At 43.7% G+C, this 125,687-nt stretch overlaps 1 protein-coding gene across 1 annotated transcript; it reads left to right on the forward strand.

Annotated features, from left to right (window-relative positions):
* The first annotated feature begins 20,882 nt into the window (after positions 1 to 20,882).
* Positions 20,883 to 120,677, forward strand: SFMBT1 (Scm like with four mbt domains 1). The gene is made up of 21 exons (XM_081106150.1): positions 20,883 to 21,131; positions 70,581 to 70,735; positions 79,641 to 79,735; positions 85,258 to 85,498; positions 89,174 to 89,262; positions 92,083 to 92,329; positions 93,018 to 93,112; positions 93,834 to 93,935; positions 95,685 to 95,835; positions 98,130 to 98,212; positions 103,292 to 103,418; positions 104,374 to 104,487; positions 107,003 to 107,045; positions 108,531 to 108,595; positions 111,166 to 111,305; positions 112,114 to 112,223; positions 112,950 to 113,125; positions 117,024 to 117,202; positions 117,381 to 117,626; positions 118,497 to 118,625; positions 119,485 to 120,677. Exons 2-21 carry the CDS (start codon positions 70,708 to 70,710, stop codon positions 119,623 to 119,625), a joined length of 2,601 nt encoding a protein of 866 aa, XP_080962276.1. The 5' UTR covers positions 20,883 to 21,131; positions 70,581 to 70,707; the 3' UTR covers positions 119,626 to 120,677.
* The last annotated feature ends 5,010 nt before the right edge of the window (positions 120,678 to 125,687 follow it).

The following is a 125,687-nucleotide window of genomic DNA, read 5'->3' on the forward strand; positions in this document are numbered from 1 at the left end:
TGCTGCTGCTCCTGCCTCTGCTGTTGCTCCTGCTCCTACTCCTGCTCGTGCTTCTCCTGCTCCTACTGCTTCTCCTGCTGTTTTTCCTGCTCCTGCTGCTTCTCCTGCTCCTGCTGTTGCTCCTGCTCCTACTCCTGCTCGTGCTTTTCCTGCTCCTGCTGCTGCTCCTGCTGCTGTTCCTGCTCCTGCTGCTGCTCCTGCTGCTGCTGTTGCTCCTGCTCCTACTCCTGCTCGTGCTTCTCCTGCTCCTGCTCCTGCTCCTGCTGCTGTTGCTGCTCCTGCTGCTGCTTCTGCTCCTGCTCCTGCTGCTGCTCCTACTCCTGCTCCTCCTGCTGCTCCTGCTCCTGCTGCTGCTCCTACTCCTGCTGTTGCTCCTGGTCCTACTCCTGCTCGTGCTTCTCCTGCTCCTGCTCCTGCTCCTGCTGCTGTTGCTGCTCCTGCTGCTGCTCCTGCTGCTGCTCCTGCTCCTGCTCCTGCTCCTGCTGCCGCTCCTACTCCTGCTCCTCCTGCTGCTCCTGCTCCTGCTGCTGCTCCTACTCCTGCTCCTCCTGCTGCTCCTGCTCCTGCTGCTGCTCCTGCTCCTGCTCCTACTGGAGCAGCACCATTTTTATCTGTTTTGAAGTTTCGGGGTTAGTTTAAGAGTTTGCTTAAAAGAAGGGTTCTTTTTGTTAATTAAAAAAAAGTTTGAAATCCACAGGGTTTGACTTTTACTAGTAAACCTCCTCCTGACCTCTCAGGACTCATTTTCTCCCACTTCCTCCTGTGCGTCGGCTTCATCCCATCTTAAAGAATTTAGGATAATTGTTTTTGCACAGGCATTAACATTGGCAGGAATAAATATCTGGGAGAAATAAATCTGACGAAAATTATGTTGTATCACAAAGAAAAAGTTCTCTGTACTCCACAGCCCCCTGTCTGTTGGTGTCCTGGACCCCAGGTGACACCGCCAAGGAGTGGGAAGGCGGCTGACTTTGGGCCTCTTAGGCCACTTCCTCTCTCTGCAACCAGGGCAGGCGATCTGCCTCCACCCACCTCGCATGGCCCAGGGGTGACGACAGGAATGCAGAGGTGGGACAGGCAGTTTGGCTCTGAGAGCCTTGGAAAAGACACCCCATAGCAAGCGTCCTGAACCTCCTGCTTGCCCCTCCTGCTGCTTTCTCTTCTGCTCCCCATGCCTCCCTCAGTCCTTCCCTGACTCTCCACCCCCCTCCACCCCAGCCCAGGCTCTGCCCTCCCCACCCTCCCCCTACTGACCCAACTCAAAGGCCTGCCAGGGCTGAGCTAGCTAAGGAGAGAAGGCATTACTAATATTGCTGATTTAACCACTTTTCCTTTAGCCCTGTCACCCAGAGGGCACGTAACCCAGAACACGTGGCGTTGTAAACACCGGTCCCCACCCCTTTTCCTTGGCTTCTGCCTGGGCTGGTTCCAAGGGTGCTCCCGGGAGCCCTAGCACCACCTACTGTCCACCTGCAACTCTCACACTTCACCTGTCACACTCAGTTGTCTGTGTTCCTAACACCGCACCCCCCCACACCCCCCAGGATGCTCTATCCCCATTCTACCCCGTCCCTTCTTCCAACAGCGCTATTTGCCTCCTCCCTTGAGAATTAGAAGGCAGGTGTGATGGTTCCAGAAGGGGCTTGGAGGCAGACCCAGCCCCACTTCAAGTTGTGTGAGCTTGAGCAAGGTAGTGAATTCCTCTGAGACTCAGTTTACTTATCTAAAAATGGGCACAAGGGCACTTGCTTCACAGGGTGTGGCAAGGAATGCATGAGGTGTAGGTAAAGCACTGAGCAGGGGGTGTCTCCTGCCAGCCCAGTGTTTGCTCTTGAGCAGAATTATGAATGTGCCCCTACCTACTCCCTCCTCCCCCCGTACTCCTGCCCACAGAGGCTGGCTGAGAGCCTTTTCTTCCTTCTGTAGAAACCTTTCCCCTTTCCTTGAAGGCTAGGTCACAGGTGAAGGGGAAATGAAAGCACCCTTTAGCCAGCTTGCCAGGAGGAACTTAAAAAGTGGAGGACGTGGTCCGGAGCCCGGCAGAGGCCTCCTGAACTTGGCATCTGGCCTGAACTTGGGACCAGGCGGCCAGGCCCAAGCGCAGCTTCTGGGGAGCGCCCCCCCTCCCCCGCCCGCCCCCGAGCAGCTGGCAAATGCCCTCTTCCAGGCTCAGCCGAGCGCTCCCAGAGCAGGAGGGAATGCTGCAGAAGCGCCTTAAATGATTTTCAGCAATTTCAGAAATTGCCTCGGCCGATTGTTTGGGTTCTCTGCAGCCTTAGATTAAAGCAGAAAGGAAAAAGGCCCTTGGTTAGAAGAGAAGGCAGCTTTGTCTGAAGAAAGGGGAAGGCCTGCGCTAGCCGTGCCATGCGGTGGGCGGCCATGGGCCAGGCGTCCACAGAACACTCCTGCTCGCCCACGCAGCCTCCGTCCCCTCATCCACTGCTCTGGACACTTGCGTTCTTCCTCCTCACCCTACAAAGGACAGCAAACAGCCACGTCTCTGCGAACTCTGCTGTTGGCCTTTCCTTTGCTGGGCTGGGGCGAAGGATGTCAGGCTCAGATCAAGGCTTTCTCCTTTCAGAAGCGGCTGGAGGTAGACACAGGTCAAACTTGGGTGCCCAGAGGGTGCCGTCGTTAGCGGGAGTTTTGCTGAGAAGGGAAGTGTGCTTGCCCACGGTTAGGACTCTCTGGGCCTGACGCCGATCCTTGGGGAAGGTGGAGGCTGTTGACATTTGGTGTCTGGGTCATACCTGAGTGGTGGGGGTCTATCCCTGAGGCCTTCCTCATGCTCCTCTTCTTCCTCCTGCTCCTCCTCCAAGAGCTGTGACCTGCGTGTGCCTGGTTCTGACCCACCCAGCCTGCTGCTCCAGGCCTCCCCCTCCCATAAGCCTCTGCGGGCCACTCCCCAACCTCTGCCAGGGCTTGGTGGCCTTCATAGCTTGGGAGATGGCATTTTGGCCCAGGAACCAGCCGTGGATCCAGATAATCACATTCTAATTCCAGCCCTGCCTTTGTCACTTCATGAGATCCTGGAAGGTGGCACCCAGGATAGAGGGTGGCCTGCGCTGAAGACCATGGTCCGCTCACCTCAGAGGCTGTACACCAGAGTGTTGGCCTCATGTATTCCTGCCAGTGGGAGGACTGACTGCATGGGGGCTCTGCCATTGGCCAGGACCATCCAGGGCAAAGGAAGTAGGGTAGGGCACATCTCCCTTGCTTCAGCCATCAAGAAGCAAGGAGTGGGCCCTGGCCTGTGAGGCTCAGTTGGTTGGAGCATTGCCCCATGCACCAAAAGGTCGTGGGTTCGATTCCTGGTCAGGGCACATACCCAGGTTGCAAGTTCGATCCCTGGTTAAGGTGGGTAGGGAGGCAACTGATCAATGTTTCTCTCTCACATCGATGTTTCTCTCTCCCTCTTTATTCCTCTCTTTTAAGTCAATAAAAACATATCCTCGGGTGAAGATTAACAAAATAAAATAATAATTCTAAAAAAGAAAGAGAAAGAAAGGAAGAAGGAAGGAAGGAGTTGGCATCAGAGGCAATTGGGAAATGGAAGATACACAGATCTCTTCAGGCAGCCACATGCTTTCTAAACAGACAATTACCAGGATTTAATCTGCAACTCAGATTCACTCTACTAAGTAGGAAAGAAGAAAGTGTGTGGTTGTCATGGCAACACCAAATCGCCCAGGACAAGTTGGTCTCTAGGTAGGGAAGGGAGGGGAGCAGAAGCCTTCTCTCCCTGTGGGGATGTCCTGGGGTCTGGGGGGCAGGCTGGACACACCTGCGTCTTCCCTCCACACCCCCCCCCAGGCTGCGGGCCTGAGGGCCTGGGCTGTCTGGTGCAGTGCCAAGTGGCCTGGCTGGCTCAGGGCTCTCATTCGGGGGCCTGGGGCCCACGTTACTCAGGCATTTGTGTTCCAGAACCAGTCACTTGCTGAGGGCCAGTTCCCATCGTCTCCCAGGCCCAGTGCCACCCACAGCAGCTCAGACTTGAGTCCACTGCTCCTCCTGCCCCCCAATCCTCGGCCTTCCTACCAGCTCTGTGCCCACAGGCCTGATCATGGATGTGGGCATAGCCTGGCATATCCTCTGAGTCCAGTCAGGAGGTTAAAGGGACCCACAGTCTCACCCAGAGAGTGCCAACCCAAGCCACACAGAGTCGGACGCAGGGCTGACCTTCCACTGACGAGCACACTCGCTGCCGGCCTAGCCTCCTCCTCCCACCTGCAATAAAACAGAGCCAGCCCAAGGGGTTGCCCCACGTGGTCTATGCCAACTTGGGCCCAGGCCTGGTTGGGTAGAGCAGGTAGCTGCTCAAGTGAAGGAAGGAGTTAAGCACCAGGAACCTCTGCTACCCTCAAACCCACTTTGTGACAGTCTGCCTTTGGCCATCCAGTTCCCCTAGGTCCTGCTGATGAGCTGCACGTCCACCTCTGTGGTCCCAGGGCCTGGCTATGGGAAGGGCTCCACGGAGAACTGATGCAGGAATGAATGAGTGAATGAATGGGTGTCACGGAGAGTGAGGACTGGGAGCAGAGGAGATGGGAGAGGCCAGGTTGAGGTGAGGAGCAGGTGGGAAGGCCTCAAATACCAGGCTGAGAGGGGGTGTTTGTCAGGCTCCTCACTCCCAGCTTCTGCCCTGGCTCTGGGGCAGCTCCCATCTTCCTGAGGGACCCTGGGGTCTCTGGCAGATGTGGCCTTATCACTTGATCCTCCCTCAGAAAGACAGGGACCCCAGGGCCCATCCCCCAGAGCATGGCTTACCTGGCTCACCTGGCCCCTGATGGGGTGCTTCCCTGCAGACCAGACTGCTTTTGCTACACAGTCTGGGTTCTCTCGTGGTCCAATTAGTGCTAATTGGGAGCAGAAGTGTGTGCATGTGTGGGGTGAGCCTGGAGCTCTGATGGCCTTGTCAGAACCTGGAGGCTTCCTGGGGGGTGCCCCTCCCCAGAGCAGGGGATGGGGTGTCTCCGTGCAGTGGGGGTGGCACGGGCCCCTCCTGAGCACCCGGTGCACTAAGTCCTTCTCTCCAGAGGGCTTGTGGTGTCACTGGCCACCTCCTGCCCTGGGTGCCAGCCGCCCGCAGGGCCAGGCAGGCCCACCTGGTTCCTGCTGAATCCTCAGGCCTGGCCCAGAGCCATGGCTCTTCACAGTTTCAGACTCTAGGAAAGAAGGGGAGAGTTCTGGGCTTGATTCAAAGGCACGGAGGGTCTGTAAGGCTCCTGAGACCCTCGCTGACCCTCCGCCCTAGCCTCAGCCCACAGCCCAGTAAAGGCGAGGAAAGATGTGCTGTATCTGACTGGGCACACATGCGCGCCTCCCTTGAGGAACAGGAGGTGTGGGGGCCTCCCTAGAGAGCTGGGACTTCCCCTCTGCTTCCCCTCCTCCCCCATGTCCCCGCCTCCTTTCTCTTGGGGCAGAGATGGGGGTGTCCAGGGGCAAATCACCTTTTGCATCAAGCCTTAGACCAGGTTTTCAGCTCCTGTGGTGCTCCCCCCGCCCATGGGCACTGGTCACAGCCTGATGACAGAAGCTGTAAGGGGAAGCATGGGTGTGGGTATGCTGGGGCGCGGGGGGGAGGGGTGGAGGTGGGGCGGATCCCAGCCTGGGTAGAAGCATATCCCCACTTTGCAGCTAAGGGTCTCCCTGCTTCTGTAGTGTTTGTGTTGACCATTGTCATGAGTGCCTTCATCCTGGCTTCCCTCTTAGTGGACTCAGACCCTGTGACCCTAGGACCACCTAGAGCCTCAGGCTGGGGGCTCACAGCTGGAAGCAGGGCCCTCAGGGCTCAAAAGTACTCAGAGATTAAGATTCCTGGGTGCCATTCCCGGGACCAGCCTCAGTTCCAGCCCCTGTGAAATGGGCTTATTCGTGTGCAGCAGGCGCTGCAGAAGGCACTGCAGAAGGCACAGGAGCCAGCTGGCTCCTTGGAGGTCCAGGAGCCGAGAGGAGAGGCCTGGCCGCCGGTGGCCGCTAGAGGGCAGAACCTTCCCATGTTTCCCCCAGAGAGATGGCGCACGTGAGCCCGTGAGCGGCGGACAGTGTGCGGCGACACCTCCTTGTGGTTTAGATCTGCATTTCTCTGATAACTAGGGATATGGAGCATCCTTTCATGTACTTTGTTGCCCATTTGTTTGTGTTCTTCAGATAAATGTCTATTCAAGTCGTCTGCCCACGTTTTAATTGGATTGTTTGCTTTTAGCTATTGAGTTATATGGGTTCCTTAAATATTCTGGATATTAACCCCTTATTAGAGATATGGTTTGCAAATGTTTTCTCCCATTCCATAGTTGCCTTTCATTTTTGTTGATTCATCTTTTATTATTTAGTGATCATTTTATTTTCTATGAAGAGTCTGTTCATACCCTTTGTCCATTTCCCCCGTTTTTATCTTCTTCTCCTATTGATTTGCCTACATTGGGGATATGCTTCTACCCAGGCTGGGATGCCCACACCCATGCTTCCCCCTAAAGGCATCACTTAATGTATTCCGGGTTTTAATCCTTTGTTGTATGTGTGGCAAATACTTTTTCTAGTCTTTCACTTGTATTCTAACTTTGTTTATGGTGTCACTTGTCACACAGACACATGCCTTTTTTCTGGAATGCATGTCTGGACTTGCCATTTCCTCACTAAAACTGTTTGTTGTATCTACAGAGTCCAATCCAGGCCACAGTTGTCGGGGAGTGCGAGGATGAAGGCACAGGCTCCAGCACTCACCCACCGCGTGGCTCAGGGTGTTCTTAGCTGTACGTGGGGCCGGGCCCACATCCCACCTCCCGCCGTGGCCGTGGATGTATCGCAGCAGGAGTGAGCCTAGGCCAGCCGTGGGCAAACTACGGCCCGCGGGCCGGATCCGGCCTGTTTGAAATGAATAAAACTATTGGAAAAAAAAGGCCGTACCCTTTTATGTAATGATGTTTACTTTGAATTTATATTAGTTCACACAAACACTCCATCCATGCTTTTGTTCCGGCCCTCCGGTCCAGTTGAAGAACCCATTGTGGCCCTCGAGTCAAAAAGTTTGCCCACCCCTGGCCTAGGCCCTGGCAGTGTCGGCAGCATTGCCATTCCCAGCATCCAGGCCCTTCATGGTCAAACCTCAAACCCTTTCTAGTCTCACCCGCACTCCCGCCCTGGGGAGCTGCTCCCTATTCCCCACATCCCACCTCCCCACCTTTGCACACTCAGCCCTTTCCTCCTGCATGTCCCTTTCTTCCTCTCTGTTTCCTACCCATACCCAAGCCTTTCAAATTCTTCAGTCGACCCCCACCAAATCCCCCCCCCGCACCCCCCCCCCCTCGCACTGCTGAGACCTGGCCCCTCTCACCCCACCCCATTCTGGGGTCCCTCCTTCTTCTCTCCCTCTTTTGAGTCTCACTCCTCAATCTTGTCCCAAATTGCCATGAGTTGGGGCCTGGCTGGTCTTCCCATTGGCAGTGCTCTCCTCAGAGAGGGAAGCTGGGTCTCACTCATCTTTAATCCCCCCGCCCCCCTCACACACACACACACACACACACACACACACACACACACACACACACTGGCCCATCCTGAGGATTTCACCTTTCACCGGGGCCTGGGGTTTGTATCTGCTCTTCTGTCTGAATTAGGAAACCAAGGAGGCACCTCCCTTGCTCAGGTCACATGGAGGGGCAGGGGCAGAGCTGGGGAGGTCACCCAAGACCTGACCTCTGCCCAGCCCCACCAATGTGCTCAGATGACAGAGGTGGGCCCACCTGGTCCCAGCCCAACAGTCTCTGTGGGGATGAGCAGGAGCTGTCTGGTGAGGCCTCTTCTGAAGCAGAGCCCACCAGCTCCTGACTCCGGCTCCTTCCTTGAACCCAGGAGATCCTAGAGATTAAGGTCATTGCCTGCCAGGCCCTCCCTCCCAGCTGGACTGGACTACACCCTGGCTCCTGGTTTCTCCCTGACATGGACAGCAGAACTGCTGAAGGCGTGCTAGCCCAGTCCCTGCTCCGGCTGAATTTAATTAGCGACTCTCTTGGAAAAGGCTGACTTGTCCTGGGCCTCTGACTCTGAATAAGCAAATCCCAGTCTCTCTCTGGCCTCACTTTCTCCCCCCAGAAAGTGAAGCCGGTGGGTGAAGGGGGGTCTGGGGCAGGCGGGTGCTTTGGGCAGCTGCAAGGTCAGGCCCAGGTCCTGGGAGCTCGGTGTGGCTTCCAGCATCCACCAGGCCAGGTGCTGGGAGAAGCTGAGTGTCAAGTCTGGGGGCTTCCCTGGCCCTGTCTCAGATGTTTCTGCTGGCCCTCCCTGAGCTCACCGTCCCCCTTCCCTGCCCTCCCACAAAGAGCACGGGGGGTAGGGGTGTTCTGGCCAGAAGGCATTAAGGGATCCAGAGAAATAGAGGGCAACCCCGTTGATGATGGAAATGGCCTTTCATAAAAGCCCACGTGGGGAGGCCCTGAGCTCTGTTCCCTTTGACCAAAGAAGGCCCCACCTGGGACGGGGGTAGGGAAAGAGTGCCGGGCAGGCCAGGACGGGCTTTCTGCCTGGCCGCAGCGCTCTGGGCGTTGTGCTGGAGAATGTCTGAGTGCTCAGATCACGGGCAGGTGACTTTACTCTGAGCTTCTGTTTCATCATCAAAATACTGCCTCCCACACTGAGCTACCACCGGTGAGAACTGAACGAGTCCACACCTGGACAGACCACCTAGTGCAGCGCGGCACATGTGCGAAATGGACCATGAGCAGTCGCTGATCAGAAACTGCCCAGCATGTGTTAGGTCCCGAGCAATGGTGACATCATGGCGTCGGTTGTTTATATACCCACGCCCGTGGGCACCTGTGCACATCCGTAAGTCCATGCTTGTTGCTGTGGGTCCTCCTGGGGGGGATGTGTGTGCATGTGTGTGGCGTGTTTCCACATGTAGACAACTATGGTTGGCGCAGGGTTGGGGGCTGGTCCCTGGGGGTTGTTTCTTCTGCAGAACCAATGCGCAGCATGTAAGAGGTAAGGGATAGTCTGAGGAAGGGCTGATGGAAGGAGGAGTGGACAGGCTGAGCCTGGGGAGAATACAGGGCAGGAAAAACAGTTGAGCTCAGAAACATCTGAGGCAGGTCAGTTGCTAAGGTCTATTAGGGTCAAGCCCAGTTGCCTCCTGCACCAGAGCTGCCCCTGGAGAGGGTTGGGCTAGGACCCTCCCCCAGCAAGGTTACGACAGCTGACCCTCCTGCCCCGTCCCAGCTGGGCAGTCCTGGGGGCTCAGCCCAGCCCAGGTGCAGTGGTGACAGCTGGCCCAGGGCATGATGTGGCCCGTCAGGCCGTGCTCTGCTGGTGCACTGGAGGAAAAGCCTCTGAAGTCACCAAGCTGTAACCTGCTACTTACATTTCCAGCCTCATTCAGCAGCCAGTGGCTAGGCATTCACCGAGACCAGACCCCGGAGGGCCAGTCCCCAACCAGGGTCCTGCAGGAGGGGTTGGATAAAGCGAGAGCTAGTGTGCAGGCACCGGCCACTGCCAGCTGCCCCTGCCCAAGGGGCTGCTCATTTTGCACCTCCCCCTGAAGGCTTATGTTCCTGTCGAGGAACAACTTACATCTGGCAAAGTGCACTAAGCATGACTGTACAACCTGATGACTTTCACACCGATGGACACCCGTGTAATCATGAACCTGAGCGAGGTTCGTGACCCAGAAAACTCCTTGTGTCTCTTCCCGGTCAGTATCTCCCACCCCAGAAGTAACCACAATTCTGACCTCCATCAGCAGAGATGAGTTTTGCTATTATAGAACATACAGGATGATCTTTTTTGTGTGTGTCTGCCTTCTTTTGATTAGCAAAGTGTGTCTTAGATTCACCCATGTTGTTATGTGTAACGTTTGCTCATTCCTTTTGATCCCTGAGTAGTATTCCATCGTATGGATGCAGCGCTCTGTTTATTGTCCTGTTGATGGGTATTGGGTTGTTTCCAGTTTCTGGCTACGAGGAATAAAGCTGAGATGAATATTCTTGTGCCAGTCTGTGTGTGTGGACATGTATTTATATCTGTTGGGTAAATACCCAAGAGTGGAGAGGCTGGATCACAGGGTAACCGTGTAACTATGAGAACCTGCCAATAGCAGTGTCTGTGAATTCCCCTCGTTCCTCATCCCTGGAGGTCCCTCTGCTCCAGAACGCCGGGTGCCTCCAGGAGCCCACACATTGCACCCCCTGGAGATGGGCCTGGCTGTGGAGGTGCAGGCATCCTCCAGGAGCCCACACATTGCACCCCCTGGAGATGGGCCTGGCTGCCGAGGTGCAGGCATCCTCCAGGAGCCCACACATTGTACCCCCTGGAGATGGGCCTGGCTGCTGAGGTGCAGGCATCCTCCAGGAGCCCACAGCGCTGCTGTTACACCCTCCTGGACCCAGTAGGGGAGAAGGGAACTCACCTGGTGAGCACCCACTACCAGCCAGGCCTTGCACCCATGCCCTTATTTAATTCTTTGGGTGCTGGAGTCCTGCCAGGAATGGCAGACAGGACATTTGCTCTCTGCAGACAGCCCTGCCCCCACCTCCCAAGGCTGCTGACTCTAGCAGCTGCTCCCTGGCCACCATGCTGGATCTATCACAGGACCCAGCCCAAAGGCTCGGGGAAGGCCTGCAGAGCCTCTCTCCAAGCCCACGCTGCACAGAGAGGAAGAGCAAGGCCTTGGGAGAGAAGGACTCCATCCCATGGTTATAAGCAAGGCCAGGCTACAACTCAGGTTTCTGCTCCCTTGGAGAGAGGCGCTTTCTATGTCCCCCTTCTCATCAAACTGAGCCAAGGGAGGACTTCACTCAGCTGGGAGCGCCTCTGGGTGGACCGTTCATGTTTCTGTCTGTGAGCCTCAGTCCCTGGTGCAGGCACAGAGCAGGCATCGGGGAGAGGAAAAATGAATGAGTGATTGAGTCTGGCTCTGCTGCTTGGAAAAATGTTAGAAGACGCCTTCTCTAAAACATTCACAAGTGTGTTCACAGCTTGATCCCAAATCTTAGAGTGGAAAGAACCTCTAGACATCTTTGAATGCTCTGCTTTCAACAGCCCACATGTTACTGGCTGAATTTTAAGGATAAAGTAATAGATATTAGGAAGTTTAGTGGCTGCCTCAGGATTTGTAGTCCACACTGGACCGAATGCTGGATGAAGACAGTGGAGAATGGAAACTGGAGGTCTTAGGAGCAAGACCCAATAGTAGGGGTCCTCAAACTTTTTAAACAGGGGGCCAGTTCACTGTCCCTCAGACCGTTGGAGGGCCGGACTACAGTTTTTTAAAAAAACTATGAACAAATTCCTATGCACACTGCACATATCTTATTTTGAAGTAAAAAAACAAAACGGGAAAGAACACAATATTTGTATTTGCATGTGGCCCGTGGGCCGTAGTTTGAGGACCCCTGCCCAATAGGAATGAGGATCACCCATCTCGGGGATTATAAAGTAAGTAATGAGAAAATTAGGATTCCATTGAGCACACTTCATTTTGCACAAAGCTACTGGAGAAAGCAAGGTCCATTGCATTGGCCCTGATTTTGTCTGTACTCAGCAGAAATCCCTTGTCTTCCAAATCCGTGTCCAGTGCTGACATGTGGGGACCATGTTGGGGGCCTAGAGGGTCACTAGGTGTTCAGCCTGGTACCTGTGAGGATCCTGTTTATCAGGGAGATTAAGCTGGCCTGCTGCTGCGACAGGCATCCAACAGACCTATTAAACGTCCTTGTCAATGTTCTACAGACTCACACCAATATCCTAACAGTCCGCCACAGTGGAAAAATATAGTGGAAAAATGCCATGTAAGGAAATAGATCCTGTAACTAAATTACATTTAGATAAAATTTTTTCGTTTATAATGCTAACAGCGAGACACCCAGGAAAAACACACATGATGCCAGGGTAAGCCAGGGGAAGATCATTTTAAAGAAAAAACCCCCAAGTAAGGTTTCCTTTATTAACCTTTGGTCGAGAATATGTTTGTATACTTTCAGAGAACAGCTCCAAGACCATGTGGATTCCTGCAACAAGGAATCCCAGAGAGAAGCTGACCAAATTGCTCTAGCCACAAAGACAGGAGAGACGGTTCAGAGATGGAGATGGTGAAGACGCCTTGCCATGCTAGCAGTCAGCAGCTGTGCGTCACTGCAGGGTGCCCAGGACCAAACCAGAGAGGACCGGACCTCCATTTGTCCACCATCCAGAACCAGCATTTCGTTGCTGGCATGTACACATGAACTGTCAGACATTGAAACTTGGACTCAGAACTGTTAGACATTGAAATTGGGACTTGTTCTTATATTTCTAGTCTACAGATACTTAATTTTTTTAAAGAAAAAATAAGGGGGAGATGCCGGAGTCCATTTATTGTCTTCACTAGCTGAGTATAGACAGAGACCCCCAAAAGCTAGTAACCATTGAAGTCCTAGCAAAGGTCAGGGCTGTGCACCACCCAGTTAATCTAGGAACCACCCAGTTAATTTAGGTAATGGTAGCTGAAGCATCATCCCCACCTTAGTTCAATTAATTCCTTAGATACTTATGTAAATCATTGTTGATTAGATATTCTGCCTATTTCTGGAAATTGTCTGCTGGTGAGCTAATCTGTGTGTCATTGAAATCTCCTTACCTAAGGGCTACTCCAGATCAATAAAAGGTTGGAGTGGCCTGAACATCAGTGGAAGTCCTTCTCCTTGAGTTGGACTTGCCCACCTGGCTCCCCAACATTTCATGTAAGCTGCTCCTTAAAGAAAAAGGAAAAATGGCAGCATGGGGAGAGGCAGGGAGTGGGAGGGGCATGGGACAGGCAGGGGCTGTGGTCTTCCATCCGAGCACGCAGGCCGGGTGTGGAAAGAGGGCTCTGAGCATCAGAGGGATGCAGGCTATGCTTGCCCAACCCAGCAGGTGGCTGGTGGGAGAAACCGGGAGGGTCCACGGTCATATCTCCTTTGGGCCTGCCCTTCCAACTCACTTCTAGGGGCCGCCCTCTTCATGAACCTCCCACCCGGAACCCTCCAGGAGGGCCACGATGGGCCTGGAGAACGTATTATGCCTGAGCTGGCCCCGTTCCCTATTCTTTCTGGCTCCTGAGCTGCAAGTAGCTAAAGACAGGAGCCCTTGGCCAGCATAGCGAGCCTTGGTGTCCTGGTTCCAGTTGCTAGTCCCTCAGCCCAGAGCAACCTCAGCCCCAACCCAACGTAGAACCCCAACCTTGGCGGTTCCAAGACCTCCCCCAGATCTTGGAATTGTCCTCTCTGGGGTGAAGCCTTAGTGAGCGTTTCATCGCAATGTGGTGTCCAGAGCAGGTGGCTAGCGGCCCAGAGGGACTGGGACGAAACGCCCCATTGAAGGCATGCACATTAAATAAAAGTGTGTGTATTCATATATTTCCTATATGTGTAATTGTGTATATATGTTTATGTTTATATATGTGTGTGTGTGTGTATATATATATATATACTTTTAATGTGTATGACTATTGATGGGACACTTATATGCACTCATGTATATTTAATACATGTTATTTTAATTGCATTTTATTATATGCTACATTTTCATTTATACATCACATGTTATATTACATATACATTTACTATTTCATTTACATATTACAGATTGCATTTTATTCTATATTTCATACATCATATGTTATATTAATTAATAATTATATGTATTAATATATCATGTTTAATATTTAGCATATTATATTATGTATGCTATTACCTAAGAGGGATGAAAACACTTGTCCACAGAAAGACTTGTACACGATGCTCACAGCAGCAGTATTCATAATGGCCCCAAAGTGGAAACAACAACCCAAATGCCATCAGCAAGGGGATGGATAAGCAACTGTGACACAATGCAGTGTTCTCAGCGAAGAAAAGAAGTGAGCTACTGCTACACGTAACAACATGGAGGCGTCTGAGGCAAAGAAGAGAACTTGGTATGTAATCCCACTCACATAAAAGTCTATAAAATGCAAACTCACTTGCAGTGACAAAAAGCAGGTCAGTGGCTCCCAGGGGTTGGTGGCAGAAGGGGGATGGATGGCAAAGGGACATGAAGACACTTTTGGGCTGATGAAAATATTTGTTCTCTCTAATGTAGTGATGGTTTCAGGGGTATATTTATATGTCAAAACTAATCAAATTGTACAGTTTAAACATATGTACTTTACTGTATTTCAATTATAGTTTAGTAATGTAAAAACGAAGCATTTTCAATCATATCTCTTTAACAATATCATTAATATTTTAAATTTAATATCATTTAACAGTCATTTAATATAACATGTTGTGAGGGGCAAAATGATGATTGTCCTTTAATAAAGAAAATAACCCTAGCTGGCTTGGCTGAGTGGATAGAGCCTGGGCCCATGGGCTGAAGGGTTGTGAGTTCGATTCCTGATCAAGGGCACGTACCTCGATCCCAGCCCTGGTCGGTGCACGTGTGGGAGGTAACTGGTCAATGTGTCTCTCTCACATTGATGTTTCTCTCTGTCTCTTTCCCCCTGCTTCTACTTGCTCTAAAAATCATGGAAAAAAATGTCCTCAGGTAAGGATTAGCAAAAATGAATAAATAAATAAAATTATTTTAAAATAGTCTATCTCATCTTTACCTCTTCCTTTAAAAATTTCTATATTTTGTTTTATAAATGCATGTAATTTTTTACTAGAGTAGTATATATATGTATAAAATAATATGATTTAGACATAAATAAACATACTGCAGGGAATATGCTGAAAACTTCACTGATATGGGAACCACAGTTTGAAGGCCAGTAGAATAGAGAGCTGCGGAATCTCCGTTCTTTGGGCATTCTGTATCATCAAAATAATTCTATTTACCCTGAAATAAAGAAGTGGTTGGACATGAAAGAAAAAAAAGGAATAATATCAGATACATGTAACAATGTGGATGAATTTAAAAACCAGACACAACAGAGTATTACGCTATAACTAATTTAAGAAAACAAACAAAATTAATCTGTGGAGATCAAAGTCAGACCAATGGTTGCCTGCGGGCGAGGAAGCCACTGGGAGGGGCTGGGCTGATGGACAGACACTCTGTGTCCTGACGGTGGTGGTGGTGGTTCCCCGGCCAGCGCTCAGGAGCTCATTAGAAAACCCTCACCGTGCTGGTCAAGCAAAGCACCGGATGGGCCGCATTTGGCCAAGCTACCAGTTTGTGCCCTCGCAGCAGTCACTGTAGGCTTTGCTTTTCTCATACAACTTCTAATTGAGATACAATCCACGTACCATGAAATCCGCCCTTTTAAAGCGCACAGTCCTGTGTGCTTCAGTATATCACGAAGTTGTGACACCATCACCATAGGAACCTTTCAGCACCCCAAAGAGAACCCCAGCCCCGTTTCCCCTGCATCGCTGAGTTCCACACCCTTGGTGCCTGTTTGGTGCCTGTGAGCTCCTGTTAGCGGAGAAGTGGAAGGTGCAGAAAGATTTAAGAAAACCGCAGGGCCCAATAATATAAAATCGCGGACACTGTGCCCGTTAGTTTACTTCTTTCCTCCATGAATGGGGAAAAGAGTGCTGTGGAGGCAGAGAGCTCCCTGGGAATGAGTGGGGTATGGTCCTGGGCTTGTGGTGTTCAAGGATGAGGATGGGGTGGGGGTGGGAGGGAGGGAGGGACTGTGCCTTTCCCAAGGTGGACGACTGGGGGGTGGGGGGAGGGAGCCAGTTAAGTGCCTCAGGTTAATCTAGAGCAGTGGTTCTCAACCTTCCTAATGCCGCGACCCTTTAATACAGTTCCTCATGTTGTGGTGACCCCCAATTTCATTGTTACAAGTTGAACATAATTAAAGCATAGTGATTAATCACCAAAACAATATGTAATTATATATGTGTTTTCCGATGGTCTTGGGCGACCCCTGTGAAAGGGTTGTTCGACCCCCAAAGGGGTCGCGACCCACAGGTTGAGAACCGCTGATCTAGCAGGAAGTGGAGGGGTCTTGGGAGGGAGGCGGAGGCCCCCTGGGGGGAGGTGGCTTTGGGACTAGGCCAATTATTTCTCATCATTCTGTTGTGAGAAATGTACAGTTTGCAAAGAGTGTTTATAGACATTATGTCCTTGGATGTTCAGGACGTGGCCAGACAGGTGGCTTCACCTCCATTTTATGGCGATGAGGAAACTGAGGCTCAGAGAGGGAAAGGGTCCCCTAAAGGTGCCATAAAAAAGCAGTGACTAAATCTGAACCTGACCCTACACTGTCTGCCTCTGCGCTCACTGCTTTTTTCCTGACCACATGGCGTAAGCGAGAGGATGCCTGGTGGGGAGATTTGCAGGAGCCAAGACGTGCAGGGAGCAGGGCTGAGGTCTGGGAGACTCGTGGCAGTGGCCTGTGCCACCAGGGCGGCACCGTGGACTGGCCGTAGCAGAGACTGGCACTGGGTGGGCAGTGACCCTTGGGTGGGGATCACTTGGATAATTAGTCTGAGGAGTTACTGTGTGACTCTCCTCACTTGGGCTGATTGAAGGGAGCTGGGACTCTCACCTCAGTGGCAAGGAGGGACACTGATTGATGACAGGGCCTGGAGGTCTGCAGAACTGAAGTTCTTCTTGGTTTGAAAACAGCCCATGTCCTGGCCGAGGGCTCTATGGGCCCCCAGGGTCCAGGGCTGGCCCTTATGTTCTCATTCAGAGCAAGGCCCTGAGTCGACTCCCACCCGCAGAGAGCAGGCCTGATCGGAGGTAGCAGGCAAGGCTTCAGGGAAGAGGGGGTTCATAGGGGATGGTCCAACACTGCCCCGCCCTGGTCAGTGAGGAGAAGGGGTCTAACCCCCACCCCACAGAGACCGTAGGAAGTGGAGACAGAGATGGGAATGGCCAGGGTGACTCATGGGTATGCCAACCTGTGGTCCTGGATGCTGCCAGCTGACCTGTCAGGGAAAGGGCCAGCCTCATGGTAAGTGAGTCAGGCGCTGTGGGGTCAGACAAGGTGACACAACACAGATAAACCATAAACACAGTTGTGAGGGAAATGACTGTGGAAGGGAGGTGCCGTGGGCAGGGGAGTATCTCTGAGACCACCTTGTTAAACAGATACTGGAACAGTGAGAAGGAACCCACTGCATGCAGGTGGGAGCAGGTGGGATGGAGAGTGTGCCAGGCAGTGGGAACAGTGTGTGCAAGGGCCCTGAGGTGGGAAGGACCTTCATATATTTATGGGGTGGAAAGGAACAGGTCCGGCTGAACCACAGTCAGCAAGGCAGGTGAGCGGTAATAGGTGAGTTTGGAGGGTGGGCAGAGCGAGTCTCACAGGCGAGAGTAAGTCTCCTGGATGTGCTCACAATGCGACAGGAAGCCGTGGCAGGCTTTCAAGCAGGGGTGGGCCATGACCAGCAGTCCGCTGTCTCCACGCTCCTCTGGGGGCTGCCTCTGCTCTGAACCCCCACCTTGAATTTCCAAGTCGCATGGTGGTAGAGGAGCCGGCACGCCTGGGCTGTGGTCCAGGTCTGTCTCTCACTCAGGTGACCTGGAAGCACCCCGTTTGCTCTTTGTCCACAGGGAATGCCATAACTTAACCTGAGGGATGTTGCAAGGGCTAGAGGAGATTTCGAGCACGAGTATACACACCTACACCTCGCCCGGCACAAGGCAGACTCTCAAAGGGTGGTTTTCAACTGTCCCCTGTGGTCCTCTGCCCTTCCTCTTCCTGAAGGGTCACAGAGGCGAGGAGGAGTCAACAAGAGAACTGGCTTCTGTCTGAATTTAACAATATTTGAAGCCCTGGCTGGGTGGCTCAGGTGGTTGGAGTGTCGTCCCTGGTTGCTGGTTCCATTCCCAGTCAGGGTACATAGCTAGGTTTCAAGTTCTCTCTCACATCGATGTTTCTCTCTCTTTCTCTCCCTTTTTCTCTCTCTAAAAATCAATAAAAACATATCCTTGGCTGAGGATTAAAATAAAGAAATAAAAATAAAATATTTGAATGGAAAGATAGCACATGTCCTGGTTGGGAAAATGAAATATTATAGAATACGTGATCTGTTTAATTTAGAAATTTAAAAAAATATATATATTTTATTAATTTTTTTTTTTACAGAGAGAAAGGGAGAGGGATAAAGAGTCAGAAACATCGATGAGAGAGAAACATCGATCAGCTGCCTCCTGCACACCTCCTACTGGAGATGTGCCTGCAACGAAGGTACATGCCCTTGATTGGAATCGAACCTGGGACCCGTGAGTTCGCAGGCCAACGCTCTATCCACTGAGCCAAACTGGTTAGGGCTTAATTTAGAAATGTAATGCAACTCCATGTTCACTTTTGGGGGAACTAAAAATATCAGTAACAATAGCTGATAATTATATGTGCTCAGGATTGAGCTTGTGCAGCAGTTGTCATCCTTACTCCCATTTTTATAGACTCAGACCCAAAGGCCTATAGACGGGGTAACTCGCTAAGGTCACAGGGCTGGTAAGTGCTAAACATGGAGGCCCCATCTCCAAAGCCATCACTCTTAACCTCTGAATGTGTATAGACGCACAAACCAGCGTGAATATCAAGTTTACACTAAATAAGTCTCCATGAGGGGGAATCGGGACATGTTTGATTCTACTTTAAAGAACCAATATTTAGATCCATATGGTATGGGCTCAAACTGAGGTTTATGAAAGGAAATGGAGACTTCATAAATAGATCAAGCAACATCAAAAGCCCCGCATAAAAGTAGATTTTACTAAATGATAAGGGAAGAATTACTTAATAAATGAGGACTGCATAAGCAATAAAAACTGGTGATGCTGGGGGGTGAGTTAAATCCCTATTTTACTCCACACAGTAAACTTGGGGTGCATAATCATCAAAGAATTAAATATTAAGTGAAATTGTAGAAAACTAGCAGAAAATAAACTGTCAGATGGGTGGAAGAAAGCTCACTTTGTCAGCATTGAATCAGTAAAAAACAAAAATCACAAAGGACTAGAATGACAGATTGAACATTAAAATAAAACAACAATGAACAACGGCTGGGAAATACTTGCATCATTGATGATGCAGGAATAATAGCTATACTATAAAAAAATACTTAGTCACAGAAGAGGTTTGAGTCCCCAACAGATGAATGAATATGAACAGATGATTCACAGAAAGGGGAATATAGATAGTAAACGAATGAAAAACATTCATTTTTAAAGTCATATAAGAAATGCTCAAGTATCCTATTTTAAAGAACCAATATTTAGATCCATAGATTATAAGGAAAAATGAGATGGTACCCAATGTGTGCAAATAGATAGCAAGGTCCTTACACTTGTTCCTGGGAGGTGGCAGAATGAGCGGGGCAGTTCTTTGGGCAAGTCCTTTGGCACTGAGGAGCAAGACCACTCGGCCCTTTCCTAGCCTTTCACTTGGATATTTGGCTGCCAGGAACTTGTCCCAAGTGCAGAGTTAAACCATCTATTAGCAAACAGTGGTAAAGAACCCAAATATACCTTATGAGGAAGGAGGCTGAGTGAATGGACGAGGAGACTTGCACACTTTAAAAATGAATCAAGAGAAAAACGTGAGAGTAGCAGATAGAGAATGTGTAGTTGCAACAATGTAAACGCCTGCTTGGATGGGATGTTTTGTAAGTGAAAGTTGCATTCTGTAGTAGTATTATGGATACTTTATTCTTTTTACATTTTCTTTCTCTCCGGTTGTCATGTTTTCTTTTCAGTGCTGGTAAAGTAAAATAAAATATCTGGACTTTGAGCAAGTTTGTCAAGTGGGGTAATATTTCCCAGCGCGGAGGCGAGGTCAGTGGGAAGTGGCCTGAGCCCGCGCCTGGCACCCAAGACCTCTTTTATGCGGTGGGCGCCTCCTCCTTCTTGAAAGGCAAAGGCCACCAGCACCCTTTCGGAGACTTCTCTTCCCTCCCCCACTCCCAGGGCTCAGGAGTCTGGACATTCCTGGATCCGGCGGCGCTGGTGCTCCCTTCTGGAGGGAACTTTCCAGAGCAGGTGGGGATGGGGATGTCCGACCGGCACCTGCTCTCGCTGGGTAAGGGGCAAGCTCGGGGAACAACCGCCCGCGGGCACCTCCGGTTTCGGGGCCGGTATGCAGCCGCTTTGGAGCTTCTGTCCCGACCCGGGTCCTCGGCTCTCCTGCCCGAATTCGGCAGCCGTCTCGTGCCCCCTCGCTGAGGCCCCGAACGGCCGGAAAACTCGGATTTACAGGGCGCCTCCTGCGGAAGCCCGGAGACGGCGGGTGCGCCCAGGGCCCGCGTCTGACTTAGCAGAGGGGGGCACTTGAGTGCCCTTTCAGGTCTCAAAGGACGCGCCAGAACGCAGACGGGGGCCGAGCGGGCGGACGCAGCCCTCTCCAGCGGCGACACGCGCTCATCCTGGATCGGGCCGCCGCTCCGTCCGTTCCCTTGCTAATGCCATCTTGCCGGAGGCGGTCACGTGCGGACGACAGCAGTGAGCTTCGCCCCGGCCCAGACGCCAGGACTGACTCGGGGACGCCAGTGGGTTTTCGGGGCTCCGTCCACAATCGAGGTGAGGCGCGGGGGACCCTTCCCTCTGGGGTTGGAGCAGGGACAGGGTGGGCGCTGGATCCCTAAGGGCGCGTTTCCCCGTCGGGGCCCGTCCGCGCAGGGCCGCAGCGCTGTCGGGTCCCGGAGGCGCCGCGGCGAGCCCTGCGCCACGGCCTCGGGGGTGTCCGCGGCAAGTTGTGGGCTGGTGACACGAGGGGCGGGGTTGGCTGGCGGCGCTGGACCCCCAGCACCACAGTCCCGGACGCCTCGCATCCCGCGCGGCCCCAGCTGGGCGAAACCACTCGCGGGCGGGTTCGGGAACGATGGGTTGGGGGGCGCCACGCGCGCGGCGCGAGGGGCGCGGGCTGCCGGGAGGAGCGCGGGTGGGGGGGGGGGCGCGGGCGCATGCGCCCTGCACCCGTGCCATATTGGAATGAGTCGGAGCGCGGAGCGCCGCCGCCGCCGCCTCCGCCGGAGCGCGGTGGAGGGGGGCGGGGAGAGCTGCCGGCCGCCCCGCTCCGCCGAGCCCAGCAGGAAGGAGGGCGCGAGCGGGCGAGCGCGGGCGGTGTGAGCGGAAAAAGCGCCCGCGCTGGGGAACGGAAAGAAGGAAAGAAAGAAAGAAAACGAGCGCGAGAGGGGTAAAAGGGAGCGATCGAGGAGCGCGCGCGCGAAAACTCCCGGCAGGTAAAAAAGCGGGGCTGTCGGCTGGGCCTTCCCGCGCGGCGGCCTGAAGGGGCAGCGGCGGCGCGGGGCGGGGAACCGCGCGGCGCCCCCTCGACGCGGCGGCGCAACTTTGCCAGCGAAACCGCCGGCAGGCAGAGGCCGGCGGGCGCGCGGGCCGGGGCGCCAACGGGCGGCGGCAGCACGTTGGGGGCGGGGGCGGTCGGGGGGAGCGCGGCGCCCGCGCGCGGCCTCGCGCGCCCCCGCCGCCCCGCGCGCCGGCCGGCCGGGCTGCAGGAGCGCGCCTGGGCGCCTCGCCGCGGCGGGGAGAGGCGGGGAGCGGCGGCGGCGGATGGCAGCTCGGCGCGGGCAGTTAGGCGCGCGGCAGCCCCCGGGACGTGAAAGGAAAGTGGCTGAGCGGCGGCACCGGCGGGCGCCCAAGTTCCCGGCGCGCTGGGCCCGGCGCGCGCCCCTCCCCGCGGGTCCCGCTCTCCCGCCCGCCGAGCCCCCGCGGACCCGCCCCCCGGGCTCGCTCCGAGGCCGGGGCGCGAACCCGCAGCGGAGGCCGGGGGCGCGCTGGTCCGAACTTCGGAGGGCGAGGTGGCCTCGGCGCGCTGGCGGAGCGTCTGCAGAGGCCGCCGCAACCGGTTGCTTCGGGCCGGCGAGGTGGATGAGCCGGGCCTCCCCGGGCCGCGCGCAGCGGGCTGTGGGCTCGCCGGGGCCCGGACCCCGACCGGCCACTCGGGAGTCCGTGACCGTTTCGATTTCTGTTCTTGAAGTCTCGCTTTGGAGACTGAAAAGGAGGCTGTGGAGAGGCGATCAGTGCCCCGAGCAGCTGGGCCTGCTCTGGGGGGAGCAGAAACGCCTTCCGAGAACAGAAATAAATTCCCGCGGAAAGGATGGAGGTTATGTTAAGTTTTTCGCAAGATGTCAGCTGTTCGCTGGGGTCTAAAACTAAGCGTAAAGCACAGGTCTTGTAAGGTGCTGGGAGTGGGCAGGGCCGTCCTGCCAGAGACGGCAGGGTTTTTGTGTTCAGTGGGGTGATCCCCCGGGGTCGACACTGACAGCCGTGCTTGTGAACCGCCCCAAGCCATGCTTCTTGAGCCCTACATACCAGCGATGAAGTTTGAGAAGCAAGTCACCATCAACGAGATTTGAAAGGAAATAAGGTGGACTTTGTCAGTCCCTGCATTGTCTTGTTGAGCTGCATGTGAAAGGTGTCATACTTTGCATCGGAAGTAAAATGCCTGAAAATGTAGTTGTGTATTTACCAGTTGCCTTGGGAGGAGGAAGATGAGTGCGCCCCAAAGTGTGTGTGTACTTTGGGGCCGGCTGGCCCCGTGTTTTGAGAGAGCTGTGAAATCCTCTAGGTGACAGGTAGATTCAGTTCAGATTTGTTTACAGTGTCAGAAAAGTAACGGCCTGGTGGAAACGGGAGTGGCCCCGAACCAGGAAACAGTGCTGTTACTATCGTTGCCATTGACTGGCTGCCTTATCTTGGGTAGTCTCTTACCCTTTATAGATATGGGTTTCCTTATTTGCAAAATTAGAGGATGGATAGATTATATTTCTGTGTGCTTTCAGTTCTAAAACTCGGCTAAAATGAGAGATGAAAAAATCAGTCTATATTTTGAAAGGTTCTACATAAAAGTGTTCACACACAGTATGCATCTTTATTAAAATACATTTGGAAAAACATCTGGGCAGCTGTATCTAGGGTGATTTTATGTCATTGTTTGAACAAAGACACTTAAAAATGTATTTCAGTCTGTTTTTTAAATTATCTACATTTTTAAATTGAGGTCTTATTTACAATAAGATTGTTAAGAGTACAGCCTGGCTGGTGAGGCTCAGTGGTTGAGCATCGATCCATGAACCAGGAGGTCACTGGTTCCATTCCTGGGGCTTCAGGCTGGGTCCCCAATAGGGGGCGTGCAGGAGGCAGCCAATCCCATCGATGTTTCTCTCTCTATTCTCCCTTCCTCTCTCTCTCAAAAAAACAAAACAAAACCCAATAAAAACATTAAAAAAAAAAAGAGTCCAGTTCACTTACTTTTTTAAAAAAAATATATTTCATTGATTTTTTTTTTAATATATTTTATTGATTTTTTACAGAGAGGAAGGGAGAGAGACAGAGAGTTAGAAACATCAATGAGAGAGAAACATCGATCAGCTGCCTCCTGCACATCTCCTACTGGGGATGTGCCCGCAACCAACGTACATGCCCTTGACCGGAATCAAACCTGGGACCCTTCAGTCCGCAGGCCGACGCTCTATCTACTGAGCCAAACCGGTTTCGGCCAGTTCACTTACTTTTGACATATGATAACCATACTCAGATCAAGGTGTAAACATTTCCAGCCTCCCAAAGTGCTCCCTTTACACTTCCCCCCATTCAGTGAACCCTTCCTGGGTCTCCAAGGCAACCTCCCTGACTTCTATCTCCACCGATGAGTTTTGCTTCAAAACAGGACCTTTTTCAGAGTGAAAGGGGGTGAATATTAATAATTAAGCCGAAGGACAACAGGTGGTAAACCTGGAGTTTGGTCATTTCACCATGACTAAATGCTTTTGTTACAATTCTTACAGTTTTTACAGCTAAACCGACTATAAATTCTGCCCTTGGAGACTTCTTAGTTAGAAAGTCACTTTTTAGCTGAAGCAGTACGTTCCAGGTTTGGATCTGTGGCTCTTGGGAGTCCTTGTGGCCACAAGCCCAGTGTTAATCTGTTACTCCCCATTTTTGGAATACAGGTATATTTGCAGACAGTTGGTCTGAATCATGAACTTTCTCAGCAAGTCAGAGTTCTAGGGTCAGGAGATGAATCAGTTCCTTAAAGCCAGGAATTTGCTGAGAAAATTAAATGAAAATTGATTTTTTAAAAGTTCAGTGAGTTAAAGAATGTAGGTATAAAGCTTTTAACAACATTTTAAGTGACAGCAGTTTGATTTATATATGCAGGATATTTATTAACACTTTAAAAACAAAAGGTAACAAAATTATGTCAGGTGTGATTTTTTATTTTTTTGAATTTCAACATGATAAAGATACCTTTTAGTATTAGGCTTCTAGGAAGTTGGGTGTTTTATATTCTCCCCTGAAGCAAGTACTTCAACGATTTGCTTATCCTTCCCCCAAAGGCCTTTTAAAATACTCTTGTGCCTTGTTTCTGCTGCTAAAAGGATCGGAGGTTATGAGTGTGCTTTTCACTGTGAGGACACCTATGTAATGGCAAGCGGGGAACAGTGCAGGCCTCTGGTAGGGATGTATGGGGCATAGTCCACAGAGGTCAAAGATTCTCTTTGGTGAAATAAGTGTTTTCCTGGGACTAAGCTAGCCAATTGGCTAACGACTAAGCTGGCTTTGGTCACTCTACCGCAAGATTCATACCTTCCTTAGCCAAGAGAGTATGTGATTATTGAGTTATTGATCCACCTTTGTGTGTGTGCCTCTTTTTAGATTTCTTAACTTTCATATTGTTAGATATTGAAATCTTACTAATATTTTAAGGCTGCAACTAAAAAGATGTGCAATGAGAAACACATATAAAAGCAAATTTTTTTCATAGGGAATATAGTCATTAATATTGTAATAACTGTGGTAGCAGGTGAGTACTTGAAATATGGAGGGAACACCTTGTAAAGTATATGGTCATTTAACCATTATTCTGTACACCTGAAATTAATGCAAAATAATATTGAATGTAAACTCTAATTGAAAAATAAAATTTCAAGTATTTTTAAAAAAAGAATTTCTCTTTTGATATTTGTTTCCTTGTAAACTCTGGACATAGATCCAAATACTCTTTAAATACACTTTGCCTATCCATAATCTTCTTGCTTCTGTAGAGTACTTTTGCTTTCACAGTGGTCACTAGGCTGGGCTTAGCTATGGATGGTGGTGTTGAAGCAGATATAGTTTGACTCCAAAGTCTGTAGAAAAGGTGAACTGTCTAAGCTTCATTGGCTTTTTAAAAAATATGTATTTTTATTGATTTCAGAGAGGGAGGGAGGGAGAGGGGAGAGAGAGAGAGAGAGAGAGAGAGAGAGAGAGAGAGAGAGAGAGAGAAACATCAACGATGAGAGAGAATCATCGATTGGCTGCCTCCTGCATGCCACCCGCCAGGGATCAAGCCTGCAACCCGGCACATGCCCTGGCCAGGAACCTAACTGTTACCTCTTGATTCACAGGTTGACTCTCAACCACTGAGCCATGCCGGCTGGGTTTTATTGGCCTTTTAATGATGACTTCATGTTATGTTCACATTAAATAAATGATTACAATTCAAAAAAGCAGAAGACCATTATATAGACAGGCAATTTGAATGCTAAATGTTTTTATGTTAAAAATGTTCTCTTATAATTTCCTGAAACTCTCTGGAATTATTTGGCAGTTAGCCAGTATTTCAAAATAAGAGAGAATAAAAGAACATTTAATCAGTAAATGTCCCTCTTTGTTATGGCAGGAATTTTTCTTCCAGTAAACAGCATTTGTTATCTAATTGTGATGTTTTATAATTGAAGAAGTATATTTCTCATTAGATGTAGTTGTTAAATTGGATGGAAGTCTCTGGGGATTTTGGTTACTGGGAGATTTGAACCATTAGACTTCGGGGAGTGGGATTTTGATATGACGATACGCTTCTTTTAAGTGGTACTAGCCTCGTTGGAAAATGATTTAAAATAGAAAGGATATGGTCAGGTTGTTGCAAGTGCATTTTTAAACTTTATAAGAGTGGGAGAGAGGATAAGAACAAAGACAAATTATTAATAGAAAAATGATGACTTCACTGCAGTAAACCTTTACCTGTAACTCAGAGGCACCTGAAGGTGTGTATATAATTATTTCCTAGTTTCATTTATTTAAGAAGATTTTTGTAACCTTAGTCACCTCTTTATCTTTAGATGAGCACTCAAGGACATAATTGAAAAACAAAAAATGTAGTCTATCTATTGTGCTAAATGATATGAAGTCCTTCTTGAACTTTGTGGTTTGATAGTTGAGTAACTTCAAAACCAAGCCCTTCGCTGTGCAGGGAGAGACTGTAAGGTGGCATTTCTGACGCAGTATGCAGTGCTGCATAGAGGTTCCTTTTGAAGCTTTTGCTAGAGAAAGGTTAATGACTAGACCAGTTTGGGGCAGATAGGGCAGTTGAGAGTAGCTGCTTGGTCTTGATCTGGGAACGCTGGTTCTGGTCTGAGATGACATATGGGGAGGGTCTCAGATGAGATGGTTTGTTGTCACTTGCAAGTTCAGGACAGTCACGTATTTGGAATGACAACATGAGATGGGCTGAAAAATTTAGGCGTTACTAAAACATCTCGAGTTTTTCCTGATGAAATTAAAATAAAGTGTTAATCGTAGTAAACAATATTGTGATAAGTTTACACAATGACAGATAATGAATAGAATTGGTGGGGTGATCACATGGTAAGGTACAAAAATGTTGAATCACTATATTGTACACCTGAAACTAATATAACCAGTATGAGATTGTATACCAACTATATTTAAATAATAAATTTTTTAAAAAGAAAAAATAAATTGTTAATCAACAATACTTTGATTTGAATTTCAAATTATATGTATATTTTTACCCTGAATAGTTTTTTTAAAAAAGTGTTTGAGATGGCTGCTATGCTGAATAGTAAGGCCACTGGTTTTTCATTTCTTTTTGCTACTCGGACTAGGATTCTTCCTTCTCAGTTTCTGCTAGTTTTCTGTCTGATGGATCAGTTTCTATAAAACATTAGCTTTCCACATTAAAAATAGTATATGTTAATTTGGAATCATAAGAAGCCAGTTGGCTCATTTTTACTTATGCCATTATAAAATAACCTTGGAGTGGTTAGGTAATGATAACACAGGTACATTTAACATATTACACCTGTCTAGAACATAGTAGATAATGAGGAAGTAAATTTTCATTATTTAAAATTAAAAAAATTTTTAGTTATGTTAAAATATACATAACACAAAATTTACCATTATAAATTGTACAATTCAGTGGCATTAGTACATTCACAATGTTATGCAGTGATCACCACTATTTATGTGCAGAATTTTTTCATGTTCCCAAACTGAAATTCGTACCCATGATAATGACTCCCCATCCCTGTTTCCCCAGCCCTTGGCAACCACTGTTCTACTTTTTGACTCTATGAGTTGGACTACTCTGGCTACGTCATATAAGTGGAATCATATGGTATCTGTCTTTTTGTGAGTGGCTTATTTCATTTAGCGTAATGTCCTCACTGGTCATCCATATTACAGCACGTGAGTCAGACTTTCCTTTGGAGGAAATACATTTTTTAAAAGATGTATTTTTTAAAAGATGGTAAAATAAAGATCACAGAACCATGTGCACTATTTCACCTCCCTTGGGAGAGCTTTGTAGGTGTCCAGCAAAGCTCTGAGGACCAGGTACCCTTTTTCTTAGGTGTGGTTCCGACACAGTTATTGGAATGAAAGAGAGAGATGGAAGCAGAGTATGACATGTGGAAAACAGGGAAAGCATAAAAGCAAAGGTTGCCAACGGCCCAGGATCTCATCTGGACAGGGACAGAGAGCCTTGTGGTCTTAGCTTACCATCTTACTGTGCTATGTTGGCCTGAGTCAAAGCATTCTGTCCAGAACAGTTCACCAAAAAAGTCTGTGTGTTCAGAGTTGTAAATAAGCCTTCAGCTATCTGAGAGACAAGATTATTCAATGACTCATCCCCAGCTGTCTGGTTAGTAGAGGTTTTGCCATATTTCACTCTCATTTCTGTATTAATGAAGACTAGTGAGTATTTAAAGAGGCTCAATAGCCTATATAATAATGATAACATATAATTAATGCTTTATATTTTAGATTTATTATATTACTTTAACTGTATTTGTGAAATACAGGTGTCCAGTCATAGGTGGAGAGAAAGCAGGTTGACAAAATTAAGGATTATGAGTTGAGTAATCACTATGAGAATGGCTAAAGAGGTATAAGTTTTTTCTTTTATTATTGTTTTCTTCCTTTATTTCTAACTAGAGGCCCAGTGCACGAAATTAGTGCATGGGAGAGGGGGTGTTCCTCAGCCCAGCCTGCATCCTCTCCAATCCAGGACCTCTTGGGGGATGTCTGACAGCCAGTTTAGGCCTCATCCCTGCCGGCCTGATCGCCCCCTAACTGCCCTCCCCTGCCGGCCTGATTGCCCCCTAACTGCTCCCTCCTGTCAGCCTGATCGCCCCCTAACTGCTCCCCCCTGTCGGCCTGATCGCCCCAACTGCCTCTGCCTCGGCCCCTGCCACTGTGGCTTTCTCCTGAAGATGCCTGGTGTAATTAGCATATTACCCTTTTATTAGTATAGATACCTACATTAGCGTAGTAAACATAGGGTGAGTGTCCTAAATACTGTATGTTACCAGGGGGAGGGCAGACACCTTAGAGCACCTCTTGATCACCGCCCCCCACTACTGTCTTGACAGGGGTACTTTTGACTATTTGAAACCCTTGCAGAAGTGACAGTATCATGAAACCTGATTGTGTGTGTGTGTGATAAATTCTGCTTAGTTCTTAAGGAAATCAGAGTGATTAGTAGTTTCCCAGAGTTAGTCAGGCTTTTCTGAAAGTATGTTAGGCAAGATATTATCCCTAGGGTACTAGTGAGTACCTTTTTACACCATTCTGTCCTTATTGTGTATCATTACACTCCTGCATTGACAGTTGATATTTTGAAAAATCTAGTTTATATACCAGAGGCAGTTTGTTAATTTGTAAAATATTAATTGGAGTTTCTAAGTAGATTGTTAAGAGAGACATCCTTTTTTCTTTTTTAAAAAGAAATTAATAGGTAGTGTTCTTTCCAGTAATATGGTTTCCTTTTGGTTAGTTTTCATTTTTATTATTGAGCAAAATGGGCAGAAATAGGGGTCTAGTAGCTAAAGCTAGAAATTTGAAAAACTTTGGGTGTTTTATTGTTATAGTCACTTATGATACCTGAACCTCTTGACCTCTTATTGTAATTAATATTTATTATTTTTGTTTTGTTTCTCTACAAGTAACACTGTATGCAAATTGGGAAATAAACTTAGATCTGCCCCTAGACTTCACTGCATCTGGTTTTCCTTAAGGGCCCATAGTGGCTCCTGGGTGAACTGAGAGAAGTTCTAAATGGCTCTGTTGCCAGACCCCCATTGCCAGCAGTGGCTGTGACAAGGGAAACAGGCGGGCTCCTCTGGCCTCCCTTTTTTGAGCGCGTCTCCCTCCTCTGCAGTGAGTGCTTGAGGAGGGCTCCGTGACTCCTGCAGCCAGACCCGGGACCTTAAGGCACAACAGGGTTTCTGAAGACATGCTCCCCTCTCAACGCCCCCCTCCCCCCACCCTTGACCTTTGCCCTGATTTTTTGGCTTCCTATTTTTTTTGGTGGTTGTTATTAATCCCTACCCCAGGATATTTTTCTGTTGATTTTTGGGAAGAGTGGAAGAGAGAGGGAAAGACGGAGAGAAACATTGATGTGAGAGAAACACATGGATTAGTTGCCTCCTGCAAGAGCCCTGACCAGGGGGCCCTGGCCTGGGGTAGAACCTGTAACCAAGGTATGTGCCCTTGATCAGAATCGAACCCGGGACCTTTTGGTCCACAGGCCGATGCTCTATCTACTGAGCCAAACTGACTAGGGCTTGGCTTCCTATTAACTTTAGCTGAAAGGAGTTCTTTCCAGAGCAGCTCTACCAGTGACATTTTAGGTTCTGAGGCTGTATTTTTCACCAGCCTCGTGGAGGGGCTTCCCTACTCTCCCTGTCCCATCTTTGACCTCCTTGTGACCTCCTTTTTCTCTCAGAGTTTCAGCCCCTTCAGGCCTGGACCCATTGTCTAAAATTTCATTGGCTTCCTGGCCAATGCCCTGTACTCTGGCCTCTTGCCTTTCTGAGGCCCCTGCTCTGTAGAATACCACCCCCAACCAGTCCAGTCTGTGTCCTCTCTGCTCCCGGATACAGAGCACCCCAGAGTCTGGGACTCCTCCTGAAGTGGCCCTCAGTAGCCACACAGTCCGGTCTCGAGGCAGAGCCTTTCCTTTTTGCTTTCTGTGACCTTTTCAAACGTTCCCTTGCTTCTCGCCTTACACCTCCCGGTGGATTCGTCCGCAGTTAGACTTCAGAGCTCCGCTGCTGTCCTGCACCTTCCTGCTGAGCTTCAGGTGCCCGTCCCCGCTGTGTGGGCCTCTCCGATGTGGATGCCCCACTGGCCCACCCAGAATCCCTCATGCTACCCTAACGCTGCTGCTCCTTGTCCCCCTGGGTCTCCTTCTTACGTTCCTCCTCAGTGATGCTGTTTGTTTTGTCCCCTTGGCGGCTTTCCTGTGGAACTTGGAATCTTATTCTTAAATTACCAATCTCTGACTGAAGAACGTGCAGTTCTGACTCCTTGGCTTCCAAATATACTTAAAGCTATGGAACTCTTCGTTCAAATGCACTCTTTCTAGGAAGCCCAAAATAAATAGACCTGGCGTTCTGGTGGAGGGGGTCTGAAGGACGCGTGTGCCAGGTAGGCCGCCTTGGCTGCACCCCTCCCGGGAGCGCTGCAAATTGGAGCTCCTTGGAGTGCTGTCCGTAGCGCCCTGAGGGCACTCTGCGTGTTTGAAAACTGGTATCCATTCTGCACCCCACCCATTTCCCATTGGTTTTCTTTGGAAATTTTTATTTTTAGTATGACTGATAAACATAAAATCAGTGCCAGTGATGAATCTTGCCAAGGAAAAAGAAAAGCCACTTTGGAAAATGAAACTAGGTATTTAAAAGAGCCAGCTCTGCTCTGGTCGGGTGCTCGGTTGCTTGGAGTGCTGCCTTGTACACCAAAAGGTTGCGGGTTTGATCCCTGGTCAGGGCACATAAGGGAGGCAACTGATCAATGTCTCTCTCTCTCTCTCCCTCCCTCTCTCTCTCTCTCTCTCTCTCTCTCTCTCTCTCTCTCTCTTTCTCTCTTTCTCTCCCCCCCCCCACCTTCTCTCATATCAGAACAACAACAAACAAAGAGCCAGCTCTATTAAATGCTTCAAAAGTGCTCAGGGTTCCCTTTTTACATGTCTCTGCTGACTCTCTTTAACGCTGTGTTCCTACAACATAAACACTCAATTACAGGTGACAAAAGCTGTAAAATGTTACAAAATTCCTGTTAACTAGTATATATCACTAAAAGTGAAAATATTTTTATTCTTAAAGCAGGTCCTAAAAATAGAGATGGAAATGGAATTAAGAATTTTCAGAAACTTAAGTTCTATCTGGGTTATCTGCCCCTGTATCTAGTGAGCTACAAAATATGAACATTCAAGGTAAACTTAGTTTGGTTTTATTGTTTTTGTTTTGTTCATTTACCAGCATCTCAGGTTTGTTCAACATCCTATATAATAAAAAGGTAATATGCAAATTAACCCTCACGACCTCACAAGATGGCTGCCTACAACCAGGCCGGCAGGGGGGTTAGTGAGGGACGACCAAACGACTGAACAGCAGGCTGCATGGGGCGACCAGGCTGGTGGGGGCCGTGAGGGGTGACTAGGCCAGCAAGGGGGGACAGTTGGGGGGGACCAGGCCTGCGGTGGGGGCAGTTAGGGGCGACCAGGCCGGCAGGTGGGTTAGTGAGGGATGACCAAACAACTGAACAGCAGGCTGCATGGGGCAACAAGGCCAGCAGGGGGGTTAGTGAGGGACGACCAAACGACTGAACAGCAGGCTATGTAGGGCGACCAGGCTGACAGGCGGCGTTGTTGGGGGTAACCAGGCCGGCTGGGGGGGCAGTTGGGGCAATCAGGCTGGCAGGGGGAGTAGTTGGGGGTGACCAGGCTGGCAGCAGAGGGGGGCAGTTGGGGGTGACCAGGCCAGCAGGGGGTAGCAGTTAGGGGCAACCAGGCAGGCAGGGGGGGGTGCAGTTAGGGCTGACCAGGCTGGTGGGGGCAGGCAGTTGGGGGCAACCAGGCCATCAGTGGGGACAATTAGGGGCAATCAGGCCAGCAGGCAGAGGCGGTTAGGGGTGATCAGCTGGCAGGAGGGCAGTTAGAGGCGATCAGGCAGTCAGGCAGGTGAGCAGTTAGGAGCCAGCAGTCCCGGATTGTGAGAGGGATGTCCGACTGCCGGTAGGCCCAATTCCCGGGATCAGGCCTAAACCAGCAGTCAGATATCCCCTGAGGGGTTCTGGATTGAAGAGGGTGCAAGCTGGGCTGAGGGGAACCCCCCCACCCCCCGAATCTCATGCACCGGGCCTCTAGTAATTAGAATAAAATCCAAACTCCTTATTGGCCGATAAATGCCCTTTGTGATTTGTTCCCTGCCCCACACTTTTCTTCCTGCTTTCCCAGCCACTTTTTTCTTTCTGTCCCTCCAAGTACACTCCACCTCCTTTCATCACAGAGGGTTCAGCTCAGCCATGAAGCCTTCCCCACACATCCTCACCCCCACTCCTCAGGAGCTTTTTCTCATTGCTGTTTGGGTTCTTCATGGCCCTTATCACTGTATGAAATTATCTTACTTTTATTTCATTTTAATATTTTAATTTTCAAATTTTAAATTATTACAAAATGTTTTGAACTTATGCTGTAGAGAATATTAAAACCTACTCCAAGGATTTTTTTCCTTATTATTCCTTGTGGGAAAACTAGACAGTACACTAATGCATTGTTCCTGTGTTTACTGTTGTAAAGTCTGTGAAGACAGGAACCGGATCTGTCCTTTAATCAGCAAGACATCCCTGGTACTGAAGACAGTGTATGGCAAATACATGATAAATGGAGGTATGAAGAAACAACCAACTTGTAAATGATCTGAGAAATATTTTTTTTCTAACTCCAGAGATTTTTTCTGTAATGTTATAGTTTAGTTCTGAATGTTCAGAAAATTTTTTTATGCGAAATCAGTATTTTGCCATATTTTGCTGCATGGAATGTCTATTTTGATTGTTTTAGGTTACCAAAATGTCTTTCCTCAACTTCATTTTTAAAAAGTCATATTAATTTATAACATCCCTTTTTCCAAGAGAACTGTATACCTTTAGATCTTTGACAAATGCATTTCCATTAGTAAAAATCAGATCGAAGGGCATAGTCGTTTGTTTTACTTTTCATGGAAGCAGTTACAAAGAGACAATGAGCAGTCTGGTTCTAGGTGGGCTTGGGGTGGGGCACCTGCACTTCCTTTGCCCTGGTGTGACGGAAGAGAGCCTATTACGTGTAGGTGCGTGAGCCCCAGGTTTGGCTTCAGGATCAAATGCAGTGAATTCACTGCTATTGAATCACTGCTCTTACCATGGTGGGAGCACTGATGATGCTGCACCTGGATGAGGACGGGGTTCCATGAGACTGGGGCAGGTGTCTGCAGAGGTGGAAGAGGGTTGGATTGGCTTAGGCCTTGCCTACAGTCTCCACCCCCTACTCTGGGCCAGTCCGGCTTGGAAATGGAAAAGTTTTCTAAAAATTGAAGCTGTTGGGGGAAAAACCCTCTAGTTTTTACTGAACTGATATTTGGCTGGGAAGAGCTTAGGAAATTTGGACTCTTTGGTAATTCTAAAGTTCTTTGGTAATTTAAAATAAAAAATATGTAAAACTTTATTCAAAATATGATTAGCATATAATATTAACATGTGATATATAATTCATTGAACTTTAGTTGAGGATTTAATATATTCAAATCTTTTAAACGTTGATTACAACAGAGCAAACATTTAAGGGATATTTGCATCTTGGTTTGAGAGCAAGTATAACTTTTCTTTTAGCATTATGGCAAGAAATTGAAGTTACTGTTTTTGAAAAATGGTAAACCAGACCTCTCTGTATTCCATCCGTCCACCCACCCATGTTTTACTGAATTTGAATTTTGCCACAAAGAATTTAGAGATAGTTAAGAAAGATGAGTTTGCTTTTAATAGGCATCACTTTTTCTACCATAATCTACAGACTTAACCATTGTACACCATAAGCGTCTATAGATGCAAGTGGCGGACCTTATTTTAATTAAATTCAAAATATCGTGGCAGTTAACTGGTTAAGTACTCTTTAATTTTTTTAAAAACAGGGATACATGTACATAGTAAAATATTTTTTTTTTAATATATTTTTATTGATTTTTTACAGAGAGGAAGGGAGAGAGATAGAGAGTCAGAAACATCGATGAGAGAGAAACATCGACCAGCTGCCTCCTGCACACTCCCCACTGGGGATGTGCCCGCAACCAACGTACATGCCCCTGACCGGAATCGAACCTGGGGCCCTTCAGTCCGCAGGCCGACGCTCTATCCACTGAGCCAAACCGGTTTTGGCAGTAAAATATTTCTTGACTAGTGAACGAGAGTGTACCCCTTACTGAGACTGTCAGTCCCACGGTCTCTTCTGTAGGCCATTGCTATTCCTAGTTTCTTTTGTATTTTCCCAGAAAAACTCTAGTATTTGTATAAAAACATAAATTTCCTCCACCTACTTTAAAAAATTAATTGGTAATGCTCTTTTCATGTAAAATATCTTGTATGTATCCAAGTACAGATGATCTTCCTCATTCTTTTCATAGTTACATAGTAGTCCATGATATATATATACCAAAATTTATTCAGTTGGTTCTCTGTTTGTATATGTTCTGGGTTGTTTCTTATTTTTTAATTCCTCAAGCAGTATCATGAACTGCATTTGCTTAGATCAAGACAAGCTTTTTAATACGTAAAGTGTTGGGTTTTTGTTGTTTTTTTTTGAGTTTGTGTATTTGTAAAGGTAGATAATTCTACAACCACTCCCCCCCCCCCCCCCAAATGCAGAAGAGAAAGGAACTGATGTAGAGAAGACCAATGAGTTGGAGGTGAAGTCATGCAGAGCTTTCCACCTGCCTCACCATTCTTTCCCTGCCCCATGTTGCAGAAGAGGTGGCGGAGGCAGAAGTCTTGGGAGATGAAGCATCTGAAGATGCCCGTAGACTCCTGAGGTCTGACCATGCCTTTAAAGCCCAAGGCCTGTGTGCATGCTGCTTACTATAAATTAATTAATTTATTTTAATATGTTTTAATTGATATATTTTTTGTTTTTTAGAGAGAGGAAGGGAGAGGGGGAGAGAGAGAAACATCCATCAGCTGCCTCCTGCACAATCCCTCCTGGGGATTGAGCCTGCAACCTGGGCATGTGCCCTGATTGGGAATGGAACCAATGGCCTCTCAATGCTTGGGACGGCACTCAACCAACTGAGCCGCACCAGCCAGGACTGCTTGTTATAAATACAGCTAATTTTTTTTGTATTTTGATTTTGAGAAACTTGTAGCAGCATGGATTGGCTAACAAATTGTATCGATTGCTGGAAAAATTTTTCTATATTTTTTTATTAATTGGCAGCTGATTTTTATCTGAGTTACTTGGTAAGGACTTTTTAATACTATGCTCTGGTTTCAGTGCAGTATTTCTGAAGACACTGAATTTGGAATCCTGAGGCATTCTGTAGTTGAACCCTACAGTGTTGTATATCTTGGTAGTCCAGGTTCTTAGTTATCACCTTTATTGGAAGAACTTCAGAACACTTCCCAGAGCATGTTTTCACATCTCTATCGTATCTCCTTTGTGGTCTGTCATTGCCTGCAAAATGCTTTGCAAAAATTTATGGTAGTATAGTGTGTGTGTGTGTCGGTGTCGGTGTATTCCTAACCCATGACTGTTGTTGCTTGCTCAAAGGGTGTGCACACTGAGCCAGTGGTGGGTGGCCTGTGAGCACTAGTACACTTTCCTGCAGGGGTTCTCAGCCACTGAATGCTCACTGGGCTTTCCTGAGTCAAGTGTGTTTGCTCTGCTGTCGTCTTCTTTCTGCCCTGAGTTTTGTGTTTTAGTGAGCAGTTTTGACCCAGAAAGCAGACGGAGGATGCAGCTTGTCAAATTACACTTGTGGCAAAGAAACACTATAACATTGTATGTCAAAAAGCAAGTTTTATGGATCAGTAATGTGCTTTCAAGAAGTGATCTGAGGGAAAAAAAAGTATAGTAATTCCCACATATCTGCGGTTTTGCTTTCCCGTTTCAATTACCTGTAGTTAACCACGATCCAAACATATTAAATGGAAAATTCCAGAAATAACGTATGTGTTACATGATGCTTTGTTCCGAGTATGAACAATGAAAGCTCGTGGCGTCTGACTTACTCTGCCTGGGACGTGATTCCTCCCTTTGTCCAGGGTGTCCATGCAGTATAAGCTTTCTCTGTTATCAGATCGACTGTCATGTGTCACAGTGTTTGTGTTCAGATAACCCTTATTTTGGCCCCCAAAGTAACCCTTAATAATGTTCAAGTAACCTTTGATCATGGCCCCTTAGTGCAAGAGTAGTGATAAGGCAATTCACATATGCCAAAGAGAAGCTATAAATGCTGCCTTTAGGGTTTGATACTACCCTGGGTTTCAGGCATTCGCTAGGGGTCTTGGAATGTATCCCCCATGTATAAAAGGGGGACTACTGTATAGAAGTCAGCAGGCAGTCAGGGCTATTCAAGCTCTTTGTATTGTGAAAGGCTTTGTAAATAAGAGGACAACCTGATAAGTTGGACCATCCAAATGTCTAAAGAACAGGTGGGAGAAACAATGGCTTGAAGGCATGCTTTAACCAGAGGATTTAAGAAGACTAAGCAGATTGCCTATGGATAACGCCTAATAAATTTACACAGGGACTCTGCTTTCTTGACCCCTCAGATCCTTCCATCCATTATTGAAAAAGGCACTCCTGGTGAGCTGGTGTGCACACGAGGGCTGGAGGGCTGGTCAAAATGCTGGCCCTGAGGCAGGTGCCAGGCACTGCATTTCCTTCTGACGTGACAGTGACAGTGCTGCTCTGTTGGGCAGCCATCGCCGCATTAAAAACTTGTATATATTTTTCCTCATCAGTGAATTGGAGGTACCATGATCTGATACCTTAGAAATTCATTTAGCAAATGCTAAGTAGGTATGAAGTGAAGCAGTGGTGCTAGGGGTTTAGGAAATGCAAAGTTGCCTGAAGTCCCTGGGCTGGAGAAGCTTACAGTCCTGGGATAATATACCAGTATGAGACAGAATAGCTTGTTGAAAAGGTACAAAATGACTATTATGGAAGATATTTTGATAGCGGTGTGGGAAGGGGCTAACCTTTTTGTAAGGTATTGTTTTGAGCAATAATTTTTGTGGAATAATTCTCTCATTACTGATGTTTCTCTCTCTCCCTCTCCCTTCCTCTCTGAAATCAATAAAAATATATTTAAAAAAATCTTATAACCTTGGCATGTTATACATTAGTTTTCCCCTGTATTGACTATTACAGAATGTTAATTTATAATTATTATGTTTTCATTGGCTAAAACCATTATATTCTTACCTGGTAGGTGTCCTGTAGAAATTTCTATTAATGTGAGTTCCAGGAAGATTCAGGGACCAAGCCCCTGACTTTTTAAGGATCATTTTGGGGTTCAAAATAAATATTCACAATTTGCTCAGCATCCTCACTGTTGCCACTTTGTTCCAAGCTATCATCCAATCTCATTTAGATTATTGCAGTAGCCTCCTGATTGATTCCCCTCCTGCTGCCCTGGCCCCCACCAGTCTACCCTTGACACCGAGGGATCCTCCTAACAGGTAAATTAGATGATGTCACTCCCCTGTTCAGAATCTGCTGATAAAGTCTTTATTGTATCCCACAAGCTCCCACGGCCTAGCCTCCCCACCTCTCAGACTGCCTCCTGCTTAATCTGCTCCGGCCACTGTGACTCTTGCTATTCGGTAACCTGCCAAGGGGCTCCCTCCTTAGCGCCTTTTCACATGCTGTTCCCGCTGCCTGGAAGGCTCTGCCTGTAGATATGTCTGCATGATTAGCTCCTTCACTTCCTTGGGGTCTTTCCCCCCAAATCACCTCAGTGACCTGCGTATCTAACATTTCAACCCTCTTCCAACATTTCACTCCCTGCCCCTGCTTAGTTTTTCCCTTCTACTTAGTGTTTATCACCTCACTGTATTTCACTTATCTGTCCTGTGTGTTGTCTCTCTTCTCCACTAGAATGTAAGCTCTTCTAAATCACCAATGCCTAGAACAGGGTCTGGCCTATAGTAGGTGCTCAGTAAAAAAAAATATTGTTGAATGAATGGATGAATGAACATTTCATAGCACAGCTCCCCATGCTGGTCTGCGACTTAGAGAAATTCTGAATTTGGCAGCTATCCACCAATTAGTGTCTAGTTAGGAAATCACTCCAGGTGCTTCAATCAAAAGGGGATATAATTATAGGAATTGGATATAAAAGGAAAGGCTGGAGGAGTTAGGGGGAAGGTGGTATTACCCAGAGCCCACAGACTCCCAATTTTTACTCTTGCTGCTGAAGTTCACTGCCACCATGGAGGAGCTTGTCCTTCTGCCAGTGCGGCTGCCAGAGGTACAGGCAGCACAGCTTACAAGGTGGGTGTGGGGATGTAGATGAGTTAGGGTGAGTGTAGAAGGGTAGGTGTGGGGCAAAGTACCAACATAAACTATCCAGCACAGGTGGTATTTATTCAGCTCACGTGTGGAGATAAACTTAGGTGCAGGACAAACTGAAGGGGGTAGTTTGGGCTGTGATGCCAAATTAATAGCACAGGGAAAGATATTAGATTGCTAGTGAAACATTAAAAAACCAAGAATTAAATCCCACCTTAGCTTAGTCACATCCATGTGCTGAACCACAAAACTGAACTCGGCTCTAGAAATGGGAGGGACCCAAAGGAAATACATCTTCACCGTGGCCGTGATCTCTTTGTGTGATTAAAGGCTCATTTCTGTGACTTCAGTAAATCTGTGTTTACGCCCCATTGTGTCCCAGATTAGATCGCTGTCACCTGAAGGATCATACGGCCTCCCCTAATCTGATTGCAGTCATTATGCAGAGCCCTGCTTCATTTATTTGCAGGTTTAAGATGTATCAGGCATGTGCTTGTGGCACCTCTAGGTGCCACTCCCTTTGCTACTCAAATCATGCCTTGCTCCCCACTCCCCCAGACACATGCCAGGATCTTGTTGCTCTCTCCTCCCTTTCCTCCTCTTCTCACTCTGTAAACAAGGACACCAGTGTCTAAGTATACTTTCTTGCTAATCCTATTAATGTTCAGTGCTTGTCGATATTTATGACGTGAATCCAACACTAATAAGCTTATATCTTTTTATTAGGGACTAGCGGCCCAGTGCATGAAAATTCATGCACTGGAGGGGGTTCCCTCAGCATGACCTGCCCCCTCTCACAGCCTGCGAGTCCTCAGGGGCAGAGGCGACCCGGTGATCAGGGGAAGGGGTTGCCTCATTACACCTCTGCTGCTGCCACTGCCGGCAGCGCAGGCATTGACCTGCCCTGGTTACCTGAGCCTCAGGTGTCCCTGGCAGCCACCATCCGAGGCTTGCTTGCGCCTCAGGTTGGCCCTGGGCGGCTGGGGGGCTGAGGAGACTGAGTGCCACCATCTTGTGGCTGTGGGCACCGCCATCTTTGAGAGCGGGGCAGTCAATTAGCACATTTCCTCCTTATTGGCTGTGGGCACCGCCATCTTTGAGGGCGGGGCAGTCAATTAGCACATTTCCTCCTTATTGGCTGTGGGTACCACCATCTTTGCGACGGCATGAAGGTCAATTAGCATATTCCCTCTTTATTAGGTAGGATAGCAACGTTTTTAATCTCTTAAGATGTAGAGGGAGAAAATAGTGGATGTGGAAGGAATTGGTGGGATGTCTGTTCCCCTTGCTCATTTTCCCACTTCCCTACGTCCAGGGATTTAGGTTGAGTGTCTGTTTCTTGGATGTGAGGTCTATCATTAATAGACCAAGAAACTACCTTCTCCACCCACATCTCCCTAAAAAAAAAAAAAAAGAAAAGACAAAATGAAATTCTATACAATGATTACATCTACAGATTTAGAATTCTACCATTATTTATTGATTTGTGACTATACATTTTTATTGACTTCAGAAAGGAAGGGAGAGGGAGAGAGAGTTAGAAACATCAGTGATGAGAGAGAATCATTTATTGGCTGCCTCCTGCACGCCTCCTGCTGGACATTGAGCCCATAACCTGGGCATCACACCATGGGATTTGGTTTGGTGACCCGGAATCAAACCATGACCTCCTGTTTCATAGGTTGCTGCTCAACCACTGAGCTACACTGGTCTGGCTCGTAATTTCTTTTTTATAAAATTTACAGCCTTTATTTTTCCTCAAAACCTAAAATTCCTAAGGTATTTTAATGTTAAAAATCTTCAGAGTAATATGTCATGTGTCTGATGAATTAAATAATTTATGTTCAAGTACCAGATTATTTCACTCATCAGGTTGTTTCAGATTTCTGTATTGCTGGCTATTTTTATTTAAGGGTGGTCCTGTGCTGTTTGTAAACGTAAATAAATGGACCCTTCATGTCCTGGTTTGGATCCATCTCGTCATGTTTATGGATTCACTTGTAGGGATATAATTAGCTTTTAAAAATTATACCTAGCTGCAGTTCCTTAATTTCCTAATAGGATTTTATAATTTTTCTTCAAGCCAAGAAAACTAAACTTCTATTATTTTTGTTTTCCCATAGTCCAGAGTATTCCCATAGCAAGAAAGTTAAGCCCGGCCGGCATGGCTCAGCAGTTGAAGGTCGACCTGTGAACCAGGAGGCCATGGTTCGATTTCTGGTCAGGGCACATGCCCGCCCGGGTTGTGGACTTGATCCCCAGTGTGGGATGTGCAGAAGGCAGCCAATCAGTGATTCTCTCTCATCATTGTTGTTTCTATCTATCTTTCCCTCTCCCATCCTCTCTGAAATCAATAAAATTATATTAAAAAAGAAAAAGAAAGTTAACTGCCAAAAAGAAAGGCACCTTAGATTCTTCTGTTCTTTGTGCCTCCTCATAATTGAGGGCTTAATATTTGCGTTTTCACCACTGAAAGCCATAACATTCTACTTAATGCTATAGAGAAGGAATCCATGAGAGGAGGAGCTGTGTGGGCAGGGATACTGGCCTCTGGTGTATTTGCATTTTGGCTTCTGTAAGTCCCTTTCTGAATTTGAAGTGTCGCTTTAAAGAGAAATATCGCCTCATCAGAATTCTAGGAGAAAAATATTCTGTTTGAATTTAATTTTTAAAATTTAATTAAAAATTTTCTTTTTCTGCATGTTTCCACTACTTTCCCCCTTTAAATGATTTTATTCTTCTCCTGAAGGTGCTCTGTTTTCGAGCTGTAGTTATTGCAGGTGCATGGAAAGGTGCTGGCTGAATGGGCTGGGGCCGCAGTGCTGTGACACTGAGCGGGTGGGAGGAGCGTCCTGCTTTCCTGTGTCCTCAGGGTTCCCAAGGAGCTGATGTCTTATGAAAACACCTTTACAAATTACCAACTGACTTAAATTAAATCTCCAAATGTCAGCAGAGTACACTTGACTAGGAAAATATCTGTGACTCAGAGATATTTATTTGCTTTTAACTTCTTAGAGGCATTTACTTTTATTTATTTAACTTTTTATTATTGGACATTTTAAACATACTTAAATGAAGATATACCAATATAATGTATCCTCATTTACTGATCACCCTGAATTAATATTTTGCTATTTTAGAGGCATTTTCTAATGAATTTAGCCATAAAAACTTGCATTTTATATTTTTCGCTATGTTTTAAGCAGACTTTTCTCCTAATTTACATTGGCAAATTTACATGTGCATTAGGAACTCTCAAGATTAGTTATAGAGAAGCAATAACTAAATTTGGTCTTTCAATAGAAAGGCAATGAGTGTAAAATGAACACCTCGCTGCTAGAGCTATACCTTATGAATAGGCTGTTATATACTAGTATAGACTATTACTGTTAGGCTCAACTTAGCTAGTGGGGAACCTCTACTTTCACTTACAGTATGGTAAAATCTGTATTGTAAAACTCTGGTGGAAACCTAGATATAGATTGGAATATTTTATTTCTCCCTTCTTTTTCTCCTTTCTCCATTTCCCATTTGTGTTCTTTTTGCTATTCATTCTACATATATTTATTGACACTGAATATACAACCTAAAGAAGATGAAAGCTTATATTGCAGTAAAGTAGGGAGATAATAAGCCAGTAAGGAAATAAATAGAATCTAGTATGTGTGATAAGTATTTAGCAGGTAGACTGAGTGATAATGTTATAGGATAAGATGGAGGTGTGCTCAGTAGGGTGAATAGGAAAAATCTTTACGTGCTGGTGATTTTAGACTAAGATGTGAAGGGTGAGAAGCAGCCATGTTTAGAGAAAGGGAAAGCACTTTTGTAAAGGCCCTGCGGGAGGAGGTAGTGTGTGGCGAATTAGAAAGCTGAAGAGGGACTATGAATGGAAGGAAGGTGGAGTGGTAAGTAGGGACTTGTAGATCCTGGTAAGGAGTTTGGTGTTTATTATTTAGGAGGCTACTGGAAGCCTTTATGTGGGATTGGGACAGGATCTGCTTTGCCTTTTAAAAAGATATCTATTTGCTGTGTGCAGAATGGACTTATAAGGATAAAGGGAGGCAGTTTAGAGGCTACTGAGATAGTCCAGGTGGATTGGATTAGGATGATGGCAGTGAAAACAGAAGTTATTGATTTCAAGATACATGGTGATAGTAGGCTCAATAGAGTTTGCTAATGGACAGGGTGAAGGTGAGGGAGCCATCAGTGGTGGTTTCTAAGTTTGGCTTGGTTGGTTTCATACTACTGAGATGGGGAAGCCTGTGGAGAGTTGGGTTTGAAGCAAATTAGAGTCAGTTTTGGTTGCCTGCCCAACATTAAAGTGGAGATTCCAAATGTGTACTTGGACATATGTGTCTGGAGGTCAGAGAGTAAGCCTCATAAGATTCCTGTGTTTATAGCCATGCGTTTACATAACACCACCTAGGAAGAGAATGTGAATTGTGTATGGGGGAAAGAAGATGATTTAGCACCCAATTCTTAGGAATTCCAGGATTAAGAGTTTGTGTTACTTGGAGGAGCCAGCGAAGAAGACTGAGAAGGGTTGGGCAGAGGGGACGAAGAAAAACCAGGAGAGCAATGTCACAGTGGCTCAGAGAGGAAAATGCGTTGAGCAGGAAGAACAGTAAGATCAGCGAGGGAACCATTCATTGGATTTGGTGATTGGAAGGTCATTGGTGAGCTGGACAAGGGCAATGCCAGTGTGTTAGGGTAGCCTGTAGCCAGATTGGGGAGGAAGTGAGGAAATAGCATGTGTATGTGTATGTGTATGTGTATGTGTATGTGTATGTGTATATGTATATGTGATAAGACGTCTTACTGTGAAAGGAAAGTGGAGATATGGTAAGTTCTTGGAGGGCATGAGGCTTTTTTTATTATTATTATTGAGATGGCAGCATTAGAGCATGCTTGTATGTTGTTTAAATGGGACTCATTTGGTAGAGAGGGACCTGGTACAGAAAGAATAACTGAAGGTTCTGTGTTATTAAGCAGGTGGAAGGGGTGAATCTAGAGCTTCAGGGTTTTTCCTTTAAGGATAGAGGCAGATGCTGCAGGTGGTGGGAAAATCAAGGAAGTTCTTGACACCTTCACATGCTCTGCGTAGTTAGTTAACTTTTCTCGCTCCTAGCTCTCGCGTTCTCCAGTTGTTGGAATAGGCAAAGATAGCCAATTTGTATTAAATTAGTGAAGAAGCAGAACTTTACTACTGCTTATTGTACATTGAAGTGTATCGTTTAAGAAGAGGAGGAAAGGGGTTTAGAAATTGCCCAAGATGTAGGTAGGTGCTTATAAGAAGTCACAATCATTTTGTTAAGGTAATTACTTTGGGAAGATTGCAAATAACGTTTGACAAGTGGAAAGTGTAAACTGCAATGCAGGAGAAGGAAAGAGGCCGGGAAGCTTTATTTTGAGGGCTCTCTCAGTGTGAATCCTGGAATTTCTCCGAGTTGCTGCAACTCGTGTGGCAGTCCTGTGATTGTGCTCTTTGAGGAAGGTTTCCTTTTTTTAATGTGCTACAAGACACATCACTTTTCACAATTCTTTTTTTTAAAATATATTTTTATTGATTTTAGAGAGAGAGCAAGAGAGAGGGCTAGAGAGATAGAAACACTGATGAGAGGAAGACATCATCAAGCCCGCAACTCCGGCATGTGTCCTAACCTGGAACGGTCGGTGACCTCTTGGTTCCTGGTTTGAGGCTCAACCACTGAGCCACACCGGCTGGACAAGGACGTTTTTCTTTATTAAGTGTATAAGACTACGTCATGTAGAAGGGATATGGGAGAGTGCTTATGATCAGTTTAGGCTGTAAGATCCCCAAGGGGATAGGGACTTTGTTCACCACTTCTCCAGAGCAAGGAACTATGCCAGGCAGGTAAAAGGCACTCAGTAAGTATCTGTTACGTGAGTAGTGTCACTCTGTTAGGGGGCCTGGAGCGTAAGTGACTGCAGCATCCTCAAAATGAAAGTTTCTTCTTTTATCCAGAGATCAAATTCCTACATAAAGCAATGAGGTACGGTAGAAAAACCACAGGCAGTAAATTAGGTAACGATCCCATCTTTATCTTTTAATACCTTGGTCATGTTTCTTAGCCTCAATTTCTTTATATCTATAAGATGGAAATAGTAATAATGTACTTTACATAATTATATATTTATATAATGTATATAAAATACTGAATATACTTCCTGACTTAGTAGGTCCTCAACAAAAGGAGCATTTTATTAGTTTCCCTTTGTTTGGTGGTTGAATCTAGCTCAGTACTGCGTCAGATCTAGTTCCCAGTGATTAGTTTTCCAGGTTGGGGAAAAAAGAGGGAAATTGGGGCTTTCCCTCATGTCAGCTGGATTAAAGAACTGAATGTAAAAGGCATAATTAGAAAACTTTCAGGTGATAATAGAAGAGATCTCCGTGACCTCTGTGACCTCAGAGTGGGGAAGAATTTCTCCTTTTCTTTTGTGATATTTACTTTATTGTGGTGGTCTGGAACCTAACCTGCAACATCATCTTTTTTTATAAAAATTAAATTTATTGAGGTGACATTGGTTAATAAGATTATATAGATTTTGAGTGTACAATTCTATATCACCAGTATATTGCATTGTGTGACCACTACCCAAAGTCAAATCTTCTTCTGTCACCATATATTTGACCCCCTTTATCCTTCACCACCTTCAACCCCCTTCCCTCTGTTAACCATCAGACTCTTGCCTGTGTCTGTGAGTTAAGAATTTCTTAAACAAGGTACAAAAAGCACTATCTGAAAAGAAAAGATTAATAAGTATGACTACATTAAAATTAAAACCATTATCAATAGACACCATAAAGAGAACAGAAACATTAGCCATAGAGCAGAGAATAAATCTTAATCACATGTAACTATCAGAATATATAAAGAGCTTTCAAATCAGTAAGTAAAACAGATAGCCAGTAGAAAAATGACTTGAGCAGGCACTTACCAAAAGAGGAAATCCAGTGGTCAGTAAACGTAAGAAAAGGCGTTTCCCTTCACTTTAATTGGGGAAATACAAATTAAAACATTGTTAGATACCATTACACATTCAGAGATTTGCAAAAATCTAAAAATCTCACTGTAGGAAGTGAGTATGTGGAGAATGAGAGCTCTGTTCAATCTGTGAGACAGTACAACCACTTTGGGAAAGTTAGACATTATTTTAAAAGTCAGCTATGTATACTCTTCCCAGCCTCCGCTAGATTGGCAGGGCTGTGGCCTGAGGCTGGCATTGAGATGACCAGGGCTATGATTGTAAAGTTACTAGAGCTCAGAATTGCCCTGGTGTCCGATACTAAGCAAATTGCTCCTACTTTGGAGTTAGGAGTGTGAACTTAAAGTTCTAATAATTTTTCTTCCTCTGTCCTTTTCATTATTAACTAGAGGCCCGATGCGTGAAATTTGTGTAAGAGTAGGGCTTCCTTCCCCCGGCTGCCAGCACTGGCTTCCCTTTGGCACCCAGGACCCAAGCTGGCTTCCCTCCGGCCGCCCACAGACACCGGGGACCCAGGCTTTCCTATGGCCGCTGGCAGGCACCCGGAACCCAGGCTTCCCTCCGGCCCCGGCATTGTCTGGAAGGATGTCCACTCTAATTAGCATATTACCCTTTTATTATTATAGGCTAGAGGCCCGGTGCACAAAAATTTGTGCACTCGGGGGGAAGGGGGGGTCCCTCAGCCCGGCCTGTGCCCTCTCGCAGTCTGGGACCCCTTGGGAGATAACGACCTGCTGGCTTAGGCCTGCTCCCGGGTGGCAGAGGGCAGGCCCAATGCCTAGGTGCAGCCTCTGGTCGGGCTCAGAGCAGGACTGATTGGGGAGTTGGGGTGCCGCCCCCTGTCATGCACAGAGCAGGGCGGATTGGGAGGTTGCGATGCCACCCTCAGTCACGCTCAGGGTAGGTCCGATTGGGGGTTTGGGGCACTGCCCCCTGTCACACTCAAGGCAGGGTCGATGGGGAGGTTGCAGCGCCACCCCCTGTCACGCACAGAGCAGGGCCCATCAGGGGGTTTGGGCGCTGCCCCCTGTCACTCACCGAGCAGGGCTCATCAGGGGGGTTGGGGCTCCGTACCCTGTCACGCAAAGAGCAGGGCCAGTCGGGGTTGGGGCACTGCCCCCTGTGACGCACAGAGCAGGGCCGATCAGGGGGTTGGGGAGCTCCCCCCGTCACTCACAGAGTAGGGCCGATAGGGGAGTTGGGGCACCACCCCCTGTCACACACAGAGCAGGGCGGATCAGGGGGTTGGGGTGCTGCACCCTGTCACACTCAGGGCAGGGCCGATGGGGAGGTTATGGCTCTACCCTGTCACACACAGAGCAGGGCCCGTGGGGGGCGATTGGGGCGTCGCCCTCTATCACCCACAGAGCAGGGCTGATCATGGGGTTGGGGCGCCGCCACTGTCACACTCAGGGCAGGGCCGATGGGGAGGCTATGGCTCTACTCCGTCACACACAGAGCAGGGCCCGTGGGGGGGGGGGTGGTTGGGGCGCCGCACCCTGTCACACACACAGCGGGGCCGATCAGGGGGTTGGGGTGCCGCGTCCTGTCACACACAGAGCCGCAGGGCGATCAGGGGGTTGGGGAGCTCCCCCCTATCAGGCACAGAGCAGGGCTGATCAGGGGGTTGGGGCGCCTTCCCCTGTCACGAACAGAGCAGGGCCGATAGGGAGGTTGTGGCCCCACCCCCTGTCACACACAGAGCCGCGGGACGATCAGGGGGTTTGGGCGCTGCCCCCTGTCACGCTGATCCCGGTGCCGGGAGGCCTCGCGGCTCCACTGATCCCGGTGCTGGGAGGCATATTACCCTTTTACTATATAGGATAGAGGCCTGGTGCATGTGTGGGGGCCAGCTGGTTTGCCCTGAAGGGTGTCCTGGATCAGGGTGGGGGTCCCCACTGGGGTGCCTGGCCAGCCTGGGTGAGGGGATGATGGCTGTTTGCAGCTGGTCACACACCCTTCAGGGTGGGGGGTCCCCACTGAGGTGCCTGGCCAGTCTGGGTGAGGGGCTGAGGGCTGTTTTCAGGCTGGCGGGTGACGGAAGCTCCCAACCGCTCCTTTTTTTCTTTATTTTATTTTATTCTGGGCCAGCTTTAGCTCTGAGGCTTGGCTCCAGCTCTTAGGCCTCCGCTGCTGAAAGCAGGTATCTGGTTTGTTTGGGTTCTATAATTGAAACAGTGTATAACTCCAGCTCTGAGATCTGGGGTTTTGTTTAGCTTCTATATTTGTTACAATGTTTCTTAAACTACAAGCTCAGAGGCCGGCAAGGCAGGCGGGGAACGTTGCAGTCCTCCGTCACTGAAGCAAGCAAGCCTCATGTTAGTTTCAAGCTGCCTGGCTGCCGGCCGCCATCTTGGCTGGCAGTTAATTTGCATATCTCGCTGATTAGCCAATGGGAAGGGTAGCGGTCATACGCCAATTACCATGTTTCTCTTTTATTAGATAGGATGACTCTGGTCTGCATTTTAGAAAGCCCATATTTTCTTTTCTTTTTAAAAGTTCTTTTACAGTTAAAAGTAGGGTGCCAAAAAGACAGCTGTTTAAATAAAAGAATGAAAAATTATATTATTTTTGATGAAATAAGTCTTCCCCACTCCGTACCTTGTCATGTGAGGCAGAAAATTGAAAAACAATTGTAGGCTTAATTTTTTCTCTTATTTTAAATACTAGAGGCCCGGAGCACAAAAATTTGTGCACTGGGGGGGGGAGAGGCGGGGTCCCTCAGCCCAGCTTATGCCCTCCGGGGACCCCTCACAGTCCTGGACCCCTCGGGGGATGACCACCTGCTGGCTTAGGCCTGCTCCCCGGGGGATTGGGCCTAAGCTGGCAATCAAACATCCCTCTGGCAGCTTGGGAGCCCTCGGGGGATGTCCACTTGCCAGCGGGGACCAGGCCTAAGCTGCAGTCTCACATCCTTAGTGCTGCTGAGGAGGCAGGAGAGGCTCCCACCACTGCTGCTGTACTGGCAGCCATCAGCCTGGCTTGTGGCTGAGCAGAGCTCCCCCTGTGGGAGTGCACTGACCACCAGGGGGCAGCTCCTGCATTGAGCGTCTGCCCCCTGGTGGTCAGTGTGTGTCATAGTGACCAGTCATTCCCAGTCATTCTGCTGTTAGGGTCAGTTTGCATATTACCTTTTTATTATATAGGCTAGAGGCCTGGTGCATGGGTGGGGGCTGGCTGGTTTGCCCTGAAGGGAGTCCCGGATCAGGGTGGGAGTCCCGCTGGGGTGCCTGGCCAGCCTGGGCGAGGGGCTGATGGGTGTTTTCAGGCTGGTCACACCCCCTTCACGGTGGGGGTCCCCACTGGGGTGCCTGGCCAGCCTGGGTGAGGGGCTGATGGCTGTTTGCAGGCTGGTCAAGCCCTCCCCAGTGGGGACCCTCACCCCATGGAGGTTTGGCCAGCCTGGGTGAGGGGCTGATTGCTGTTTTCAGGCTAGCCACACCCCCTTTAGGGTGGGGGGTCCCCACTGGGTTGCCTGGCCAGTCTGGGTGAGGGGCTGAGGGCTGTTTTCAGGCTGGCCAAGCCCCCCCCCCCCCCCGACGATGGAAGTTCCCAGCCTCTCCTTTTTTTCATTCTGATATTTATTTACCTTCTACAATTGAAACTTTGTTGCCTTCAGTGGAGCTCAGAGCCGGCCGTGGCAGGTGGGAAGCTTGGCTTCCTCCATCACTGGAGTATCCAAGCCTCCCGCTCGCTCCAGCTCTGTGGCCACGGCCGGCATCTTGGTTGGGTTAATTTGCATATAGTTGCTTTGATTGGCTGGTGTGCATGGCTTAAGGCATAGCATAGGTACGGTCAGTTTGCATGTTTGTCTTTTGTTAGATTAGATAGCTAAATTGAGTTATGGTTTACATGTTATAAAGTTCACCTATTTAAAGTATACAATTCAGTGTTTTTAGTATATTTATAGAATTGTGCAGCCCACATCATCATCTTAATTTTAGCACATTTTCATTATTCCAAAAAGCAACTTTGCACCCATTTGCAGGTACTCCCTGTTTCTCCTCCCCCTACCTCCTCAGCCTGAGGCAACCACCAATCCACTTTCTATCTCTAGATTGCCTATTCTGGACATTTTGTATAAATGATATATGTGATCTTTTGTGATTTGCTTCTTTAACTTAGTATAAAGTTTTTGAGGTTCATCTATGTTGTAGCATGTATTAGTGCTTCATTTCGTTGTATTGTTAGATAATATTCTACTTTCTGGGTATATCACATTTTATTTATTCATTATTTGATGGAAATTTGGATTGTTTCCATGTTTTAACTGTGATAAATACTGTTATGGATATTCATGTACAAGTTTTTGTGTGTAGTATTTTCGTTTCTCTTAGTTGCATATACCTAGGAGTGGAATTGCTGGGTCATATGGTAACTTTATATTTAACTTTTTGGAAAAAATGCAAAACCATTTTCCAAAGTGGTTGCATCCCACCACTTATGAGGCTTTTTGTTTGTCCACATTTTCTTTTTTTAAAATTACAGTTGATGTTCAGTATCATTTTATATTTGTTTCAGATCAGTCTGTCCACATTTTGCTCTCTTTCTCTCTTTTTTTAAATCTATTTTTTAATGTTGATAGTATTACAGCTATCTCCCGTCTCTCTCTTTATAGCCACCTTGTGGCTTTACTTGAGGAAACAGAAATTAAAACACAGTGAGATTCCATTACAAATTTACCACATGCAGATATTTATAGGCAGTGAGTATGTGGAAGTCTTTTTTTATCTGATTCAGAAGTGATTTTGGCTTTTTAAATGACTTGTTGAGGTGAAGTTGCTTTATGCTTTGGGGTGGGGTCCGCCAGCTTCATGATTTTTCTGCTGTATTGACGTTGATGCTAGCTGTGTCTTTATTCACTCCATCAGCACTCAAGAAGGGCCTGTCTCTTCTCAAAACTCCCATCCTGTGTCCTACGGACTAGGACATCTGATTTTGTGATGTGAGAATAAAGAGTGTTGTATAATTAACTATAAGATTATGTGTAAAGATTATGGTTTTGAATTGCAGCTTGGTATGATGGAGAAAGAACTTATATTTTCGATTTGGCTGTCCTTTAGTACTAAGTTGTATAACCTAGGGCAGTTAGATTAACTTCTTTAACCTTCATTTCCTGACCTTTGCTATGGGAATATTTCAGAGGGTGGTGGAATGGATGCAGTTACCATATTGCAGAGTGTCTAGTGTAACAAGCATTCCTGTGTACTTCTCTTCCTCCCTGACCTCAGTACATTAAAAAAAATTCTTCATAAGTTAGCCAAGTTCCTTCTTGAAGTAATTACAGCTACTAGTTAATTGATTATTATCTAAGAATAACAAAATTGTGAGAGCATTTTGGGGAAAGAAAAAATAAGTAAACATAATAATATGTTTAGTTATAATAATTTCCTGAAATGTGACATAACTGATGGAAGTTTTTAAAAATATATTTTATTGATTTTCTTACAGAGAGGAGGGAGAGGGATAGAGAGTTAGAAACATCGATGAGAGAGAGGCATCGATCAGCTGCCTCCTGCACACGCCCCACTGGGGATGTGCCCGCAACCAAGGTACATGCCCTTGACCGGAATCGAACCTGGGACCCTTCAGTCCGCAGGATGCTCTATCCACTGAGCCAAACTGGTTAGGGCAACTCATGCAATTTTAAATCATTTTTTTAATCCTCACATGAGGATATTTTTTCCATTGATCTTTAGAGAGAGAGTGGAAGTGAGGGAGGAGGGGTGGAGAGAGAGAGGAACATCAGTGAGAGACACATTGACTGGTTGCCTCCCACAGGCATCCTGACGGTGCTGGGAATTGAACCTGCAACAGAACCTGCAATAGATACGTGTCCTTGACAGGCAATCCTACCCTCCATCTTTTGGTCTGCAGCCGGCCCTCTAACCACTGAACAAAAACCTGCCAGGGCTTAAAGCACCCTTAATTCATATGAGTTACACTGCTTTTTGTTAATTCTAGATTCTTTTGTTACTTCAAGGTGTAAGTAATTAAAAATTCCTCACGGGAGATTTGCAATGGTTCTCAACCTTCCTAATGCCGCAACCCTTTAATACAGTTCCTCATGTTGTGGTGACCCCCAACCATAAAGTTATTTTCGTTGCTACTTCATAACTGTAATTTTGCTACTGTTATGAATCGTAATGTAAATATCTGATATGCAGGATGTATTTTCATTGTGCGCGACCCACAGGTTGAGAACCGCTGTTAGGAGTCCTGATTAAACGTATTCTAAAACAAAATGTACTTTTTTGTTATAGTAATATGTAAGAATGTTTCTGATAAAAGCAGGGAAAATGATAATAAAGTCAACATTTTATTTTCCATCCTTTTATTGAAAATCATTAATATGTCCTTATCTGAAAAAATGCTTTTTTTAATATGTGGTAAGATGGCACCAGGCTATGCTTTGTGACACGTGAGGCTTGCATGCTGAATCAATGACTCAGAAAGTATAGTAAATGTCTCCTACATTTCAAATGAATTTACGAATCCATAGGAATCTGTTGTTCAGAATTATTTTTTCTTGTGGCATCTTCTTGCATTATGTTCAGTATTAAGCGCTTCAGAACCAGTAGTGGATAGAAAGATGAGTTACCAGAATACTTGCCTCTGGTCAGCTTTGAATAACCCAGCCACATGCCACTAAGAGTTGTCCTCATGTCATAGGCTGCCCATCCTAGGTGTGTATATTACTTGTGGTTCCCTTCATAGAAGAGCTTATTCTTCAGGGGGAGGATTGAAGAATGGCTAGTTTTATTATTTTGAATACAGACTAATGCATAAGTTGTAACTAATGCATAAGTTATGACTGGGTTGGACTATCTGCATTTAAGGCTCAGCACTGGAATCAAATTTTTTTTCGTTCAGCCAGTAAGTGTTTTTGCCATTATAATCAAATCCTCTAGCACTACTATTCCCATAGCAAGTTTCTAGATGATTGTGATTGGTCTTTCAGATGTTTTAATTGTAAAAATGTGGTTTAGGATTTGGGAAGGGTGGAATGAAATATTTGTAATTTTTTATAGCATAACAATCTTTGTATTTTGTTGTTAGTCTCTTTAGCATTCAGTTTTGAGAGAGGTTAGCTTTTCAGCTGTAAAGCAGGTGGAATATGCTTTAATTAGTATATGCTAATTTGTTATATTTATAGCTGAACTCCATTTGTTGGTCATGGAATTGAGCCTGCAAAACTAAATTGTGTCTGTCATTTTCCTTTAATTTTAGCACCCTAAGTCATATGCATGATGGGCCCTAACCTTTGAGTTTATTTGTCAGTGTTTTGCTAATAAAAAAAAAAAGGATTAAAGAACTGCATGACATTGCTGCCCTCTTTAAAAGGCCTTAATTGTTGCCCAGATGTCTAAATATACACTTATTTTTCATTCATTGTATTCACTTTGTGCCTACCCATTCTCTTCTCAGCCACCTGTCCTCACAGCCTCTGCTCCTCCCACATAGCTGGGAAGTCTCCCGGGGGCTGCTGTGGTCTTTGCCTTGGAAATCTAGTGCCATTTCTCAGTCTTCATTCTCCTTCCTTTCATATTTGGCTTTGTTGATGGTACACGCTTTGTGAGGAAGTTTTCTAATTTCTTCTCTATTTAATGTGTCTGAAGTGACTCTCGTAGTGGATGACAAAAAGTGTTAATTCCTTTCCCCCTTTCTTCTTAACCTCCTGTTCTTCAGTCTCTGTTCTTTCTCCGTGGGTTTTTCTGATATATAGCTACTTGCACTGTGCGGGTTGACTTGTAAATTTACAGCTTAGCCCGTCTCATACTTTGTTGTCTGACAGCAGCCTGGTTTTTAGCTGCTTCCAGAACTAAACCTTGGTGGCCCACTCTTGACCCCAGAATCCATAGACGTCACAGTGGAATGCACCAGTCTTTGGCATGTCCCCCAATCCCATGGCCCTTTACATGACAGAATTTGGAGTCATCTCTGATTCTTCTGTTGCTTCCTACTTTGCAATGTCTCTTAGGTTCCGTCTTTCTTACCGTCCTGATGGCTGCTTCTCTGCCTTTCACCCAGGCCTTCAGCTTTTCATCCCTAGGCTAGTCCAGCACCTCCCTGCTGGTCTGCCGCTAGTCCCAACTGCCCTTTAACTGTGTGTGTGTGAGCGGACAGACAAGCTTTAAAATGTAGTAATTCTCAAATCTTTCCTGTTTGTTGCCTTTGTGTAGTATGTAACTTTTGCATGCTATGCACTCTCTTCTGTGTGGCCTTCTTATCCTGTAACCAGCAGACTGGTCTTTCCTGTCACCTTACATGCAAGCATGTCCCCTTCCTACACACACACACACACACACACACACACACACACACACACACAGCTGATGCCTGCCTTGCTGCCTTTTGCATGTTGCTGGCCCTTCTTGGAATGTCTTCCACTCTGTCCTTTACCTTGCCATAGTTCTGTTCATCCTTCAGGATGAAGTTCATGCTTTGCTTTTTGGTGAAGCTGTTTGCAGCTATCTTGACCCACAGTTAATGCTCCTCTTCCTGCATTTCAAAAATACTTGCCGTGGCTCTCTCCATGCTGTAAAACCCTTTAGGGCAAGACTGAGCTTTTCATCATGCTCCGCCATCCCTAGGGTAGTGCCAGGAACAAAGGAGATACTCAGTAGAGGATGGAGGTAAATCGGGAAAATGGTCAAGAAAAATGTAAACATGCAGGTTCCTAATAGTGTAAGTAAATATTGGAGGGCAGTTCTAAAGGTATAAAATAGATGTTTACTAGTGTAAGTTTGTGGTCTTTCCCTAGGATGATTTTATCTTTTACCTGGTGGTGTTTTGTTGATATGGTACAACAGTATTGTGGAATTTAAATTCAATGGGGGAAGCTTTGAGCGAATCACCTTACTTAAACATCTTGTTTTATAAGTTAACGTCTAGATGTATAGAGAGGCTCATTTGCCTCTTTCTTAGCTCCTGTAAAACAAGTACAGTGCTATGATGCAATGTCATTGGACATACATACTATATTTTGGTTGTACAAATTAAATGAATGTCATCTTACTTTGAGACATGTCCCCACTTACCCCTTATAAAGAAAATTTCTTGTCTACATTCCTTTCCCAAAAGCATCTCTAGAATAGAAAGGGCTTACCAGCTCTACCGAGGGGTAGAGAAGGCCCTGGAGCTGCTTCCCCGGCTGGGCAGTAGTGCTCAGTCCCTGCCAGCTGCTCCTGATGCCCGTCTCCCTGGGCCCTCTCCTGGACGAGGCCAGGAGGGGGCGCCTGCACTCCTGAGCCCCCTGCACTCCAGGGTGTAGGAGCAACCGAGCTAGACTAGTTTTCCTGTTCTTCTACTTTGACCTGTGCCTTGTTTGTTTGGTGAGAATGAGGGAATCTCTTCATTGTTTGAGTTCAAAGGTTTCTTTGCTCCTTCTCTGCTTGTGCTTCAGACAGTCTACCTTGTTACTTGGTTTTGTCTTCTTTCCTATTAGTTTGTAGCTGCTACATAGGAGAGTACAGTATAGGAACAAGTTGAATGTGAAGTGACTCATGTGTTTAAAAGCCAAACCTCCCCCCCCCCCCCCGTATTTTCTCAAATTCTCAGTTGATTAACAACGTTGTTGTTCAAAACTAGGGGTTCTTGTTCTGGCCAGCTTTTTTTTTTTTTTTTCTGGCTGGTTGTTCAGTAGTTAGAGTGTCAGCCTGTGGCCAAAGGGTTTGATTTCCAGTCAAGGGCACATACCTAGGTTGCGCCAGTAGGTGGCGCGTGCGGGAGGCAACCAGTTGGATGTCTCTCATGTGGAAGTTTCTCTACCCCTCCCCCCTTCCCCACCCTCCTCCTTTCCACTCTCTAGAAATCAATGGAAAAAATCTCCTGGAGTGAGGATTAAAAATCAAAACAAAACAAAAAACCCCAGTAGGGGGTTCTTAAGCCTTTTTGGTATTCATGTATCCCTTTGGTAAACTAGTGAAGCTGGTGGACTTGTTCTCCGCTAATGGTTTTAAATAAATAAAATACATAGGATTGCCCTGGCTGGGTCGCTCAGTTGATTGGAGAGTCATCCTGTACACCAAAAGGTTGTGGGTTTGATTCCTGGTCAGGACACATACCTCGGTGTGTATAGGAGGCAACCGATCAATGTTTCTCTCTCACATCGATGTTTCTTTCTCTCTCCCTCCCTCTTCCTCTCTAAAAAAAATCAATAAAACATATCTTCGGGCAAGGATTTTTTCAAAAAAGAAAATGACACAATTAAAAAGGAAATCAGTTATATATAGATTTGTATCACCTGTAATGTGATAGGAAAATATCTGTTCGGTAGTGACAAAGTTACTGCTGATGTTGCTGTGATTTCTTGCCTACACTCATATTGGAAGGAAATCTTAGATTTCTATTTGAGGTTAGTGAAAGCAAATGTAAAAACTTTCATTCAAATTCACAGACTCCTGAATTCTCTTCATGGACCCTAGGACTCCAGGTCGAGAACCTTGCTTTAAACAGCAGGAATAAGAGAAACTGCTTAAGGTAGAAAGACACTTTGAGAATTTATCTCATATAACACTGTTGCTGATTTTTAGTGAACAAGTTTGGGATAGGAGAGTCGACAGATCATTGTAAATTGCTGAGGATGCTGATGGACAAAGATTTAGTGGTTAAATGATTTGTTTTACACTGATAACATTTTGACAACTGTGTGAGTAACAGAATAATTTCTTGAGTGCATAGGGTACAGAAAAACCTTTCAGACACGTGTGTTGTGTCTTTCTTATTCACGTTTGGAAATGACAGAGATAACATTGGGAAAATGTATGAATTTTAGAGTAAAAGAGACCCGAGTTCTGAGTAAGTTTTTTTTTTTTTAAAAAAATATATATATTTCTTTATTGGTTTCAGAGAGGAAGGGAGAAGGAGAGAGAGATAGAAACATCAGTGATGAGAGAGAATCATTGATCGGCTGCCTCCTGCACACCCCCACTGGGGATTGAGCCCACAACCCAGGCATGTGCCCTTGACCGGAATTGAACCTGGGACCCTTCAGTCCGCAGGCTGACGCTCTATCCACTGAGCCAAGCAGGCTAGGGATCTGAGTAAGTTTCTTAACCTTGCTTGAGCCTTGATTTCCTCCCCTGTAAATAATAACACTTGCTTCAGAGAAGATGAAATGTGAGCATGTCAGGTGCCTGGTGCTCCAGACCAATGCTGTGTCTCTGTGATGGGAGACGCTTCGCCTCGCAATGCGAAAGTCCAGGTCTCATTTCCTCATCTGTGAAGCAAGGGCATCAGAGTAAAGAATCTTTAACATGCCTTGAACCTGAAGAGTGTTTGAGGTTAGGAAGCCTACTTTGGAGGCTCACTAAGATGTAAACTCCTTAAGTAGATGGAAACTGTAAGTAGATTGCTTGGAAATGGGAGAGAACTAGTTTTGAGTGTTTATAATCTGATAGGCGTTCTCAAACATGCCATCTCATTTCATCCTCAGCCACTCTGTAAACAAGGTGGTTTTTGCACTTTTATAGATAAAGATATCGAGACCTCTCAGAAGGGTGAAGCATCTTCCAAGGGCATGTAATGAACTAGTTTGAAGTCAAGGTTACTATGCAGAATGCCGTTTTTTGTTGTTATACTTTCCCAGTGATTAAATGCAAGGTCCCTTTAGTACTCTTTCTACAGAGAGAACACTCTTGTTGGAAAGAATACATATGTATGTATTAAGATTATATATATTACTCTCATTTTGAAGAGATCTAATTATTTAAAATAGTTACAAATCTTTTTGTTATTTTTTGTTCATCCTCATCTGAGGATATTTTTTCATTGAGTTTTTAGAGAGAGTGGCAGGGAGAGGGAGAGACAGAGAGAAACATTGATGTGAGAGAGATACATTGATTGGTTGCCTCGCACACACACACACACCCCTCGCCCCCCCTCCCCTCCCCACTAGGGCTGGGATCGAGCCTGCAACTGAGGTACATGCCCTGGACTGGAATCGAACTCGTGATCCTTCAGTCCTTGGGCTGATGCTTTATCCAGTGAACCAAACCAACTAGGGCATTACAAACTTTAAACAGTCAAAAACAGAGCCCTAGCCGGTTTGCTAAATGGTTAGAGCCTCAGCAGAACTGAAGGGTCAAGGGCACATACCTCTGTGGCAGGCTTGATCCCCAGCCCCAATTGAGACATATGTAGGAGACAGTCAATCGATGTGTCTCACATCAATGTTTCTCTCTCTCTGTCTCTCCCCCTTCCCTTCCACTCTCTAAAATCAATGAAAAAATATCCTCAGGTGAGGGTTAACAACAACAAAACGAAACAGAGAAAAGTTATAAATACTGCATATTTATAACCCTTATCCCTGGTGAACCTTTGGCAATAAGTTGTCCATCTGATGCTTCATCACTCAGGAATGCCCCGGTGTGTATTTCCTACAGTAAGATCATTTGTCTACAAGTACAATGCAACCGTCAAAATCAGGAAGTGAATCTTGACACATTATTACCATCCAGAACTCCTTAGACCCCACTTTGACCAGTTGTCACAATAAAGTCTCCCACTCCCCATGTCCCCTCTTTTTTGGTGAGAACAGAAGGATCCAATTTAGAATCATGCTTTTCATTTAGTTGCCAAGTCTTCTTTAGTCTTTCTTTGGATTTTCATTGTCTTGATGTGTCGGGATTATAGGCTTTTATTTTGTAGAATGTCTCTCAGTTTGGGTTTGTCTGATGTTCTCAAGATTAAACTCGGGTTTTACATCTTTGGCAAGAATAGCACAGAAATGATACTGTCTCATTGTATCCTCCTATCAAGTGGCATGAACTTCAGTTTGTCCTATTTTTGATGAGCAGCAGCTGCAAGTGGTATCTGCCAGGCTTCCTCGTTGATAAGTTACTTCTTTTTCATATGCACCCCTATGTTCATAGCAGCGCAATTTACAGTATCTAAGATTTGGAAACAGCCCACGTGTCCATCAGCAGATGAGTGGATAAAAAAGCTGTGATACATTTACACAATGGAATACTATGCAGTTATAAAAAAGAAAGAACTTTTACCATTTGCAACAGCATGGATGGACATGGAGAGTATTATGCTAAGTGAAATAAGCCAGTCAGAGAAAGGTAAGTATCACATGATCTCACTCAAATATGTAATCTAATGAACAAAATAAACTGATGAACAAAATAGATCCAGAGACATAGAAGCATGAAACAGACTGTCGAATCTCAGAAGGAAGGCAGGGGAGGGTGGGTGGGTGGGAAAAGATCAACCAAAGAACGTCATGCATATATGCATAACCTGTGGGCGCAGACAATAGAGTGGTGAAGGCATGGGGCAGGGAGCAAAGGCAGGTTAGAGGAGGTCAGTGGGGGGGAGGGAAGGAGGAAAGAGGACATATGTAATACTTTCAACAATAAAGATTTCTTTAAAAAAGTATTGCGAGTTGAGACTCAAATTCTATCTGAATGGGTGACAGAACTACCCCCAATTAATTTCACTCAGCAGACATAAATTGCATGTTTACTGCTGTTAGATACTGTCCAAATCATAGAGAAAAACTATGGCAGGGCCAGTCCCAGAGGCGCAGGTAGGCCAAAGTGCCCTTCCAGAAGTCCCATGAAACGCCATGCTAATTTTGAAGAGGAAGAATTAAATTCTCCTTGGGAATGTGTATTTAGTTATTTTCTCCTTCTGAAAGTTGCTCTGCTTTTATGAGATGGTTGTCTTCTTTGGGAAAATCTCTGTTTAGTTCTGTGATTGGTAAAATTTAAATAAACATAATGGGAAGGGAACAGCTCTTTGTTCCATCAAGCCTGAAATATTTTGCCTGGTTACATAAGTAGTAGACTGTGTAAAGTTAAATCAAAATCATTTCAAGGTTTTAATTTGTTCTTTTGTGTTCTGAGGGAATACAGATAAACTGAAGTGTTTTCAGAGGAAGACTAGCGCGGTGAGGGGACTCGGGACCTGTCTTGGGAAGCACTGTTCGTTTTCTCAGCTGTGCGAAGGGCTCTTGTGTGAGCGGAAAAGGCACAGACTCATTCTGAGTGGCAACACCAATGGGTAGAAGCCACTTGGGGGCTGTTTAAGGACAGGTTTTGGGATGGAGCTGCTCAGAAGTAGGATAGATTGTCCAGGAAGATGTTCATGGGAGTTTTATGTCACTACATTATTGAGGGTGTTTGAATGCAGAGTGGGCAGCTGCCTCCCCAGGAATGGGTGGGGAAGAACTTGCTGGAAAAGCACCGTAGGTTCACGGAGAGATGTTCGTTGTGGAAATGTTGGGGCACGAGGATGGTGTAGAACCAAAAAACCGGAGGACCGTTGGACTAGATGTGGCCTGTTAAAGTTCCTTCTAACTTTTGGATTCATCAGTCTCAGTTATTTAGTGAAACAAAGAAAGATTTTAAAAAATTACCCAGGCAGCTGACTTAATGTATGTGAAAGTGCAGGGCTAGCTGTAGTTCCTCATGGCACTAAGCAAATGTTTGAAAATGAGACAGTGATTTGAGTATGAAGTACTTACGTATTGGGGTGGGGGAGTGAGCAAAAGGAAAAAATGTTTATATTTTGAACGTCATCACTCATCATTTGATGAATGGAAAAATTATTTTATTCTCTTCATACTTTATCCCACTCCGTCAATATCTCTTCAAAATTGCAATGTTGACCGGGCAAACCCTACTGTAGTAATGTTTATTTATTAGGTTTATTTGTTTGTTTTACAAAGTGTGCTAATGTCAAAATTCCCAGGGCCAAATTCCATAATGTGTAAAAGTTCTCATCATAGAATTTGTTGAAGTTGGGGACACTTTCCTTCCCTTCTTTCTTTCTTTTTTAAAAAATATTTTTTATTGATTTCAGAGAGGAAGGGAGAGAGGGATAGTTAGAAACATCAATGATGAGCGAATCATTGATCAGCTGCCTCCTACACACCCCCTGCTGGGGATTGAGCCCGCAACCTGGGCACATGCACTGACCGGAATTGAACTACTGGTTCATAGGTTGTTGCTCAGCCACTGAGCCACACCAGCTGAGCGCTTTCCCTTCCTTCTTGTTGGCTCTTTGAAATCTAACTGGCAATCTGAATTTGTTTGACATTTTCTTAAAGATTCAGTCAAGTGCTTGAATGGCTTATTGATCTTCTTTTTTCTTATAAGGTTGCTTTGAGAGGAATCTGAAGTAAGCGTATGACTTTTTCATAGTTGGATTTGACATGAAGGTTCTTCAATCATTCACTGGGTTTTGGTTTCCAAGTCAGTGAGGATTGACTGAGTGTCCTGTCAACTGACTGTAGGCCTTGAAATTCCAACCTTGATGTGCTAAGCTTGTGATAATCTTCAAATTATCATGTTGGAAGAATTTAGTGTAAACTTAAACAACTGAATCAAATTCTTTTTCATATTTTAATAGGGAATAATACTGTATTTATAGTCTCAGATCCTGCGAGAAAGTATTGAGGAAAAACATGTTGATGCAGTGTGTGCTTGGTTTTTCCTGAGTGAGGGGCTGTATTTTGATCAACTAGCTCATTTATTTTCTGAACAGCTTAAATACAATTAAAATAATCTTGTTTTCTCTACCCTCTCCTCATCCTAAAAATCAACCAGCCTTTGGAACGCAAGCTGGATATTTTTCTCTCTGAGAAAAACTAATAACCAGTTATTTGCTTTAAGGCTACTTTTTGTTAATTTGCAAATAACAAGGCTTTGAATTCTTGTCTACTTGTTTTGATGACTTCAGGCACCTGTCTCGGTTTCAATGATAGTTTTGTCCAAGACTAAAAAATTTCATATTTTGTAAAGATGAAAGATGATTTTTTAAATAAAACATGAAAATTAGTGTAGCATAGTCAGTATTATTAGGATTGAAAATTATATAGATACTTTTGTATTACATGCTAGAAAGTGGAATAGATTGGTAAGTGCTGATCTTAGAAAACTTGGCAACCTTGTAGTGTTGTATTTAAGTTTACTTAAATAATTAATGGTAGAAAAAAAACATAGTTTTTAGGGGAAAAAGAGAAGGGGCATTTGGGGTTTTGTTGTTGTTTAAAAGGTGTAGAGATTTAACCAAAAATATATAGAGAGACTTAACATAGGCACTTCCGGTTTTCAGAGGATGTTTACTGTATAGATTAGTAGATGTGGGTATTGAAATCTGTAAAAGCAAACAACAAGCTGTGACTAAGTCCTAATACTGACCCTCCAAAAGGCTACCAGACATCCTGCTGAGTTCTAGAATAACAGGTTAAGTGCTCTGTGTTCTGCCAATTATTTTACATCTTGCATATGAGTTTAATTAGATTCATAATCTAGGCTTTTCCCCCTTATACGTATTTAACTTTTTGCACTAAATTATTTACAGATTTAACATGTGTTGCAGCATGTCTCTAGTAATAACCAGAGGTCTCCTTCCTTTCTGGAAGCTCTTATTTTAAAACCTCCTGAAGAGTTTTTTGTGGTTTTTGTTGTTAATCTAAATAGCTTGTACTTGTTCCTCACATCATTGTTAAATGTTCAGCAAGATTCTTAGATTGTGGATGTGACATGATGACCCAGTGTTCTGCAGCAGCCTGTCTCTGTCCTGCTGTTTCCCTAGGGATGCCCCAGGGGGCAGCAGCATTGCCCTGGAACTGGGAGGCGTTCCTGAGGGGCTGGTTTTTATCTGACTACTAGGGGCCCAGTGCACGAATTTGTGCACATGGAAGCTGAGGTGGGCACAAGGGTAGGTCTCGGCCCATCCTCTGCACCCCCACCTGGTCCCTCCTGCCATGACCCCCAGTCCCCTATCTGCCGGCAGCCCCATTCCTGCTGCCGCCGCTCCCATGTGCTGATGGCACCGGCCCCACTCGCACCTGCTGACTGCGCTGATTGGCGCCAACGCCAGCAGTGGGTGCAAGCAGCGCAGGGGGAGGTGGAAAAGCCCTCAGGGGCAGTCGAGGCTGGCAGCCGCTGCTCGCACCCGCTGAAGGTGCCGAGCAATCAGGGCCGGCGCTGGGCACCGGCAGCGGGTGCAAGCAGCTCCGGCACTGGCAGCAGGTGAGAGCGCTGTGAGGGACTGTGGCGTGCGGGAGCAATGAATTTTCAGTCACCACCAGAGGCTTACCCCGATGACAGCGACCGGTGCCCCACCTGGGTCTGGTGCCCCCGCTCACCTGCTCCACCATCCCTCTGCGGCCATCGCCCGCCAAGTTCTGCGTGCATCCCTGGTGGTCAGAGCACATCATAGGGACTGGTTGTTTGGTTGTTCTGCCGTTCGGTCTATCTGCATATTAGGGTTTTATATATATATATAATATAGATGCTGTGTAGGTGCATGTAGTGATTTTGAGGGGTAGTAACCTATCCAGAGGTCCTTGGTATTTATTCACAACTGATAATCTGCTTATTTTAGAGCCTTAAATTCTTTATAAAATTCCAGTGAAAATTACACAGCACCTGTGATTATAGTCTAGGAGTCTTTAAACTCTAACATAAAGTTCTTAAAAAATACCTGTGTGCTTAACATAACAAAACAAAACAGCAGAAACCCAAAGCACCCGGCCTTAAATTCACCCCTTTGCTGAAGGCTTTGAGGAGAAAGAGAGGGAGTTAAAATGTTGTGAATGATTGGACAAGAGGCAGCCTCCAGGGAGGGACGGGCACATGAATCACTCTACTCTCTGCCGGGGTGAGGCAGAAGCGTCCTGCTCCCTAGTGCGAAGGCTTTGCTCCTGCGCTTTCCTCCTGAGTCTCTGTGAAAGGGTTGTAGCCATCTGTGCTCTTCCCCTGGTAACGGGAGCATCCGTTTCTCCATGTCTTCTCCCAAATGGGATGTTATTCATTCTTTATTAATATTTCAATCAGTCTGATTGAAAAATGACTCGTACCTGTTGGTGTTGAGCGTATTATCATGTAATTATTGGTCAATTGCATTTCTTTTGTAAAATTTCTGTTCATAACTTTTTCCCCCTATTAGGTTTGGGGGTTTTTTCTTTATTGGTTTGTATGGGCTTTCTGCTGTGATTATGGCTATTAATCCTTTGTCTATTATAAATGCTGAAAATATTTTCTTCTAGTCAGTAGCTTGGCTTTGGCTTTTAACGTTGTTTTTGCCAATCAGAAGTTTTAAATGTTTATGTGGCCAAATGTGATCTATTTTATGGATTCCTTGCTTAAGAAGTATACCCCAAAGTTATGCTTATAACTACTATATTCTCTCATGTTTTCTTTTTAATTTGTTTGGAGTCCTGTTTTTCATGTTTTGCTCTTTTAATTCACCTGGAATTTTTTGATGTGACAGCATGAAGTAAGGATCTAATTTTTTCCCCTCTCTGAATGGTTTTCCAATTCTTACGCACTATTTGTTTGTTCACCTTTTCACAATTGATATGCGATTCCATTTTATCACAGACTATACCAGTGATGGTGAACCTTTTGAGCTTGGCGTGTCAGCATTTTGAAAAACCCTAACTTAACTCTGGTGCCGTGTCACATATAGAAATTTTTTGATATTTGCAACCGTAGTAAAACAAAGACTTATATTTTTTATATTTATTTTATATATTTAAATGCCATTTAACAAAGAAAAATCAACCAAAAAAATGAGTTCGCATGTCACCTCTGACACGCGTGTCATAGGTTTGCCATCACTGGACTATACTCTCATGTAAATGGATCTACTTCTTAACCTTATTCTATGTTATCCATGTACTTGTCTTTTCTTGTACTAATACTGCACTGCGTTCATATTTTAATACTCCCTCTGTCCCATAATAATAGTAGCAGTTGATGAATGTAATTTTTCCATAATAATAGTAGCAAAAGAAAGTAAATATAGAACGCAACATTTATTATCAAAAAAACTAGATTAGCCGAAGCCGGTTTGGCTCGGTGGATAGAGCGTCGGCTTGCGGACTGAGGGGTCCCAGGTTCGATTCTGGTCAGGGGCATGTGCCTGGGTTGCGGGCACATCCCCAGTGGGGGATGTGCAGGAGGCAGCTGATCGATGTTCCTCTCTCATCGATGTTTCTAACTCTCTATCTCTCTCCCTTCCTCTCTGTAAAAAATCAATAAAATATATTTAAAAAAACAAAACAAAACTAGATTAAATTAAACAATAAATTAAAAATAGTACCCCTAATTTTTATTTTGAGTGTTCAGATAGTTTCTGGATTTTTCTATAATTTTGTTACTGCATTTTAAACTTGTAGGTAGGATCCCTTGGCTGTGAAGCTTTGCTTTCCCTGTGTGCGTGAGCTTAAAGTTATTGGAGCCGTCGTTCTCCATTGCTTCCAGCATAACTTGTTGAAGTGACAGACACGTAGTATCCAGTATTTCGGGAGAAATGTTATCAAAGGCTAATATGGAGACTGAGAACCAAGATGGCGGCATAGGTTAACGCCGGAGTTTGCTGCTTTGAACAACTACTTCAAAAGTGAAACTAAAAGACGGAACGGACATCACCCAAAACCACTGGAACGCTGGCTGAATGGAAGTCCTACAACTAGGAGGAAAGAGAAACGCATACGGACACTCAGAGGAGGCGCAGTGCTGAAGTCAAATTCTGAGGTGCGGAGTGCGCGGAGCGGGCTGGCGGCGGAGGGCGCGGTTGGCGTTTTCAATCGGGAGGGAGTCGCAGACTCTGAGCTCCAGATCCGGGCGAGTCTTTAGGGACCCAGACTCAAACGGGAGAAGCGGGACCGCCTGGCTTCGGTCAGAGCGAGTGCAGCTTTCTCTCCGAGGTTTGCAGCGGGTGCTGGGACTCAGAGAGGCAGAGCCCTGGGGACAGGACTGAGAGCCGCCATAACTGCTCTCTCCGGCCCACCCTATTGATACTGTGCCCCGCCCCGCCCAAGCCCTGCACAGAGGCATTTGCCGGATAGCCTCAGGCAAACGCCAGATTAGCACCTCCCTAGAGGACAGAAGTTCTCTCACTGCTGACACAGCTGATTCTCATAGCCACTTGGCCTGGAGGTCAAACCCTCCCTGGAATTAGCTACAACAATCAAGATTTAACTATAAAACCACGAACAAAGACCACTAGGGGGTGCACCAAGGAAGCATAACAAAATGCGGAGACAAAGAAACAGGACAAAATTGTCAATGGAAGATATAGAGTTCAGAACCACACTTTTAAGGTCTCTCAAGAACTGTTTAGAAGCCGCCGATAAACTTAATGAGATCTACAAGAAAACTAATGAGACCCTCGATGTTATATTGGGGAACCAACTAGAAATTAAGCATACACTGACTGAAATAAAGAATATTATACAGACTCCCGACAGCAGAACAGAGGAGCGCAAGAATCAAGTCAATGATTTGAAATGCGAGGAAGCAAAAAACACCCAACCGGAAAAGCAAAATGAAAAAAGAATCCAAAAATGCGAGGATAGTGTAAGGAGCCTCTGGGACAGCTTCAGGCGTACCAACATCAGAATTATAGGGGTTCCAGAAGATGAGAGAGAGCAAGATATTGAAAACCTATTTGAAGAAATAATGACAGAAAACTTCCCTCACCTGGTGAAAGAAATGGACTTACAGGTCCAAGAAGCGCGGAGAACCCCAAACAAAAGGAATCCAAAGAGGACCACACCAAGACACATCATAATTAAAATGCCAAGAGCAAAAGATAAAGAGAGAATCTTAAAAACAGCAAGAGAAAGAAACTCAGTTACCTACAAGGGAATACCCATACGACTGTCAGCTGATTTCTCAACAGAAACTTTGCAGGCCAGAAGGGAGTGGCAAGAAATATTCAAAGTGATGAATACCAAGAACCTACAACCAAGATTACTTTATCCAGCAAAGCTATCATTCAGAATTGAAGGTCAGATAAAGAGCTTCACAGATAAGGAAAAGCTAAAGGAGTTCATCACCACCAAACCAGGATTATATGAAATGCTGAAAGGTATCCTTTAAGAAGAGGAAGAGGAAGAAAAAGGTAAAGATACAAATTATGAACAACAAATATGCATCTATCAACAAGTGAATCTAAGAATCAAGTGAATAAATAATCCGATGAACAGAATGAACTGGTGATTATAATAGAATCAGGGACATAGAAAGGGAATGGACTGACTATTCTTGGCGGGGAAAGGGGTGTGGGAGATGCGGGAAGAGACTGGACAAAAATCGTGCACCTGTGGATGAGGACAGTGGGTGGGGAGTGAGGGCGGATGGTGGGGCGGGAACTGGGAGGAGGGGAGTTATGGGGGGAAAAAAGAGGAACAAATGTAATAATCTGAACAATAAAGATTTAATTAAAAAAAAAAAAGGCTAATATGGTGCCTCTTCTGCTGAGAGGAATATGTCTAAGGTTTTCAAGTTTTCTCCATAATCTCTGCATTTACGTCCACAGTTTTGTTTTTTCAAAGAATCAACATTAGCATAAGATTCTCCTTGACAGTTATTTTCGGAAGCACGTTTCCAAATTCTTGATACGGTCATTCTGTTGCACTTAAATTGTTTTGCAGCTAACGTAATTGTACCTTTCTGCAACTTTTTCTTTTTCTTTTGATGCATCAAGAACTGGACAATCGCAACTCGATCTTTGCTTGAAAGCTCTCTTTTTTTCATCTTACTTTTACAATGGGTTGATATTCAACTGAAATAAAACAATTGATTTTGATCATCGGATGAAATTAGAAAAATAGTTATAATTCGTAATAATTAGATTAACCTAAAAATTGAAAGATGTGTCAAAACAAATGACAGATGTCATGAAACATTGATTTTGATTGAAGGCTTCGCAATTTTGCGCTGCAACATAACTTACAGCTGCATTCGCCAATAATTCCCATTTAAATAAATATTCACTTGCTACTATTATTATGGGACAGAGGGAATATATTTTTATTGATTTCAGAGTGGAAGGAAGAGGGAGAGAGATAGAAACATCAATGATGAGAGAGAATCATTGATCGGCTGCCTCCTGCATGTTCCCCACTGGGGATTGAGCCCGCAACCCAAGCTGAGCATGTGCCCCGACTGGGAATCAAACCTCGATCTCCTGGTTCATAGGTTGTTGCTTAACCACTGAGCTACACTGGCGGGCTATCAGACTTATATTTTTATCTCCGTAGTTAGACATGTAGCAGTAGATTAAAAACAACAGCAACAAACAACTAATGAAGCAATAGATCTCTATGCCTAATAGGTAAGTTATTTGGCATTTGACAGATGGAAGCACAACATTTAATTAAGATAATCTGTCAAATAGGACATTTACAAGATCAGGAAGTGATGATTGACTTGTAGAGAGTGAAAAGTCAACAGAAATCTATAGCTGTTGGGAAATAAAAAATGCAGTGACTGTACCACTAGCTTCCTGTCAAGGTTAGGGTCAACTGCAGATCTGCCAAAAATAGAGCATCTGATTTGCTGAATGTTTGGCCTTACCAAATGTAAGAGTGTATTTGAAATTATTATTGGACCTTCATCTGTTGAGTAGGGGGATAGGAGTGTAAATTCAAAGATTTCAATGGGAATTTTCCATTACTTTCTATCTATCTATCTATCTATCTATCTATCTATCATCTATCTATCTAAATGCCAGGTAAATGTGTATTGAATTAAAGTTTTTTGTTGCAACCACCATACATACTGGATACATATGTCTTTAGAGCCACACTGACTTCCTGTCCTTCCTAAGTGCTTTAAAAGTTATTTGTCGGACATGTCAGATCATTTGGCTCAGGAATCATCCTACAGAAGTCTCTCTGGCATTATTGTAACTTTTCATATATTCCTACTGTTTCATTTTAGCCTTGGACACAAAGTTCATTAACACTAAAGGTAGTACAGGCTTAGAGTGTGGATTGCATGTGTGGACTAGATGTTGTTCAGGTGGCTTTAGATGTTTTAAAAAATCTGTTAAAAGGTTAATTATTCCGTGGTGGTTTCATTTGATGTATCACTAAAAATGAACTAGTGAATTCAGTTTGATGTTATTCTACCTGGGTTTTGTGTGTGTGTGTGTGTGTAATCAAAGCTTGTTTTGTACACTTTGCTTTTACATTTTTATTTATATTTCTTAGAAGTGTTTCAGATTTTAGTATGGCTCATTCTGGCTTCAAATCTTATCAGCATCCACTTTAATGTATAGGCATCTGTTCAGTTTACTGAAATATTCTAAATAAGATGAGCAAGGTCCAGATCAGTTAGTTCATGAAAAGTTATTTAAATAAATAACTTTTGATGTATTATGGTCACCACAAAAGGAATTATACTACCAAACTCAACAATAAAATAAAGAGCGTAAAACAATTTTTTAAATATATTTTATTGATTTTTTACAGAGAGGAAGGAAGAGGGATAGAGAGTTAGAAACATCGATGAGAGAGAAACATCGATCAGCTGCCTCCTGCACACTCCCCAATGGGGATGTGCCCGCAACCCAGGTACATGCTCTTGACCGGAATCGAACCTGGGACGCTTGAGTCCGCAGTCTGGCGCTCTATCCACTCTGCCAAGCCGGCTAGGGCAAGAGCGTAAAACAATTTAACATGAATTGGAAATAGATGGAATAAAAGGAAAAAAATGAAAGGTGAATTACATGTCCATATTCTAAGCCATATTTTATGGCTTTTTTCCCTCCATCACTACGTAAGAAGATAGCAGACTAGCAATAAAGAGAGAGATCTAACAGATGTTCCACAGCAAAATGCTTCATCAGTTTATTTCTCATGATCCTATTAACACCATGAGCTGATTGATTGTCCTTGGTTAAAATTAAGTAATGTCAGATGGAGCAAAAAAGAACAGAAAAGAACTCATGGACATGGACAACAGGGTGGTGATTGTGGGAGGGAAGAGGGGTTTGGGGAAGGTAGAAGAGGGTATGGGGGGGATAAATGATGATGGAAAACAATTAAATTAAAAACAGAATAAAGTTTCTTCTCTGCTTTAAAAAAAGAGAGAAAGAATATCACAGTGTTTGCTTTTCAACTACATAAGACCTGCATTTCTCCCAACTCATATCTTTTTGGCTTTGAAACTTAATTTATTGTTGCTGTTGTTATTATTTTGTACTGTGTGGTTCTCTGTACAAAATGTGCTGGCATATTTTAAGAGTTTATGAATATAAGCAGTGGATGACATCTTCAAAGCATAGCGAACCTACAGGTATTTACTTAGTACTAGCTTTGTTATATCAAACCCACGCTGAAGTGTTGAGACTTTACTGTCTGTAGAGATGATGCGCTAAATCAGTGCCAGTGTAACCTGAATAGTTAACTCGGTGTTTACTGTGTAGCCAGCTCCATGCTAAGTGCTCTTCTGTCCCGTTAAGCAGGTACAGTTTTTTTCCTTTCGTAGATGATGCCATTGGCACAAATAAGTCCAGTCACTTCTTAAGTCACATAGCCAAGTAAACAGTGACCACAGAGTGATGGAAATATTCTAACACTGGATTCTAGTGATGGTTACACAACTGCAAATTTACTAAAAATGATTGAATTGTATACTTAAAGTGGTTTTATATGTGAATTATATTCCAATAAAACTTTTAAAAAGAATAAATGGGTTCAGAGCTTATTTTGGAGGGGTTCTCTTTTATAAGTATAATTGTAAACTAATATAGTTGATACTTTTTGGTTCTGCCTAATATTTTAGGTAAGTGGAATGGAAAACTGAATAAGGTAATATACTGTATCTTAAGTATCATTCATTCAGTAAGACAGAACATTGAAAGGTAACCCTCCACCCCATAAATTCAGTAAGAGTTAGAGTTTTTATGGGTAGGAATTATGGAGCGAAGTATTATAATCTAAGTTTAAAAAGTAGTGATTCAAATATATGTTAATCTTTTGTGATTTTTAGACATCAGGATCTTGATAGCATGCTCTCTCTCTCTCTCTCTACACACACACACACACACACACACACACACACACACACAGTCTTCAAAATTAGGAAAGGTATTGATATTTTCTCTATTCTCATCTATTCTGCCAGTGTGTTTTTGTTTTATCTGCCCTCTCAACCCACTGGAGTGCCATGTCTTTTTTTTTTTTTCTTCTTGCGGGTTCTGCTCCCCCTCTGTCCCTGGAGTGCCATGTCTTATGAATGAGTAAACACACTTGAGCTTCAGGCTATTTATATGTTCTTTTTTTTATTTTTAGCACTTTCCTTTTATTTGGACCCTTGGATGCCCATTGACGGATGCTTGAGACCTTCAAGTAATCTTCAGATCATAGCAGAACTGTAAGACCCTCTGTATGGGAAGGAGATAGTCCGTGTGCTGTGGACATGAACGGGGAGCAGCAGCTTGATGCAGGTATTGGTTTTGGTGAGCAGAATTCATTCCTCAGAGTCCAGAATCATATTACCTTCCTGGGTGACATGGTTTGACTTACCTTCTGACACTAAAGAGAGAGCTGGTTGAGGATATGAGTTGTCTTTCTCTGTACCTGGAAGAGCCTGGCACTAGGGGATACTCACAGTGTTTCCTGAAAAACTAAATTTTATGAATAGACTTCTGTTTTGAAAAAACAACATTTTAATTTTGATAGTTACTTTTTTTTTTAATATTTTTTATTGATTAAGATATTACATATGTGTACCCTCTACCCCCCCTCCCCCCGCTCATCCCCTCACCTCCCCGTTGTCCGTGTCCATTGGTTAGGCCTATATGCTTGCATATAAGTCCTTTGGTTGATCTTTCCCCCTTGCCCCCACCCTCCCCTACCTTCCCTCCAAGGCCCGACAGTCCAATCAAAGCCTCTCCGTCTCTGGATCAGTCCTTGTTCATCAGTTTATGTTGTTCATTATATTCCACAAATAAGTGAGATCTTGTGGTATTTATCCGCTCTCCAGTTCCATCCATGCTGTGGCAAATGGTAAGAGTTCCTTTTTCTTCTTCCTCTTCTTAAAGAATACCTTTCAGCATTTCATATAATGCTGGTTTGGTGGTGATGAACTCCTTTAGCTTTTTCTTATCCGTGAAGCTCTTTATCTGACCTTCCATTCTGAATGATAGCTTTGCTGGATAAAGTAATCTTGGTTGCAGGTTCTTGCTATTCATCACTTTGAATATTTCTTGCCACTCTCTTCTGGCCTGCATGGTTTCTGTTGAGAAATCAGCTGACAGTCGTATGGGTACTCCCTTGTAGGTAACTGACTGTCTTTCTCTTGCTGCTTTTAAGATTCTCTCTTTATCTTTTGCTCTTGGCATTTTAATTATGATGTGTCTTGGTGTGGTCCTCTTTGGATTCCTTTTGTTTGGGGTTCTCTGCGCTTCCTGGACTGGTAAGTCCATTTCTTTCACCAGGTGGGGGAAGTTTTCTGTCATTATTTCTTCGAAAAGGTTTTCAATATCTTGCCCTCTCTCTCCTTCTGGTACCCCTATAATTCTGATGTTGGTACGCTTGAAGTTGTCCCAGAGGTTCCTTACACTATCTTTGTATTTTTTGAATCTCTTTTCTTTTTTCTTTTTCGGTTGGGTATTTTTTGTTTCTTTGCATTTCAAATCTTTGACTTGATTCTTGGGATCCTCTTGTCTTCTGTTGGATCTCTGTAAATTATTCTTTATTTCAGTCAGTGTATGCTTAATTTCTAGTTGGTCCTTTTTCATGACCTCCATGGTCTCACTATACTCCTTGAGGGATTCATTAAATTTATCGGCGGTTTCCATAAAATTCTTGAAAAACCTTATAAACGTGGCCTTGAACTCTATATCCAGTTGTCTGGCCTCCTCCATTTCTGCTAATTGTGACCTGTTTCTTTGTCTCCGCATTTTGGCTGCTTCCCTGTGTTGATAGAGTGGCCTGTGCGCCAGGTGTCCTGTAGGGCCCAGTGGCTCAGCCTCCCCAGTTACCCGGGGTGGACACTCTTGGTGCACTCTTGGTGCCTTGGTTGTTGTAGGATCACTGGGAGGAATTGACCTCCAGTCCAACTGGCTGTGGGAAGCAGCTGTGTCTGAAGTGGGAGAATGGACCCCCTCTGACCACTGGGTACAGTGGCTCCTGGTTCTAAGGAGGTGCTAATTCAGCCCCTGCCTGAGGCCACAGAGCAGGAACCACGAAGAGGCTCAGCTGTGAAGCAATGCAAGCCGCTGCGGGGCCTTGGGCCTTCTCTTGGAAGTTCCGGGTCTGCTTGGCTGGGCTATAGTTAGGTACATTCACATGCAAAAGCCTCTGCCGCAGCCTGGGTGGGGCGGAGTCTCAGGGAGTCAAAGGGGCGGAGAAAGACGCTATGGCTGATTCTCCACGCCCGGAGTCGCGCGTCTCAGTGTCCCGGTAACGGCTGCAAGCACCTCTGAGGGAAATCCGCCCTCAAGTTCGCCCGCTGCTGCCTGACAGACCAGCCTCTCCCCGTATGAGTCCTGGGTCCCCAGAGACTTCCCGGAACCGGAGTTCAGAGCAGTTGGGAGCTTGTGATTCAAAAAGACAGCCGCGTCCTCAGGTGCCACCCCCTTTCCGCGCGTGCAAGCCGCCGCCGTACCTCTGCACTCCACCTCCACAGCTCCTCTGGCTCTCAGCGTGCTTTTCTTTTCTTCTAGTTGTAGAAATTACACTCAGCCAGCCTTCCTGTTGTTTTGGACGATGTTTGCTCCATCCTTTGGGATAATTTTCAATTGTTGTGTGGGGCGACTATTTCCCGGTGTTTATCTATGCCGCCATCTTGGTTTCTCCTCTTGATAGTTACTTTTGAATTATTTTGAAATAATTATATATTCATAAGAAGTTGCAAAGATAATACTGACAGGTCCCCAGTATCCATCACCAGTTTCTACCGTTAGTTAAGTCGCATATAAGTATAGTATAGTGTAAAAGCCAGGATTGACATATTTAAAAAGTGTATGTAGTTTTCTGTCATTTTATCACATACTAGAAGCCTGGTGCATGAAATTCGTGCACTTGTTGGGGCGGAGGGGGGGGGGGTGGCCCCTCAGCTCAGCCTGCGCCCTCTCGCAGTCCAGGGCCCTCGGGAGATGTCCGACTGACGGACATCCTGAGCGCTGCCACGGAGGCAAGAGAGGCTCCCGCCACCGCCGCTGCCCTCGCCAGCCGTGAGCCCAGCTTCTGGCTGAGCAGTGCTCCCCCTGTAGGAGTGCACTGACCACCAGGGGGCAGCTTCTAAGTTGAGTGTCTGTCCCCTGGTGGTCAGTGCGCATCATAACGACTGATCATTCCGCTGTTCAGTTGATTTGCATATTAGCCTTTTATTATATAGGATAGATTCCTGTAACCACCACCTCAGTCAAGATACAGAACTACTCCATAACCACAAAGAGCTCCCTATTCTGCCCCTTCATACTTACACCTACTTTCCTTCCCCCAGCCTTCCCTAAGTCAGGCAACCATTAGTCTGTTCTTTATCTCTATAATTTTGTCATTTCAGGAATGTTACACATATAGAACCACATAGTATGTGATTTTTTGAGGTTGCTTTCATCACTCAAATAATGCCCTTGAGATCCATCCAAATTTTTGCACATATCAATAGTTTGTTTCCTTTTATTGCTGAGCAGTGTTCTATGGATATACTACAGTTTGGTTAACTATTCATCTACTGTTGTACGTTTTGGTTGCTTCCAGTTTTGGGCTACTAAAAATAAAGCTGCGCCCTAACTGGTTTGGCTTAGTGGATAGAATGTTGGCCTGTGGACTGAAGGGTCCCGGATTCGACTCCCGTCAAGGGCATGTACCTGGGTTGCGATCACATTCCCAGAAGGAGGTGTGCAGGAAGCAGCTGATCGATGTCTCTCTCTCATCAATGTTTCTAACTCTCTATCCCTCTCCCTTCCTCTCTGTAAAAAAATCAATAAAATATATTTAAAAAAAATAAAAATAAAGCTGCTTGTGCAATAGTATACATCAGATTTCATTTTTCTGGGGTACATGTCTAGGAACACAATTGCTGGATCATACGTTTAATAAAGAAACTGCCAAACTATTTTCCAGGATGACTATACTATTTTACATTCTCACCATCCATGTATGAGAGATTTAGTTTCTTCTCATTCTCACTATCATTTGTTATTGTCACTATTTTTTATTTAACTCTGATGGGCATCTAATAGTGACAGCTTATCCTGATCTTAATTTGCATTTTCCTAGTGGCTAGTGATGTTGAACATGTGCTGTATCCTCTTCAGCACAGTGTCTCCATTTATTTGGTTCATTTATGGTTTATCTGCCTTTTGTTTTTTTAAATATATATTTTTATTGATTTCAGAGAGGAAGGGAGAAGGAGAGGGAGATAGAAACATCAATGATGAGACAGAATCATTGACTGGCTTCCTCCAGCACGCCCCCTACTGGGGATTGAGCCTGCAACCCGGGCATGTGCCCTTGGCTGGAATCGAACCTGGGACCCTTCAGTCTGCAGGAGGATGCTCTGCCCATTGAGCCAAACCAGCTAGGGCCTTTTGTTGTTTTTTTCTATCCTCACCTGAGGATATTTTTCCATTGCTCTTTAGAAAGAAAGAGTAGAGGGGAGGGAGGAAAAGAGAGAGAGATACATTAATTGGTTGCCTCCCACACAAGCCCCTACCGACTAGGACCGGGGATCAAACCCACAACCCAAGTACGTGCCCTTGACCAGGAATTGAACCTGAGACCCTTTGATGTGCGGGATGATGTTCTCACCAGCCAGGGCTATATGTCTGCTTTTTAATTAATAATTATTTCTTTAAACATTGAGCTTTAAAAAAAACAACTTTATTTAAAGAGGTATTTTTCTTTTTTTGAGGTATAATTATGCCCTTATAGAGTGTACAGTTCAGTGGCTTTCAGCATATTCACAAAGTTTTGTGACCATCACTAGTATTTCTAAAACATTTTCATCACCCCCTAAAAGAAACAGTTAGCAATTGTTTCTTGCCCCACTCAGCCTTTGGCAACCACCATTAGTCTCCTTTCTGTCTGTATGGATTTACTTATTTCTGCTTCCTTTTGATTAATGTTTATTTACATGGTATATCTTTTTCATTCTTATACCTTCAATCTACCTATATATCATTATATTTGAAGTTTCTTATAACAGCACATAATCTTTTTTTAAATTTCAGTCTTATAATTATTGTGTATTTAGAACTTATACATTTAATGTAATTATTGGTAAGTTAGGGCTCAAGTGTGCTATTTTTGTTCATCTGTTTTCTGGGATTATTTTTGTTTTCTACCCCCTGCCTTCCTGTGTGTTACTTGAATATTTTTTTTTAGAATTCCATTTAGATTTGTCTATAGTGTTTTTTAGTGTATCTTTTTGTATAGCTTTTTAGTAGTTGCTCTAGGTATTACATTTTATGTACATAACTTATCAGTCTGTTGGTATCATCATTTTATTGGTTTGAGTCACATGTAGAAACTTTACCTATTTTTATGTCTTTACCTTGTAATATAATTATCATAAATATTTCCTCTTCATATTTTGAGAACCATATCAGATATTAAAATTTTTGTTTCAACTTTCAAACATAATTTAGAAAACTCGAGGAGAAGGAAAATATTTTTAAATATTTTTAGTTTTTCCATTGTTCTTATGATACTATTTTATTATTTATTTCTACTGTTCATTAAAAATATAAACAGCCATAGCTGGTTTGGCTCAGTGGATAGAGCGTCAGCCCACGGACTGAAGGGTCCCGGGTTCTATCCCGGTCAAGGGCATGTACCTCAGCTGCAGGCTCAGTCCCCGGCCTTGGTCTGGTTGGGGTGCATGCTGGAGGCAAATGGTCTATGTGTCTCTCTCATATCCGATGTTTCTCTCTCTGTCTCTCCCCCTCCCTTCCACTCTCTCTAAAAATTAGTGGGAAAATGTCCTTCAGTGTGGATTAACAAGAAAATTAAAAATAAATAAACAAATAGGTGTACGTACAGATATGTTTATTTCTATACCTCTCTCACCATACACAAAAGTAGAGATACAATAAAAACTGATTTGTAGTTTCCAGTTTCACTGAATATATACTGGGAAGCATCCCACATCAGTACGCAGAAATTGTTCTCATTCCTTTTTACAGTCGATAGTGCTGGATGTATAAGCCATAGACCGTTCAGCCAGTTCCTCATTGATGGACATTAGGTCTTTGCAGTCTTGATTCATAAGTAGCACTGTAGTGAATAGCTTTGTACATATGTCTTTTTGTATTTTGCCAGCATATCTTTGGAATAGATTCCTAGAAGTGGGATTGCTGGATCAAAAGGTAAATACATATATCATTTTGCTAGATATTGCCAAGTTTTCTTTCACTAGGGCTGTGTCATTATGCTTTACCTGCTTAACTATAGCCTCACCATAGAGTATGTTGTCAAACTTTGGAATTTTTCCCAATGTGATATTTCAGTGCAGTTTTAATTTGCATTTCTCTTAAAAATGAGTCGATTTGCATATCTTTCCATATGTTTCAGGACCTTTGAATTTCTTTTTTATAAATTTCTTTTCCTGTATTTTGCTCATTTTTCTATCCAGTCATTAACCTGTTTCTTCTCTGTTTTTTAATAGTTTTTAATGTATGAGAAACTTTAGTTCCTTAGCTCATTATTTTTATTGTTGTTGTTTATTTTTATTTTTAAGGTAGCATGCTGTTTCGGGGACTAGGGTCCTTGTTAAGCACCATGAGTGTTCAGCCATGCTATGTTTTAGTAATGGAAATTGACTTTCTACTGGCCCATACTTCTAGGAGATTTCCAATGTGGTCTTTGTTGGCTTATTATATTTCTAGTGAAAAATTGCAAATACATAAAAATGAATGGGAAACAATGTAAGAACACCCACATAGCTTACCCTGAAGAATTAATGAATGTTAACACTGTCTTACATTTGTTTCCATTGTTTTATTGTGGTAAAATATCCATTGTACACAGTTTACAATTTTAACCATTTTTAAAAGAGTGTACTGTTCAGTGGCATTAAGTACATTCATATTGTTGTGCACTCATTACCACAGTCTATCCCTAGAACATTTTTCATTTTCTCAAACTGAAGCTCTATACTCGTTAAACACAAACTCCCCATTCTCGTTGCCCCACAGTTTTGGAAACTACCGTTTTTCTTTCTGCCTCTGTGAATTTGACTATTCTGGCTACCTCGTGTAAGTGGAACCATACAGTATTTATCCTTTCGCAGGTGGCTTATTTCACTTAGCATAATGTCCTCTAGGTTCATCCATGTTGTATTATGGTCAGAATTCCTTCTTTTTTTAAAAGACTGAATAATACTCCATTGGATGGATGTATCACATTTTAATTTCTTCTTCTGTCGATGGATACTTGGGTATTGTGAATATTGCTGCTATGAACATTTGTGTACAGATGTCTGTTTAATTCTGCTTTCACTCCTTTTGGATATATACCCAGAAGTAGAATTGGTGGATCCTATGGTAATTGTATTTTTAATTTTTGAGAAACCACCATATAGTTTTCCACAGTGGCTATACCATTTTCCATTCCAACACCAGCAGTGCACAAGATTCTAATTTCTCACTTCCTTGCCAACATGTGTTTTCTGCTTTTTGTGTTAATCCTCACCTGAGGATATTTTTTCTGTTGCTTTTCAGAGAGAAGAGTGGAAAGGAGGGTATGGGGGGGCGTGGAGAGAGAGAGAGGGAGAGGGAGAGGGAGGGGGAGAGGGAGAGAGAGAGAGAGAGAGAGAGAGAGAGAGAGAGAGAGAGAGAGGTGAGAGAGACACATTGATTGGTTGCCTTTTGTATGTGCTGGAATCAGAGCAGGTCGCGAACCTGCAACCCTGTATACATGCCCTTGACCGGAATCAAACCCGGGACTCTTGGTCTGCAGGCCACTGCTCTATCCACTGAGCCAAATTGGCTAGGGCTGTTTTCATTTTTAAAAGTACATAAGTACTAGATAGGCACAACCCAGTTTATGCCTCTTTAGTACTTTTTTTTAAAATTTTTTATATATTTTATTGATTTCTTACAGAGAGGAAGGGAGAGAGATAGAGAGTTAGAAACATCGATGAGAGAGAAACATCGATCAGCTGCCTCCTGCACATCTCCTACTGGGGATGTGCCCGCAACCCAGGTACATGCCCTTGACCGGAATCGAACCTGGGACCTCTCAGTCCACAGGCCGACGCTCTATCCACTGAGCCAAACCGGTTTCGGCTTCTTTAGTACTTTTTAGTACTTCTCTTCTAATCATGTTTTCTCCTCTCCATCCCCAAAGGCAGCACTGTTCATTGCAAACTTACTAGTGCCAGGCATTGTTATGGGCAGTGGGGATACAAAGTTCCTGTCTTCATAGAGCTTGTTTTCTAAAGGGGAAGATAAAAGACATGGTGTACTGTCCAACAGGGAGGAATGCCTTGAAGATCAGAAAGCAGAGCCTGGGAGTTTTCTGCTGTGGGCACTGCTTGGAAGGCCTTTTTGGAGACAACGGAGTAGAGGCTTGAATGCAGTGAAGGTGTGAATGACACTGGGAGATCAGTAGTGGGGCTGCGGAAATAGCAAATGCAGAGGCTTTGAGGAAAGAACATGATTCGATTAAAAAAAGAATAAACTCAGTGTCACTTGAGTGCAGTGAGCAAACGAGGCTGGTTGGGAATGAAGAGGCAGGGTAGGTTGTAAGAGGGTCAGATCATGCAGCGACTTTGCAATCTCTCAAAGATTTTAGAATTTTCATCAATGTGATTAAAAAGTGAGTGTCCAGGTTAGGCCTTGGACGAGAGAGAACAATAGGAATGGTGTGAGATGTGATTAGGTTTGGGATATATTTTAAAGGTGATACCTAGAGAATTTTCTGATAGTTTGGATGTGGGATGTTAGATGTGAAAGAAAGAGAGGAAAGCAAGAATATCACATTTTTTGGATTGAGCCAAAATATCGACGAGGGTATGTTTTACTTAGTTGGAGAGTACTAAGGAAGAATTCAGATTAAAAATTCAAGTTGGAAATGCCTACCTATTAAGTATCTCAAATACTTAGTGTTAGGTACTAAGTACAATCCAAAGTGGTTGTAATAGTTACACTCTCACCAGCGTCATGTGATCCATTTGGGTGAAGCCCAGATGGGTCCCAACAGGAGACAGCATGTCACACCCGTGCTGTTGAGGTTCATTGACGGCCAGTGCACCAAGGGAGCCTACCATAAAGCCAGTTAACTTGTGAAGTCAATTGTAAGTCAGGTTTATTACTAAATTTATGTTTTTGCACCTTGAGTTTTCTTTAATTGGGGTTCACCTGTTTTTTATTTGTTTTATTTTGTCTTTAATTCCAGATGCTGGGTCTGGTGTGGAAGAAGTGGAATTAAGCTGGGAAGATTATCTGGAAGAGACGGGGTCCACAGCAGTTCCCTATGGATCTTTTAAACACGTGAGCAGCAACTGCATTGCTTCACTGTTTACATCTGTTTTCTTTGACTTACTATGCCATCATTAAGACAGTTTGGAGTTGTTTTAAGTTGGGGCGCTTGAAAGAACTTGAATGCCTTTTCCTGTTTTCTCCCCCTGATACCCTTATTAAGAAAACTTGATATACTCTTAAAATTATTTTTGGTTTTGTGTACTTTCCGCCACTTAATGCAGGAATTGTTTTTTTTGACTGGTCATGAATATTCCTTTATTTTTGTCAAACAATCTTTTTATAAAATGAAGATAATGTTTTTTCTTGCACTTTACATTATAACATTTTATGACTATTGGTTTGCTTATTGAAAGTAATTTCAGTAACACTGTTGTTTTCTATTATGTTGAGCAGAAATGTAGTAATGACATCCAGTCAGTCACGTGGGTGGCCTGTGCAGCACAGTCTTATACCCTAACAGCCCAGTTTAATGCCACCTGCCTGGTAGTCACTTAGTAGCCGACTTGGCTGTCAGGGTGTCGCAGTGCTTGTGTTAAGTAACCCTTATTTTACTTAGTAATGCTACATTCACGTGACTTATACATTATATTGTTATAATTGTTCTATTTTAGTATTGTTGCTAATCTCTTCCTGTGCCTCATTTATAAGTTAAACTTTATTATAGATATGTATCTATAGGAAAGAACAGATAGGTCTATGGGGTTTGGTACTGTCCAGGGATTCAGGCGTCCACTGGGGGTCTTGGCACATGCCCCTTGTGGTTAAGAGAGATGGCCCCCATGTTAGTTGTTTTAAGAGTAGTCTCCAAATATTTGTGAATTTCCTAGTTTTCCTTCTGTTACTGCATTTCAGTTTTATTCCATTTTGATCAGAAAAGATACTTTGCATGATTTCAGTCTTTTTAAATTTGAGCCTTGTTTTGTGGCCTAACATTATGGTCTGTCCTAGAGAACATGAGAAGAATGTATATCCGCTGTTGCTGAGTGGGGGGTTCTGTTAATGTCTGTTAGTTCTCATTGGTTTATAGTCTTGTTCAAGTCCTCCATTTCCTTTCTGTCTGGTGGTTCTATCCATTATTGATTGTAGGGTACCAGTTTGTTTAGAGATCAGCATAACCTTGATATCAAACCTAACATGAGTATTTTAGGAAAGGAAAATTAATTACAGAGCAGTGTCACTCATGAAGACTGATGCGTAAATATTTGCATACAAAATAATAGCAAACTGAATGTAGCTGTATTTAGAAAGAATAATACATTAATAACAAGTTGATTTTTCCAGGAATGCAAGATAGTTTAACACTTAAAAATCATCCAGCATAATAATAGTAGCAGAATAAAGGAGAAAAATCACATTATCATGTCATTATATAAAGAAAAATTATTAATAAAATTTCATACCCATTATGATAAATTTTTAGCAAACTGTAGATGGGAATTTTTTTAAACTTTAATAAAGGATCTCTACCCCAAAAAAATTTACAGGAAATTTTATTAATGGTAATATAATGCATGCTTTCTTTTTAATATGGAGCAAGACAAAGATACTGATTAGCATGACTTTTGTTTGATACTGTTATAGAGGTTCTAGCCAGTACAGTTAGGTTAAAAAAACACAGTAAAATGTATAAGAATTAGGAAGGAAGGGAAAAAATGTTATTTTTGCAGATAAATAAAATAATTTTAAGATATAATAATTAATGAGTAATTTCAGCAGATTATTTAATACAGGATAGCATAAAAAAATCTATTATATTCCTATATACCAGCAACAAACAAAAATGAAAGATGTTATTTACAATAACATTTTTAAAAAAGTTAAATGGCTAGTAGTTAAATGTAACAAAAATTTGCAAAGAAACTTCAAATCATCTATACTAATAAAAGGGTAAAATGCAAATTGGTCATGACACCCTAACAGTCATGACCGGATATGCTAATTATTCACGATCAGTATGCAAATTGACTATCACTCCAACACACAAAGATGGCCGCCCCCAAGTGGCCAAAGATGGCCACCACAAGATGGTCTGCAGGGGAGGGCAGTTGGGGGGGACCAGGCCTGCAGGGGAGGGCAGTTGGGGGTGACCGAGTCTGCAGGGGAGGGCAGTTGGGGGCCACTAGGCCTGCAGGGGAGGGCAGTTGGGGGGGACCAGGCCTGCAGGGGAGGGCAGTTGGGGGGACCAGGCCTGCAGGGGAGGGCAGTTAGGGGTGACTGGGCTGGCAGGGGAGGGCAGTTGGGAGTGACCGGGCCTGCAGGGAAGGGGATTTAGGGGTGACCGGGCCTGCAGTGGAGGGCAGTTGGGGGCGACCAGGCCTGCAGGGGAGGGCAGTTAGGGGTGACTGGGCTGGCAGGGGAGGGCAGTTGGGGGGACCAGGCCTGCAGGGGAGGGCAGTTGGGGGCGACAAGACCTGCAGGGGAGGGTAGTTGGGGGTGATCGGGCTGGCAGGGGAGTGGTTAGGGGGGTGATCAGGCTGGCAGGCAGAAGTGGTTAGGGGCAGTCAGGCAAGCAGGCACGCGAGCAGTTGGGAGCCAGCAGTCCTGGATTGTGAGAGGGATGTCCCAGATTGGAGAGGGTGCAGTCTGGGCTGAGGGACCCCCCCCCCCGCCCCCCAGTGCATGAATTTCGTGCACCGAGCCTCTAGTCCTATATAATAAAAGCCTAATATGCTAAGTGTCCGGTCGTCTGGTGACCAGTCGACTGTTCAACCAATCAAAGCGTAATATGCTAATGACATGCTAAGGCCGCTCAACCGCTTGCTATGACGTGCTCTGACCACCAGGGGGAATACACTCCGACCAGTAGGTGAGCTTGCTTCTGGGGTCCAGCCCATTGGGTCTGAGTGAGACGGGCTGGATATGCCCTGGAGCCCTGCTGTGGTCCCTCCCTGGCTGGCCAACCTCCTGCATCCCTCCCCAGCCCTGATCGTGCCCCAATGGGGTCCCTCAGCCTGGTATGCACCCTCTTGCAATCTTGGACCCCTTAGGGGATGATGGAAAGCTGGCTTCAGCCTGGTCCTGCAGGCCAGGCCAGGCCATGGGACCCCACTGGTGCACGAATCCGTGCACTGGACCTCTAGTAGTGTTATAATTCAGGATAGTGATTACCTTTCAAGAGTCCAGTGGGGTTAGGGGAGGATTTTTACACATAATGTGGGACTTTCCATCTCTGGCTCTCTCCTTTCCAGAGGTTGTTATTACCGTGTTGCATTTACTAGTAGTGGTCAGAGCTCCATAGTCTCCTTGTCTTTCATGGCTTTTGAAGAGCAAATTACTTATCAGTTATTTTATAGAATACTAGTGGCCCAGTGCACAAAATTTGTGCATGGCGGGGGGATGTCCCTCAGCCCAGCTTGCACCCTCTCCAATCTGGGACCCCTCGGGGGATGTCCGACTGCCAGTTTAGGCCCGATCTCGGTGGGGTAGTCGGACATCCCTCTCACAATCCAGGACCGCTGGCTTCTAGCTGCTCACCTGCCTTCCTGCCTGATCGCCCCTAACCACTCTGCCTGCTGGTCTGCTCACCCCCAACTACCCCCCCCTGCTGGCCTGCTCACCCCCAACTTCCCCCCTCTGCCTGCCTGCTCGCCCCCAACTGGCCCCCACTGCTGGCCTGCTCGCCCGCAACTGCCCCCTCCCCCCGCTGGCCTGCTCGCCCCCTTCTGCCCCCAATGCCGGCCTGCTCACCCCCAACTGCCTCCCCTGCCAGCCTGATTGCCCCCAACTGTCCCCCACTGCCAGCCTGATCACCCCCAACTTCCCTCCCCTCCTGGCCTGATAGCCCCTAACCGCCTCTGCCTCAGCCCTGCCACCATGGCTTTGTCTGGAAGGATGTCCGGAAGGTCTCCTGTCTAATTAGCATATTACCCTTTTATTTGTATAGATTCCACAATTTAGGTTTTGTTTTTCTCATGCTTAGTTCGAGTTTATGCAGATTTGGCAAAAATGTCATAAAAATGATTTTGTGCTTTTTTTGTTTTATGATATCAAGGGTGTATGATATTGATGTTTCCAGACTGGTTATGTTAACTTTGATCACTTAGTTAGGGTAGCTTTTGCCAGATTTCTTCATTGCAATGGAACTGTTTTCCCCTTTGTAGTTAATAAGAATCTTGCAGGAAGAACCTTTGAGATTATGTAAATATCATAGTCATCATAGTAATATTAGCACTGACTCATGATTCTTGCCTGCAGTGTTTACTTCTGTGGTGTTTGTCTAAAGTTGATTTTCTATTTCCATCATTTCCCCCTATTTTTATTAATTGGTCTACTCTAAGGAATTTCTGTCCCCTCTTTTCTGTTAATTATTTTTAACAGTGTGAGCTCATGGATATCCATGTAAATCGATGGGTTATAGTCTACTAACCTCATTTATTTTATTGCTCAAATTGTCCCACATGTGTCCATTGGAAGAGACTTTTAATTGGCTCTCATGTTCTTTCCAAGCGCCCCCATCATTTTTGGAGCATGTCCATGCTTCCTGGCATCACAAGATATTCCAGGCTCCTACTGTGTTTTCCTTACCCCGGAATTTGGATCAATTATTTCTCCTTGGAGCCTTTGTTCTTTTTTATTGGAGGATACTATTTAGAAATCAATATTTTAAAAACTAAGTTTGCTGTTGCTACTGAGTATCATTACTTCTATTGTCTGTCAGTTCACAGAGCTAGGAGATATATCTATGTTAACACATACATACATAGACATCTATACTTTTTTCTGCATTTCTTTCTATTTGTCTTTCTGTATGTCTATAATCATGACCTCATTCTGATACCTTGATTCCAATTCAGCACCACAAGATTCATTCTCTTCTTCCCCCTTCCTTATTTTCACTTCTTTCTCCCACATCAGGAACCTGTCTCTCATCATCTACAATATATTGATTTCTTTAATCTTAGTATACACATGCAGTAGTCCTAAAATTGCTAACCCAAACCTTTGTGACCATATAATTTTTCATCTAAATTACGACACTTTTGAGAGAGAAAGGGGCATTTTTAATTATTATTCAAAGACAACAAGTGTGAATGTAGAGTGTTTCCCAAGTTAACTGGGAAGTATAGCTCCCTACATATGGTACATGACATACTAATTTTTTATTATTATAGTTTATTTTTATCCCATCTCTTTTCTAGAGTCATAAATTTTCTCTAGAATGATCTAGAAATCACTCCTGACAGCTTAACATGTCAAATATTAAGCTGTTAAAATGGCGAACATTTAGTGATGTATTTATTTACTAGAAAACATTTCTGTGATCATAATAGACTGATGGTGGTGAAAATACTGAGTTCCACTGAGATGGAACAGGACAACATTGATGTTCCCTGCTTTGTTTGGGTCATTCCTATGAGTTAGAATTGGAATTTCTCGGGTTTCCCTTGAGAGGATTTTATTGCATTTAGTACTTCAGAATTCTAAGTCTTAAAAAGAATGTCAGCCAAAAAAAAAAAAAAAAAAAGAATGTCAGCTAAAGAAATACTCATTTGAGATACTTGCCTGCTAGTTAATAACATTTCCCTGTTCAGGTGGACATACGTTTGCAAAATGGATTTGCTCCTGGGATGAAACTGGAGGTGATTGTGAAAAAAGATCCTGAAATCTACTGGGTTGCCACCATCATTACCACCTGTGAGCAGCTGCTCCTCCTCCGCTACGATGGCTATGGAGAGGACCGGAGAGCGGACTTCTGGTGTGACATCAGGAAGGCTGACCTTTACCCCATTGGGTGGTGTGAGCAGAATAAGAAGACCCTCGAAGCCCCGGAAGGTAATAAAATACTTCCTATCGTGACATAATACGATATTGCTGTAGGAAATCTCGTCCATTATCTTTTTTAAAAATATGTATTTTATTGATTTCAGAGAGGAAGGGAGAGGGAGAGAGAGACAGAAACATCAGTGATGACAGAGAATCATTGATTGGCTGCCTTTTGCATGCCCCACACTGGGGATTGAACCCACAACCTGGGCACTTGCCCCTATCAGGAATTGAACCTTGAGCTTCTGGTTCATAGGTCAACGCTCAACCACCGAGTCACGCTGGCCGAGCATCTTGTCCATAACCTTGAGGCTTTCACTCTCCCATACACATAGGTTTTTCTAACTTCTTTTGGTTTAGCATTTTGAAGGAAAATATAAAGAATAATGCACATTCTCTTATCTTTTAAAATTATTTTCTGTGCTCCATACAGCCTCATGTTTTTGTGACACTCATAGGGAGCATCACTTACGTTCTGTGAGACCGTGAGGCTCTCTGAGTCTGAGGATGTCTTTAGGTGCGTTGGGCCAGATTGAGTCTCTTTTTTGACTTGATTGTCCTCTCTCCTCTCACCCACAGGTGATCTGAGACCTGTGAGCTAACTGAGGCTTTCTTCCAGATAAAAGCCTACTGGGAGCAGAATCCAAATTCAGTAAGACAAAGGCAGAAGGACAAAAGAGAGAGGAGTCATATAAAAGTGGAGAAAGGGAGGAGAGACTGCAGATTTATGAAAATACCAGACCTTAATATGTTTTTCTTTCAACCTCTTATGCTGATACTAGAGGCCTGATACACGAATACATGCATGGGCGGGGTCCCTTGGGGTGGTCTGCGGGGATTGGGCCCCAGCTCGTGCCCCCAGGCTCACAGCCCTGCAGCCTCACCTGGCACCCTGCCATGGCCTGGCGCCGCCCCCTCACCTGCTCCACCATCCCACCACGGTCCCACTCTCGCCTCCACTGCTGCCCGCCATGTTCCGTGCCACCCCCTGGTGGTCAGTGCACATCATAGCGAGCGGTCAAACTCCTGGTCCCCCGGTTGAATTCCCAGAGGGGACAATTTGCCAACCTGAAGAGATTCCCTCTGGGTAAAGAGAAGACAGTTGAGCATCAATGGTATAAGAGCTGCAATGGCCTGAAACATATCATATGTGACTTAGTCTATAATTTTATAATGGAACTTTTAAACAAAATTCTCATTGATCACTTTTGGATGATGGAAATATGCTGATAACTTTGAAGGCTGGTAAATACAGGGGAAGTATAAAGACAATTAAGCACATATCCTGCCTTCTTTTTGTGAACTTTAATACCTTAGGGCAGCGATTTTCAACCGGTGTTCCACAAGAATTGTTAAAACATGCAACACCTGACTATTTAGTCAGGGACACTGACCTCTTGTCCCTTAGATTGCCAAATTTAAAAATAACTGCCAATACAACAGTAGCCATCTGGTGTGAATAAAAATGATACCTATTTTTGTCAGGTCAGCAAAAAATACAGAATTCTGTGCCACAGAATTTTAATAATTAGTTTATGTGTGCCATGAGATGAAAAAGTTACCTTCTGGTAATCACACAGTTGACGGGGAGAATTTTTTGTTCATAGAAGTAGCATATTACATAGTAAACGAAGGAGGAGTGATAGAAAATTACCGTTTGTAGCCCCCAATGAATGAATGTATCTGTGTAGTGACTATTAAAAACCACTGACATCACAAAAGGAGAGACAAACAGACTGAATATGCCTCTTGCTGGAAGGATGTAACTCCACTTATTAAATACTAGAGGCCTAGTGCACGATTCGTGCACGGGTGGGGTCCACCTAGCCTGGCCCCAATCCGGGCGGATCTGGGCTGGGCCTGGCTGGGGGCGGGGGGGAGGAGACGGTGGGAGGTTAGCTAGCTGGCCTGCTCCGATCAGGGCTGGGCTGGCTGGGGGGAGGGGCCAAGGGCAATTGGCCGGCGGCCCGTCCCCAATTGGGGTGGGGTGGGGCCGATTGGGGGTGGGGCCAGATGTGGGGAGGGGCTGTGAGCAGTGGGCCGATTGGGGGCCAGTGACCTGGGGGAGGGGCCATGGGTGTTCTGTTCACTGGCCGCAGTGAACATCATAGTGACTGGTCGCTCTGGTTGTTATGGTGTTCCAGTTGCTGTCTTTTTATATATATGGATTCTTGCTCCCTTTCCTCCAAGAGTCAAATCTAAATTTGATCAAGCCTACCAATTTTATAGAAAATACTAGAGGCCCGGTGCACAAAAATTTGTGCACTGGGCGGGGGGGTTCCTCAGCCCGGCCTGTGCCCTCTCACAGTCTGGGACCCCTCGGGAGATAACGACCTGCTGGCTTAGGCCTGCTCCTGGGTGGCAGAGGGCAGGCCCAATCCCTAGGTGCAGCCCCTGGTCGGGCTCAGAACAGGACTGATTGGGGAGTTGGGACACCGCCCCATGTCACACTCAAGGCAGGGTCGATGGGGAGGTTGCGGCGCCACCCCCTGTCATGCACAGAGCAGCACCAATCGGGGTTGGGGCGCTGCCCCCTGTCACGCACAGAGCAGGGCCCATCAGGGGGGTTGAGGAGCTCCCCCCTGTCACTCACAGAGTAGGGCCGATAGGGGAGTTGGGGCACCGCCCCCTGTCACACACAGAGCAGGTTGGATCAGCAGGTTGGGGCTCCGCCACTGTCACACTCAGGGCAGGGCCGATGGGGAGGTTATGGCTCTACCCTGTCACACACAGAGCAGGCAGGGCCCGTGGGGGTGGGGGGGTTGGGGCGCCGCACCCTGTCACACACAGAGCCGCAGGGTGATCAGGGGGTTGGGGAGTTCCCCCCTATCAGGCACAGAGCAGGGCATCTTCCCCTGTCATGAACAGAGCAGGGCGGATAGGGAGATTGTTGCCCCGCCCCCTGCCACACACAGAGCCACGGGGTGATCAGGGGGTTTGGGCGCTGCCCCCTGTCACGCTGATCCCGGTGCCGGGAGGCCTTGCGGCTCCGTTGATCCCGGTGCTGTGAGGCATATTACCCTTTTACTATATAGGGTAGAGGCCTGGTGCATGTGTGGGGGCCGGCTGGTTTGCCCTCAAGGGTGTCCACACAAACAAGCATAGCTGTATTTCAATAAAACTTTATTTCAGCAAGCTGAATTCAGCCCACATGTTGTAGTTTGCTAACTTCTCCAGATCTAGATGAAAAGATTAACCATGAAGTTACAGTTGTTGAACCTAGGATACAAGATGATTCATTATACTATTTTCTCTACTTTTATATATATTTGAAAATTCCCATAATAAAAAACAAACTAGGTACCTTGTGGATAATTGTCCTTGTTTTGCATACAACTCCTACTAAACGATTCAGTTGTAGCTTTATCTAGGAGGGGTTTTTTTTGACTGCCTCCTACACATCCTCTCCTGGGGATCGAGCCTGCAATCCAGGCATGTGCCCTGACCGGGAATCAAACCCTGGCTTCCTGGTTCATAAGTCGACACTTAGCCACTGAGTCATGCTGGTCAGTCAGGCGAATTTTTATCTTACGCTCTCAAAGAGGTAAGTGTTGGACTCTTTGATACTAAAATGACCTCTACACCATTTTCACTGGTTTAATGATCTGTATTCTGTTTAGTTAGTTTCTCTGTGTTCCATGGCTGGCTATTATGAGTAATCGCTCATTTTATTCCCTCCTTTAGGCCTCAGAGACAAGGTGTCTGACTGGGAGGAGTTCCTGCGGCAGACTCTGAAGGAAGCGTGTAGTCCTCCTGTCCCGCTGCTAGAGGGCGTGAGTATGATCGCGTGCAGGATCAGTGTGGAAAACCCTTCCAGTCTTTAGTGAGATTTCCTGTCTAAGGAATCTTAAAATTAGTTGCTCATTTACTACCCTCAAGACAAATAGGCATTATTATTAAGGACATAGGCATGTGTACTGGGAGGTTTAAGCTTGTTATCCTCAGAGGTTACAAACTGCCGGCTTGCTCAGTGCCTAAAGTATTCTGAATTAGTTGCTAAGACAAAAATCTAGTTTTCCAAATGCTGTTATGTAGCTGGTGTTTTGGTTCTCTCGCTCTGTAACAGAGCAGGTGTTGACTCTGCTTGAGGATGAGCGTTGGTAACTCCCATACCAGGTGGCTTGAGACTCTCTCCCTTTTAAAAAATATATATATTTTTGCTTTCAGAGAAGGGAGAGAGAGAGAAACATCATTGATGAGAGAGAATCATTGATCTGCTTCCTCCTGCATGTCCCCCACTGGCATGTGCCCAGATTGTGCATCAAACCATGACCTCCTGATTCATAAGTTGGCACTCAACCACTGAGCCACACTGGCTGGGCAAGACTCCCTTTTTTTCAGTCAGAAGACAATAGTAGATCTGTAGTACTTCTACCACCTACTTGCTTTCAGCAGTCCTTTTACATTATTGTAGGTTTTGAGCTTGTTAGTAATCATAGATTTCTTGTTTTTATAAAAATCAGTTGATTGGTTATGACATTTCTAAATTATTTTTTGTTACTTTGTGCAATTGCAAAATGTAATGTATGAAGTTTCCAATTCCTCTAAATCGTTGACAGCACTTATATTCTCTTTTTGGTTATAGCTATTCTAGTGAGCATAAAGTAGTACCTCACTTGGATTTAGGGAAGTCACTTATTTCCCTAATGACTGAGGATGTCGAGCATCTTTTTAAGTGTTTATTTGCCATATGTGTATCTTTTTCTAGAGAAATGTCTTCGCCCATTTTAAAAATTTTAATTATTAATTTGTTTATATATTTATATGTTTTTTATTGCTTTTCTTTGAGAGAGGAAGGAAGAGAGAGGGAGGGAGGGAGGAAGGGAGGGAGGGAGGGAGGGAGAGAGAGAGAGAGAGAGAGAGAGAGAGAGAGAGAGAGAGAGAGAGAGAGAGAAACATATATTGGTTGCCTCTCATGAGTGCCCTAGCCAGGGATTGAACCCACAATCTAGGTATGTGCCCTGACTGGGAATTGAACCCACAACCTTTTGGTATAGGAGATTACTCTCCAATCAACTGAGCCACCTTGCCAGGGCGTCCCTTTTTAAATTGGGTTATGTATTTTAATTATTGAGTTGTAAGAGTTTCTTATGAATTCTAGTTGCAAGTCTAGATCAGATAAATAATTTTCAAATATTATCTCCAGTTCTGTGGATTATCTTTTCACTTTCTTGATATCATTTACAGCACAAACATTTTTTATTTTTATCTAGTCCATTTTATCTGTTTTTTCTTTTTTTTGCTTGTTCTTTGGTGTCATATCTAGGAAAGCTTTGCTTAACCTGACTCATTTCATTATGTTTAGCTAGCACCTTGTACATGTTAAAGACTCAGTAAAATTTGAGCAAATGCATGAAATCATGAGCAAATGAATTAATAAATATTCTTCTGTACATTGACCTTGATTCTGCCATTTTATCTTTAGCTGTGAATGTGTTTCCTCCACTTGTTCCCATGTTCATTTGTATAATAAGAATATGCAAGTGTCACAGAGCAGTTCTTATTAGAAAAAATGTAAGTTTGAATATTAAGAATTGATTATGTAATAATGTTGGAATTAGCATTCCTCTTTATTCTTCATTGTAGCTTTTAATATATATCTAGAGAGTGAGACTTAAACTTTTCCTTTCTATCAGTGTAATGAAAGCACTGTGTTCTTAAGAACATTGTGAAATGAGTAAAAACATCAGAAACAACCTAAATGCCATCAGTAGATAAGTGGATCAATCACTGCCCATTTGTAATACTGGATAGCAATACAACCGTTTAAAATAATGAGGAAGCCCTAGCCAGTTTGGCTCAGTAGATAGAGTGTTGGCCTGCAGACTGAAGTCCTGGGTTTGATCCTGGTCAAGGGCAAGTACGTTTGGTTGCAGGCTCCTCTCCAGCCTAGACCCTGGTCAGGGCTTGTGCAGGAAGCAACCAATTGATGTGTTTCTCTCACGTTGATGTTTCTCTCTGTCTTTCCCTCTCTCTTCCGCTCTTCCTAAAAATCAGTGGAAAAATATCCTCGAGCAAGGATTAAAAATAATAAAACAATGAGGAAGATTTGTATGTGCTATTATAGAAACATAGCTATGAGTTATTAAGTGACAGACACAAATTGAAAAACAGTTTACAGTGTTCCTATTAAAAAAAATGAGAGTGAAAAACACAGACTTATGTGTAGAAAACGCAGTCTCAGAGAGTGTGTGCCAAAGTGTTTATTGTGTTTTTCTTTTTAAAGGTGGGATTGTGAGGTATTTCGACTTCTGTTGTTTTTTTCTTTGATGATCGTGTTTGCTTTTACAACAATCAGAGACTAATGATGATATTTTTAAAATCCTTACTAGATTAAGCTATCTAACATAATCCTCAAGGCAGAGATCTGTTAGAATAGTTTTATTGCATTATAGGTAGATTTTTTTTTAAGACAAACATTTTATATCACCTACAGATAATACTATAGGTTCTTTTATGATATTAGACAATTCAGTATCACTGATTTTGAATGGGTAAAAATATAAAGGCTTGTTGGAGGTTATTTAAACTTGACTTTTTAGAATATTATGTTAACTTCTTTTATGTAATATTGTCTTCTTTTTTACCTACAGCTCCGTAACGGGAGGAACCCTTTAGATCTCATTGCTCCAGGCTCCAGGCTGGAATGTCAAGCTTTCCAGGACACGCTGAGCACTTGGATTGTTACTGTAGTAGAAAACATTGGGGGAAGGCTGAAGCTACGCTATGAAGGACTGGAAAGTTCTGACAATTTTGAACATTGGTTGTATTACTTGGATCCGTTTCTTCATCACGTTGGTTGGGCAGCTCAACAAGGATATGAACTTCAGCCCCCATTAGGTGAAGAGAAATAGAACATTTTTCTTTTAACTATTATATTATTTTTATAATACGTTTTTATTAATATTTATGAGGCTGAGAAAAGCATTATTCTGCATATTATAAAAACCTTTATTACTTTGCATAATAGAGATATTGAAAAAACATATAGGGAGTTAAGCTAAACACCTATAATTCTTTTCGTTTTATTGCTTTTGGTAAGAGGTCAGTATCAGGTGAGGCAGAAATCTATAAGGTATGCATATCATAGATTTCTGCCTCACCTGATACTGACCTCTTACCAAAGTTAAAGAAAAATTCCCGAGGTAGCATTCATATAGGTATCGGAGTGGGACAGATCTTGAGTTCAAAGCAGATTGTCGATTAAGATATTATAACTGGAGTTACTGTGTAAATCCATTTGCATTTATTATTATGTGCCCCAGTTTGGATGTTGTATTATGTTATTTTGTGGACTACAGCAGTCCTTGATCTCAGTGTAGGTGTTTGCACTGTACTTGACTCCCAAAGCTCTGAACCGAGGAGACGAAGAAGGTGTAAGTTCTTTGAGTGAAGATGGCATAAGTGGGCTTGAATCCTTTTCTGTCCCAGTGGAAAGTGATTTTTGATTTGTGTGAATGCTTTCACAATAGTTACTGATACGCATATTCTGTAGTTATTTAAAGTTGCCCGTCTTGTTTTACTAAAGCCATCAGGCATCTGAGAAGTGAAACTGAGTGGCAAGAGATCTTGGCCAAAGTGAAAGAGGAAGAGGAAGAGCCGTTACCATCTTACTTATTTAAGGTAAGAACAACAACGAGTGGAACAGTCTGAGGGAGGCGCAAGGCATAAGATAACCCCTGGGGTCAGAGTGCTGTGGCGTCCGAAGGAGGGAAGAGGTTTGGAGGCTGGAGTGATGCTCATCCTTTTCTTTTTCTAAAAATAGTCTAGGTTTTCTCCCAAAGACCTCTTAGAGCATTTTGAGCTTTTTCTACCCTTAAAAAATGTTTTTTTTTTAAAATGTCCAATTATGGCTGACACAATATTACCTTAGTTTCAGGTATACAACATAGTGGTTAGACATTTATGTAACTTACAAAGTGATCCCCCCAATAAGGTACCCATCTCACACCATACAGAGTTATAATAATATTATTGTTATATTTCCTATGCTGATTTCTACATCCCTGTTACTGTTTTATAACTGGTAATTTGTACTTCTTAATCCCTTCAAAGTGAAGGAATTTTTCCTACGCTTAACTATATAGGTTTGACTTGTTATCAACTAAACTTGTTTTTCTGTCAGATAGCCTTTGTGTTTAAGATGTAGAGAGTAGGAGTGCCTCCTGTGGTTTTATTCCTGAATAATGTTTTTCAGGGAAGGAAATGATAGGATTAGGTTCTTTACCAGAAGTTGGACAGGTCCGTTATTTTAATTAACTAAGGGTAGTATTCAGTTATATATGAGTATAAACTTAATGTGAAAATACTGTGTTCTTACTCCCTCTTGGTGTTTGCATTTCAGGACAAACCAGTGGTCGGTACACATTCATTCTCTGTAAATATGAAACTGGAAGCTGTGGACCCCTGGTCTCCTTTTGGGATCTCGCCTGCTACAGTTGTTAAGGTAAAATGGGGGCGACTTTCTTGGTAAGAATTCCTGCCAGGGTGACTGGGTTAGGAAATTAGTAGTATTTTGGTTTCAGGCTCTCCTAATCCAACCCATTGTACTGCCCAGTTCTCTATGGCCTCTTCCTTCTTTGGAGATTGGTTGCCCCAGCCAACCAAAGCGCAGGCACCAGAGTAGAGGGGCATGTTTGTTTTTTTGTGTGTGTGTGGGGGGGGGGGCAGGCCTGCCTGTAGTAGAGGAGAGTCAGCCGGCAGGTGAGCCGTGCTACCTGAAAAGCCTGGAGGCAGCAGTGTCACTGGTGTCCAGCCAGGTGCAGGAGATGTATGGGCAGCAGGTGATCAGTATCACGGGACCTGCCACTTGGATTGCCCAGCCATGGATTCTAGGTTCCGACTTTAATCTTTTGGAAGACTGACAGAAGTAAGGCTCTTGTTAGGAGTAGCCACAAGAACTGGGCAGGTGTCAAGGCCCAGTTACTCGGTTACTAGAACTGAGGCATAAAGGAGAGAATTTCAGTTGAAAAACCCCATTTACTGAAAGTAGAACCAAAAGTCGTGCACAACTAGAGGAATAGTTGCTTTGATGCTGAGTCATCCAATCTGGTAAGATTGAAAGTTTCTTTGCCTTGGAAAAAGAATCATTCTTAGAATGGGGAGGAATTCTGACCCTGCAATGATGTCAGAAGACCGTAACTAGAGTCTGAAGGCTGTGGGGTGGTGAGGAGCCAGAGGAGGTTCATACAGCCTCTTCGGCATTTGAAACTAGGCTAGGATCTGAAAATCAAATATACTGGTCCAGTTGACTCCTCAGTAAGCCTAAACTAAATTTTGTTTGGAACCATAATACTTAGGTTTGAATCCAGGTTCTGCTAGTTCCTGCTTGCTCCTGTCTATAACACGGGGCAAGTTATTTAACCTCTTTTTTTATTTTTTGAGTTTTATTTATTTATTTATTTTTTACTTCTCATCTGAGGATATTTTTTCCATTAATTTTTAGAGAGGGGGTAAGGGAAGCAAGGGAGAGAGAGAGAGAGAGAGAGAGAGAGAGAGAGAGAGAGAGAGAGAGAGAGAAACATCAATGTGGGAGAGACACATCAATTGGTTGCCTGCCGCATGCTTCCTGACTGGGGCCAGGGAACAAACCTGCAACCCAGATATGTGCCTTTGACCAGGAATCGAACCCTCGACCCTTTCGTGTGCCGGCTAATGCTCTAACTACTGAGACACATGGCTTAACCTGTTTTTAAACTTAGTTTCTTTATCTGCAAAATGGAGTTGATAATAGTGCCTACCTCGTTAGATTGTTAGGAAGATTACAACTGATTAATTAAAGCATTCAATTAAAATAGTGTCTGACACAGAAAACATTTATTGAGTGTGTAAGTAGTAGTATTAATACCCATTGTAGTTAAGAACTTTTTTTTAAATCACATCCAAGCACATGTTTTCATTGATTTTTAGAGAGAGAGAGAGAAACATCAAACTGTTGCCTTCTGTATGCACCCGACCAGGATTGAGCATGCAACCTTTTTGGCGTATGGGACAATGCTCCAACCAACTGAGCCACCTGGCCAGGGCATAGCTATAAACTTTTGTAACATGTTCAGTTGTGCCAAGGAAATGACATGTGTATGTTTGTGTGTGTGACTGTGTGTGTGTGTGTGTACACATGTGTGCATGCACATGCATGTGTGCATGGGCACATATACATAAAACTATTCATTTATTTTATCAATTGTATGTACAGGTTTTTGACGAGAAGTACTTTCTGGTGGAAATGGATGATTTGCGACCAGAGAATCATGCAAGGCGATCCTTTGTGTGTCATGTTGACAGTCCTGGTATTTTCCCTGTGCAGTGGAGTCTGAAGAATGGTTTACACATCACACCCCCTCCTGGTATTCATTCGTTCTGTTCTGAATTGGTTATCAGGAACTTTCCTTTGAAATGAGATTTATCAGATACGTTACCTGGATCTCTTGTCCCTTTCTCTCTTCGTGCCCCAGCCTCTCCTTAACATTTCGGAGCCCAGGACAAGTATAAGTGAAGGCCTAGGATCCATATATTTACATTCTTGAAAGTTATACATTGTTAAGCTCTAAATGAAGTCTATTCTGTCCTACCTTGACAAATGCATCTTCATGACAACCTGGGGTTCCATGTGCTTCCTTAGTTCCTTCCATCTTGTTTCTGTTGGGAGGTCACAGAAGGGTGGGGATAGTTTGTGCAGTGGATGTTGAGAGCTGATTTATGAGAAGAGATGTGAGAGCCAGAGCTCGGAGGTAGATTATTGGTGATTTTTAGGTGTCTGGGCCTTATCTTAGAGGGAGACTGTTCAGATACAGAGAGAGGTTTATGGTCAAGAGTAGGACATAGAGGGGTAGTGGATAGGAAAGTAGCAGCTCATGTTCTGGTGTTTGCAGCTTTGCAAAATACAATCTTTGACCCTTTAATCAAAACTTATAAATATGACTTCATTGAGCTTGAATGAAATTTTTAATATTTTTTAACTTGGAATATCTGGAAGTGTCAGACATTTTTCTGACTTTTCTATCAGCAAACGAGATTTGTTGGCAGACTGCATCCTTTTTTAGTAGGCTTCTGGTGAAGGCCAGCTAAATGCTGACTGCTCGAGCATGGGGCTGGGAGAGCCCTGTGTGCGAGCAGGAGTCATAAGCTCAGAGCTTTTGCCTTCCCTTCAGTTTTCTTTCATCCAGCAAACATTATGGAATGTTTGCTATGAACCAGACATAGGGCTTGTCATTAGGGGGTACAACCCATTTCCTTCAAGGAGCAAGAGGGAGAACAGTAACAGAGCCTCCCAGGTCCTCCTTCGTCAGTGGACAGAATGGGAGAGCCTGCCTGGAGGGATGGGGTGAGGGGCACATCTGCAAGAGCAAGTTCGTGTTTTTCAGGAAGGCTCTGTGCATCCCAAGTTCTTTATCCTGCCTGCTGATTTTCGTGAAAAGGAGAACCCGTGATTAAAGCTATTGGGCTTTCAGCACTGTTATAGACAACTCAACTGTCTTTGTAAATAGAAGGAAAGTAGTGGAATATCTCATTGAAAATGGCAGATAATTTACTGTGAGGAATTGAGGTGGAGGCAGAGGTAGAACATGATACCAATCTCAGTTGGGCAGAAGCGATTGCAGGGACTGTTTGGCTGTAGGATTGGCATAGTCTTGAGTAGCTTGCTTTGTACCTGTGAGCTCTGCAGAGCCTAGAGGCCTCAGACACAGCAGGCGCAGCCCAGCTCCTTGCACACAGATGCAGAGACTTCTACCCAGAACCTGGTAGATTTAAGTGGAGAGGCAAGTTCAACTTGTTTTCTAAAATGAATTCATGATTCAGGTTATAAGAGCATTGAAATTCTGTAGGGCATGAATCATAGTCAAGAACATCATATTTGTAGGAGCTAAGATATGTTTAAGGAAACAGCTTTATGAAAGAAAAAAGTCTTAGCTGATTACATAGTACTGCTGTCTCCTTTAGAGCCTAAGTCATAATAGGATTGATGATAAGATTGGATTTATTGGTACAAATCAAATCCAGTTATAACTGTCTTAAATTTTTTTGTAAATTGCCAATAATTAATCATATAAAATATTGCTCAAAATAAAAGCCTCATTTGAAATTAAAAATTTATCCAAAGAATTATATTGTCATGTAGTTTGACCACATTTGCTCTGTTTTATAAAATAAACAAACAATGCTTTGGATTTATAAAGTGTTTGTACCCGTCTCTAGAATGATTAGAGTCCCCAAATTAGCAAAATTAGAAGTTGCGGGTGCACATTTGGCAGAGCAATAAAGCCAGGCATGCTTTTGTGATGTGAATCATTGTTTTTGTTTGTTTGTTTGTAATTATTATTTAAAGTATTATATATGTCTCCTTTCTCCCTCATCAACCCTTCCCCGGCCACGCCCACCCCCCAGGACATGCCCCTACCGCCCCAGTGTCCATGTCCATTGGTTATGCTTGTATGCATGCATTCAAGTCCTTTGGTTGATCTCTTACCTCCCCAGGCCCTCCCCTGCCTTTCCTCTGAGGTTTGACAGTCTGTTCAATGCTTCTCTGTCTTTGTAACTGTTTTTGTTCATCAGTTTATGTTGTTCATTATATTCCACAAATGAGTGAGATCATGTGATATTTATCTTCTCCGACTGGCATTGTTCTCTTGTCTCTACCTAGGCTACCCTGGCCAGGACTTTGATTGGGCCGACTACCTCAAACAGTGTGGTGCTGAAGCTGCTCCCCAGAGGTGCTTCCCTGAGGTGAGAACCCGGACCGACCTCTCGACCCCTCGCAGCCACTGCTGCCTGTGCTTTTTGTGATGAGTACTCTGAAGTCAACCCTCCCACTCAACCCCAATAAGCATCTTGTTGATTGTAATCAAATGGTCCAAGGAAAAATCCATTCACTGCAGAAGCTAATTTGTTAATTATTTAAAGTTTATCAGTTTTATTTTTTATTAACTGAAATATGAATTTAAAATTGTAGTTCATAATGATTTTTGATGGTTCAATAATATGAAAAAATATTAAGTGGAAAAAATTGTTAAACTTATTTAAAACTACTCTATCAAAATTATTATATTTTTAACATAATAATAAATAATTTATTTATCAAAATAAAACCATGCACATGGCTTACAAACCCAAACAGCAGTAAAAAGCTTAGAACATAAAACACCAGTTCTCAGCCTAACCGGTTTGGCTCAGTGGATAGAGCGTCGGCCTGCGGACTGAAGGGTCCCAGGTTTGATTCCGGTCAAGGGCATGTACCTTGGTTGCAGGCACATCCCCAGTAGGGGGTGTGCAGGAGGCAGCTGATCAATGTTTCTAACTCTCTATCCCTCTCCCTTCCTCTCTGTAAAAAAATCAATAAAATATATTTTTTTAAAAACAAGAAAACAAAACACAAAACAACAACAGTTCTCTGTCCTGTCCCTTTCCACTCTCCCTTCCAACAGCAGTCACTTCTACTCTTCCTACACTTGTTCTGGTAGTTACCCTTCTCATTTCCAAAATAACATGCTGTTTTTTTGAATCATTCATTTCAGATATGTCTGTTGCTTCTATATTATGGTAAATGAACACTTAGCTATTTTATATTATCTTTCTCCTCTGTCTTACCCCCACCTCTTCTTTCTAGTAGAGTTATATTATAATTTTTGGTTAACTCTGAATTAAGTATATTATCACATGCATATTATTCATAGCTTAGTACTGCAATATTTTATGATTGGTTCCTTTTTTAATTGCCTTGTTTTTCATAGCTTAATTTTCTTTGTTTTATTGCTAGTTTTTCCCACACCTTCCAGTAGCCTGCCATAACTATTTCCACAAAGGCAATCACATTAGGAAATCTGTCATTCCCCCACTTTATGAAACAATTTATTTGAGAGATGGGAAAGATGAATAATATATGCAGATGTTCCCTTATCTGACTTTGTCAGACAGATAATTAGTGGGTTAATTGAAAGTCAGATAAATCAGGGAATCATTTTTTTGATGAAGTGTCTTTTAATCTAAGATGTATAAATATGCATTCATTTGTTTATCTTTTGGTAAGGCTTTTCCTTTGAGTATAGATGGTCAACAAGTGTTCTCTCGAGTTTTTTCTTGCATGAACTACGCCTAACATAAACTCTGATTTTCAGTAAAATGACAACTTTGTTACTTTGAAACAATTTGAATGTAATATGCAACCAGACACTTTTGCAGGTGTCTGAAGTTCCCCCATTAGCATATGTTGCTTTGGCTCCACCCACCTGGTAAATGGGCCCCGAGTGAGATGATGATTGTACAGAACACAAGCACAGGGCCCGTGCCTGGGTCATAGTTCATGTTTGGAGCCAAATCTCACACAGCGCCCCGTACCATTGTCCAGAGTCTCCTCGGTCCAGCTAGACCTGGGTATTTTCTTCCTAGTTGAGGGGTTTTGTTGTTGCTGCTGCTGCTGTTGCTTTAGGGTAGAGGGGTTCAAATATAATATGTTCTCTAGCTGTGTTTTCTTTTCCTCATGTACTTGGCCATTCTGACACCCCGATATAGGAAATCTGTCTTACTAATATTTTTCTTAGAGATATCCCTCCTAGCAACCTCTGTTCTCTCTCCCTGGATGGGTTGCTCTCTAGGCTTGCAGTACAGTTTTAATCCTGGAAGCTGCCCTTCAGTGCCACCCAAGGAATTGACTCTCCCCTTTCTGTTTCGTGTAGCTTGTGGCCTCCTCTTTCTTGGTTTACTCCCTGGTTTTATGGAGCCTGTCTCAGTAGCTTCCTGAAATGTCATGTAAGGGAGGTAAATTTTTGTAGGCTTTGCATGTTTGAAAATGTCTTCATTCTACTGATTTGATTGATTGTTTGGCTCAATGTGGAATTTTGAGTCAGAAGTTACTTAAGAGTTTTTAAAATATTACTTAGTTGTTTTCTACCTTCCAGTGTTGCTCTACCTTTGAGGCAAGTTGAAAGCCATTCTTTTTCTTGATCTTTCATAGATGACCCACCTGCCTTTTACTTCCTCCTGGAAGGTTATAGAACCTCTCCCCACGGTTCACGGTGACGAGCTATGGTGTGGCCTGTCTTCATTCACATGCTGGCTTTTCAGTGAGCACCTTCTCTCTGGACATTCGTGCCTCTCTGTGGGGGGGTTCTCTTGAATTTCTTTTTTGATCTCATTCTATTTCTCTGTTTTCTTTTTCTAAGATTTTTGAATTTGTATGTTGGGGTTCTGGATGAGACCTCTGCTTTTCTTGATTTCCATTTCTTAGTCTTTTTGCTTTGCTTGCTGGAAGATTTCTTAAACTTTATCTTTCAACCCTTCTTTTTATTATTAATTAATTTTGAGAGAGAGAGAGAGAGAGAGAGAGAGAGAGAGACATTGATTTGATGTGCCCTGACCAGAGATCAAACCCAAAAACTTGGTGTTATCGGGTCGATGCTCTAACCAACTGAGTGACCTGGTCAGGGCTTTCATACCTTTTTTTGAGTTTTCAATTTTTAATATCATAGTTTTGATATCCAGAACTATTTCTGTTCTGAGTATTTTGGTTTTAATAAACATATTATTCTTATTTAAGGATGCAATAGTTTTTCTTTTTTTAATTTATTGATTTCAAAGAGGGAGGGAGAGAGAGAGAGAAACATCAGTGGTAAGAGAGAATCATTGATTGGCTGCCTGTGGCATGCCCCCTACTGGGGATCGAGCCTGCAACCCAGGCATGTGCCCTGACCTGGAATCGAACTGTGACCTTCTTGTTCATAGTTCAGTGCTCAACCACGGAGCCACAATGGCCGGGCACAATAGTTTTTCTTGTCAGAGGATGTTAATTATCCCTTCGTTTTGGGAAGTTTTCTTCTCACTTAATCTGTTTTTTTCCAAATTACTTGCTTTGTCTGTCTTGGTCTCTAGCTTTCTTATCTTTAGATGTCTTGTTATTCTTGGTTGGTTACTTATATTTAAGAATGGGAGACTAAAAGAAAAAGCTGATTGAAGCTCTGAGTGCGTTGGTGGGGCTTGTCAACCTTGAACTTCCATATAGGGTGGATCTGGCTGGTCATTTGTTGGGGACACCTAGTCCATATTTTTATGTGTGTCTTCTTGGGCTTATCACAGTGATGGCAAACCTATGACACGCGTGTCAGAGGTGACACGCGAACTCATTTTTTTGGTTGATTTTTGCTAAATGGCATTTAAAATATAAAATAAATATCAAAAATATAAGTCTTTGTTTTACTATGGTTGCAAAGATCAAAAAATTTCTATATGTGACACGGCACCAGAGTTAAGTTAGGGTTTTTCAAAATGCTGACACGCCGAGCTCAAAAGGTTCGCCATCACTGGCTTATCATAAGAAGTCTCTTCTAGTCCCTTGCCTGCAGAGTAGAGGCAAGGGCTGGGTCTCACATTCCATATGCAAACCATGTTTTGGACACTGCATGCATTCCTTCAACAGTTCCCGTGTCCTCCTGCCAGGGGTCTTGTGTGTTACCCTCTCTGGAGGGTAAATTTCATCTTATGTAGGGGAGGGGAAGAGACAGTTGTTCTGAGCTGTGGAGTGGAGGAGCTGAGGGCATGACCTAAAGTTCAACAACAAATCTTTTTGTTTTAACTATTTCTCTTCCAACTCTAATTGCTCCCTACCTGCTGCTGCCAATTCTTAGCTTTCTTGACTGTCAGCTTAGGTTTACTTGTCTTTAATCTGCTGAGTTAGTTCTAGACCAGCCGTGGGCAAACTACGGCCCGCGGGCCGGATCCGGCCCGTTCGGCTGTTCTGTCCGGCCCGCAGAGCCCAAAGAGCGGAGGGTTCTCTTGCTCTCCCCTCCGCTCCTTCACCAGCAGCAGTGTTAACATGTATTAGTTCACACAAACACTCCATCCATGCTTTTGTTCCGGCCCTCCGGTCCAGTTTAAGAACCCATTGTGGCCCTCGAGTCAAAAAGTTTGTCCACCCCTGTTCTAGACCCTATTCTGAATTTTAGCTTATAGAATGTTGTCTCCTTTCCTGTTTATCCTAGCAGGTTTATGTCTTTAAAAACAACAACAACAAAACCACTTTGATGTTAGTGAGTTGTCAAAAGAGAGAAAACAATCAAATACAGTTAAGTTCTTTATTTTGACCCAGAAGCTGCACATTTTTAAGACATACATTTGAGATGACCCTTTCCCTTTATTCATAAGCATTGTTCATCCCGACTGCCTTTTATGACACACAGAGTGGAAGGAACCAGACAGTTTATTGTACGATGGGACCCTTTATGGGAGGATCAGCGAACCAGTAGCGGTGAGAAGCCATTTGATTCGGGCACAGAGCTTAGATATTTTATTTTATGGAAGCATCATACTGACCCAGGAGATAGGTGTTCTCAATTTCATCTGACATAAGAGGAAACTGAGTCAAAAGAAGTTATGAAACTTGAGCAAGGTCACAAAGGTAGCAGCAATGCAGGTATATCTGACTTCAGAGACTGCCTACAACACCAAAAGGAAAGACATTTTCCCGTTACTTCATGAAGAAACAAAACAAAGCAAAAGACACTTATAGCATTAAAGTATTACTCTAGGACAGTGGTTCTCAACCTTCTGGCCCTTTAAATATAGTTCCTCGTGTTGTGACCCAACCATAAAATTATTTTCGTTGCTACTTCATCACTGTAATGTTGCTACTGTTATGAATCGTAATGTAAATATCATATGCAGGATGGTCTTAGGCGACCCCTGTGAAAGGGTCGTTTGACCACCAAAGGGGTCGCGACCCACAGGTTGAGAACCGCTGCTCTAGGATTAACTGTCAGTGGTCTCTCAGCTTAGCTCATGAGTTAATATTTAGTATGTTTTGGACTTACCTTCCAGTCGATGTCTGAGCACGAATTTAAGGAGCACATGAAGCTCGAGGCGGTGAACCCCCTTCTCCCCGAGGAGGTGTGCGTGGCCACCGTAAGCGCCGTGCGCGGCTCCTACCTGTGGCTCCAGCTGGAGGGTGAGTGCCAGGCCCCGAGAAGCCTTCTGGGGCCGCTCTTCTCCGCCTTTTCTGTTCACCCCTGTAACGCTGTTTGTTAAACTTAATCGATTAGCTGAAGAGGACTCTTGTTCAGAGACTTCTCTTTTATAATGTGAGATCCTAATGTGAGAACAGGATTCTTTTCTTGTTCTTGACTTTCACATTTTAGGACATGAATGTAAATAAAAAGCTTTTACTACAGAGTCCCATGTTTTCTTAATGGGAAAAGAATAAATCAAATAGCATATATTTTGATTTGACCAAAATATATGGGCATGGGCATTAACAACTAACTCATTCAAGAGATAATATTTTGGTTGTCCCCATCCATTAGAACCAAAAAATATGTAAAATAAAAGAGATATATTATACTCAAAGTAACAGTCAACAGTTGGACAGGTTTGTAGACAGAAGCACAGGGCACGTACTCAGCTCTGCAGTTACTGTGTGTGGCCTGGGTTTCGTTTTTATTCGGCTGCCAAATAGACTCAGTACTTCGTTTCCAGTTTGTAGAATTGGCATTTGATACAGATATCAAGGACAGTATTGAATATAAACTTTATTTTTTAACCCCAGCTGAGCAATTTACCTACGCCACTTCCTGATTCGAATTCACTGATCTACCTTTGGCTTGTCCCCTTGTGCCACAGCTGATGTTGAATATAATTGTCACTTTTGCCATTTTCCAATTATCTCATGGAGGTTGACTGATATTTGTCAGCCATCTGAATGATACTGCTGGTAGTTTCAGTTTCTTATTTGCTATTCTCTAAGGGTCACCTATATATTCACCACCCATTTAGGTCTTTATATAGCTATGCATGAGGTTAACTGTTTTTCTTAATGTTTGTCACATGTGAAAAAGTATGACTTCTGATTGTCTAAAAAGGGTATTCAGTGGCCTAAACATTTTTTTTTTTTTTAATCTAAGCAGGTTCTAAGAAGCCTATACCTGAATGTATAGTGAGTGTGGACTCCATGGATATATTTCCTTTGGGCTGGTGTGAAACCAATGGCCATCCCCTCAGCACTCCTCGTCGAGCACGAGGTACCTGCCTTTTTCTGGGCCAGAGGGTTGGTTGGTAAATAATCTGTTGTGTGGCTGCTACCAATTAGGATGAATCTGGACAGTTCAGAGAAAAACAAAATGATATTCTGGTTATCTGTTCACGTATAAGAAATTGTTTATTGTAACAAACGTTTATCACCTTACTGTTTCTGTGGGTCAGGAATCTGGGCACAGCTTAGCAGGTCCTCCGGGTCCGTCTCTCACGGCTGCAATCCAGGTGCCAGCCAGGGCTGCAGTCACCGCGGGCCTGACGCGGGGAGGACCTGCTCCCAAGTTGACACAGAGGAGTGTTGGCAGCTCATTTCCTCGTGGACTGTTGGACCGAGGACCTCCGTTTCTTGCTGGCTGTCGGTGGGAGGTTTTCCTCAGTTTCTTGCCAGGTGGCCCTCTTTCTAGGGGAGCTCACAGCGTGGCAGTAGGGTTCAATCAGCCAGCAAGTGAGAGAGCAAGAGAGGCTGAGCAAGATGGAAGCCAGAGTATTTCTGTGACCTGATGCTTAAGTGTCCCACTCCCCACCCCCTTTTAAAAGCTCTTTATTGAGATACCATTTATATAACATAACATTTGCTCTTTTAAAGTATAGCAGGTCCTCAAATAACGTGGTTTGTTCAACATCATTTCATTACAACATTGATGAGCTGCCATAGGAACTTAACTCTTGTTTATATCAGTTGTCCCCATCCATTAGCCAGTTCACTGTCCCTCAGACCATTGGAAGGCCGGACTATAGTTTAAAAAAAAAAACTATGAACAAATTCCTATGCACACTGCACATATCTATTTTGAAGTAAAAAAACAAATGTTTTCGGCGAGCTGCATGTGGCCCGCGGGCCGTAGTTTGAGGACCCCTGATAGCCTATGGTAAAATTGGTTTTGCTATATGTCATTTTGCTTGAAGTCATAGAATTTATTGAAGATGTTAAGTGAGGACTTAACTGTATACAGTTCAGTGGTTTTTAGTATATTCACAGAGTTTTGCCACTGTCACCACAGTCAATCTGAGAACATTTCATCATCTCAAAAGAAAACCACACTCCTTAGCAATCACCTCTTTGCCTCCTGCCCTGCAGCCCTAGCCCACACTAATCTAACTCCCATCTCTATAGATTTGCCTGTTCTGGACGGTGCCTGTGAATGAAATCGTACACTATATGGTCTTTTGTGACTGCTTCTTTTAGTATGTTTTCAGAGTTTATTCATGTTTTAGTATGTTTTTTTTTTCATTTGTTTATATTTCTGAATAATATTCCATTGTTGTACCACATTTTGTTTACCCATGCATCAGTTGATAGACATTTGGATTGTTTTCATTCTTTAAGCGATTATGAATAATGAAAGATTTTTATGTGGACTTAGGTTTCCATTTCACTTGAGTGTAGCACTCTGTGTGTAACACTGACAGACTGTTTTCCAACGCAGCTGCACCACTTACATTTACAGCAACGTGTGAGGGTTCCACTCTTCATATTCTCCCAACACGTATTTTCTGCGGGTTTCTTGTTTGCTATTTATAATAGCCATCCTGGTAGATGTGCGATGGCATCTTAACTGTGGTCTCGATTTGCCTTTCCCTAATGACTAGTTATGTGGAGCATTTTCTCATGTGCTTATTGGTCATTAGTGTATCTTCTTTGGAGAAATGTCTGTTCAAATCATTTGTCCATTTTTAATTTTTTTTATTGTTGAGTTGTAGGATTTTGTTACATATTCTAGATATTCTTTATCAGAAATATTACTTGCAAATATTTTCTCCCATTCTGTGGGTTGCCTTTACTTCTCTTGATAGTGTCCTTTGGTGCACAAAACTTTTTAATTTTGATGTAGTGCAGCTTATTTTTTCTTTTGCTGCCTGTGCTTCTGTTGTCATAACCAAGAAATCACTGCCAAATCAATGACATGAATATCCCCCTCTATGTTTTCTTCTAAGAGTGTTATAGTTTTACCTCTGAAGTTTAGGTCTTTGATCCATGTGGAGTTACTTTTTATATGTGGTGTAAGGTAAAGGTCCAACTTCATTAATGTGGATATTCGGTTTTCCCAGCACCACTGGTTGAAAAGACTACTTTCCATACTGTGTGTGTTGGCACCCTTGTCAAAACTAGTTTTTATTTTGAATATCTATTCCTGCTTAAAAAATATTCATGGGTGGGGAGTGAGGGCGGAGGGTGGGGCGGGAACTGGCAGGAGGGGGGTTATGGGGGGGGAAAAAGAGGAACAAATGTAATAATCTGAACAATAAAGATTTAATTAAAGAAAATATTCATGGGAGTTGATTGACCCAGGGAGCCTTGGAAATATTATTTTTGGTCTTTGTTTAAAGACCCCGAAACTGTGCTTTAGTCTAGATATTCAGACATATCAGCACTTATTTATAGCACTTGCTAGTTATATATACATACAGGGTTCAAATATGCTAATGTTATGTTAATACATATATAAGTTTTCCTCTGTCTTTTATTTTTTTCTTGACATACACATTATTTTCTTCTTACAGTACACAAACAAAGGAAAATTGCAGTGGTTCAGCCTGAAAAACAGTAAGTAATATAATAGTATGTTTGAACAGTTGATATTAGAAAGTTAGAATAGAAAAAGAAATAATTAAGAGTATATCTCCTCACATGTTAATTTCTCAGATGGAAGCATAATCCTTTAATTCAGCTTTTGATAATTTATATACTTCTCCTTACAGTTTATACATTTCTTAAAATGACATTATATACAGAAGGGTAAAATCCACTCTCAAGATGTTCCCCAAATTGAGTTTTCTTTGGCTTTGAGAGCTGGGAGGCATTTGAATAAGAGAGAGAATAGAGTCTCCATGCTGGGATTTATTAAAGAAGATAAAAAATTGTAAAGTAGGACATGATTCGTAACAGTGAAACAGTGGATCCTGAGGACAGCCGAAGGGAGAGGCGTATGGAAGGAGTGTCTGTGTGTCCCATCAGGAGGTTCTCCGCAGCACATCTTCCTACGCAGCTTTAGAGAAGCGGCTGGTTAGTGTTGCCTTAAAGATACAAGGGTTTCTGCGTGTACGCATGTGTTTTTAAATATTGGGTTTTCAGTTTTGTATTAGTTTGCTCAGGCCACCCTGACAAAATGCCACAGACTGGGTGGCTTGGACAACACGTTTACTTCTCACAGTTCTGCAGTGGGGAGTCCGAGATCAGTTTGGTTCCTGGTCAGGGCTTTCTTCCTCGCTGGCAGACTTACCACGGTGTCTTCACATGGAAAGGATGGGCGGGAAGGAGAGCCTTCTCTCTTCCTCTTCTTACAAGGCCACCAATCCTGTTGGGTTAGAGCCCGACCCTTTTTACCTCCTAAAAAAAAGCCTTGTCTCCAAATACAGTCACATTGAGGATTAGGTCTTTGACATGGATTTTAAAGGGACACGATTCTGGTTATAACAAATTCTATATAATTTATATCTGCTTTTGTGGCTATGTGAGTAATAAAACTGACCTTAGAAGTAGGAGGCCACAGAATTCTAATCTAGGTAGTGATAGCAGTGACAAAAACCTGGCCTTGGATTTTTCCTTGACTTAGTTGTCAAGACTGATCCAAAGTTTTAGTCAGGAAGTATTCTAAGAAGATAAATTAGTCTTTTTCAGTGATTGCTGCAAATACAATAATTCTCTTTTTAAATAATATAATTTGTCTTTAATTTTTAAACTGATGGAAGAAGAAAACAGACTCTATATTAAAAATGTTTCTGTTCTTTAACAATTAAAAACAACAACTAGTCTACTTGCGTTTTTAGAATCCCAGAAGGAATTCTGTAACTGTTGCTAATGTGAATGGGAGTTTGTTTGAATGTGCAGTATCCTCGGGCTATAGACTGTTGGCTCCCTAGGCTGTGTACAGTTGCCATTTAAAAAAAAGAAAGATCAAGGAAGTACCTTCTATCACAGATTTCGCTGTCTGCCACCTTTGCTTTCTTCTTAGATTTGAAGGAAACTAACCCTCACACTTTACTGACTTTACGGATTATCTTACTATTTTGTTGTGTTTTCTTGACTCAGAATGCCATCCTCGAGGACTGTCCATGAGGGCCTGAAGAGTCGGGAGCTGAACTCCACAGGCTCGGGTAGGATTGAGTGCCTGCAGCCATAGGGAAGGAGGACCTGTAGTTTCTTTAATGGACGGTATCTAAAAATAAACAATACATTTGGTTTACACAATGTAGCTTCAGAGGGATCTCTGAATTGTGATGTTTGTCTCAAGATGTACTTATTAACAATGATCTTTGGGCTGACATCCTTGTTCATTTACAATGTCTACAGAATGAAGACATTAATATCTCCCACATGACCACAGTCAAGTTTGGGTTTTGTGATAGGTCAGGCCACCTTGGGAAAGGAGTCTTAAGACTGATCGCTTACTGGGTGCCGAGGGCTCCGGAGATCAATATTATTATCCCCGAGTTTAGATAAAGAAACAGGCTTTCCAGGCAGTGCTCTTTCATATGTATATATATTTCACAATTAAAAAAATAAAGCACTGGAAAAACAGGTTGTCCCAGAGGCGATACCTGATCAATGAGACAAGGTTCTTTTTGGAGGCCAACAATCTCTCCCGGGACTGATCTTGCCTCCCCCTTTGCTGGTTGTGTTATGCTTAGCATCTTGGCTGTGTGTCTTCTAGCACAGGTTGGGCACCTGGATGATAGTTAGTAAATGCCTAGAAAAGAAAAGAAACCAAAGCTTAGAGAGATCATTCAGTTTATGAGTAGAAGGGTCAGAAATGAAACTCAGATCTTTCTCAAGTTCAAAACCTGCATTTTTTTGGTCTCTTCTACCCACTGCCTTTTCATTATATCATTTATACATGGAGGATCAGGGCTGTGTAACTCATTTTTGATGTATTACTATGCCTACGGAAACTACAGAATTAAGACATTAATATCTCCCACATGACCACAGTCAAGTTTGGGGTTTGTGATAGGTCAGGTCACCTTGGAAAAGGAGTCTGAGACTGATACTTATATGAAGGAGTTTTGTTGGGGAGTACTTCTGGGAACAACTCCTTGGAGGGGTAAAGGAAGCAGGACTGGGCAGAGGGAGAAGTTGAGCCACATTCGGAGTAACAGAATTCCAGTCCGACGGGGAGTCTTGGCACTGCTATAGCCACTCAGACTCGTCCCTGAGTGAGGCAGTTCCTGGAAATAGGCTGCTGCTCCCTCTCCGCCTCACAAAGGGTGGGGTCTTACAGCCCAGAGTTATAAACTGTCAACATCCCCAGCGGAAGGGAGCGGGAGTGCCTTAATCCCGAAAGGGGGATCTGGGTGGTAGAGTTCAGATGCAGAAGTGGACACCAACATACTGACCCGTGCGCCAAGACTGCATTCTTAGGAGCATTATGTACTGCAGGGTCCTGTCGACAGCGGGCAGTGCACACACAGCTCCTTTCCTCACGTTGGCTTCTTGCTGTTTGATATAAAATGAAGGTGTTTTAGTGTCTTTGAATGTTTTACATTCAGTTGCTGGGTTGCCAACCACTATGAGGGGATTTTTAAAAAATACTGTATTGCAGTACAGTATTCGTATATAAAAATGGTTGAACCTTGAAACCTCTCTCAACCAGTACTTTGTTGTTGAAATATCAACTGTTCATGCCTGGAAATTTTTTTTTCCCCTAAGAAAAAAAAGTACTTCCTAGTAGGAAAAGAAAAAAAAAGAATAGATCCAGAGACAAATGGGGGAGGGGGGGTGGTGCGGGGTTAGAGGGCAACCAAAGGACTTGTATGCATGCATATTAGCATAACCAATGAACACAGATGCTGGGGCAGTGGGGGCTTGCCCAGGGTGGGAATGGCTGGGGGAGGGAGGTCAATCAGGGAAAAAGGAGACATATGTAAAACTTTAGACAATAAATTAAAAAATAACTTATTACAAGAAAAAAAATGACAGTAATATTGTAATAACTATGCATGTTGTCATTTGGATACTTGACTTATCAAGGTGATTGCCTTGTAGGTTATATAAATGTCTAATCACTATGTTGTATACCTGAAACTAATACTATATTGTATGTCAACTGTAATTGAAAAGTAAAATAAAAATGAAATACTTAAAAATAAATAAAAAAATAAAAAATAATAAAAATGGTTGAAGAGAGGGGTCTCTAGGCCCCGTTATACCCCACAGTACTTAAAGAATTAGAGATGTGACCACAGTGTACTTTCAGCCCTCTGAGAAATCCGAGAAATGGGAGAACACTCACATCATAAAGGCTGCCGTTATAGTAGTTTGGTGCTTTTAATAATATAAATTGAGGTTCTGGATAGTATTCACCATCACCCCCTGGAAATATTCCAGAGTCCATTATTGAATAGGTGGTTGTCAGGAATCATCATGGGTTCTGGAAGAAATCTTCCACTTCCTTGATTGATAGAAGTATAAGGCTCTAGAACAGTGTCACTAACCCAGGAGTTAATCTGCACGTAATTTAGGACGTTGTCTGATTTTAGCAGTGATAAGCTCTCTGATAGGGTTGTTGGGCACTCTCAGATAACATGTTAAACATCAAGATAATGTAATTTCTGATATTATATAATGGTGTAGATGCTTGTTTTTCCTGCAGTAACCCAACTTTGAAAATAGGGGTTGGAAAATGACTGTTCTGAATATTTGTGTTTTTTTTCTTTTCATTTCCCAGTTATGATTAATGGAAAATATTGCTGTCCAAAGATATACTTCAACCACCGTTGCTTCTCAGGGCCATATCTTAATAAAGGAAGAATCGCTGAGCTGCCTCAGTGTGTGGGACCTGGAAACTGTGTTCTGGTCCTCAGAGAGGTAAGGTTCTGGCAGAGCAAAAGAACTTGGAAACTTCGCGGCAGTTTCATACACGCATTCCTGCAAAGATCTCTGCGTGCCATGGAAGTGACAACCTTAGGTTTTGTCATAAGTGATTAACTTTTCTCGTGTTGGACAGTGAACTGGGCATGAAATTATTTCTGCCCACAGAACCTTCACCTATTAAGCGGTTCTTCACATGACAGGCTCACCTCTGTCAGTGTAAAAGGTCTCTGTCAGAGACCCATGGGAACTGGGCAAGAGTCAGTGTGAGAATAGTCAGCCTGTCACCGAGAGGCTGTGGTGTGGCGTTAATCCGGGACCGTGATACAGCTGCGTGTCTGCTGGACTTGCAGAGCTTCCTGCCAGGATGCCACAGTGCCAGCAACAGATGTGAGGAGCATCAAACTGTTCAGCCCACGGAAGGGCAAGGCAGGCTGGGGAGGCTGGCACTCGGTCCGACTCCTCCACCCACACGAAGGCTCGGCTGTCTACAAAGTGTCCCAAAGAAACAGTTTTCTGAGTATTGTGACTGGGAATGGATTCGGAAGCACACACTAGAGTAATTTTAAATCATGGCTCCATTTCTTTCTGACCGTAACGTTTTAAATATTCAAGAGAGTCTGATTACTCTCTTATTTGCGATTTTGATCAGGTGTCTTATCTTTCGTAGTATTATTTTGTTAACATTTGTTAACTAATGTGACTAGAATTAATCTCATAAATGACATGCTAAGGGATGGCAAGGTTCTAATGGTCTGCTTTTCTCCTTCCCAACCCATATTTCTACTTTGAAAATGGAGCACAGGTCCTCACCTTACTTATCAATGCAGCTTACAAACCCAGCCGTGTCCTTCGGGAGCTGCAGCTGGACAAAGACTCTGTGTGGCATGGATGTGGGGAAGTCCTCAAGGCCAAGTGAGTAGGCTCCTCCGCCTTTATGCATATGCACCCTTAACAGGCCACAGAATCAGTTCTCCCACGGGTCATGTTAGAGCACTCAGGCTCCTTGGGCAGTGCTGCTTCAGCTATTTGCGGTGAAGGCCCAGGTTTGCTTTCTTGTAAGTTTCCATTCTGTCATGGACCAACCCTTTTATAAGATATGCTAGAAATGAATTATATGAAATACGAAATTTAAAAGGCATAGAATTCAAGAACAGTTTTCATTGTTACTAGATTTTAGAAACATAGAATTCCTTTTTCAAATTACTGTGAAAGTTCATAAACGTTTACTCTTGTTTTCTGCCCTGAACTTGTCATGGGTGTATGGCAGTTGTCAGGTCTTACTGGGCCTCACACCACACTCTGAGGATACTGCCTGAGGGAGAAAGACAGCGAAAGTCACTTTTTTGTTATTAGTAGAAGTTACTATTTGAAAACCTTAAACTTAGGAACAGGAAGCAGGAACCTTATTTTGCCAATTTAAGTAACTCAGCTTTTAGTTGTCATAGCTTACTAGATTATAAATGTAAGTATATAATACATAAACTCCATATTATTTTTGGAGTCTTAAAATATAAAAGACAGCCTATTCTAATAAGCAGAAATACTCTATATTCTAACAAGCAAATATTAATACACTTGACTTTTCTCTGGATAATCACTAGCCCAGTAAACGTGGTGTCTGATGTCTTCCAATGGCAGATACAAAGGGAAGAGTTACCGGGCTACTGTTGAGATAGTGAAAACAGCGGATCGGGTGACTGAATTCTGCCGGCAAACCTGTGTCAAGCTGGAATGCTGTCCCAATCTGTTCGGTCCACGGATGGTTCTGGATAAGTGTTCTGAGAACTGCTCTGTGCTTACAAAGACCAAATATAGTGAGTCATGTTTTTCAGATTTGTTAACTATAGCAGCTGACCATACCTTGTATCTTGGAAAGTTTTTATTTTGCAGACTCACATATAGCAGAGGTATACAAACTTATTCGGTGAAGGACCAGATAATAAATATCTTAGGCTGTGGGTCATGTGATCTCTGTTGCATATTTTTTAAAAATATATTTTATTGATTTTTTTACAGAGAGGAAGAGAGAGGGATAGAGAGTTAGAAACATCGATGAGAGAGAAACATCAATCAGCTGCCTCCTGCACACCCCCTACTGGGGATGTGCCCGCAACCCAGGTACATGCCCCTGACCGGAATCGAACCTGGGACCCTTCAGTCTGCAGGCTGAGGCTCTATCCACTGAGCCAAACCGGTTAGGGCTGTTGTATATTTTTGTTTGTTTTATTTTCATGTTTTTTAAAAAAAACTTTTAATAATCTAAAAACCATTTTTAGCTTGAGAGCTATACCAGACAGATCATGTGCCAGATTTTGCCAGCTTTTATATCTAGCAGGTACATAAATTAGCTGTTGAAGTATTAGGATATGTAATTCATTCATACAGTCTGCAAGTGTTTATTATGTGTCTGCTGTGTGCTGACACTGTGCTAGCACTGGGATATAAGAGTAAAGAAAAAAAACTTCTGTCCTCATTGAGTTTACATTTTAATGTGGGAGACAGATAATAAACAAGTGAATAAATATATAGGGTGTTAAGTATTGTGGATAAAAATGAAGCAAGATGAGCAAAGTAGGAGAGTTTTCCAATAGGAAACAACCTGGAGAAAGCCAGAGAGCCAGCTGCACAGACAGACACGGGGTGAGCATGGGTAGGGGTAGCAAGAGCACAGGCCTGAGGCAGGAGCGCGCTTAGTGTCTGTGAGGAGCAGCAAAGAGGCCACAGTGTTTGGGAGGCATCAATAGCAGGAGGGGTGGTTGCAGACTTCATTCTGAATTGTATAATGACACCTGTTCCTTCTCATTGTTTTTCTTCTCTCTTGTGAACCTGCAACCAAAAAGCAAGTGATAAAGGATGAAATTTCCAATTTGGAACTTTTTCAAGGCACTGTTATCCAACCACAAAATTCTGTTCCTAACTTTCCTTAAATTGTACAAGCCCTGATGTCACTTGGGAGAATTAACACAGAGCAGGACTTTATCTTGATAAATTTAAAGATTGCTTTTAGGGATCTCTCATTCTGTGCCTCTTAAACTTTATCATGCATGCAAATTCCCTGATGATCTTGTTAAAGGGAGGTTCTGACTCATCAGGTGTGTGGGTTTCTGGGACCCAAGTGTCTGCATTTCTAAGACTCCCAGGTGCTGCTGATACTGTTGATCTAAGGGCCATATTTAGCATGATGAGTTTTATAATCAGGACTTGAATGATAAATCATAGAAGAGCAACCTTCTAGTTTCTGTTTATATTTATTGGATTGTAAATTTCTTAAGGGTAGAGATTGTCTTAGCTTATTATGTTAGATTCAGCACTTAGGTTAGCAAATTGACAAAAAAAAGTTGCAGTTATTAGTAGGTAAGTGAAATATGCTATTCATGCAAGTGTATATATAACTATGCCACTTTGAGGCTTTGGAAGACATATGGATTTTATTATGCCTTTTATCTGAATTTATTTTTCACAATGAAAAAGTGAAATTAGACTAGATATTAGGAGTCTTTATAATTTTTCTCAATTTGAGTGAAGTTAAATGGATTTATATCCTTTGGAATTCATTTTTTTTGGTAAAAATTACAGTATATATTCATATTACATTAGTATATAACAGAGCTAGAATGTACGTTTCAATTTTAGAATTAGCTCTGTAATCTAAAATTTATAGGAAAATGAAAAGGACCTGGAAGAGGCAAAACATTCCTGAAAAAAAAAAGAAGAATAAAGTTGGAGGACTTACTCTGTCTGACTTCAAGTTTTACCATAAAAATGTAGTAATCAAGAGTTGGGTGTTGATGAAAGAATGTCAGGTAGAGTGATGGGACCAAGGAGAGTGTCCAGAAATGGAGCCAAACTTATATAGTTAAATGATTTTCAACAAAGATGACAGATGTAAGGGGGGAGGGATTCTTTCAACAAATGGCACTGGTACTATTAGATATCCAAATTGAAAAAAACAAGCAAAACTCCTTGTCTCCTACCTTACTGCAAATAAAAAGTAATGCAAGCTACGTCATAGACTTAAGGCCTGCGCCCTCTCATAACCCGGGACCCCTTGGGGGATGTCAGAGAGCCAGTTTTGGCCTGATCCCCGCAGGCCAGGCCGAGGGACCCCACCAGTGCATGAATCCGTGCACCAGACCTGTAGTAAATTAATAATAATACAAGAATAAACTTTTTTGCATTCTCACAACTGTAAACCTACTTTTGCCCCTCCCTGTGTGTTTTTAAATGATTAATTGAATATTATGTGACTGTTATCTCACTTAAAAAAAAGAGAAACAAAATATCCTGGGATTAGATCATGGTGATGGTTGTACAGTATAATGCATATACCAAAACCACTGAATTTGTACACTTTAATATAATGAAGTTTATGTTATGTGAATTATAGTTCAATAAAAATGAAAGAAACAAAAGATTTGAATATAGACACATCATAGGAAAATATATGCAAATGGCCAATAAGCACATGAAAACATACTCAATATCGTTAGTGATCAGGAAAATGTAAATTTAAACTACAATGAAGTTACTGCATATCCACTAGATTGGCTAAAATGAAAAAGACTGACATTCCCATATACTGGCAAAGGCGTAGAGCACCTACATCTCTCCTACATTGCTGCTGGGAGTATAAAATTACACAACCCTATTAGAACACTGGCAGTTTCTTCAATAGTTAATCATACATTCCCTGCTGGTGTGGCTCAGTGGTTGAGCATCAACCTGTGAACCAGGAGGTCATGGTTCAATTCCTGGTCAGGGCACATGTCCAGGTTGTGGGCTCAATCCCTGGTAGAAGGCATGCAGGAGCCAGCCGATCAATGATTCTCCCTTCCTCTCTGAAATCAATAAAAATATATAATTTTAAAAAGTTAATCATACATCTATCATATGATCCAGCAATTCCTTTCCTAGTTATTTATCTAAGGAAAATGAAAACATGCCCACTAAAAACCATGCACAGAATGAAAAACCTGGAAACAGCCCAGGTACCCACAAACAGGAGAATAGATACACTGGTAAAGTCATACAATGGAATGCTATTCATCAAATATGAAGGCATGAACTACTTATACACACAACAGCAAAGATGAACCTCAAAAACATTATGATTAATGAAGGAAGTCTTGCACAAAAAAGTACCTACTGCGTGGTTCCAGAGATGAGACAGGCTAACTTACAGTGATGAAAATCAGAATAATGGTTGCTTCTTGTGAGGGAGGCTGACTAAAAAGGGACCCTAGGAACTTCCCAAGTTGATGGACATGGCCTGTGTCTTGATGGGGGGAAGATTATTCAGGTTTATGCATTTGTTAGTATGAATCAAACTGTACATCCGAGGCAGCGGTTCTCAACCTGTGGGTCGCGACCCCTTTGGCGGGCGAACGACCCTTTCACAGGGGTCGCCTAAGACCATCCTGCATATCAGATATTTACATTACGATTCATAACAGTAGCAACATTACAGTTATGAAGTAGCAACGAAAATAATTTTATGGTTGGGTCACAACGTGAGGAACTGTATTTAAAGGGCCGGGAGGCTGAGAACCACTGCTCTAAGGTCTCTACAGTTAAGGTTATTCCACTTGTATGAAATTTAAACTTTAATCAAATGCAGTGTGCCTGTCTTCTGCTGTGCTGATAGAATCTCTTGTGGTTTGAGGTGCACAAACATAATGAACTGCTTCCGTTTTCTCTGTCATTCACATTTAGCACATTATTATGGGAAGAAGAAAAGTAAAAGAATTGGGAGGCCGCCTGGCGGGCACAGTAACTTAGCATGTGCCCTGAAGAAAGCCAGTAAGAGGAGAAAGAGGCGGAAAAGTGTTTTTGTGCATAAGAAGAAACGCTCCTCTGCATCTGTTGATAATACCCCGGTGGGCTCTCCTCAGGTATGAGATCTGATGTACCTGTGACATCTAGAAGCCAAGGGGTCACTGCTTTACAGTGCAAACTCAGAAAGGGTACCTGGTCTTTCTCATTGAGATCCCTGACCAGTAGAAGATGGTTTTGTGGCCCCAGAACTGGTGTGTCCTGATTTTCCATGAACCTTCTCTCATTTTCCTCTAGGGAAGTGGGGGTGAAGATGAGGAGGACCCCGATGAAGGAGATGACGATTCTCTAAGTGAGGGCAGTACTTCTGAGCAGCAGGACGAGCTACAGGAAGAGTCAGAAATGTCAGAAAAAAAGTCATGTTCCTCTTCTCCCACCCAAAGTGAGATATCCACATCACTGCCTGCAGACAGACAACGGAGGAAAAGGGAGCTTCGTTCTTTTTCATTTTCTGATGATGAGAACAAGCCGCCTTCACCAAAGGTGCCCCCTTTTTCACAGTGCACTCTTCTCTCGGACTTCTGTCTAGAATTGTTAACGATGTTGGCATTGCACTCATTTCATAACAGGCTTCAGTTGAATTTCCTGGTTCACTTTTTAAATGATTCCACATTCAGGGATTTACTTGTGTTTCAAGGATTATTTGGAGATTAACTGTTTATTAGGAGGAAGGTCTCAGAGTGGCTGCTTGTCTTGAGTAAAAGAATGTTTCATTGCTAGCTTGTTTGTAGCCTGTCTTTTAGTTTAGGGAAAACTTCCTTTTTAATATTTTTCATAAATGGTTTTATTGAAATATAATGGTTTTGTAGAAATAAATTGTCCTTTTATTCTGGTTAAGCCATCTTGTTTAGTATATTTAACATACACATATCTGTATATTATATAACATATACACACTAAAGTTGGCAGTTAAGTTGGTGTTTTAAAACTGGGTTGCTTTTTAAATATATTCTATGAACAGAAGCAACAAATGATTTCTCCTGACAATTTAGCTAATACTTCTGTCATTGGAAATAGCATCCCATTCACTTTAGCACCCACCAGAGAGTGAGTTGAAATTGACTGAGAAACAAATGGGAGATTTGTTTAAAAGTGATTTTTCTGATAAATTGTCCAAATGATTTCTTCGGAAACTTTGAGATAAAATTTTCCCCGTTGATTTTTCTTATTATGAAAGACCAACATTTCCTGAGTTCCTAGTGTATATGGGCCTTTGCCATCTTTGCTGGGAGAAATCACCTCGTAAAACAGTTTTAAATCCTGCCTGGAGGGGTTATGAATTTAAATAGAGAGACTTTTAAAGATTGTAATAACTCTTACCCCATTGGTTTGCCTTTGTTGTGGGGAATGAAGGAAATCAGGATTGAAGTTGCTGAAAGGCTTCACCTGGACAGCAACCCCCTGAAGTGGAGTGTGGCGGATGTGGTGCGGTTCATCAGGTCCACCGACTGCGCTCCGTTAGCAAGAATATTCCTAGACCAGGTAACCACCGGCACCTTTCGTTTTTAGTAAGATGTTTCTTTAGCAAAGGAGTGTGGGTGTACTAGCAATTTGTTTACAAGTCTTAGGAAAGATATTTCTGTGCAAAAGAAAAAACTCTTTTAGTTCCCATTTTAGGAATACAAATATGTCAAAAAGTCATTTATCTGACTTCCTTCGTAGTTGAAGCAAATTATCATTGCATTCCCATTTTTCCTAAGAATTTATTTCCATCCCGCAAATATTTAAATGGCTTAAAATTAAGTATGCCATGCTTATTGTCCTCCTCTTTTCCAAAAATAACAGTTGGCGCATTTTAAGAAAATAACATCTGTAATATATTAGGCTCTGAAGTTGTGATAAATTTTAAGGCAACTTTTCTGAGACAGAAATATCTGTGGTCTTAAATAAATATTGAAATAAATTTGTTTTGATAATTGGGGAGATTCAAAGCTGAACATCTTTGAAGAACTTATCAGGCTTTTATGAATATTACAGAGAAGGAAAACATTGAAGTTTATTGTTAATATCTTTCAGATTTAGAAAGAGTCCTCTAAAATGTTTCTTTTGATGCATTTAATTGCTAGTTACAAGGCTAGTTAATTTACTGAATTTCTGCGAGCAGAAACTGTAGAGTGGATTCTTATCCTTGGTAAAGCTTTGTTATTAATTATGAAGATTCATTGGTATGGAGGACTATGAGAGGCGTCTAAAAGGAAATGTGTGATACTTATTCAAAGGGGAAAATTAATGAAAACACAGGGACTCTGATTTTGACTAAGCCAGAGTGATTGGGGGCTGTCATGATTGAGCTGCTATTCATGTGCACATCATACATAATTTGTATTTTGTGTTTTAACAGGAAATTGATGGGCAGGCCCTGCTGCTCCTTACCCTTCCCACCGTTCAAGAGTGCATGGACTTAAAATTAGGCCCTGCCATCAAACTTTGCCATCACATAGAGAGGATCAAGTTTGCTTTTTATGAGCAGTTTGCCAACTGAGAAGGACAACCAAAGTGAGCTGTATCCTGGAAGCACAAATGCAGCAAATCCTTCGCCTGCTCTATGAGTGGAGCTGAAATAGTGCTGGGGCGCTGGGCCCTGCAGGTGTCGGCCTGCTCTCTTTGCACTTTCGGAGAAGGAGGTCCCACAGTGAGGAAGCAAACACTGCACAGAAGTGGCTCCCCTGCCAGTGGAAATGGGAGCATCTCTCATTCAGCAGATGGCAGTTTAAAAAAATAAAGTTGTGAAGAAATGACTCATATAAGAAGCAGCAGCGTTTCCAGTGGTGTGGCCTAAACGAAGACTAATCTGGGCTGCAGGAAAGCACCCTTTTGGGGGTTTTCTTTTTGTCATGTCCCCTCCTGTTGTCGATTGAACTTTGTTCTCTGCTTTCTCTTTCTTGGAAAGAGAGGACCTGGCTTTAAGGCAGCACTGATTTGAGACTGCACCTAAGGCAAACCAGTGCTTCACTGTCATCGTGGTTTTGAGCTATTTTAAATTAAAACAGTTTCTTTTGGGGATGATTATGTGGCTCTGGGGTTTTGAATGTGCAGTCACACTTGGCCCAGTTTGAAGTCCGTTCTTAGGAGTCCCTTTGTTTACTACCTCTGTTGAGAATTGAGCTTGCAGCCATGTGTGAGGTTTTTGTATGGTGCCATTTTAAGGTACATGAACACTAAACTTATGGCAGAAGTTGGAGGGGGAAAACACTGTTTGCTTCCTCAAAAACATTGTGTGAGCACTTACACCAGTTCCTTAACTGACCTGATCTAAGAACTTGACTGCCATTGTTTTCCATCTTGACCTAGCATGGGCTACCTGTTTTAAGAAATATCTCAAAGACAGTTGGTATTTCAGTTTAATTGCTCTCTCCCCATTAGTTTTCAGAGGGACTTCAGTGGCTTTTATTGTGTTTACTTTTCTTCACAGTTGTTTGTCTGTTTCAGTTCTTAAAGTCCTTACTTTGGATAAAAATCAGTAGGTATTTCTTGGACCCACCATTAGGTCCATTTTCCCTTCTTTCTCCATGTCTTGAGACAGTGTAGAAGCACAAGAAAGAAAACAGGTTTGAGGGCTTATGCAGAGCATGGAGTTTCTGTAACTATTTCCTCAGTGGCTAGATGAAGATTGAGCGGTGGTTAAGGATTCTGGAAACCTCTTTGCCTAGTCAGGTTTACAATTTTCTTCAGTTAAATCTTTAAATTGAATATAATTTATAGTCTGAGGATTCCTGCTCAGTAACGCAGTTTTCTTTTAGGTGTTTCTTTAACCCAGCTCAAGTTGACATGAAGCTGCAGGTGAATTTCACTTATCATTGCACTAATAGCTATTATAGGATAATAGCATTTGCTATACTGGTCCAGCTGTTGAGGAAAGATTGCTTCCTTTAAATGGTTTGCTTTGCTGAGGATATTTTTAAAAATTATCCTAGTCAGCTGCAAATTTATAATATAATCATTCCTGTCCAAGATTTGAAAATGTTTTGGAACTACAAACTTGGTAAATTCCAAACAGCTCTACAAATATAAGGTAATACTATAAATGAAAAATGATTGTGATTTTTTCCCCTTTTTATTCCCTTGCCCCTCACCTGTTTTTATAGACATTGGTAAACATTTTTTAGTTTAGACCCTCTCTTCATTGGATAATTTATGAACCATCTTAATTCAAGCCCTCCAGCCAAACCATCTATTAAAACATCAGCTCTTTGTTTAGGCTGCTACCAGATATACCTGGAAAGAAGCTTCATTTAAGCAAAAAGTAATATGTTTGACCTTACTCACAGCCCAGCTTTTGAAAATTTGATTACTTCTATGCCCACGGAAGAGAAGCATATATTAGATGCTTGGGAGCACTTAGCATTAAGCAGATAGATTTTGGAGGAGGGCTGTAGCTTGAATAATCAAGTCTCCTGAGAGCTCAGCAGTCAAGGCACCAAGGTAGAGGAGGTTCCTGGAAGATCAATGGGACAAAAAATATCTGGAATTAATTAACACTGTTGTCTTATTTAGGAAAATGAGGTTTATTTTCTATAAGAGGAAATTCCCACATGCAACAGTGAACACGGGGTGGGGCAACAGTAGGTTTACAGTTGTTTGTATGGAAAATAATACAATAATTAATAACTAATAATACAAGAATAAACTGGCATACTCACAACTGTAAACCTACTGTTGCCCCTCCCTTTTTTGTTATTATTGCCTCTCTTTTGATTTCTCCTGAAACCACTGAATTAGGAACACCCCCCATCACAAGTAAAGGATGAAAAGCTCCTGAAAGGGAAACAAATGGCCCTAAGTAGTCTGATCTGGATAGAGTTGAGTCCCAACCAGCTCATATACGTTTACCATGATTATTCAAGCTCAGCTTCCTCCTAGACAGAGGCTGACTCTAAATTGGAAAAGTAAGTAGGGTTTCCCTTACTACTTTTTGCATTCTTACACTGAGATACAATTTATGAGGCAACTGCATTAAAGAACAATGATATATCCCCAGCTTCTACTTCCAGATATTGGACAAGAGAGGATACTTGTTTGGAAAGTTGGCATAAGGCATTTTTGTAAAGAGTATAATGTTTAGGCTTCGTTTGCCTCATAAAACTGCTGGGGCTGGGCTGGACGGTACTGACAGTCTGATTCCTATGATTCTGAATCAGATTTTAAGCCCGACACTAGTTCACCACATTGGGGTGAATGTATGTTGCACATGGTGCTGAACTTTGTTTTTTTAAAGGCACCAATCTCTTAAATTTATGAGAGGTGCATGCAAGGTGCCACGTTTGAATCTCACCTTTCGCTGGCCCCACAGCCTGCCTGAGGCCAGAAAGTTTTCCATGATCCACTTTTGATCCTAAATTGACAAGCTTGGAGGCAGGTGAATGAACTATATCATCCCCCTGGACCTTGACATCAGCTGACCAATATTAGCTTATTACTGCTCGGTGAATGTGTTAGGGGAACCTTGTATAGCACATGAAAATTTGCTGACATTTTGACTGTACTTTGTCAGCTTCTGGGAACTATGCTATTTTCCTTTGTAAACTACCTTCATCCTTCTCCGTTGAAGTGGCTGATGCAGGGAATGTACTAACGGGGGCTTTTACCTTCTCTGGCTTTCTTTAACCATGTAAGTGGCTCCCAGTATCTACATTATCGATATGCACTTGCCAACATCTGGAAAAGGTGGGCTTCTTGGTAAATAGTTGTTGACTTATGATAGAGTCAAACATAGAAAACCAGTTCAGAACTTGGCCTTGATTTGCCTCTTCTCATGAAAGTAAAATTATTCTCACTGTGAGGGGCAGGGCTTTGAACCAAAGCTTCCCAAGGACTTGAATACATTTTACTCAAGGACTTGAATACATTTTACTTGCTGTCTTGTACCAGTTCAGTAGCTAATGTGGTACCTGAATAGAGATTAAAAGCTTTAAAGGCCTTGGGTAGAGTAGGACTCAGAACCATTGCCCTCTCTCAAACCAAAAAGTATTTCCAGGGGACACAATAAACATCAGGGAATTGTTAACCGTAGATAAGATTTATCTAGATGGCAACAATAGGAAAACTGTCACAGGCACGATTTACTTAGCACCTATCACCAAAGACTTTTATATGTAAGATGGCATTTGCTGATTTGATTGATGCCCATAGAAACTCAGAGAGTTGTTAGGAGCTTAGCCTCAGCAGTGGAAATACTGGGTTTGAACTCTGGTCCCGTATATTGGGGATGTTTCGTGTATGTATGTGTAAATTCAAAAGTATTCTGTGTTAATAGTTGGCCTTAGGAAGATGAAGAAGTCACTAACAAACGAAGTATAAATCTTGGTGGGAACTGGGTACCCCCTTTTAAAATTTGAATGTCTTTGGTCCTGGGTCATGGTCATGGTGCTGGCTCAGAAATTGTACGACAGAGCATCCTGCAAAACCAGGAAGAAATCAAGTGATAGTCATGCAATTATAATCCTTCTTTGACTTTATTCACTTTTCAATGTTACGCTAGTGAATTTTGATGATTCCCACCCACTCTGTGAGAATGTGCATACTTTGGAAATTTGAATTTATCCAAATAAGCCTCCTTGGAGTGTTGGCAGAAGAGTTCTCAACTCAAAGCTCTGTCCGAACGGGTCTGGTTTCAAACACGCTCACTTGGGGTTTCCTCTGTGCTATTCCAGACCACATAGGTAGTCTTGTTTCTGAGAGCTGCCTTAGGGATTCAGGTGTAGAAGGTGGTGGGTGGTAAATGACTGGGGATTGATTTTCTTGGTTTTGCTATTTCAGAAGTCTGAGATTTTCACAAGAATCAGCAAAACCAGGAGTGAGGGTTGGGGGAATAGAGGAGTAAGCCTAAAACTCCCTCCCCTTATATCTTTTCTGACTTAACACAGTTCTTGGATCTGTTCTGTGCTAAGGCCTATCACAGAGGACTATTTCAAAAGGGAAATAAGCCACAGCCTCACAGGATAAGTCTTTAACACCAGCAGTGAAGTGCGACTCTGAGCCATGGGAGGCAAAGATGATACTGAAGCCACCATTTCTGATGGGGGTTCCTGTTCTCAGGATGTGTGGAAGCTCAGTCCTAAGGGCTTCTACATGGTGTAGTCAATCTAACTGCATGTCTAGCTTGGCAAATAGTGTTGAAAGGTTGAGGCTTTGGGGGCAAATCAGATCACAAAGCTGATGATGGAGGGCAGTTACAAAATTTAGACAAAGTTAAAACTGGACAATTCCTTAGCTCCTTTTGCAAGAAGTCTCTAAGGAAGTGTAGTTTGAGTGTTTCTCTTGAGATTTAAGCACTCATTTCTTTTCCTTTCTTTTTTGGGTTGAGTATTCTCTAAAGACAATCAGAGGCCTGTGAGGACAGGACTTCTGGCGGGTTCCAGCACTGTCCTGAGGCCTCTTTCTAATACTAACTCGTTGGAACTGATGCACTTTGTTTAATGTATGTTGTTCTTTTATTTTTACTTTTTAAGCTGCTTGTTTGGAACAAAATGAAATGCATATTGCGTTGTATCCTTGCTTGCTGTTTTTCTCTTAATTTTAAAAGTTAATGCATTGGGAATAAAATATACTTAAGGAGAAATATGCACAAGAATACCTATTTAAAAAAAACAAAAAACTTCCACCAAGTTTGATGTTATTTCAAGGGGTTAAAAAAATAACTATTTTGGATGAATATTTTGCGTGAGGTTTTTGGTAGCTTTTTTTTTTTTTTTTTTTGTAAATAAGAATGTATATAAACTTGTGGTATATTATGGCAGTTCAAAGTGGTTGTGAGAAAATGAAAGCCGGTCTTAAGCTATGTTTAACTTCATTCAACAGCAAGAGGGCTTCTTGCCAAGAGTAAGTCCTTCAAAAAAACTTTCCAGCGGGGCCTCATAGAATCATCTCCGAACGGAGGAGAATGTTCCTACTTTAATAAAATGAACTTTTCTAGAATTCTCCCCCCTCTCCTGCTGTCTGGGTCTTTTCCTCTCCCAATTTAGGTACTTTTATTGCAATTTAGGAAAGGTAGGAAGAGCAGTGACTGCTCACGGCACTGGGCACTCTGCTCCTGATCTCTGAAGATGCTTCTTGTTCCACTCCATTGCTTCGGTGCAGCAGCAGACAGGCCTTAAGGATTCCTCCGCCTCTGGATGTGCAGAGCAGTGCTTTGTCAAGAACTCCATTTTTCAGCTCTGTGTGCAATTTTCCTTGAGCTGTTTGTGTCTTCAAGCAACCAAGAGTCTCCTTATGCCCATCCACAGTCTCTTCTGCTTCAAGTACACATCCTCTGGTTTGGTTCTCTCTCAACATGGACTGTTCACTGTTGAGCATCCCCATAAGAGACCTTCTTAGACTTAAAGACAGTAATGCAAATTTCCCTTACCTATTTATTTCCTTCACCTGATTTCCTGTATTTTCCCATGGTCAATACTTGTGGAGAGTTTTAAATTTTATAAATTAAAATTCAGTTTAATTTAAAAAGCATTGTGTTGCATGTTCTCTGTGCCAGGCACTATGTTGGACCCTAGGGTGAATAAAAACCAGTTCCTGCCTCCAGGAGGCTCACAGTCAGCTGTGACCGTG

This window comes from Myotis nattereri (assembly GCF_964212035.1).
Source record: "Myotis nattereri genome assembly, chromosome: 14".
NCBI classification, from domain to species: Eukaryota; Metazoa; Chordata; class Mammalia; order Chiroptera; family Vespertilionidae; genus Myotis; species Myotis nattereri.

Bases quoted from the DNA above. Each gene is read 5' to 3' on its own strand.
- SFMBT1 (XM_081106150.1), top strand. From the start codon at position 70,708: ATGAACGGGGAGCAGCAGCTTGATGCAG. The intron at 85,499-89,173 runs GTAATAAAATAC...TCCCTCCTTTAG, and splicing joins GACCCTCGAAGCCCCGGAAG to GCCTCAGAGACAAGGTGTCT. The intron at 108,596-111,165 runs GTAGGATTGAGT...TTCATTTCCCAG, and splicing joins GCTGAACTCCACAGGCTCGG to TTATGATTAATGGAAAATAT.